Source organism: Coregonus lavaretus (genome assembly GCF_964263955.1).
Source record: "Coregonus lavaretus genome assembly, chromosome: 19".
NCBI classification, from domain to species: Eukaryota; Metazoa; Chordata; class Actinopteri; order Salmoniformes; family Salmonidae; genus Coregonus; species Coregonus lavaretus.
Window position 1 is genome coordinate 42,216,261 of NC_140006.1, and position 144,179 is coordinate 42,360,439.

The window sequence follows — 144,179 nt, forward strand, 5'->3', positions numbered from 1 at the left end:
GTAAGAGGTTACAGTGTATGAATTTGACAGTAGTTTACAGGCAGCTCAGTGGCAAGTAAAATTCGGTATTTCATATTACAGTACACCTACTGTATCAAAGCAAGTACTGTATAATGACACACAAGACAATACCCTACAATTGACTGTATTATACTGTAGAAAAGTAAATGCTACCGTAATCAGAATGAATGAATGGATTGGTGCAAGCAGGTTGGTTGCTAAGTAGAGTGTTTACAGCATATTAATGAATATTTGGTGGCACTTTTAGAGGCATTAACAATGGCTTCGAAACTGGCAGCGACCACAGGGCAAAACTAGACCAAAAGGACATGGCAAAATGCTCAACCATTTAAGGTTAAAGACTGGCTATAACCGCATAAAAGTTAAATTGGTACAGCATTCTCACTCATGGGTGCAACAAATATAGCTTCTTACAACTCACGCTTCAAAATACCTTGCACCCACTAGTGGTAAAAAGGCTTTACAAAGATACGGTACGGTACTGTATTAGGTGTGGTTGAATTACAGTACCATTCAAAATACAGCAATTATTTCCCTACCCACAACATTTTCCCACATTGCACTGTCATTTACAGTATGCTGCAGTAAAACATTTCAAAGTATTTTACTGTTGATAATACCCCAAATTACTGTATAAATAGATCATGTAATAAAATGGACTAACTCCTAATAAACAAATGAGCATAACCACCATCCTTTGCACACAAGTAGAAAAGACAAAGCCTTGTTGTTCATTGTCAGAACACAAAATAACTACAACCCACAATCCCTCTCTGTATTCAGCTTTGACCCAGTACTGACCAGATGCTTGTCATTCTCTGATATACAGTATTTTTTATTATTATATTATAATATCAACACATATTCAATATATATGTTCAGTATATTCAATAGTATATTCAATATTCAATCATTTAATGCGTTGGTTAAAGTGTCTAAAAACATAAGGGTTGTTACAAGTTAGCCATCTATTTGGCTCAAGTATACATTATATTGTTGGGACTTCATTATTCTGATATTAGACTCCTAATGAATTGGAATGTGAGGAAGTAACATTGTAAGACTTGTCATAAGCATGTATGAGACCCTTAAAGGAGTAGTCCAGCCAAATGACAAATTAACATATTTGTTTGCTTATTGACAGCAGTCTATGGGACAAGGAGAGATTGCTATCCATTTTTACATTTAACATTTTAGTCATTTAGCAGACGTTCTTATCCAGAGCGACTTACAGTTAGTGAGTACATACCTTTTTCATACTGGCCCCCCGTGGGAAACGAACCCACAACCCTAGCGTTGCAAGCGCCATGCTCTACCAACTGAGCTACACAGGACTGTGTTTTTTTAATAACTTTGTCACTGCCAGTAATATTAGTATTTTCTAACCAAAAGTCAATGTTCCCCAAAGTACCATCCTTTAGATTCCATGTTCCAAATCATCTCAAGCGAACTTCAAACCAAGTACTTGAGCAACCCTTTCAGAGACTTTGAAATTATTTGGGCATGAAATACAGGCCCTGCAGAAAATATACACTGAGTGTACAAAACATTAGAAACACATTTCTAATTATTGAGTTGCACCCCCTTTTGCCCTCAGAACAGCCTCAATTCGTTGGGGCATGGACTCTACAAGGTGTCGAAAGCGTTCCACAGGGATGCTGGTCCATGTTGACTCCAATGCGTCCCACAGTTGTGTCAAGTTGGCTGGGTGTCCTGTGGGTGGTGGACCGTTCTTGATACAGATGGAAAACTGTTGAGTGTGGAAAAACCCAGCAGCTTTGCAGTTCTTGACACAAACCGGTGTGCCTGGCACCTACTACCATACCCCATTCAAAGGCTCTTAAACCTTTTGTCTTGCCCATTCACCCTCTGAATGGCACACACAATCCATGTCTCAATTGTCTCAAGGCTTAAACATTCCTTCTTTAACCTGTCTCCTCTCCTTCATCTACACTGATTGAAGTGGATTTAACAGGTGACATCAATAAGGGATCATAGCTTTCACCTGGATTCACCTGGTCAGTCTATGTCACGGAAAGATCAGGTGTTCCTAATGTTTTGATTATTGTCTACAGTTTGGTTATGTACGCTCATCTCCACCAGGGTGTAGTATTGTTCTGTGTTATGAAATAGTAGGTTTTCTCTCCAGACCAGGGTTGTTCAGCACTGTTCGACAGTACCCATCAAATAACAACAGAAAATGATATAGAGTTGTATATAAATATTTATTGCAGGTTTAGGGGGGGAGCTATGTATGTACATGCGATTACAACAGAATACAATATAAATGTACTAAATAAATATTCCCGTGTGGATCCAACAGCTTGTAACCAAGCGTTATAGCACGAAGACGACAGTGGTACAAGTTCACTTAACAAACAGGTTTTAACTGAGCAGCGTTCGCTAAGAGCAGTGAGACGTTGGGCCAATAGGTTTGCTGTCATGCAGAAGTCACTGTAGCATTCCTGTAGTGTAACTGGATCCAGCAGAATTGTGTTACGAATTAGCTGGGTTTTATTCACCAGGAAACCAACTGGAGGAAAAACAGACTGAAACAGGGCGGGACTAAGCTGAACTTGTCCGATAAGAAATGTTTATTTCCGTTGCAAAAGTTTTCCAGTACAAAATGCGGTGTGCACTATTAAAATTATGTGACGCATTTACGTTTGGGAGAACTTTGAATTTACATTTCGTTATAATAGGCAAGATCAAGTATTACACCTTCATTACCAAACGCTGTAGCATTTTGGATGTAAGTTGATTAATTGGCACAAAGCAATTTTTGGAAGTGCTTTGCCACATGCTATAGCAGTTTTACAAAACGTATACATCAAAGATAAACTTCAGTTTGTTTTTGTACAGACATAAAGCATGTTTGACTGAAAGGAGACCAAATACAGGCGAGACACTGTTTCTTCAGGGGGTGTATCCTCATGATGCTACACAAGTGGTAGCGAATGTATGTAAGGTGCACCTATGTAGCTATTTCTCCTGCTCAACACTTCAAATTCACATCCTTTGTATAATCTATAAGGCCCCAGAATTAACGGTATAATTATCTGTGCACTGTGCTTCATATGGAAGTTACATTATACACTTCCAGATGACCAGCACTCGGAAATACTCGGCCCACTACTTGACAAGAATGACCCAGGTGCAGGATTCAGACGAAAGAGAACTCCAGTCTAGCATAATGGAACAGGTGACAATATCATCAATTAGTTGTTTACAAAAATGGGCTGGTTAAATCAGTCCCACGTTCTCGTACAAACCAGTCTAAATCCGATTGTTGTCTAATTAATTCAGTGTAAATTCCCTCACGGCAGTAAGGATGTACTTAATGTATTGAAGAGTGTGACAAAACGCGCACAAATGCAAACTGAGCAAATGTACAAGCAAATAGTGCCGACTAAACATTTCTCTACATTGCGGATAAAGTGACTTTAAGCTGCATAATTGCACAACTAACAACACAACTTTGTAATTCAACAAATACTTTGTTTGGAATGCTTTAACAGACCGTAGTGTCATGTTTTTCTTTTGACATAACCACAGGGCAACTTGTGCAAAAAAGGTTTTCTCCACCCTTATCTTTAAAACCCAGTTTACTTTTGAGCCGTGAATACAAAACATATAGTGTATCATTTTGATTATCATGCACTTTTCTCTGACCCATTGTCTTCAAAATCCCAGGGGCAAACGTCAACCCTTTTAGCAGTGCTTACGGGTTGTTTGTAATTAGAACTCAGAGAGTTGTTTTCTTTCGCTGGAGAAGTCTGTGCTACGCTGGCATGTGCGTCCTGTACCTCCCACGGGCACGCCTCCGCCCTCTTGATCTCCGACGCCTCCGGGTCTCTCATCGAGCTCCTCCGTCTCCCGGATGTTGGCACGGTGACCGGACCACCCTCTGATGACTGGCTGACACGTCGTCTTTCCGAGGGCCTGCTGGAGGAGCTCTCCTTGCTCTTTGACCTGTGCTGCTTCTCTTCCTCCCTGTCCCTTCCTCCTTTCTCTCTCTCACCCCTCTCTCCCCTTTCTTTGGAGGAGCACGAGCCTTTTCGTTTCCGCTTGGAGTGAGGGGTGGGGCTGGAGCAGGTCTTCTCCTGGCTGGGGGAGGGCGGGGCTAGGGCTTCATTGTAGTCCCAGGGACAGATGTCCACCATCAGGGTGGGCGGCTGTAGCAGACTCCCCGTGGATTTGGAGTAGTCTGAGTGGAGGATCTTGGGCTTCCCATCAGTGGGTGTGACGCTCTTCTTATGTCTGATCCTCTCTGGGGAGATGGAATCTGAATCGCCTCCCAACACTGGCTGCTCCTCAAAGGCCCAGGGGCACACCTCCGGTTTGAGTGGGAGCGGAGATCTGGGAGACCTGGGCTTCCTTGTTTCTCTGGCCTCATCTCGTTCACCCCCCTTGTCTTTGGAGCGCTGTCGGCCTGCCGGCGATTGCCCCGCGGCCCTCTGCTGCTTCTGTTGGGAGCGACTGCCCTTGGTGCTAACCGTGCCACCACCACCACCACCACCATCAACCCTGTGGACCGTGGTGGTCTCTCCTGGAGCAATGGACACATGCTTCTGGGACCTTCCTTCTGAGGGGGTTGGGGGGTCCTCCACATCCCAAGAGCACACCTCAGAGAGGTCATACAGGTTTCTCCCCGGCTCTGTATTGATGGACGGCTGGCTGCCACTCACCTGCTGCTTCATGATGCCCATCTTGGCCATGGGCGTCCTGGAGTACTCTACCGACTGGCTGATGATCATCTTAGGATAACACTCCATCTCGTCCACCTCAGACAGCATCCTCCCATCGCGCCCCTTGAGTCCCTTCTTGCTGGCATCCTCCGCGCTATTGGTCTTGTTGGTGAGCCCAGGCATCTTCTCTTTGGCACTGGTGATGACACTCAGCGACTTCTGCATGATGGACGTCCTCAGCTGAATGGGCTTTTTGTCCACTGTGAAGTTGTGCGCGCTGGCCGACTTGCAGACCAAGGGTACTGACTCGGCCAGTTCCACCTTTGGGGCAGGCTCTGGTGACTTCTTAACCTGCCTCCTAATGAGAGATCCCAGCAAGGAACCCTCGCCGGTGGCCATTTTGTCCCCACCAGAGCCCACTCCGCCGGCAGTTTCCTCAGCTTGGTCACAAACGTGGTCGTAGCTGTGTGACTTCTTCAGGCCCAGAACCTTGTTCTTCAGAGAGTCTTCCCTGGACTTGTGACCTGAGTGGGACGAGTCGAAGGGGTTCCGTCGAAGGGTGCTGCGGTTGCTCCCGTGCTCGCTACCGACACGTTCCTCGCGGCTGCCATAGCTGCCATGCCGGTGCAAGGTCTCTGGGATCTCAGTGATGCGCCTCATGAGAGAGCGGCCCAGGCCTTTCTTGGAGCTGCGCTTCTTCTGCAGGTGTGGGTTGTTGGCCAGCATCTTCTTGCGCTTGTAGACCTCCAGTTGGGCGTAAAGCTTCTTGAGCTCGTCCTACAATGGTGACAGAGGGATGGGTTGGGAGAGATAGAGAGAAGGAAGTGGATGAGAAAACATATTGCTTGTTCAATGCGAGTTTTTTGTTGTTGTTGCTCTAGAGACATATTCTGACATCATAGACACTAAACTAACCATGGTCCATTTCCTTGACAGACTAGAACGTTGCCACAAGGTAGCGACTTCCCACAGGGTTCAGTGTTGGGGCCAATCCTGTTTTTAATCTACATGCTCTCACTCACCCAACTCCTCAGACATTACAACATCAACTTTCACTGCTTTGCTGATACTCAAGTATACATCAAAACCAAACCGGACACCATCGCCATTTTATCAAATCTAGACAGCTGCATATTTATTTGTAATGAAAAGCGCTATACAAATTACATTTGTATCACAAATTATTTACAATTCCAAATGTTCCCAAACAAAACAGCAAATGGGTGCTTCATCTAACCAGTCTCTACACTGTAAGGTGAAAATCTTGCCGCCGTACTGGATGGCAGCCGCTTTGCAAGCCGACCCAACTTAGCTATTTTGTTTGATTCCTTTGTCATTTATTTAACTTTATTTTCTCTAAATGTATCCGATATAATTTCTTACAACCGACAATAACTTTTTAAACATCAGATCAGCAGTTACTTACCACAATTCATGCTTCAACTTTGACTCATCTGCCCTGGACTCTTTCTGTAATTCCGACCCAATTTTCAGGCTACCCAAGAGGAAACGCCGACGTTACAAAGGCAAGAGAGGGGGGATCCTGGTGGGATTAAGGAGAAGGGAGGACCGGCCACCTCTTCCCTCCATTCTACTGGCCAATCACTTGATAATAAGATGGATGACCTCCGATCGCGGATTTGCTACCAACGGGACTCTCGAAACGGCAATATTCTCATCTTTTCTGAAGCATGGCTCTCGGACAAGTAACCCCCATGGCTATCCAACTAGATGGATTCTCCATTCACCGGGCAGACAGGACAGTGAAGTCGGGGAAATTGAGGGGGGGGGGGGGTGGGTTTGCCTCTTCATCAACAACCACTGGTGTGCTGACATGAGCGCGGTGGAAGTGTCAACCCATTGTTCACCCGTCTTGGAATACCTGATGGTCAAATGCCAACCCTTCTAACTCCCGAGGGAGTTTTCAGCTGTTATCGTGACTGTTGTATACATTCCACCTCAGGACAAGAAAAATAACAAGCTGGCACTTAACGAACTGTACGAGGCTATAAACAAGCAAGAAAACCTACATCCAGAGGCTGGCTTTCCTTGTTGCCGTCGACTTAAATTCTGCGTCATTAAGACGTGATGCCCAACTTCCATCAACACATCTCCCTCTCCACTAGGGGCGATAAAGTCCTAGACCACTGTTATTCTACCCACAAGCAAACATACAAGGCCCTCCTTCGTCCGCCATTCGGCAAATCAGATCATGACTCCGTACTCCTGCTTCCTGTTTACAAGCAGAAGCTCAAAACAGCAATTACCAGTGACTCGCTCCGTTGAGAAATGGTCTCCAGAATCACAGATGATGCTACAGGACTGCTTTGCTAGTGCCATCTAGAATATGTTTCGGGACTCCACCGATAACGTCGACGAGCTAACCACCTCCATCACCGGCTTCATTAGGAAATGCATCAGCGATATTGTCTCCACAGTTAATGTTCGCTACTTCCCCAATCAAAAGCCCTGGATGTGGCATGTGGCAGGGGCTACAGTCCATTACGGATTACAAATGAAGACACAGCCGTGATCTGCAATGGAGCAGGTTGAGAACTTCAAGTTCCTGTGTCCAAATCACTAAGAATTAAAATGGCCCACACACATGTGCACAGTCATGAAGAAGGCACGACAGCGCCTATTCCCCCACAGGAGGTTGAAAAGGTTTGGCATGGGCCCTCAAATGTCTACAGCTGTACCATTGAGAGCATCTTGACTGGCTGCATCACCGCTTGGTACGGCAATAGCACCGCCCTCGAACGCATGGCGCTACAGAGGGTGGCACGGACAGCCCAGTACATCACTGGGGCTGAGCTCCCTGCGCTCCCTGCCATCCAGGACCTCTATAAAGGTAGGCCCGGAAAATCGTTAGACTCCAACCACACAAGCCATAGGCTGTTCTCTCTGCTTCTGCACGGCAAGCGGTACCAGTGCATCAAATCTGACACAAACAGGCTCCTGAACAGTTTCTATCTCCATGCCATGAGACTGCTAAATAGCTACAGTTGGAAGTCTGGATCGGAAGTTTACATACACTTTAGCCAAATACATTTAAACTCAGTTTTTCACAATTCCTGACATTTAATCCTAGTAAAAATTCCTTGTTTTAGGTCAGTTAGGATCACCACTCAATTTTAAGAATGTGAAATGTCAGAATAATAGTAGAGAGAATTATTTATTTCAGCTTTGATTTATTTCATCACATTCCCAGTGGGTCAGAAGTTTACATACACTCAATTAGTATTTGGTAGCATTGCCTTTAAATTGTTTAACTTGGGTCAAACGTGTCGGGTAGCCTTCCACAAGCTTCCCACAATACGTTGGGTGAATTTTGGCCCATTCCTCCTGACAGAGCTGGTGTAACTGAGTCAGGTTTGTAGGCCTCCTTGCTCGCACACACCTTTTCAGTTCTGCCCACAAATTGTCTATATTTTCTGGATTTTTTTTCTCATTTTGTCTGTCATAGTTGATGTGTACCTATGATTAAAATTACAGGCCTCTCTCATCTTTTTAAGTGGGAGAACATGCACAATTGGTGGCTGACTAAATACTTTTTTTCCCCACTGTACACTGACTCTACACACACCCACTCACATACAATCGTCATATACGCTGCTGCTACTCTGTTTATCATATATCCTGATGCCTAGTCACCTTACCCCTATACATATCTACCTCTATCACTCCAGTATCCCTGCACATTGTAAATATGGTATTTGAACTTACTCTGTATATAGTATGCTTACTTACTTTATCGTGTTCTTCTTATTTTTATATCTTGTGTGTTTTTGTTCTACCTTGTTATTTTTAGCATTACATTGTTATTGATTACTGCATTGTTGGGGTTAGAGGTTGCAAGAAAGGCATTTCACTGTACTTGTGCACGTGACATGAAAACTTGAAACTTGAGTTGCCCTCCAACTTTGTGGTGCTTGTGATACTTGGAACAGGGCTGACTTAGCGCTGGGCTTGTGAGGGAGAAGGTGAGGGATAATGTGAGGGAGAAGGTGGATCAGGAGGCTGTGGAAGTCTTTCACCCATTTAAAACTTTTAAAACTTTTACAAACCCCCAAAAAACCTAATTAAATTTACAGAACAGAGAAAGAAAGGGAGGGACCCTGCTCACCCGTATGTCCTCGGGGTCCAGGCTGTGTTCGCTCCAGGCTGAGGTGATGCTGCTGTTGAGGTAGGACCCGGAGCGGCCCATGTCCAGCTCCTCTTCATAGGCTTCAGTGGCAATGTCATCACTCGCCTGGATCCCTGTGGACAGAAACTAACGAGAGGGGGAAACAACAGACAGATTTATATTTATTTAAAATGTTCTGGTGCACTTTTCCACAGTGCGTGTCTTTTGTGAGATGAAAATGTCGCCCACAGACAAGATTGACGTTTTCTACTTCTGAGGTTTCTAACTAAGACTTGAGAAATGAACTGTTTATTCCCCACTCAGCGGGAGTGTTTAAAATGTTCTCCACAGGACTGAAGAGATGAAATACCCAGAGGTTCAATTACAGTACGAAGCTGTTTAATGTACTGGTTATGTATTCAGTGAAAGGAGGGAGAGCAGGTTTACCTTTGGTACAAGCAGCAGCCCCAAAGTCACAGTCACGGTGAGGTGTGTGTGAGCGAAGACCAACATGAGCATCCAGTCAGGGTGCCAATGAGGAGCGAGAGTGAACCTGCAGATAAAGACCAACATTTATATTTACATTTTTTTTTTCATACTGGCCCCCCGTGGGAATCAAACCCACAACCCTGGCGTTGCAAACGCCATGCTCTATCAACTGAGCTACATCCCTGCCGGCCATTCCCTCCCCTACCCTGGACGACGCTGGGCCAATTGTGCGCCGCCCATGAGTCTCCCGGTCGCGGCCGGCTGCGACAGAGCCTGGATTCAAACCAGGATCTCTAGTGGCACAGTTAGCACTGCGATGCAGTGCCTTAGACCACTGCGCCACTCAGATAAAGACCAACATGAGCATCCAGTCAGGGTGCCACTGAGGGGCGAGAGTGAACCTGCAGATAAAGACCAACAGGTTTTCTTCAGGACACTATTATCTACAGTGAGGGGGAAAAAGTATTTGATCCCCTGCTGATTTTGTACGTTTGCATACTGACAAAGAAATGATCAGTCTATCATTTTAATGGGAGGTTTATTTGAACAGTGAGAGACAGAATAACAACAAAAAAATCCAGAAAAACGCATGTCAAAAATGTTATAAATTGATTAGCATTTAATGAGGGAAATAAATATTTGACCCCCTCTCAATCAGAAAGATTTCTGGCTCCCAGGTGTCTTTTATACAGGTAACGAGCTGAGATTAGGAGCACACTCTTAAAGGGAGTGCTCCTAATCTCAACTTGTTACCTGTATAAAAGACACCTGTCCACAGAAGCAATCAATCAATCAGATTCCAAACTCTCCACCATGGCCAATACCAAAGAGCTCTCCAAGGATGTCAGGGACAAGATTGTAGACCTACACAAGGCTGGAATGGGCTACAAGACCATCGCCAAGCAGCTTGGTGAGAAGGTGACAACAGTTGGTGCGATTATTTGCAAATGGAAGAAACACAAAATAACTGTCAATCTCCCTCGGCCTGGGGCTCCATGCAAGATCTCACTTCGTGGATTTGCAATGTTCATGAGAACGGTGAGGAATCAGCCCAGAACTACACGGGAGGATCTTGTCAATGATCTCAAGGCAGCTGGGACCATAGTCACCAAGAAAACAATTGGTAACACACTACGCCGTGAAGGACTGAAATCCTGCAGCGCCCGCAAGGTCCCCCTGTTCAAGAAAGCACATATACAGGCCCGTCTGAAGTTTGCCAATGAACATCTGAATGATTCAGAGGAGAACTGGGTGAAACTGTTGTGGTCAGATGAGACCAAAATCGAGCTCTTTGGCATCAACTCAACTCGCCGTGTTTGGAGGAGGAGGAATGCTGCCTATGACCCCAAGAACACCATCCCCACCGTCAAACATGGAGGTGGAACATTATGCTTTGGGGGTGTTTTTCTGCTAAGGGGACAGGACAACTTCACCGCATCAAAGGGATGATGGACGGGGCCATGTACTGTCAAATCTTGGGTGAGAACCTCCTTCCCACAGCCAGGGCATTAAAAATGGGTTGTGGATGGGTATTCCGGCATGATAATGACCCAAAACACACGGCCAAGGCAACAAAGGAGTGGCTCAAGAAGAAGCACATTAAGGTCCTGGAGTGGCCTAGCCAGTCTCCAGACCTCAATCCCATAGAAAATCTGTGGAGGGAGCTGAAGTTTCGAGTTGCCAAACGTCAGCCTTGAAACCTTAATGACTTGGAGAAGATCTGCAAAGAGGAGTGGGACAAAATCCCTCCTGAGATGTGTTAAAACCTGGTGGCCAACTACAAGAAACGTCTGACCTCTGTGATTGCCAACAAGGTTTTTGCCACCAAGTACTAAGTCATGTTTTGCAGAGGGGTCAAATACTTATTTCCCTCATTAAAATGCAAATCAATTCATAACATTTTTGAGATGCGTTTTTCTGCATTTTTTTAATTGTTATTCTGTCTCTCACTGTTCAAATAAACCTACCATTAAAATTATAGACTGATCATGACTTTGTCAGTGGGCAAACGTACAAAATCAGCAGGGGATCAAATACTTTTTCCCCCTCACTGTATGTGTAACAGAGTGCATTATATTCTGCCCCAAGCAGGGCTGGAACTCACAACCTTCTGCACAACAACACGCCACTCAAAAGCCAACTGTCTTAGCCAACAGAGAAAGAGACTCTGTGAGCAACAGTTGGCTTTTAGATCTCAGGTTAGGTGATGCGACCGATGTACTCCAGTCAACATTCTACAGATGAGTTTCACATCCACTACATAAAGATCTTCACTATCTGACATGAGTAGCCAGGGGGCTCAGGGACAAAGAGCACTGGCTTCTACCCTCCCTACGAAGACGTAAGACTGGACTTGATCCTTTTTCTTTGGAGCTTATGGATTTATCTTTCTTTTACAATACGTCTTTCTATTCCGTTGATCTCCCTGACTCAATGGGTTTTGGTCACTGAGTATCGGTCATTGGTTCAATTCTCGGAAAGAGTAGAAGCCTACTTGAATAGGAGAGGGATGCAAATATCCATGATTTGCATGAAGCCAAAAATGGTGTGGAAAACCAAAAGCACCAGGATGTACTCAAATTAAAAACTGTGCTTTGCATAGCATAGATAAAGGTCTGGCTAGGTACAGCAGGCTGTACACACCAGGATATGAATCATGAAAGAGTTTAATTGTGTACAAAAGGATGATATACTGGCAAGTAACGTGACGGATGCACAGAGGGGGTGAGAGAGACGCAGAGAGAACTTCAAATCCAACAGCGGACAGAAGACAGATGATTGAATGAAGCCTCCACCACTAACCATGCAGTGGAGTCTATCTCTCTGCTCTTTAATAGGAGTTGTGTCATTAGCCCAGATGAGCAGTACCTCAACAGTAACTGTTGCGTTACAAGGAGTGGCCACTCAGTCATCACTGTTTGGTACGAATATTAATATTTCGAAAGCTTCTAATGCCATTGATGGGAGCAAAAACCCAGATTTCAACCTAGGATCCTGCACCCACACGATGTCGGAGACCGACCCCTGGTGGAGAGTGAACCTGCTGGATGTGTACAAAGTGACTGCTGTTGTCATCACCAACAGAATCAGCTATCCTGAGAGGCTCAATGGTGCAGAGATCCGTATTGGTAATTCACTGGAGAACAATGGCAACAACAACAGCATATGTGCTGTCATCTCCAACATCACAGCAGGAAATACCGAGACCTTCCAGTGTAACGAGACGGAGGGACAATATGTCAGTGTGATCATCAATGGCACTGACAAAATTCTCACTCTGTGTGAGGTGGAGGTATATGGCAGTCTAGCAGGACGCTGTTCATCTGCAACATGCCTCCATCATGACGAGTATCACTTTGTGAACCAAACTAAGAATTGGACTGAAGCACAGAGTTACTGCAGAAAGGAGTACACTGACCTGGCCACCATAGACAACGTGGAGGACTTGGACAGACAGATGATGACTGTACACAGTGGTTATACTGAAGCAGCCTGGATAGGGTTAAAGAAGCGAGAGTGGCAGGGAGAGTGGCAGTGGTCAGACAATAATTGCAGTGAGGGATATTTCAACTGGCACCAAGACGAACCAAATAACGGGGGAGGGAACGAGGACTGTGTGATGATGAGCAACGGTGGTCAATGGAATAAATCCAATTGCAACAATTCACATGTGTTTATCTGCTATGACAGACTGAACAGTTCTGGTAAGACATTCCACTTGATTAATAATACTCGGACTTGGAGAGATGCTCAGATGTACTGTAGGGATCATCACACAGACCTGGCCAGTGTGAGGAACCAGACTGAGAATGAGGAGATATATAGACTGGCTAATGGTCACTGTGTGTGGATCGGCTTGTTCAGAAGCTCCTGGAAGTGGTCGGACCAGAGTAACTCCTCATTCAGAAACTGGCATGAGGGACAACCCAATAACGTCGGAGGGAATCAGACTTGTGCTGTGACATTGATGAACAATTCAGGGCGTTGGGGTTATCAGAAGTGTGATGAAGAACGACCTTTCTTCTGTTACAACAGTGAGTGGCCCTCTCCTCTGTTCATGGCATCTCTAATGTTGCTGAGTTATGGAGAAAACTACAGCTACACCTCTGAACGTGTTATAACAGCCTTTCTCACACCTCTCCTCAGGGACACCTAGACAGTTAAACTATGTTGTTATAGCCCTTAACTAGCTCACCTGATTCACCTATTCAAGGGCTTGATGATTAGTTGACAAGTTGAATCAGGGGTGCTAGATCTAGAATAAATCAAATGCATGGTATGGCTGGGATCCCAGAGTGAAGGTTTGAAAAAAGGCTCGTTTTTTTTCTTCTCAGATAAGGCGATCCTGATTCATCAGAATAAGACGTGGAAAGATGCCCTGGCCTACTGCAGAGAACACCACAACGACCTGGTCTCTGCCCACTCTGAGGAGATCCAGAGATGGGTGGAGGCCAGGGCCAAGAGGTCCTCCACTCCTCATGTGTGGCTGGGCCTGCGCTACACCTGCACCTTGAACTTCTGGTTCTGGGTCAGTGGAGAGTCCACCTGCTACCACAACTGGGCTCCGGGAAACGGGACCGTCATGGAGGACTGTGGGAGAACCGGGGCGGTAGAGAAAGATGGACGTCACCAGTGGGTCAGTCTGCCTGACACCGAGGAGCTCAACTTCATCTGCAGCACCTCTAACTAACAGGTAGTAGAACCTGGACCCAGCTCTAGCACGGTGGCTTTCCCAGACACAGACTTGGCCTGGACCTGGACGTAAAAGCAGAGAAGAATCTCTATGGAGAATGCTTCTTAGTCCAGGTCTAGGCCAAATCTGTGTCTGGGAAACCGGCCCTCAGTCTTCAGATCCAGATCTTTTCATTCATAGAACTTTCTAGAAGCATGTTGCTGTCGTAGCTTTTTGAAAAAGAAAAGCCTCCCACTCTAGGAGCTCAGACGCAATAATTTAATAACCAAAGTTTGGTCAGACCAGCTGTCTTCATCAGGGTATAATGACAAACACTGCGGGTCACTAGTTTATATAGTGTCAAAGGACACACGCAGGTGTCTGTAATCATGGCCGGGTGTGGCCTGATAGCATTGGTTGCTTTACAGATATAAATAGAACATACGATCATAGATACGATTGGTTACACAGGCCTACAAACATTTACAATGGATAGCAAAAACACAAGAATGGCTTCAAATCAAAGTCTACGTTGAGATCGAAGGGAGCAAGGGTCTTTAAATGAAAGATCCAGGCAGCCTCTCGTTTTAACAATCAATTGTCAAGATCGTAACTTTACCACTTTTTGTTTGACATTATATTGTATTGTGTGTGACATAATAATGATTAGATTTGATAGATTATGTTTAAGGAAAACATCTTTGTTTTATCTTTGAGTTTGGTTATTTACATCCTTTTCACATATTTGGTCCAAACGTTTTATTCGTCTTTTAATCACATATAGGCCTCACTCATAAAATGGATGATCGTTGTTGATGTTGTTCTTTTAGTGTCAGTAGTAATGCTGTGTGAGTATGTGATGTTGGATGGTGGTTTAAATGTCATATTTGGATGCTGTTTTGAACTATTAATTTTTTGTTTAAGGGATTGTTTTACTATTATTGATTCATCGCCAATGTGGCAAAAAAAAAAATATATATATATACTGTATATATTTGTCAAGTTGCTGTGTAATAAAAATAAATAAAAAACTTCCTAGATTGTTAACTTATTTAAAGGTAATGTTTTTCATTACATTTGATGATATTTGAAGGAAACCAGATCAAAGTATGATGACCAAAGTATGAAAAATGACTGTTGCTTCTACATTGATAAAGTTTGATCATAAAGTTTCTGGATTCATTATTAAAGGGAACAAGGTGATATCACCTTAACTCTCATTTTAAAACACCAATGGTAACATGATATTATTTCACTTCATTTAAATAAGTACTGCTTTGTAACCGACATTGGAGAAGGCGTGTTTGCAGAGGGGCGAGGTTTATATAGCTAGATAGCTACTCTACTGGTGCCAAAATGTGACTGTAGGGTGTCAGCAAATATAATTAAAAGTTTACCCTATTCATCTATGGCAAAGATATGTTTCCCCTTTCATCTGGTGTTAACTAGTTACTGGCTAGCTGGGTCTTCAGCCAGCCAGTATGCAACAAAGGGGGGGGGGGGGGGGGTCGTTCAAAACTCCAACGCAGTTGTCAAGTCAACATATCCGTCAGTGCTGCTGTGAACCGCGTCACAAGAGAAATGCCAAACGGGAGATAGATTTAAAAATATATATATATCACTGATGCAATTTCAATGTTTCAGTTGCTTTGTGTATCACCAGATTTGCTTGAGATGATTTTATTGCAAAACTGTTCACTGCACCCAAGTTGCTTGACATAGGCGTTTCAACGAGCATGAATATAAGCTCCCTGCTCACTCAGCCTGTCTTTTCAAACTTCCTGGTAGTTAGTCGTGTGAGAAAATAAATACTTTTCAGAATGACAGTTCAGGACCTTTAAAACTTCTTAACTATAAGATGTGATGCTTAGCTTATATTGTATCCACTTCGTTTCCCCTGAATAATTTCAATAAAATCATTTAAAAAAAGATCTAGAATCAAAATGAGAATGGAAGAATGTGATCATATCGAATACTCTGAGTATATCAAACATTAGGAACACTGCAAAACACCGCAACAAAAACTATTTATCACGACAAAGTCCCATTAAAGTTGCTGTGTGGAGTGAATGACTAAAGTGTGGTCTATGAAAAATTTATTAGCGTCAAACTTCAAACCTTCAAACGAGGCAGGTGAATTTACAAGGAAGGGTTGGGCTCTTTCATATCCTCGACTAATTCAATTGGGATCCCGATGCTGAGGGATGGCAGTCAAGGTCCCAGGGAGGTCGCTGTCCCAGCACCCCTCTGTCAACTGCTCCCCAGATAATGAGATTCAACCTCATTAATCACATTAGTCATCCCAAAGGGTGTTTTTGGCACGGGTTTGAAAAGAAACATCACGACTCTCTCCCTCCTTCCCTCAGACAAACTCAGCCAGCCCTTATCTCTGGGCTCCAGCAGCCTGGCTGTTCTCTGATGCCTCTGACACAGTTCTTTTGGGTGTTGGATGTAATTCCAGCCGGGGAGAATCACCTGATTTATAAAAAGTTTGGTCTGTGATTCATCCAAGACATTCATGAGGGTGTTGTTCAGAATTTTCTATTTGAGGGACAGATGAAAAGTATCCGACATTTCATTTTCTCCAGTCGCTGTCGGCTTTTTCAATGTAGACATTTTCAATCACGGCTGGTCCATTATTGGGTGAGGCATGCCAACATGTTGATATGAAACTTTTTCAAGTACAACCCGGGGGTTAGATTGATGGCGATCCCATCTTGCTGGTTTGTTCCGGCAGACATAAGAATGGCAATAGACTCTCTGGACGTGTTTATGGTCATAATGGACGTACGCCAACCTCATTTTCTTTCAATGTAAAAGGTATTCACTGGCGCCACCTGGTGGTGATGAGCTTAAGCAATACAGACAAGTTCTACATGCAGCTTTGTGATGAATGTTCTAGGTACCATTTTACATACTGGACACATGCTGAGTGATAACTTGTACATTGAGGGAATGACTACTACAAACAAAAACAGCACACACACACTTGTAGTTTTCCTGGTGGTCAAATGAGGAGGAGGCTCATCAAGCCAGTGTCAGCTCCTCCAGCAGATAACAGTTACATACAGGGCATAAGGAGTTTATTTTAAGCCTTGGCAGAGTTATGCACCGTCTGCCTGATGCAGGCATATTTTATTCACCTCCTTTCAAGTGGCTGTTGGAGTTGTCCTGCTGACACTATTCATTTGCTTGATGGGTGGGAGCGCTCTACTCTGCCTTTTAACTGGGGATGTTCTGCTCCTGTTATTCTCCTGGCTGTATCTGTTCTTGATTATAAACTATAAAAGGCATATCTCTCTCTCTCTCTCTCTCTCTCTCTCTCTCTCTCTCTCTCTCTCTCTCTCTCTCTCTCTCTCTCTCTCTCTCTCTCTCTCTCTCTCTCTCTCTCTCTCTCTCTCTCTCTCTCTCTCTCTCTCTCTCTCTCTCTCTCTCTCTCTCTCTCTCTCTCTCTCTCTCTCTCTCTCTCTCTCTCTCTCTCTCTCTCTCTCTCTCTCTCTCTCTCTCTCTCTCTCTCTCTCTCTCTCTCATTCAATTAGATGTTCCCCCTACAGATCTACACAACCTACTCAACCTTTTAAAAGTTAAAGAAAATTGTAGAAAATGTTCCAAATTAATTAAAAATAAAATAAAAACAAAGATGTCTTCACACCCCAGAGATAATACTTGTTGGCAGCCATTAGAGCTGTGGAAATTTTTAATAAGATTCTAACTTTGCACAAGTCTTAAGGCAACATATATTCATTGTTTTTGTCAAAATTGTTCAAGCTCAGTAAATTTGGTTGGTAGTCATTGATGGACAGCTACCCACTGGGCACAGACGTCAGTTCAACGTATAGTTTTGATTTACATTTGGTTGAGTTGTCAACTAATGTGAATTCAACGTGAAATCAACAAAACATTTCACCATGTCATTGGATTTAGGTTAAAAGTTGGGTGAAAAAAATATGAAATTCCCTTACATTGATTACTTTTTGCAAATCCTATCAGTTTTCCACATTGACTCAACGTCATCACATATAATTTTTGTCGTTGAAATGACCTGGAAACAACGTTGATTCAACCAGTTTTTTTCCCATTGGGAATATTCAAACCTTGTCTCTAAATGTTCAAGCAGATTTAAGTCAGGACTGAGACTGGACTTTTCAGGAACACTCACCACTTCTTGGTGGATGAAATGAAAAACAGCTTCTATCTCAAGGCCATCAGACTGTTAAATAGCCATCACTAGCACATTAGAGGCTGCTGCTGCCTATTGAAATCACTGGCCACTTTAAGAAATGGAACACTAGTCACTTTAATAATGTTTACATATCTTGCACTACTCATCTCATATGTATATACTGTATTCTATACTATTCTACTGTATCTTAGTCCAATGCCGCTCTGTCATTGCTTGTCCATATTTTTATATATTCTTAATTCCATTCCTTACTTAGATTTGTGTGTATTGGGTATATGTTGTGAAATTGTTAGATATTACTTGTTAGATATTACTGCACTGTCGGAGCTAGAAGCACAAGCATTTCACTACACCCGCAATAACATCTGCTAAACACGTGTATGTGACAAATACATTTGATTTGATTTGATTTGAAAGCCACGCTGGTGTGTCTTTGGCATTAAAATGTGTTTAATTGTCTCGCTGAAAAATACAACCCTATCCCAGGGTTTTCAGAAGACTACGGTAAGTTTCCCTCTAACTTTTTACCATCAATGACTCCCAACCAAATGTACTGAACTTTAAGCAATTTTGATCAAAACAATACAGTGCATTCGGAAAGTATTCAGACCCCTGGACTTTTTCCACATCTTGTTACGTTACAGCCTTATTCAAAAATTGATTAAATAAATGTTTTTCCTCATCAATCTACACACAATACCCCATAATGACAAAGTGAAAACAGGTTTTTAGAAATGTTTGCTAATTTATTAAAAATTAAAACCAGAAATACATAAGTATTCCGACCCTTTGCTATGAGACTCGAAATTGAGCTCAGGTGCATCCTGTATCCATTGATCATCCTTGAGATGTTTCTACTACTTGATTGGAGTCCACCTGTGGTAAATTCAATTGATTGGACATGATTTGGAAAGGTACACACCTGTCTATATAAGTGTCACAAACGAGACTCCCGCTGTTCCTCCTGCTCACCACCAGAGGGAACCCTCTCCTGAGTATTAAACCCCTGAACTACATTTCCCACATACCTGGCTCTGATTACCGTTGCACCTGACTCCCATCAGTAGACTATTTAGGTGCTCTCAAACTCTCTCTCTTTGCGAAGTCTTGTTAGCCCTGGTGATCATTTCTGAGCGTTTTCGCCTGTGTCTGTCTGCCCGTGGATTTACTCTGGACTGTTTTTCCCTCCTTGATTCTTTGCTGCCTGCCCTGGACTATATTCTTTACTGGACTGATTTTTGTAAGCTTGCTGCCTGCCCTGACCTTATGTCTGTACCTGGATTACGTTTTGCCTTATCCCTACTGTTGTGTCTGCTGGCGATTGACCCTGTTTGTACGACCAAGATTGTAATAAAACTGCAAATGGATCCTCACTCTCCTGGAGCATCATTACAGAAGACTTCGCCAACACACGATCCAGCAGCTCTGGTTCAGATGTCCACGGAGATTTCCACTCAAGCTAACCAACTCGCCATTCATCAACAGCAGCTAACCCATTTAACTACAGTAACAGAGGAACTCGTCAGGACGCTACAGAGGTTGCAGGTGTCGCTAACGAACCCAGCCCCTCCTCAACCGAACGCGAGTGTGGGCGCTTCTCCACCACCGTCACTCACAGTTAACCCACGTCTGGCTCTCCCTGATAAGTTCGACGGCAACCCAACTAAAAGTAAGGGATTTCTACTGCAATGTTCATTATTCATTGATCAACAACCAGCTATGTATGTCACCGATGCCAGCAAGATTTCCTTGGTATGCTCACTCCTCACTGACAAGGCGTTAGAGTGGGTGACGGCGGTTTGGAGAGAGGATGGCACTGCTTTCCCATCGTTTGGTACCTTTCTTCAACGCTTCCGGGAAATATTTGAACACCCGGAGGGAGGTATGAGAGCTGATGATCGACTACTTGCGTTGAGCCAGGGCAGGAATACCGCAGCAGAATATGCTTTGACATTTCGCACTCTAGCAGCTCAAACCGACTGGGTGGAGAGCACACTTAAACTGCTCTTTCGCAAGGGACTCAGCTTGGAGTTGCAATCCGAACTGGCCTGCCGAGATGAAGGGAGATCGCTGAATCAATTCATCGAACTAACCATTCAGATTGACAATCTGATTCGTTCACGTCGTCCACTCAGAACGGTACCCACCAGCACACAATACCCGGTCACTCTGTCTCAAACTGAACCCATGCAGCTCGGATATACTCACCTGACTCCGGAAGAACGAGAACGCCGCATACGTCAACATCTCTGCCTCTATTGTGGTCAACCGGGCCATCTGAGGGCGTTTTGCCCCACAAGACCACCTCCTCGTAATCCCTCTTCGGTGAGTCCTTGTGTTCAAGCACATCACTCCAGTTCTTGCATCAAAGTACCTATAGTATTATCTCTAGAGGGCAATCATATATCCACATCAGCTCTATTAGACTCAGGAGCAGCCGGGAACTTTATGTCTCACGAGTTTGCCCAACAACAACAACTCCCATTAATCTCCTGTAACTCTCAATTGGCAGTGGAGGCGCTAGATGGACGGCCTCTCGGCGATGGGAGGGTCCTGCACACCACCGTGGACCTTCAACTACAGACCGGTACCCTTCACACTGAGGTAATTCGTTTCTATGTCATCTCATCACCTCATAACCCGGTTATTCTTGGACTCCCCTGGCTACGTCAACATAATCCCCTCATCTCATGGAGGGAGGGTCGTATCATCAAATGGGACCCGTCATGTCACTCCAACTGCTTAACTGGCAGCCCTTCACTCTCCATTCAGACCGTCACGCTAAAGGACGAGCCGGCCCTTTTCCCCACTCTTCCCATTGAATACTCTGACCTCATCGAAGCTTTTAGCAAGACCAAGGCGATGGAACTCCCCCCCCACCGATCAAGCGACTGTTCCATCGAACTATTACCAGGCACAACACCACCTAAGGGCCGAATCTTCCCCCTATCACAACCCGAATCAGAAGCCATGAACAACTACATCGAGGAGGAACTTTCGAAGGGGTTCATTAGAACGTCGACATCACCTGCAGCCTCTGGCTTCTTCTTTGTTAAAAAAAAAGACGGTGGCCTACGCCCTTGTATCGACTACCGGGGTCTCAACGACATCACCGTCAAGTTTCGATATCCTTTACCGCTGGTACCAGCTGCCCTAGAACAACTCCGCAAAGCCAAGTACTTCTCCAAACTGGACCTCCGCAGCGCCTACAATCTCATTCGCATCCGGGACGGTGATGAATGGAAGACAGCCTTCTCTACCAGCACTGGGCACTATGAGTATTTGGTTATGCCTTTCGGGCTGTCCAATAGTCCGTCCGTATTTCAGTCGTTTATCAATGACGTCTTTCGGGACATGCTTAATCGTTGGGTAATTGTTTACATCGATGACATTCTTGTCTATTCCAACACCTATGAGGAACACGTGCAACACGTGAGAACAGTATTACAACGACTCATTGATCACCAATTATACGCCAAAGCAGAGAAGTGCGAATTTCACCAGACTTCCACGTCTTTCTTGGGCTACATCATCAACCAGGAGGGAGTCGCCATGGACGAGAAGAAGGTCAAGGCCGTTCTAGACTGGCCACTGCCAGTAACCTTAAAGGAGTTACAACGCTTCTTGGGATTTGCTAACTTCTACCGACGCTTCATCAGGAATTTCAGCTCGGTAGCCTCTCCCTTAACCTCTATGACTAAGAGAAATGCACCACACCTCACCTGGTCAACTACAGCACAGGAGGCTTTCGCAGAACTCAAGTCACGTTTCACATCTGCCCCCATCCTCCACCACCCTAATCCTGAAATCCCGTTTACAGTTGAGGTGGACGCTTCTAATACGGGCATTGGAGCCATCCTCTCACAGCGGCACGGATCCCCACTCAAGCTCTATCCGTGCGCCTATTACTCCCGCAAACTTAGTCCAGCCGAACAGAACTATGACGTCGGAAACCGAGAACTGTTGGCCATGAAAGCAGCTATGGAGGAGTGGCGTCATTGGCTGGAGGGAGCTAAACACCCGTTTGTGATTCTAACTGACCACAAGAATCTGGAATACTTGCGATCTGCCAAGAGACTGAATCCCAGACAAGCGAGGTGGGCTCTCTTCTTTACACGATTTGACTTCACCGTTACCTATCGTCCCGGTTCAAAGAACACCAAAGCAGACGCATTGTCACGCCAACACGACGGTGTAGTTCCCACTGAATCCAAGGAAACCCTGCTTCCTGAGTCATTAATCGTGGCCCCTATTCAGTGGGACATCATGACAGAGCTCACCCAGGCCAATTCACAAAAGACCCCTCCTCCCGAATGCCCCCCTAACAAAACTTTTGTACCTCAGGATCTCTGTCAGAAAGTGCTACAGCAAGTTCACTCCGTACTCAGCTCCGGTCATCCTGGAATCGCTGCCACTGTTCACCTGCTTCAGAACAGCTTTTGGTGGCCAACCTTGCGGGCAGACACAATAAAATTCATTAACGAATGCACCACCTGTAACACAAGCAAACATCTCAGACAACTACCATCGGGCCTACTGCAACCACTGCCAATTCCCCACCGACCATGGTCCCATCTTGCCATAGACTTTATTACCGATCTTCCCAAGTCCAATGGGAACACCACAATACTCACTGTCATAGATCGCTTCTCCAAGGCCTGCCGGTTGATTCCACTTCCCAAACTGCCTACAGCATTGGAAACAGCCGAACTCATGTGCAACCTTGTGTTTCGCTTCTATGGCCTGCCTGAGGACATCGTGTCGGACCGGGGGCCCCAATTCACATCCAGAGTATGGTCAGCATTCTTCCAACAACTCAACATCAACATTAGCCTCACTTCAGGATATCACCCACAATCTAATGGTCAGACAGAACGCCTCAATCAGGAAATCACCCGGTTTCTCAGAGCCTACTGTCATCAAAACCAAGCAGACTGGAGTCGATTCCTCATGTGGGCGGAGTATGCACAGAACTCACTCCAGAAACCCTCCACCGGTCTAACTCCATTCCAATGTGTAATGGGCTTCCAACCTCCCCTATTTCCATGGTCAGGGGAACCCACCGAGGTACCCTCTGTCAACGACTGGCTCCAGAGAAGCGAGGACATCTGGAGTCAGGCTCACACCCACCTGCTACGTGCTGTCAGGAGACAGAAGTTGCAGGCCAATCGTCACCGTCGCCCCAATCCCGAATATACTCCAGGTCAATGGGTCTGGCTATCCACTCGAAACCTACGCCTCAGACTTCCTTGCAAGAAACTCAGTCCCAGGTATGTAGGTCCCTTCCAAATTGTTAAACAGATTACACCAGTTTCCTTCCGTTTGGCATTACCCTCTAATTATCGTATCTCTCCCACTTTTCATGTATCACTTCTCAAACCCGCTGGTGGTCCGAGAGCGGAGGAGGAGGAGCAGACCAGTGATCAGGGCTCCCCACCCATCTTGGTGGACGGCGAGGAGGCATATCAGGTTCGAGATCTACTCGATTCCAGACGCCGGGGCAGGCTCCTCCAATATCTGGTGGATTGGGAGGGGTACGGACCGGAAGAGCGATCCTGGGTTAATACAGAGGACATACTCGACCCCGCACTCATGACTGAGTTCCATAGGACGCACCCGGAGAAACCGGGCCCCCGACCTCGAGGAAGACCCCGGCGTTGTTCGCCTCTTCGCGTCAGGAGCCGCTCGCAGGGGGGGGGCTCTGTCACAAACGAGACTCCCGCTGTTCCTCCTGCTCACCACCAGAGGGAACCCTCTCCTGAGTATTAAACCCCTGAACTACATTTCCCACATACCTGGCTCTGATTACCGTTGCACCTGACTCCCATCAGTAGACTATTTAGGTGCTCTCAAACTCTCTCTCTTTGCGAAGTCTTGTTAGCCCTGGTGATCATTTCTGAGCGTTTTCGCCTGTGTCTGTCTGCCCGTGGATTTACTCTGGACTGTTTTTCCCTCCTTGATTCTTTGCTGCCTGCCCTGGACTATATTCTTTACTGGACTGATTTTTGTAAGCTTGCTGCCTGCCCTGACCTTATGTCTGTACCTGGATTACGTTTTGCCTTATCCCTACTGTTGTGTCTGCTGGCGATTGACCCTGTTTGTACGACCAAGATTGTAATAAAACTGCAAATGGATCCTCACTCTCCTGGAGCATCATTACAATAAGGTCCCACAGTTGACAGTGCATGTCAGAGCAAAAAACAAGCCATGAGGTCAAAGGAATTGTCCATAGAGCTCCGAGACAGGATTGTGTTGAGGCACAGATCTGGGGAAGGGTACCAAAAAATTTCTGCAGCATTGAAGGCCCCCAAGAACACAGTGGCCTCCATCATTAATAAATGGAAGAAGTTTGGAACCACCAAGACTCTTCCTAGAGCTGGCCGCCCGGCCAAACTGAGCAATTGGGGTGAGAAGGGCCTTGGTCAGGGAGGTTACCAAGAACCCGATGGTCACTCTGACAGAGCTTCAGAGTTCCTCTGTGGAGATGGGAGAACCTTCCAGAAGGACAACCATCTCTGCAGCACTCCACCAATCAGGTCTTTATGGTAGAGTGGCCAGACGGAAGCCACTTCTCAGTAAAAGGCACATGACAGCCTGCTTGGAGTTTGCCAAAAGGCACCTAAAGGACTCTCAGACCATGAGAAACAAGATTCTCTGGTCTGATAAAACCAAGATTGAACTATTTGGCCTGAATGCCAAACGTCACGTCTGGAGAAAACCAGGCACCGCTCATTACCTGGCCAATACCATCCCTACGGTGAAGCATGGTGGTGGCAGCATCATGATGTGGGGATGTTTTCAGCGGAAGGGACTGGGAGACTAGTCAGGATCGATGGAAAGATGAACGGAGCAAAGTACAGAGAGGTCCTTGATGAAAACCTGCTCCAGAGCGCTCAGGACCTCAGACTGGGGCGAAGGTTCACCTTCCAACAGGACAATGACCTTATGCACACAGCTAAGACAACGCAGGACTGGATTCGGGACAAGTCTCTGAATGTCCTTGAGAGGCCCAGCCAGAGCCCAGACTTGAACCCGATCGAACATCTCTGGAGAGACCTGAAAATAGCTGTGCAGCAACGCTCCCCATCCAACCTAACAGAGCTTGAGAGGATCTGCAGAGAATAATGGGAGAAACTCCCCATCCAACCTAACAGAGCTTGAGAGGATCTGCAGAGAAGAATGGGAGAAACTCCCCAAATACAGGTGTGCCAAGCTTGTAGCGTCATACCCAAGAAGACTCAAGGCTGTAATCGCTGCCAAAGGTGCTTCAATAAAGTACTGAGTAAAGGATCTGAATACTTATATGTCATATTTCAGTTTTGTTTTGTTTTATAAATTTGCAAACATTTCTAAAAACCTGGTTTTGCTTTTGTCATTATGGGGTCTTGTGTGTAGATTGATAAGGGGAAAAACGATTTAATCCATTTTAGAATAAGGCTGTAACGTAACAAAATGTGGAAAAAGTGAAGGGGTCTGAAAAATTGCCCTAAGTGTTGTGCAAGGTTGGTAGAATCTTACTCAAAATTAATCACAGCTATACCAACTGCAAAAGGTGCTTCCATCAAGAATTAACTCGGGGATGTGAAGACATACGCAATCAAGACATCATCATTTTACATTTGTATTAATTAGGAAATTTTTCTATAAATTTTCTTTAACTTTAAAAATGTAGTAGTGTAGATCGGTAGGGGGAAAATAATTGAATGTAAGATCGTTAGATTACATTTTAAGGCAGCTAAATGTGAAGACTGTGCAAGGGGTGTGTAGACTTTTACTAGCGACCGTATTACTTACCTAATGATGTGGAATACTGCCGATATGAGGAGTTCATTGTATATGGCAACAGTCATGTAGCGTGGTTCATGGAAGGCTGACGGTACGGTCCGGACAGCATAGCAGAGGTACACTCCCCACAGAAGAAACAGGAACTCGGCTAGATAAGGAGAGGTCCACAATACAGGTGGGTTAGACCAATGTCCTTAACTCTAAATGTCCTTAACTCTCACAAACAAATAGCAGAGTTGCAGTATATACTGTCCACAACGCACAATGATTGCTCACTCAAATTATATTCTGGAAGTTCTGCATTATTTACGACAACCATTGTTGCTTTGGTATGTACAATTCAAGGGTGTCCTCATGTCGCCTTCAAAGAATATGCAGTGCGCACTCCGGGAGAGGGCTTTGCGGAAACGTTGGTTGTTGGGTTTGCCCATTGGATTGTTGGGAGCATGGATGCAGTTTTCTCTCCGTTGGTCAGCACCTCCGCAAACATTTTTGGGTGTGCGTCAGCTCATGCTTTTTTCTAGACCCTTCAAAGAATATGAAAGAAGATTCCATTTTAACAAGGCAGCCTTGAATTTGTGATGTTCTTAAAACCTGTTATTCCTTCATTTTAATTGTATAATTGATCAATCAGAAGTGTCAATTGTGCTATATCAAAGTACTAAAAACCAGACACTCCAAAAATCCTTTCCTCAAGTTTATTTTTTTGAAAATTTCAAATAATGTTACAAAAGAAAATTCATTCTGCCAAAAGGAGACCTTGCTCACCAAAGGGAAATACACAGGCCTCACATCACTAATCTCCACTCACACACAATTCACTGGGGAAAAAGTGGCCAAATGTACAGCCCTCAGCCTGTCTTTTGATGCACAAAGTGTTGATGGCTGCACATCATGTAGTTACTAGCCACTGACATTTGCTAATCCCTTTCTGCCAACATTGATTTCCCACAGCTTGACTGCCAACCCACTGCCTTGTTGACAGATCTCCTGACTGCCAGTCCACTGCCTTCTTGACAGATCTCCTGCTGACTGCCAGCCCACTGCCTTGTTGACAGATCTCCTGCTGGAGAGGGATCCTCTCTAGTGTTCCAAGGTCGCTGGCGATTAGCAGACTGTAAGGCAGTCCAAGTCTCTCATCTCTCCTTTATTCAGAACTGTTCTCAGAACTGCTCTCTGTTGCCTGACTTAGTGTTTGTTTGGGAGCGCAAAAAAAACTGTTCTCAGTAGTCCGTGTCTCTCGTCTCTCCTTTATTCTACGTTCTCAGAAATGGGTCATGTTCATTCGACACCAAATGGAAGAAAACGTACTGAAACAGGGAGGGACTACTTGGACTTGTCTGATATGATTTTCTGTTGCAAAACTGCACGCCCTAATGAATACGACCCAGTTTTCAGAACTGTCGACTGTCTGACTCACTGTTATTCGGGAACCTATAACGTTGACCCTAATTTACATTCCTTTTCCAATAACATTTCTCTAAACTGTAAGGCAGTCTCTCATGTTTCCTTTATTCTAAGTTCTCAGAACTGTTCTCCATTGTCTGACTCACTGTTAGTTGGGAGCCCATAACAGTTAGCCTAATTTACATTCCTTCAATAATTAACACCAAAGACAACCTGGGAATCATGTCGGATTACAGATGATCATTTGTAAATAGTGATTAGAGTGTATTATTATTCATGAAAATTCATAAATCATGATGACTTATTATAAGCTACTTAGTATTTAACCAGTATGCATGGTGAGCTGTTTGTAAATGCTGATGGGAGGGATAATTCATTTCCTATTAATTTGAACACTTTTTTTTATTAACTCATAAATAATTCATATAATTATTATTGTATGTTCTCTTTTTAAATTGTTTTGCTGTACAGCACCTGAAACCTGATAGCACCTTAGATGGGTGGATATCGCCCTTCAACCCACTCCCTCCAATACCCCGCACCGCAGACCGACCTCTCCACCATTTATATTTACAGGCACACTAGCGGTCTCTGCCTTCCCTGCGAAGATGCACACTGTTCTTATCAAATCAAATCAAATCAAATGTTATTTGTCACATGCGCCGAATACAACAGGTGTAGATCTTACAGTGAAATGCTTACTTACTAGCCCTTAAACAACAATGCAGTTTTTAAGAAAATAAAAAATAGAAAAGAATAGAAGAAAAACTTTACATTTCTGTGTCACCAGAGGATTTTAGCTCCATGGATAAATTATTAGACTGTAGTGATTTAAATACTTGGATGGCTCACAACTTCCTCCAGCTAAATCAAGACAAGACCGAGGTACTTCTTGTTGGAGCCAAAGCACAGAGAGAGAATCTAGCCGCACATTATAATTCACAGGCAATAAAGATAAAACACCAGGTTAAAAACCTATGTGTCATTTTTGATTCTGAACTAATTTATGTGCTCCCTGAAGTTGAGCTGGAGTTGCATGGCAAAGGACAATGCCAAAGGACCAGTCAGCCCTTCCCTCTCTGAGGGGCTAAAATGTATCTCTGCTACAGTATCCAGAGGATTGACTATAGAATGAGTGATAGAATAATGCTATAATATCCATGTCTGGTATCTATCTGAAACGTGTTTACTGAGGATAACTCTGATGCTATCTATATGGATGTACGATCTCTATGCAAAAAGGTTTTATGGTCCTGTCAGGAATTCTGTCTTACTTACATTGGTCTCATCCCCCACACAAGCCTTTAGATGCTGTGTTCACCCTGTGGAGATTGGGCCTGGGAGTGTCTAGGTTACTGTCAACTTGGTATCGTTTGATTGGTCAATGGTGGTTGGTTTTGGGTTGAAAGGTTACACCTTCAGTTGTTAGAAATGGAATGAAAAGCCTTTGTTCTCTCTTCTCCTGTATCCAGCCCATGGAGGAAGGTTGTATGATCTCTCTCTTCTCCTGTATCCAGTCCACGGAGGAAGATTGTATGATCTCTCTCTTCTCCTGTATCCAGTCCATGGAGAAAAGTTGTATGATCTCTCTCTTCTCCTGTATCCAGTCCATGGAGGAAGGTTGTATGATCTCTCTCTTCTCCTGTATCCAGTCCATGGAGGAAGGTTGTATGATCTCTCTCTTCTCCTGTATCCAGTCCATGGAGGAAGGTTGTATGATCTCTCTCTTCTCCTGTATCCAGTCCATGGAGGAAGGTTATATGATCAATCTCATATCCTAGGCTTCTAGAACTCTGGCCTAGTAAGCAACTCTTTGTTCATGCTTTTTCCTGTAATTTAACCTTAGGATCTATATGCTTGGAATAATGTCTTGTAATGCTTGTTAATGCTCGTAACTTAAGCTTTATGCCTTGTATGTGAATCCATTCATTGTACAATGTTAACGAAATATTTGCCTCTGATATAGACATTTCCCAGACCAATTCTTGCTAGTCAACGTCATCTCATTGCCTAATACTTGCTTGTATATTTGAATTATCTTTACGGAGTCAGATAAACATTTTAAATAGGCTAATTGCTTAGTCTTTTTACGAGTGACGTGTGAGGTATTTATATCATATATGATAAAAATGACTGTCCACTACAACCTCAGGTCCACTGGCCTTTTAACTCTCCCAAAGCCTGGGACCAAGAGGCATGGAGATGCAGCCTTTAGTTACTATGGAATAGCCCGCCAGAGAACCTGTGGGGGGCCGATACTGTGGACATATTTAAAAGAGATCTTAAAAACACACCTTTTTAGCATTGCTTTCTTTTCCTTAGGGTGCTTATTAGTTGTTCAGTTTTTATTCCTTCGTTTTTAATTGTCTTGTGTTTGTTGTCTAGTAAATATTTCACTTTTCATTGTCATTTTCACTGCGTTGCATTCCATGTCTGAAATCTGCTGTATAAATAAAGCTTGATTTGATCATTTCAATCAGTTTCTGGCTTTAACGATGTAATTTCAACCAGTTTTGCCCACTGGGTATTGACTAAGGGCCCACACTTGCGTCACAACTCACCGACTGCCATCATGTAGTCCCAGCGGTCCAGTAGGCACATGCTGAACTGCAGCCCGTCGGGGGCGAGGCCCACATCGATGAGGGCCGACGTCCGGTCAGGTGTCTGACACACGGCCGAGGTCCAGGCCACCAGGAACCACAGCACCACCAGCAGGATGACCCCCAGCAGACGCAGCACCCGCCAGCTGGTGATGTAGGAGGTCCGCTGGGCCGTACGGGACAGGAACACCTTCAGCACCCTGGAGGAGGGAAGAGACAGAAGGGTTGTTGCTGTTAACAAAATCCCAGCTGGCAAAATTTGGCACGTGACGTCTAATAGTGTCATTTTAGGGTTTTATGGTTCTCGTTGAGAAGACGCCATATAACCAGATTACCACCAACTGGTGTCTGTTATAACCAGATTACAACCAACTGGTGTCTGTTACAACCAGATTACAACCAACTGGTGTCTTTTACAACCAGATTACAACCAACTGGTGTCTGTTACAACCAGATTACAACCAACTGGTGTCTGTTATAACAGGATTATAACCAACTGGTGTCTGTTATAACATGATTACAACCAATTGGTGTCTGTTACAACATGATTACAACCAACTGGTGTCTGTTACAACCAGATTACAACCAACTGGTGTCTTTTACAACCAGATTACAACCAACTGGTGTCTGTTACAACCAGATTACAACCAACTGGTGTCTGTTATAACATGATTACAACCAATTGGTGTCTGTTACAACATGATTACAACCAACTGGTGTCTTTTACAACCAGATTACAACTAATTGGTCTCAATTATAACCAGATTACAACCAACTGGACTTTGTTATAACCAGATTACAACCAACTGGTCTCTGTTATTTTTTGTTATTTATTTCACCTTTATTTAACCAGGTAAACCAGTTGAGAACAAGTTCTCATTTACAACTGCAACCTGGCCAAGATAAAGCTTACAACCAACTGGTCTCTGTTACAACCAGATTACAACCAACTGGTATCTGTTACAACCAGATTACAACCAACTGTTCTCTGTTACAACCAGGTAAAGAAATCTGTTTCATTAAATTATCAAGACATCTACTGCTAATCATCACTATCAATATTATTTATTATGTAACTGACACAACTAACACACCTTTACTGCAACCACTTTCTATCTACTACAACTGCTAACATTCATTATACTGCATTATTCCTTCTACCACTGCTAACATTCATTACACTGCGTTATTCCTTCTACTACTGCTAACATTCATTATACTGCATTATTCCTTCTACTACTGCCAGCATTCATTACACTGCATTATTCCTTCTATATATGTGGTATTATTTTATGTATCATGAAGGCAAATGTAGGGAAAGGTCAAAGGTAAAATAATAATATTAGTATTAAGCATGGATATGTTGTAAAATTGAAAATCTATATGCTTGGGAGTGTTTATGGATTGAGAGTCAGTTGAGGGGTGAATACAGAGCAGAGACAATTTGTGTGTTTTTCATAAAAACTCCCTGCAGCTGGGTTGGGAATGTCAATGACGTGATGGCTGTGTGGAGATTGAAGTAACAATGGAACTAGTGTTAGCATTTCTTTATGCTTATGACCTTATGACCTGACACATGGCCACATGCACATAATCTCAGGGGCTGAGAGGATGATGAATGATAAATGTTTTATAATGTATTATGAAATGATAATGGTGAAACAGAATGAACATGTTTGATATTTTATAATCCAGATATATGTTTAAATAATGAATATAGACATTAAGTATATGATGTGTTCTTTCACAGGGGCTTTTAAACTGTGGCCATGGGGTTGTTATAGACATCTGGTTTGCATTTACATTAGTTTTTTAAGAAGGGGCTTTTGAGAAGGGGCCTAGGCATGCAGCCAATAGAATGATCGAATAAGAGGGGTGGTACCGAACTAAAAAAAAGTTAGGAATGTACGAATGTTTTTTCATGTGGCTATATAATTGAGCTCTTAGCCAAAAAGGGACAGTCTTTTTCCTTCACGGAGAAAGGCTCAGGCTTTGTTCTTTAATAAAGTCTAAATTCTTAAATTCACAGGCTCTGATGTCTTGAGAGATATTTTTGAGTTGATTATCTAGTCAAATGTTTCTACAACATTACTGCTAGCATTCATTACACTGCATTATTCCTTCTACCACTGCTAACATTCATTACACTGCATTATTCCGTCTACCACTGCTAGCATTCATTACACTGCATTATTCCTTCTACTACTGCTAACATTCATTATACTGCATTATTCCTTCTACTACTGCCAGCATTCATTACACTGCATTATTCCTTCTACCAGTGCTAACGTTCATTATAATGCATTATTCCTTCTACCACTGCCAGCATTCATTATAATGCATTATTCCTTCTACCACTGCTACTGTAGCATTCATTACACTGCATTATTCCTTCTACCATTGATAGCATTCATTTCACTGCATTATTCCTTCTACCACTGCAACTTCCATCAGTGTTACGGCTTCAGTTGCTACTTCCCCTATACTACTGCTGCAACACCCTTGCAAGAACTAGCAACAGTGTGTTCCCTCTGAAGTGTGGGCTAGATTAGCATAGCTATATATAAGGCGCTATTTCAACCTCTGGGGTCTCTGAGGGATCGACCATGATTGATCCCGCCTCATCTTTGATATCTGTGTGGGATTCTCCTATATTGAACTGACACTGATGTTAGGTTTCAAGCCCACCACACCATGAGGAACTTTAAATTGTAATTTTGTCAGGGGAAGTAGCAGGCTGCCCTTTGGCCCCTTCTTTTCTGCACTGCACTCAAAACTATATTGACTGAAGTGGGATGGACAATACACACAGGCACACAATTTCATATACACACTTGATCAGATTGAGTTGTCTCTGTGAAATGTAAAAAAGGCCAACATGAAGGCCAAGTCATTCCCAGAGGAGAGTGGAGAAAACTCTATGCTACGGTAGGTAGATCTGTGTGATTGAGAATGTAGAAGTGCTACCTTTGCCACTGTCCTCTCGCTTTGACTACTAAGGAGCGAAATAGAACGACGGCAAACCAGGACCAATCCTGAGAGGAACCTGGATATTGGAGGGTGCTGTACAGGGCAAACTCATCAAGGAGCATCATTGGGAAAAATCGTTGGGAGAAAAGACTCAAAAGTTCTAGGCAGTACACTGCAGAGGTTCTCTCATTTGGCCAATTCACATTTTATTTGTCACATGCGCCGAATAAAACTGGTGTAGACTTTACCGTGAAATTCTTGTTTACGAGCCCTTCCCAACAATGCAGTTAACAATTTTAAAATAAAACAGTAACACAAGAGTAATACAATTAAATACAGAAGAATGGAACTACAGTATATGTGGAGCTATATACAGGGAGTACCAGTACCAGATCAATGTAGCATTCATTACACTGCATTATTCCTTCTACCACTGCTAGCATTCATTACACTGCATTATTCCTTCTACCACTGCTAGCATTCATTACACTGCATTATTCCTTCAACTACTGCTATTACAATGCAACCTCCCGAGTGGCGCAGTGGTCTAAGGCACTGCATCACAGTGCTAGCTGCGCCACTATAGATCCTGGTTCGAATCCAGGCTCTGTCGTAGCCGGCCGCGACCGGGAGACCCATGGGGCGGCGTGCAAGTCGTCCAGAGTAGGGGAGGGAATGGCCGGCAGGAATGTAGCTCAGTTGGTAGAGCATGGCGTTTGCAATGCCAGGGTTGTGGGTTCGATTCCCACGGGGGGCCAGTATAAAAAATTAATGCAGTGGAATGAATGGTAGTAGAAGGAATAATGCAGTGTAATGAATGTTAGCAGTAGTCGAAGGAATAATGCAGTGTAATGAGTGCACTCACTAACTGTAAGTCGCTCTGGATAAGAGCGTCTGCTAAATGACTAAAATGTACTGCTACTGTGGCATTCATTACACTGCATTATTCCGTCTACCACTGCTAGCATTCATTACACTGCATTATTCCGTCTACCACTGATAGCATTCATTCTACCACTGCCAGCATTCATTACACCGCATTATTCCTTCTACTACTGCTAACATTCATTGCACTGCATTATTCATTCTACTACTGCTAGCATTCATTCCACTGCATTATTCCTTCTACTACTGCTACTGTAGCATTCATTACACTGCATTATTCCTTCGACTACTGCTAACATTCATCACACTGCATTATTCCTTCTACTACTGCTAACATTCATTCCACTGCATTATTCCTCATACCATTGCTAGCATTCATTCCACTGCTTTATTCCTTCTACTACTGCTAGCATTCATTACACTGCATTATTCCTTCTACCACTAATAGCAGTCATTACACTGCATTATTCCTTCTACAACTGTAGCATTCATTACACTGCATTATTCCTTCTACTACTGCTAGCATTCATTATACTGCATTATTCCGTCTACCACTGCTAGCATTCATTACCATGCATTATTCCTTCTACCACTGCCAGCATTCATTACACCGCATTATTCCTTCTACTACTGCTAACATTCATTGCACTGCATTATTGCGTCTACATTTACATTTTAGTCATTTAGCAGACGCTCTTATCCAGAGCGACTTACAGTTAGTGAGTGCATACATTTTCATACTGGCCCCCCGTGGTAATCGAACCCACAACCCTGGCGTTGCAAACGCCATGCTCTACCAACTGAGCTACACGGGGCCCTACTATAATAATAATAATATGCCATTTAGCAGACTTACAGTCGTGTGCATAAATTTTTACGTATGGGTGGTCCCGGGGATCGAACCCACTACCATGGCGTTACAAGCGCCATGCTCTACCAATTGAGCTACAGAGGACCACTGCTAACATTCATTCCACTGCATTATTCCTTCTACCACTGCTAGCATTCATTCCACTGCATTATTCCTTCTACTACTGCTAGCATTCATTACACTGCATTATTCATTTTACCACTGCTAGCATTCATTACACTGCATTATTCCTTCTACTACTGCTAGCATTCATTACACAGCATTATTTATTCTACTACTGCTAGCATTCATTACACTGCATTATTCCAGCTACTACTGCTACTGTAGCATTCATTACACTGCATTATTCCTTCTACTACTGCTAGCATTCATTACACTGCATTATTCTGTCTATAATAATAATAATAATAAAAATAATAATATGCCATTTAGCAGACGCTTTTATCCAAAGCGACTTACAGTCATGAGTGCATACATTTTTTTTTGTGTATGGGTGGTCCCGGGGATCGAACCCACTACCTTGGCGTTGCAAGCGCCGTGCTCTACCAGCTGAGCTACAGAGGACCATTCATTACACTGCATTATTCCATCTACCACTGCTAGCATTCATCAATATGCATTATTCCTTCTACCACTGCCAGCATTCATAACACTGCATTATTCTGTCTACCACTGATAGCATTCATTACAATGCATTATTCCTTCTACCACGGCCAGAATTCATTACACTGCATTATTCCTTCTATTATTGCTACTGTAGCATTCATTACACTGCATTATTCCTTATACTACTGCTAGCATCCATTACACTGCATTATTCATTCTACCACTGCTAGCATTCATTACACTGCATTATTCCTTCTACTACTGCTAACATTCATTACACTGCATTATTCCTTCTACCACTGCTAGCATTCATTATACTGCATTATTCCGTCTACCACTGCTAGCATTCATTACCATGCATTATTCCTTCTACCACTGCCAGCATTCATTACACTGCATTATTCCTTCTACCACTGCTAGCATTCATTACACTGCATTATTCCTTCTACCACTGCTAGCATTCATTACACCTTCTACTACTGCTAGCATTCATTACACTGCATTATTCCTTCTACTACTGCTAGCATCCATTACACTGCATTATTCCTTCTACTACTGCTAGCATTCATTATACTGCATTATTCCGTCTACCACTGCTAGCATTCATTACACTGCATTATTCCTTCTACTACTGCTAACATTCATTACACTGCATTATTCCTTCTACCACTGCTAGCATTCATTACACTGCATTATTCCTTCTACCACTGCTAGCATTCATTACACTGCATTATTCATTCTACTACTGCTAGCATTCATTACACTGCATTATTCCTTCTACTACTGCTAGCATTCATTACACTGCATTATTCCTTCTACTACTGCTAGCATTCATTACACTGCATTATTCCTTCTACTACTGCTAGCATTCATTATACTCCATTATTCCGTCTACCACTGCTAGCATTCATTACCATGCATTATTCCTTCTACCACTGCCAGCATTCATTACACCGCATTATTCCTTCTACTACTGCTAACATTCATTGCACTGCATTATTGCGTCTACATTTACATTTTAGTCATTTAGCAGACGCTCTTATCCAGAGCGACTTACAGTTAGTGAGTGCATACATTTTCATACTGGCCCCCCGTGGTAATCGAACCCACAACCCTGGCGTTGCAAACGCCATGCTCTACCAACTGAGCTACACGGGGCCCTACTATAATAATAATATAATAATAATAATATGCCATTTAGCAGACTTACAGTCATGTGTGCATACATTTTTACGTATGGGCGGTCCCGGGGATCGAACCCACTACCATGGCGTTACAAGCGCCATGCTCTACCAATTGAGCTACAGAGGACCACTGCTAACATTCATTACACTGCATTATTCCTTCTACCACTGCTAGCATTCATTCCACTGCATTATTCCTTCTACTACTGCTGCTAGCATTCATTACACTGCATTATTCCTTTTACCACTGCTAGCATTCATTACACTGCATTATTCCTTCAACTACTGCTAACATTCATTACACTGCATTATTCCTTCTACTACTGCTAACATTCATTCCACTGCATTATTCCTCATACCATTGCTAGCATTCATTCCACTGCTTTATTCCTTCTACTACTGCTAGCATTCATTACACTGCATTATTCCTTCTACCACTAATAGCAGTCATTACACTGCATTATTCCTTCTACAACTGTAGCATTCATTACACTGCATTTTTCCTTCTACCACTGCTAACATTCATTACACTGCATTATTCCGTCTACCACTGCTAGCATTCATTACCATGCATTATTCCTTCTACCACTGCCAGCATTCATTACACCGCATTATTCCTTCTACTACTGCTAACATTCATTACACTGCATTATTCCGTCTACCACTGCTAGCATTCATTACACTGCATTATTCCTTTTACCACTGCTAGCATTCATTGCACTGCATTATTCCTTCTACTACTGCTAGCATTCATTACACAGCATGATTTATTCTACTACTGCTAGCATTCATTACATTGCATTATTCCAGCTACTACTGCTACTGTAGCATTCATTACACTGCATTATTCCTTCTACTACTGCTAGCATTCATTACACTGCATTATTCCGTCTACCATTGGTAGCATTCATTACACTGCATTATTCCATCTACCACTGCTAGCATTCATTAATATGCATTATTCCTTCTACCACTGCCAGCATTCATAACACTGCATTATTCTGTCTACCACTGATAGCATTCATTACAATGCATTATTCCTTCTACCACTGCCAGAATTCATTACACTGCATTATTCCTTCTACTATTGCTACTGTAGCATTCATTACACTGCATTATTCCTTCTACTACTGCTAGCATTCATTACACTGCATTATTCCGTCTACCATTGGTAGCATTCATTACACTGCAATATTCCATCTACCACTGCTAGCATTCATTAAAATGCATTATTCCTTCTACCACTGCCAGAATTCATTGCACTGCATTATTCCTTCTACCACTGCTACTGTAGCATTCATTACACTGTATTATTCCATCTACCACTGGTAGCATTCATTAAACTGCATTATTCCTTCTATTACGGCTAGCATTCATTACACTGCATTATCCATTCTACAACTGCTAGCATTCATTACACTGCATTATCCATTCCACTACTGCTAGCATTCATTACAATGCATTATTCCTTCTACTACTGCTAGCATTCATTCCACTGCATTATTCCCTCTACTACTACTAGCATTCATTACACTGCATTGTCCCTTCTACCACTGCTAGCATTCATTACACTGCATTATTCATTCTACTACTGTAGCATTCATTACACTGCATTATTCATTCTACTACTACTAGCATTCATCACACTGCATTATTCCATCTACCATTGCTAGCATTCATTACACTGCATTATTTATTCTACTACTGCTAGCATTCATTACACTGCGTTATTCCTTCTACTACTGCTAGGATTCATTACACTTTTTATTTTATTTATTGATTTATTTCACCTTTATTTAACCAGGTAAGCCAGTTGAGAACAAGTTCTCATTTACAACTGCGACCTGGCCAAGATAAAGCAAAGCAGTGCGATAAAAACAACAACACAGTGTTACATATGGGGTAAACAAAACATAAAGTCAAAAATACAACAGAAAATATATATACAGTGTGTGCGAATGTAGTAAGTTATGGAGGTAAGGCAATAAATAAATAGGCCATAGTGCAAAAATAGTTACAATTTCGTAATTAACACTGGAATGATAGATGTGCAAAAGATGATGTGCAAATAGAGATACCGGGGTGCAAATTAGCAAAATAAATAACAATATGGGGATGAGGTAGTTGGGTGGGATAATTTCAGAATGGCTGTGTACAGGTGCAGTGATCGGTAAACTGCTCTGACAACTGATGCTTAAAGTTAGTGAGGGAGATAAGAGTCTCCAGCTTCAGAGATTTTTGCTGCATTATTCCTTCTACCACTGCTAACATTCATTACACTGCATTATTCCGTCTACCACTGCTAGCATTCAATAAAACTGGTGTAGACTTTACCGTGAAATTCTTGTTTACGAGCCCTTCCCAACAATGGAGTTAACAATTTTAAAATAAAACAGTAACACAAGAGTAATACAATTAAATACAGAAGAATGGAACTACAGTATATGTGGAGCTATATACAGGGAGTACCAGTACCAGATCAATGTGGAGCTATATACAGGGAGTACCAGTACCAGATCAATGTGGAGCTATATACAGGGAGTACCAGTACCAGATCAATGTGGAGCTAAATACAGGGAGTACCAGTACCAGATCAATGTGGAGCTAAATACAGGGAGTACCAGTACCAGATCAATGTGGAGCTATATACAGGGAGTACCAGTACCAGATCAATGTGGAGCTAAATACAGGGAGTACCAGATCAATGTGGAGCTATATACAGGGAGTACCAGATCAATGTGGAGCTATATACAGGGAGTACCAGTACCAGATCAATGTGGAGCTATATACAGGAAGTACCAGATCAATGTGGAGCTATATACAGGGAGTACCAGTACCATATTATGGGATTGATTCCTGCATGATACAGCTGGGGTGTATTCACTAGGAACCAAACGGGCCGAAAAACAGAGAGGGACCTACCCGAATATGCAGTTGCAAAACCTTTGTCACGGAGCAAAACGTTTTTGCTACGGTGTGTAGTAATGAATATACCCCACGTGAAAGACCTCTACTAGAAAGTAGACCTGTACCAAACCTGTAAAGCTTCAGGATCACTGTTCCGTAGGCTGTGGCAAAGCCCAGGAGACGCACCCATCTCAGTAGGATACAGCGCAACACGCTGGGGTTGAAGTAGACTATCATCACCTAAAGAGAAGGGGAGATCCACATTACCGTCATTATACTCCACTTACCTTTTTTTTAACAGAAGTAGTCCTACTTGTTTAGTATTGTTCCTGTTTATTAGACAGGGTAGTGAAACAGGAGGGAGTGTAGTCCCGTGTAGCTCAGTTGGTAGAGCATAGCCAGGGTTGTGGGTTCGATTCCCACGTGGGACCAGTAGAAAGAAAGTATTAAAATGTATGCACTCACTAACTGTAAGTCGCTCTGGATAAGAGCGTCTGCTAAATGACTAAAATGTAAACGCTAGAGCAGTGGGTGGACCACCCTAGGCCACAACTTCACTTTATAACCGTAGGTTTATTTGACAATGCACATTTATCAAGTTTTTTGTAAAAGTGCCAGATTTTGTGCCAGACAGCTAATTTTGAACTGTAGTCCCTCCCTAGGCAGAGAAATAAACATCCCTGAGGCATCCCATTTCTCTTTCTGTCTTGCTGACAAAACTTCAGCTTTTGTTAATTGTCAAACCCAGTTGCAGGAGAACATTGGGTAAATATCTGACACAGGGCCAGGCTGGCTGCCTCTCATTTTCTGCATGTCGTCTAAACGGTGATCCACAGGCAGCGGCTTGGAAAATATCGCCCTGCCGTTCTTTCTGTGTGAAGTTCATTCTAGCCAGGATGGAGGCACCAGGTCATGCATGATGAACTGAACCAAGGGTGTTTGCTTTCGGATTCTGTATGTTTACATACTTATTTCATGATAATATTCCAGCGGCTGCAGAATCGCAAATGTCACATCTCACGCGACTAAAATAGATTTGTGTTATAAACCCCATACTGAATATGCAATGTATTGTGACAATTTGCACTGTTTGAGTTTAAACCTCAAGATGGAGAACCTTGTATTGTGAATTCAACCGCTATGAAATATGAACCATCTAACTATTATGTAAACCATGTAACTAGTATGTCAACCATGTAACTAGTATGTCAACCATTATAACTAGTATGTCAACCATGTAACTAGTATGTCAACCATGTAACTAGTATGTCAACCATGTAACTAGTATGTCAACCATGTAACTAGTATGTCAACCATGTAACTAGTATGTCAACCATGTAACTAGTATGTCAACCATGTAACTAGTATGTCAACCATGTAACTAGTATGTCAACCATGCAAGGGCTAGTTTACATATTTGAGAATGCTCAAGTTAAGCTGTTGTCCCAGACTAAACTGCTTTGCTGGCTTTCAGCAAAATAACAAAAAGAACCAGGATTTGGACTATTCCACGATACTCACAACCTATATCCCTGCAAATAATTGGGATGGCCTTTCCAAAACATTCGGGGGCCAAATAAAACCACCCGTGGGCCAAATTCGTCCCGCTGGCCGCCAGTTGAGGAACCCTGCTCTATGGTATACCTTGCAATTTATCTACTTCCAAGTCCCATGGTGCAGTGTGGCAGTTTGAGAGATGGCAGGTATCCTCTACAATTAAGCAGAGTGACAGACGCACCCACACCTATCCCATGAGGCGAGACGGCAGAACATCTGTCGCCGATCGGCAACCAGCCCGCTTAACTTGCAAACAGGGAAAATGTCTCTCCCTGGATGGGATGAAACAACGGCTCAGCGCCACACAATGCATGAAGCACATATCACACTTCCATGATATGAGAGGAGGACTCATTTAGCTGCAGAATTCACTGGTAGAAAATATTGGTGATACTTTCGCTGACGGGTACCTGCGTAAGGACTTCATAACACATTAGTACCCCATACATACCACATTCATAAGCAGTACATGAGCACACTTTCATGACGATATGAGAGAGACTGTTTTTTAATGGTGGGAGGTTGGAAACATCTTGGTAAAACTTAACTTGAAGGGTACCTGCATAAGGACTTCATTACACATTAATAAGCCATACATAGGCCATTCATAAGCAGTACATAGGCCATTCATAAGCCATACATAAGCCATTCATAAGCCAACCATAGGCCATTCATAAGCCAACCATAGGCCATTCATAAGCCATACATAGGCCATTCATAAGCCATACATAAGCCATACATAGGCCATTCATAAGCCATACATAGGCCATTCATAAGAAGCACAGGCTTTTCATAGATGCAACAACAGAAGTTGACCGCATTCTTAATCCTCTACCCAAAGTTTGTTATATCAAACACTGTTAATAGGAAATGTGTGCAAAGCTTTGAGTCACGCGTCTCTCATCTCGAAGAGACAGATCACGCGTCTTTCATCTTGCAGAGACAGATGTGATAGCCGAATAGGTACACCCACAGTCTAGGGATTTAAATACGCAGTGTAGGAAAGATCCACAGTTACTACTAGTATAACCTAACTGCAGCCACTTGTCATGGCTCATGGCCAGAAGCAAAGAAAGCAGCCCAAGACCGGCAGCTTTGGAGACCTTTAGTAACTTGATGTTCCTCCAGGAACCAAGAAGTAAGTAAGTAAGTATACCCTAACTGTCCAAGATGCATTTGTATGTAATACTAAGTGTATATTTTCAGCATGGACTCTCAGTTTTCCTCCCATGAAAAACAAGGCTCCCGTTCATCAAGACTGTAGATGTGATGGACGGAATCAGGGGAGGTCAGATGACATGAACCCCTGGCTGTCAGCTGGCCTTAAAACTGTGATTGGAAAAAGGTAAGAGTCTAACTCCTGTATGTCATACTGCCATGTTGGTGTCCTTCAAAGTAACTTACATGTATTTTCCTTCATGTAGTATCTGGGGCTAGAGAGGGGAAAGTTTTGATTTTGATTGAGGAGCTAAAAATTAGGGAAGTGTTCTAAGTGTACCATATGCATGCACACACACACACACACACACACACACACACACACACACACACACACACCCACACCCACACACACACACACTCACGCAACATCACGACAAGCCTCTAATGACAACAATGGCCTTTATATTGTATACCCCCCCAACATAGCCAGAGCACTGCATGATCATTAGACTGGCCCTGTCACTGTACTGATGACCTCTTCTCCATAGACTGGCCCTGTCACTGTACTGATGACCTCTTCTCCATAGACTGGCCCTGTCACTGTACTGATGACCTCTTCTCCATAGACTGGCCCTCTCACTGTACTGATGACCTCTTCTCCATAGACTGGCCCTGTCACTGTACTGATGACCTCTTCTCCATAGACTGGCCCTCTCACTGTCCTGATGACCTCTTCTCCATAGACTGGCCCTCTCACTGTACTGATGACCTCTTCTCCATAGACTGGCCCTGTCACTGTACTGATGACCTCTTCTCCATAGACTGGCCCTCTCACTGTACTGATGACCTCTTCTCCATAGACTGGCCCTCTCACTGTCCTGATGACCTCTACTCCATAGACTGGCCCTCTCACTGTACTGATGACCTCTTCTCCATAGACTGGCCCTGTCACTGTACTGATGACCTCTTCTCCATAGACTGGCCCTGTCACTGTACTGATGACCTCTTCTCCATAGACTGGCCCTCTCACTGTACTGATGACCTCTTCTCCATAGACTGGCCCTCTCACTGTACTGATGACCTCTTCTCCATAGACTGGCCCTCTCACTGTACTGATGACCTCTTCTCCATAGACTGGCCCTCTCACTGTACTGATGACCTCTTCTCCATAGACTGGCCCTCTCACTGTACTGATGACCTCTTCTCCATAGACTGGCCCTCTCACTGTACTGATATTCCTCTACTCCATAGACTGGCCCTCTCACTGTACTGATGACCTCTTCTCCATAGACTGGCCCTCTCACTGTACTGATGACCTCTTCTCCATAGACTGGCCCTCTCACTGTACTGATGACCTCTTCTCCATAGACTGGCCCTCTCACTGTACTGATGACCTCTTCTCCATAGACTGGCCCTCTCACTGTACTGATGACCTCTACTCCATAGACTGGCCCTCTCACTGTACTGATGACCTCTACTCCATAGACTGGCCCTCTCACTGTACTGATGACCTCTTCTCCATAGACTGGCCCTCTCACTGTACTGATGACCTCTTCTCCATAGACTGGCCCTCTCACTGTACTGATGACCTCTTCTCCATAGACTGGCCCTCTCACTGTACTGATGACTTCTTCTCCATAGACTGGCCCTCTCACTGTACTGATGACCTCTTCTCCATAGACTGGCCCTCTCACTGTACTGATGACCTCTTCTCCATAGACTGGCCCTCTCACTGTACTGATGACCTCTTCTCCATAGACTGGCCCTCTCACTGTACTGATGACCTCTTCTCCATAGACTGGCCCTCTCACTGTACTGATGACCTCTACTCCATAGACTGTCCCTCTCACTGTACTGATGACCTCTTCTCCATAGACTGGCCCTCTCACTGTACTGATGACCTCTACTCCATAGACTGGCCCTCTCACTGTACTGATGACCTCTTCTCCATAGACTGGCCCTCTCACTGTACTGATGACCTCTTCTCCATAGACTGTCCCTCTCACTGTACTGATGACCTCTTCTCCATAGACTGACCCTCTCACTGTACTGATGACCTCTTCTCCATAGACTGGTCCTCTCACTGTACTGATAACCTCTACTCCATAGACTGGCCCTCTCACTGTCCTGATGACCTCTTCTCCATAGACTGGCCCTCTCACTGTACTGATGACCTCTGGCCAGCCTTAGTTGTATGGGTTGTATCCAAGCCCTGTCCACGTAGAACAGCATGCCCCACAGTCCTCCATTGACAGGCCAAAATACACCACGTTCCAAACAAGAGGTAAAACTAGGACGAACACACACACCTAATACCCAGTGGAGTCTAACTCACATGGGACCCTGAAAGGAGCGAACGGAAGGGGGCTACATGTTTGTTTCCAGCGTCACCTAGCTAATGTGTCTCCTTATTCTTTACCCCCCCCCCCCCCCCCCCCCCCACCCCCCCACCCCCAATAAATTAATCAGCAGATTTATTTTTAAAACAAGTTGCGCTAGAACTTGATGGACTCTTTAAAAATGCATTGAGCGCCACAGTGGAGCAGCTGCACAAAGCTGAGGCTGGGGTAACAGCAGCAGCAGGAGAAGAGCACATCACTGTGTGAGACACACACACACAGAGAGAGAGAGAGAGAGAGAGAGAGAGAATGGGAGAGAGAGAGAGAGAATGGGAGAGAGAGAGAGAGAATGGGAGAGAGAGAGAGAGGGAGGGGGAGGGGGATGAAGAGAGAGAGAGAGATGGAGAGAGAGAGAGCAGGAGAGACAGAGGGATTTTTTAAAAACATTTTTACATTTTTGTCATTTAGCAGACGCTTTTATCCAGAGCGACTTACAGTTAGTGAGTGCATAATTTTTATTTTTTATTTTTTATACTGGTCCCCCGTGGGAAACGAACCCACAACCCTGGCGTTGCAAATGCCATGCTCTACCAACTGAGCTACACGGGACCAAGGGTGCAATTAGCACATCGGAGTGAGAAATTCCTGGGTCTTGTGGCAGAAGAGGTGAAAAGGGGAATGGGATATTTCGGGGGGGATAGTCACTACACTTCAGTCCAGGAATAGCCAGGAGAGAGCTATCATCTTTGAGATGTTTTTCAGGGGTGCAGAAACATTGAGGACTGGAGCTGGCCACCCCTGGTCTAAAAGAGCTGGCCACCCCTGGTCTAAAAGAGCTGGCCACCCCTGGTCTAAAAGAGCTGGCCACCCCTGGTCTAAAAGAGCTGGCCACCCCTGGTTTAAAGGTATATATCTCAACAGTATGATGGCAACCAAACCATAGTAGTGTTGTTGATAGGCTTAGGTTTATTGAACCATTTCGATGGAAGGCACCGAAATGACATCCAGTAAAAAACATGGTGAGGTCTCCCAGTGCATAATGTTGTTACTATGTAACGTTGTTACCATGTAACGTTGTTACCATGTAACGTTGTTACCATGTAACGTTGTTACCAAGTAACGTTGTTACCATGTAACGTTGTTACCAAGTAACGTTGTTACTAAGTAACGTTGTTACCATGTAACGTTGTTACCATGTAACATTGTTACCATGTAATGTTGTTACCATGTCATGTTGTCACCATGTAACGTTGTTACTATGTAACGTTGTTACCAAGTAACGTTGTTACCAAGTAACGTTGTTACCATGTAACGTTGTTACTAAGTAACGTTGTTACCATGTAATGTTGTTACTATGTAACGTTGTTACCATGTAATGTTGTTACCATGTAACGTTGTTACCATGTCATGTTGTCACCATGTCATGTTGTCACCATGTAACGTTGTTACTATGTAATGTTGTTACCAAGTAACGTTGTTACCATGTAACGTTGTTACCATGTAACGTTGTTACTAAGTAACGTTGTTACCATGTAACGTTGTTACCATGTAACGTTGTTACCATGTAATGTTGTTACCATGTAATGTTGTTACTAAGTAACGTTGTTACCATGTAATGTTGTTACCATGTAATGTTGTTACTAAGTAACGTTGTTACCATGTAACGTTGTTACCATGTAATGTTGTTACTAAGTAACGTTGTTACCATGTAATGTTGTTACCATGTCATGTTGTTACTAAGTAACGTTGTTACCATGTAATGTTGTTACCATGTAATGTTGTTACTAAGTAACGTTGTTACCATGTAACGTTGTTACCATGTAACGTTGTTACCATGTAATGTTGTTACCATGTAATGTTGTTACTAAGTAACGGTGTTACCATGTAATGTTGTTACCATGTCATGTTGTCACCTAGCGAGTTCCTAGGCGAATATGATCATGATCCATTACATATGTCATAAGACTTTATACAGTGGCCTGAAACTCATAGTTTACAGGCCACATCAGGCCTGCAAGTAGGGTTGCAAAATTCCACAACCTTTCCCAACATTTCTTCCAGTAATCTTACATTTTACATTTTAGTCTTTTAGCAGACGCTCTTATCCAGAGTGACTTACAGTTAGTTAGTGCTTACAATTTTTCATACTGGCCCCCCGTGGGAATCGAACCCACAACCCTGGCGTTGCAAATGCCATGCTCTACCAACTGAGCTACACGGGACTACAACCAGGATTTACAACCAGGATTTCTGGAAAACCTGAAAAACCCTAACTATAAATCACATTATGCTGGCTTGCAAAATGATGTGTAATTCCTATTGGAATCAAGCCAGTGTTAGGATATCCAACAGTTGACATTTGTATTCACCTGCAACCTGTATTCATAATAACTGCCAGGGTTAAGAACAGTGGGAGGAGACTACCTAAGCCGTTGAAACTGGAACAACCATTTCAGTAACGGGTGCAAAAATGAAATGATTGGATCAGTTTGTGTAGCATAACATTGAATCAATCAATCACTCAATGTACATGCAAAAACATAGATATTAAAAGCAATTCCAAAAATTCTACCTGCAGTAGAGCATGCTGGGAAAAAAGTTCATTTGTTAACATATCTTTAAAACATTTAGTTGGTGTGACTTCTCATTTAGTTTGAGTCAGTACCACATAAAGATTATAGGTAATAATGACTTTTCATTGACTTTCAGTAAAAATGCCCTGGGGTTTAACAGTGTGACCTTATTATTAGGTTGCATTATTACCTGTCCTTGAGCTGTTCTTGTCTATTAATGTTCTGTATTATGTCATGTTTCATGTTTTGTGTGGACCCCAGGAAGACTAGCTGCTGCTTTTGCAACAGCAAATGGGGATCCTAATAAAATATCAAATACTAAGTTAAATTATTTTTAAGTTGTTACAGTGACATTGTTCCAACTCTAGCCTGAGAGGAAAACTTTAGATCCCCGAACCTCGTCCTTGTCAACAGCCTTCTAATAGTCCCTCCTGAGTGGTTGATTTCTATGGCTTTGTTTTCCCTCTTTCTTCCTGTGTTTCTCTAGACAGCTGTGTATTGCTGTTGGGCGCCATTGGAGGTACTTGAAGTGAGTGAATTTTGAAATCCCTGTAGCTCCATAAGAATGCCATGCAACGTTGGCTATAAGCTCCCCCGTCTGTTCCAACATTGTGGCGCTCCAGTTTTGACTGTACCACACACTTGGAAGCATTACTCACACATACCAGCTGTGTTGTCGTCCAGGATTTCTGTGGCTTGTTTTTGGGGGCCGTTTTCAATAAATAGCTGTGATATATCAATTTGGAGGGGTTGACGCAAGCAATTGAGGGACAGATGGATGACGGACAGAGGCATACAGACAGACAGACAGACAGACAGACAGACAGACAGACAGACAGACAGACAGAGACAGACGTCTGGAGACTTACGGGAAAGTAGAGAAGCAAGGCTCCAAACAAGATGGCCTCCAGGAGGACGAGACCAGACGCTCGGATCCTCTACAAGAAAGAGAGAGAAAGAGAGAGAAAGAGAGAGAGCGAGCGAGAGCGAGAGAGAGAGAGAGAGAGAGAGAATCAATAACAGAGAACATACCATCCAACAACCACAGTTATTAGGATGATATCTACACAATCATATTATCTACTGAGAGAAATTGTCATTCATTCACTCATGTCTACTCGGCTGAAAATTCATGTAAAAGAATGTGCCTGAATGGCAAACATAATGACTATGAATTTCCAAGAGGGTCCCTTAGTTGAGCTGCTCTGCTACCAATCACATTAGTGAAAACAAGAGAGGACGGCGGGACATTTCTGGGCTAAATTTAATTACTCATTATTGCCTAGAAGGCAATGTCTTCTATGTAAATATGTAAATTCACACTCCTCGAGGGACATCTCCTCTGAACTGTATTTCTGGAAGATTCTTATAGAGAATAACATGACTGGTCAGTTTCACACCACAAGTACAGACTGTTAGCTCATATTTTGGAACACAATTTACAGGTATGTTTAGCTTTAAATGGACATTACATTCCAAAATCTGGATGGGAGTTCCCCTATAATGACCTGCTTGACCCCTGACCCCTGACCCCTGCTTCCCCCCAATGAGCCCTTACCTTGTTCCTGCGGAAGTGGTAGACCAGCATCATGGCCACTAAGTCCAACAGCATGCAGAGGCCCTGGAAGGAGGCTACGGAAAGCCGGAGGGCCCCGTCCTCCTGAGCCAGGCAGGGCGTGTCGTCCCGGCAGTAGGGGCAGCCCTCACGGCACGGCAGACACTTACTGGACACCTCCGAGGGGTCCTCGCCGAGAGTGTGACCACCGCTCTCTTTCCCCGGGAAAGGACAGATGGAAGGAACACAGAGAAGTTAGAGGATGACGTGTCGTGACATCACTGGGGAGGCAATTACAATGCACAAGAGTAACATTCAAGAAAATAATATTTGTCTCAATGTTGTTGTTTCTGTGTATAATATGTCCTGTTCCCAGTAAGAGTAGCTGTTGCTGAAGTAAATGCTAATAGAGATGGAAATAAACAACATGTCAATGTAAACAGCTGGTGACAACTAGCCTTCCATTTAATCTACAGTGAAACATTCCAGTCAAGACATTTAGAACAGCATTTCGGAAATTGGCCATGTGGCGGCAGATGGATTAGCAATTAGCAGGGTGTCAGGGTGCAACCGTTTCACAAAACGTTGTCATAAAACTTCAAATAACTCCTATGTGCGGTAGCAAAAGCTACAGCACAGGGTAGGTCCACTAGCGCTGTAGCTACTAGATGTGTTGAGTTATTGTGGTCCACTAGCGCTGTAGCTACTAGATGTGTTGAGTTATTGTGGTCCACTAGCGCTGTAGCTACTAGATGTGTTGAGTTATTGTGGTCCACTAGCGCTGTAGCTACTAGATGTGTTGAGTTATTGTGGTCCACTAGCGCTGTAGCTACTAGATGTGTTGAGTTATTGTGGTCCACTAGCGCTGTAGCTACTAGATGTGTTGAGTTATTGTGGTCCACTAGCGCTGTAGCTACTAGATGTGTTGAGTTATTGTGGTCCACTAGCGCTGTAGCTACTAGATGTGTTGAGTTATTGTGGTCCACTAGCGCTGTAGCTACTAGATGTGTTGAGTTATTGTGGTCCACTAGCGCTGTAGCTACTAGATGTGTTGAGTTATTGTGGTCCACTAGCGCTGTAGCTACTAGATGTGTTGAGTTATTGTGGTCCACTAGCGCTGTAGCTACTAGATGTGTTGAGTTATTGTGGTCCACTAGCGCTGTAGCTACTAGATGTGTTGAGTTATTGAGAGGTATGTAATACTTAGTATCACAGTCACACAGATGTTATCCATCCTCTCAGTAAAAAGTGTCTAATAACCCTGTAATTACTCCAGTGGTCCCAATATGCACATACTCTATACGTCCCAAATGGCACCATATTCCCTACATAGTACATACTACATAGTGCACTACTGTTGACCAGAGCCCTAAAGCACAGCATCATGACGTGGTAGAGCTCTGGCAGACAGCCTCATGACATGATAGAGCTCTGGCAGACAGCCTCATGACGTGGTAGAGCTCTGGCAGACAGCCTCATGACGTGGTAGAGCTCTGGCAGACAGCCTCATGACGTGGTAGAGCTCTGGCAGACAGCCTCATGAAGAGGTAGAGCCCTGGCAGACAGCTCCGTGAAATGGTAGAGCTCTGGCAGACAGCCTCATGACGTGGTAGAGCTCTGGCAGACAGCCTCATGACATGGTAGAGCTCTGGCAGACAGCCTCATGAAATGGTAGAGCTCTGGCAGACAGCCTCATGACGTGGTAGAGCTCTGGCAGACAGCCTCATGACGTGGTAGAGCTCTGGCAGACAGCCTCATGAAGTGGTAGAGCTCTGGCAGACTGTATTATGAAGTGGTAGAGCCCTGGTAGACAGCCCCATGAAGTGGTAGAGCTCTGGCAGACTGTATCATGATGTGGTAGAGCTCTGGCAGACAGCCTCATGAAGTGGTAGAGCTCTGGCAGACAGCCTCATGAAGTGATAGAGCTCTGGCAGACAGCCTCATGAAGTGGTAGAGCTGTGGCAGACTGTATCATGAAGTGGTAGAGCTCTGGCAGACCGCCTCATGAAGTGGTATAGCTCTGGCAGACTGTATCATGAAGTGGTAGAGCCCTGGCAAACTGTATCATGAAGTGGTAGAGCTCTGGCAGACAGCCTCATGATATGGTAGAGCTCTGGCAGACAGCCTCATGACGTGGTAGAGCTCTGGCAGACAGCCTCATGAAGAGGTAGAGCCCTGGCAGACAGCCTCGTGAAATTGGAGAGATCTGGCAGACAGCCTCATGACGTGGTAGAGCTCTGGCAGACAGCCTCATGACGTGGTAGAGCTCTGGCAGACAGCCTCATGAAGTGGTAGAGCTCTGACAGACAGCCTCATGAAGTGATAGAGCTCTGGCAGACAGCCTCATGACGTGGTAGAGCTCTGGCAGACAGCCTCATGAAGAGGTAGATCCCTGGCAGACAGCCTCGTGAAATGGGAGAGCTCTGGCAGACAGCCTCATGACGTGGTAGAGCTCTGGCAGACAGCCTCATGCCGTGGTAGAGCTCTGGCAGACAGCCTCATGAAGTGGTAGAGCTCTGGCAGACAGCCTCATGAAGTGATAGAGCTCTGGCAGACAGCCTCATGAAGTGGTAGAGCTGTGGCAGACTGTATCATGAAGTGGTAGAGCTCTGGCAGACAGCCTCATGAAGTGGTAGAGCTCTGGCAGACTGTATCATGAAGTGGTAGAGCCCTGGCAAACTGTATCATGAAGTGGTAGAGCTCTGGCAGACAGCCTCATGAAATGGTAGAGCTCTGGCAGACAGCCTCATGACGTGGTAAAGCTCTGGCAGACAGCCTCATGATGTGGTAGAGCTCTGGCAGACTGTATCATGAAATGGTAGAGCTCTGGCAGACAGCCTCATGAAGTGGTAGAGCCCTGGCAGACAGCCTCATGAAGTGGTAGAGCTCTGGCAGACAGCCTCATGACGTGGTAGAGCTCTGGCAGACAGCCTCATGAAATGGTAGAGCTCTGGCAGACAGCCTCATGAAGTGGTAGCGCTCTGGCAGACAGCCTCATGACGTGGTAGAGCTCTGCCAGACAGCCTCATGAAGTGGTAGAGCTCTGGCAGACTGTATTATGAAGTGGTAGAGCCCTGGCAGACAGCCACATGAAGTGGTAGAGCTCTGGCAGACTGTATCATGACGTGGTAGAGCTCTGGCAGACAGCCTCATGACGTGGTAGAGCTCTGGCAGACAGCCTCATGAAGTGGTAGAGCTCTGGCAGACAGCCTCATGAAGTGATAGAGCTCTGGCAGACAGCCTCATGAAGTGGTTGAGCTGTGGCAGACTGTATCATGAAGTGGTAGAGCTCTGGCAGACAGCCTCATGAAGTGGTAGAGCTCTGGCAGACTGTATCATGAAGTGGTAGAGCCCTGGCAAACTGTATCATGAAGTGGTAGAACTCTGGCAGACAGCCTCATGAAATGGTAGAGCTCTGGCAGACAGCCTCATGACGTGGTAAAGCTCTGGCAGACAGCCTCATGATGTGGTAGAGCTCTGGCAGACTGTATCATGAAATGGTAGAGCTCTGGCAGACAGCCTCATGAAGTGGTAGAGCCCTGGCAGACAGCCTCATGAAGTGGTAGAGCTCTGGCAGACAGCCACATGACGTGGTAGAGCTCTGGCAGACAGCCTCATGAAATGGTAGAGCTCTGGCAGACAGCCTCATGAAGTGGTAGCGCTCTGGCAGACAGCCTCATGACGTGGTAGAGCTCTGCCAGACAGCCTCATGAAGTGGTAGAGCTCTGGCAGACTGTATTATGAAGTGGTAGAGCCCTGGCAGACAGCCACATGAAGTGGTAGAGCTCTGGCAGACTGTATCATGACGTGGTAGAGCTCTGGCAGACAGCCTCATGAAGTGGTAGAGCTCTGGTAGACAGCCTCATGAAGTGATAGAGCTCTGGCAGACAGCCTCATGAAGTGGTAGAGCCCTGGCAGACTGTATCATAAAGTGGTAGAGCCCTGGCAGACAGCCTCATGTAGTGGTAGAGCTCTGGCAGACTATCATGAAGTGGTAGAGCGCTGGCAGACAGCCTCATGAAGTGGTAGAGCTCTGGCAGACTGTATCATGAAGTGGTAGAGCCCTGGCAAACTGTATCATGAAGTGGTAGAGCTCTGGCAGACAGCCTCATGAAATGGTAGAGCTCTGGCAGACAGCCTCATGACGTGGTAGAGCTCTGGCAGACTGTATCATGAAATGGTAGAGCTCTGGCAGACAGCCTCATGAAGTGGTAGAGTCCTGGCAGACAGCCTCATGAAGTGGTAGAGCTCTGGCAGAAAGCCTCATGACGTGGTAGAGCTCTGGCAGACAGCCTCATGACGTGGTAGAGCTCTGGCAGACTATATCATGAAATGGTAGAGCTCTGGCAGACTATATCATGAAATGGTAGAGCTCTGGCAGACAGCCTCATGAAGTGGTAGAGCTCTGGCAGACAGCCTCATGAAATGGTAGAGTTCTGGCAGACAGCCCCATGAAGTGGTAGAGCTCTGGCAGACTGTATTATGAAGTGGTAGAGCCCTGGCAGACAGCCCCATGAAGTGGTAGAGCTCTGGCAGACTGTATCATGACGTGGTAGAGCTCTGGCAGACAGCCTCATGAAGTGGTAAAGCTCTGGCAGACGGCCCCATGAAGTGGTAGAGCTCTGGCAGACTGTATAATAACGTGGTAGAGCTCTGGCAGACAGCCTCATGAAGTGGTAGAGCTCTGGCAGACAGCCTCATGAAGTGATAGAGCTCTGGCAGACAGCCTCATGAAGTGGTAGAGCTGTGGCAGACTGTATCATGAAGTGGTAGAGCTCTGGCAGACAGCCTCATGAAGTGGTAGAGCCCTGGCAGACAGCCTCATGAAGTGGTAGAGCTCTGGCAGACAGCCTCATGACGTGGTAGAGCTCTGGCAGACAGCCTCATGAAATGGTAGAGCTCTGGCAGACAGCCTCATGAAGTGGTAGCGCTCTGGCAGACAGCCTCATGACGTGGTAGAGCTCTGCCATACAGCCTCATGAAGTGGTAGAGCTCTGGCAGACTGTATTATGAAGTGGTAGAGCCCTGGCAGACAGCCACATGAAGTGGTAGAGCTCTGGCAGACTGTATCATGACGTGGTAGAGCTCTGGCAGACAGCCTCATGAAGTGGTAGAGCTCTGGTAGACAGCCTCATGAAGTGATAGAGCTCTGGCAGACAGCCTCATGAAGTGGTAGAGCCCTGGCAGACTGTATCATGAAGTGGTAGAGCCCTGGCAGACAGCCTCATGAAGTGGTAGAGCTCTGGCAGACTATCATGAAGTGGTAGAGCTCTGGCAGACAGCCTCATGAAGTGGTAGAGCTCTGGCAGACTGTATCATGAAGTGGTAGAGCCCTGGCAAACTGTATCATGAAGTGGTAGAGCTCTGGCAGACTGTATCATGAAGTGGTAGAGCCCTGGCAGACAGCCTCATGAAGTGGTAGAGCTCTGGCAGACTGTATCATGAAGTGGTAGAGCCCTGGCAAACTGTATCATGAAGTTGTAGAGCTCTGGCAGACAGCCTCATGACGTGGTAAAGCTCTGGCAGACAGCCTCATGACGTGGTAGAGCCCTGGCAGACTGTATCATGAAATGGTAGAGCTCTGGCAGACAGCCTCATGACGTGGTAAAGCTCTGGCAGACAGCCTCATGACGTGCTAGAGCTCTGGCAGACAGCCTCATGATGTGGTAGAGCTCTGGCAGACAGCCTCATGACGTGGTAGCGCTCTGGCAGACAGCCTCATGAAGTGGTAGAGCTTTGGCAGACTGTATCATAAAATGGTAGAGCTCTGGCAGACAGCCTCATGACGTGGTAGAGCTCTGGCAGACAGCCTCATGAAATGGTAGAGCTCTGGCAGACAGCCTCATGACGTGGTAGAGCTCTGGCAGACAGCCTCATGAAGTGGTAGAGCTCTGGTAGACTGTATTATGAAGTGGTAGAGCCCTGGCAGACAGCCCCACGAAGAGGTAGAGCTCTGGCAGACTGTATCATGACGTGGTAGAGCTCTGGCAGACAGCCTCATGAAGTGGTAGAGCTCTGGCAGACAGCCTCATGAAGTGATAGAGCTCTGGCAGACAGCCTCATGAAGTGATAGAGCTCTGGCAAACAGCCTCATGAAGTGGTAGAGCTCTGGCAGACTGTATCATGAAGTGGTAGAGCCCTGGCAAACTGTATCATGAAGTGGTAGAGCTCTGGCAGACAGCCTCATGACGTGGTAAAGCTCTGGCAGACAGCCTCATGATGTGGTAGAGCTCTGGCAGACTGTATCATGAAATGGTAGAGCTCTGGCAGACAGCCTCATGACGTGGTAAAGCTCTGGCAGACAGCCTCATGACGTGCTAGAGCTCTGGCAGACAGCCTCATGATGTGGTAGAGCTCTGGCAGACAGCCTCATGACGTGGTAGCGCTCTGGCAGACAGCCTCATGAAGTGGTAGAGCTTTGGCAGACTGTATCATAAAATGGTAGAGCTCTGGCAGACAGCCTCATGACGTGGTAGAGCTCTGGCAGACAGCCTCATGAAATGGTAGAGCTCTGGCAGACAGCCTCATGACGTGGTAGAGCTCTGGCAGACAGCCTCATGAAGTGGTAGAGCTCTGGTAGACTGTATTATGAAGTGGTAGAGCCCTGGCAGACAGCCCCACGAAGAGGTAGAGCTCTGGCAGACTGTATCATGACGTGGTAGAGCTCTGGCAGACAGCCTCATGAAGTGGTAGAGCTCTGGCAGACAGCCTCATGAAGTGATAGAGCTCTGGCAGACAGCCTCATGAAGTGATAGAGCTCTGGCAGACAGCCTCATGAAGTGGTAGAGCTCTGGCAGACTGTATCATGAAGTGGTAGAGCCCTGGCAAACTGTATCATGAAGTGGTAGAGCTCTGGCAGACAGCCTCATGACGTGGTAAAGCTCTGGCAGACAGCCTCATGATGTGGTAGAGCTCTGGCAGACTGTATCATGAAATGGTAGAGCTCTGGCAGACAGCCCCATGAAGTGATAGAGCTCTGGCAGACTGTATCATGAAGTGGTAGAGCTCTGGCAGACAGCCTCATGAAGTGGTAGAGCTCTGGCAGACTGTATCATGAAGTGGTAGAGCCCTGGCAAACTGTATCATGAAGTTGTAGAGCTCTGGCAGACAGCCTCATGACGTGGTAAAGCTCTGGCAGACAGCCTCATGACGTGGTAGAGCCCTGGCAGACTGTATCATGAAATGGTAGAGCTCTGGCAGACAGCCTCATGAAGTGGTAGAGCCCTGGCAGACAGCCTCATGAAGTGGTAGAGCTCTGGCAGACAGCCTCATGACGTGGTAGAGCTCTGGCAGACAGCCTCATGACGTGGTAGAGCTCTGGCAGACAGCCCCATGAAGTGGTAGAGCTCTGGCAGACAGCCTCGTGACGTGGTAAAGCTCTGGCAGACAGCCTCATGACGTGCTAGAGCTCTGGCAGACAGCCTCATGACGTGGTAGAGCTCTGGCAGACAGCCTCATGACGTGGTAGCGCTCTGGCAGACAGCCTCATTAAGTGGTAGAGCTCTGGCAGACTGTATCATAAAATGGTAGAGCTCTGGCAGACAGCCTCATGACGTGGTAGAGCTCTGGCAGACAGCCTCATGAAATGGTAGAGCTCTGGCAGACAGCCTCATGACGTGGTAGAGCTCTGGCAGACAGCCTCATGAAGTGGTAGAGCCCTGGCAGACAGCCTCATGAAGTGGTAGAGCTCTGGCAGACAGCCTCATGACGTGGTAGAGCTCTGGCAGACAGCCTCATGACGTGGTAGAGCTCTGGCAGACAGCCCCATGAAGTGGTAGAGCTCTGGCAGACAGCCTCATGACGTGGTAAAGCTCTGGCAGACAGCCTCATGACGTGCTAGAGCTCTGGCAGACAGCCTCATGACGTGGTAGAGCTCTGGCAGACAGCCTCATGACGTGGTAGCGCTCTGGCAGACAGCCTCATTAAGTGGTAGAGCTCTGGCAGACTGTATCATAAAATGGTAGAGCTCTGGCAGACAGCCTCATGACGTGGTAGAGCTCTGGCAGACAGCCTCATGAAATGGTAGAGCTCTGGCAGACAGCCTCATGACGTGGTAGAGCTCTGGCAGACAGCCTCATGAAGTGGTAGAGCTCTGGTAGACTGTATTATGAAGTGGTAGAGCCCTGGCAGACAGCCCCACGAAGAGGTAGAGCTCTGGCAGACTGTATCATGACGTGGTAGAGCTCTGGCAGACAGCCTCATGAAGTGGTAGAGCTCTGGCAGACAGCCTCATGAAGTGATAGAGCTCTGGCAGACAGCCTCATGAAGTGGTAGAGCTCTGGCAGACTGTATCATGAAGTGGTAGAGCTCTGGCAGACAGCCTCATGAAGTGGTAGAGCTCTGGCAGACTGTATCATGAAGTGGTAGAGCACTGGCAAACTGTATCATGAAGTGGTAGAGCTCTGGCAGACAGCCTCATGACGTGGTAAAGCTCTGGCAGACAGCCTCATGACGTGGTAGAGCTCTGGCAGACTGTATCATGAAATGGTAGAGCTCTGGCAGACAGCCTCATGAAGTGGTAGAGCCCTGGCAGACAGCCTCATGAAGTGGTAGAGCTCTGGCAGACAGCCTCATGACGTGGTAGAGCTCTGGCAGACAGCCTCATGACGTGGTAGAGCTCTGGCAGACAGCCTCATGAAGTGGTAGTGCTCTGGCAGACAGCCTCATGACGTGGTAGAGCTGTGGCACAAGCGTAATATTCCTTCTAAAGTGCCGATTCCAAATCAGCCTTTTATGTAAATCCAGTCGATTTTGTGTGTGTGTGTGTTTGGTGTGTGTGTATTGGGCTGAAAAGATCACCTTAGCAGCAAGGAGTCAACATTGGTGGAAGACTAATCAAAGAGTAGGTTGTAATCGTGCTCTCTCTCTTCAAGACCATTTGCACCCTTCTGTTGGCATCATCGAGTGGGTTATGTGTCTTCTCAGTGGGTTATGTGTCTTCTCAGTGTGTTATGCGTCTTCTCAGTGGGTTATGCGTCTTCTCAGTGGGTTATGTGTCTTCACAGTGGGTTATGTGTCTTCTCAGTGGGTTATGTGTCTTCTCAGTGGGTTATGTGTCTTCTCAGTGGGTTATGTGTCTTCTCAGTGGGTTATGTGTCTTCTCAGTGGGTTATGTGTCTTCTCCGTGGGTTATGTGTCTTCTCAGTGGGTTATGTGTCTTCACAGTGGGTTATGTGTCTTCTCAGTGTGTTATGCGTCTTCTCAGTGTGTTATGCGTCTTCTCAGTGGGTAATGCGTCTTCTCAGTGGGTTATGCGTCTTCTCAGTGTGTTATGTGTCTTCACAGTGGGTTATGTGTCTTCTCAGTGGGTTATGTGTCTTCTCAGTGGGTTATGTGTCTTCTCAGTGGGTTATGTGTCTTCTCACAATTAGTTGTTCTGAGTCATGTGTGAAGAAAGACCAGAGTCGTGTTGAGTGGGGCACTCTGAAGCAAAACCTGTTGGGTAACACTTTCCTTAAAGCCTGTCCTGCAGGTACTATTCTTTATAACTTCTTATAAGCATGTATGATTTAAGCCTTTATAATGTCTTATAAAGGCTTAAATAAAGGTGTCGGTTCCAGATGCGTAGGTGTCAAAATGAGAATACTGAAAGAGATGGAGACCCGCACACTGTCAAAAATGAGGAATAAATCCAAAACTGAGGCTTAAATGCAAAAATAAAGATGTTTTATTTTGACATTATGGTGCAGAAAAGTTAGTAATTTAGTAATGATCAGTATGAGATGATAACAAGACATATAAGGGGGTCGCACATGACAAGTCTTACAACGCATTATACCTGCATCATAATGCACAATACCTACATCATAATGCATTATATCTGCAGGCTTAAACAGTTTGTTCCCTGTCTTAAACAACACCAAATGACGTGGACTTAGTGTTCTCCACTCCCCCAGGAATAAACCCTACAGGTGAATGACGTGGACTTAGTGTTCTCCACTCCCCCAGGAATAAACCCTACAGGTGAATGACGTGGACTTAGTGTTCTCCACTCCCCTAGGAATAAACCCTACAGGTGAATGACGTGGACTCAGTGTTCTCCACTCCCCCAGGAATAAACCCTACAGGTGAATGACGTGGACTCAGTGTTCTCCACTCCCCTAGAAATAAACCCTACAGGTCAAAGCATAATTCAGAATGTACACAGCACAATGAGCGCACAAACCACAAAACACTGAGTCACGGTAAAACAGTGTTTGGATTTAGTGAAGTAAAGTTCCTCAGAGTACTTGCAAACAAACAAACACACATAAATCTCCCAAGGCATAGCGTCTGTTAAGAACACAGTGAACAAGCGCAGACTGAGATGCTAATGCAGTCACAGGAGGTTGGTGCCACCTTAATTGGGGAGGACGGGCTCATGGTTATGGCTGGAGCGGAATCAGTGGAATGGTATCAAATACATCATTATACCCTGATGAAGACAGCTTGTCTGTCCAAAGCGTTGGTTATTAAATTATTGCATCTGAGCTCCTAGAGTGTGAGGCTCTCCTTTTCTTTTTAATGTGTTCTACTCTGCTAGCCAGCACCTCTCCTAAACAGGTGTTCTACTCTGTTACCCAGCACCTCTCCTAAACAGGTGTTCTACTCCGCTAGCCAGCACCTCTCCTAAACAGGTGTTCTACTCCTCTAGCCAACACCTCCCCTAAACAGGTGTTCTACTCTGCTAGCCAGCACCTCTCCTAAACAGGTGTTCTACTCCGCTAGCCAGCACCTCTCCTAAACAGGTGTTATACTCTGCTAGCCAGCACCTCTCCTAAACAGGTGTTCTACTCTGCTAGCCAGCACCTCTCCTAAACAGGTGTTCTACTCTGCTAGCCAGCACCTCTCCTAAACAGGTGTTCTACTCTGCTAGCCAGCACCTCTCCTAAACAGGTGTTCTACTCTGCTAGCCAGCACCTCTCCTAAACAGGTATTCTACTCCTCTAGCCAGCACCTCTCCTAAACAGGTGTTCTACTCTGCTAGCCAGCACCTCCCCTAAACAGGTGTTCTACTCTGCTAGCCAGCACCTCCCCTAAACAGGTGTTCTACTCTGCTAGCCAGCACCTCTCCTAAACAGGTGTTCTACTCCGCTAGCCAGCACCTCCCCTAAACAGGTGTTCTACTCTCCTAGCCAGCACCTCTCCTAAACAGGTGTTCTACTCCGCTAGCCAGCACCTCTCCTAAACAGGTGTTCTACTCCTCTAGCCAACACCTCTCCTAAACAGGTGTTCTACTCCGTTAGCCAGCACCTCGACCTAAACAGGTGTTCTACTCCGCTAGCCAGCACCTCTCCTAAACAGGTGTTCTACTCTGCTAGCCAGCACCTCTCCTAAACAGGTGTTCTACTCCGCTAGCCAGCACCTCTCCTAAACAGGTGTTCTACTCTGCTAGCCAGCACCTCTCCTAAACAGGTGTTCTACTCCGTTAGCCAGCACCTCGACCTAAACAGGTGTTCTACTCCGCTAGCCAGCACCTCCCCTAAACAGGTGTTCTACTCTGCTAGCCAGCACCTCTCCTAAACAGGTGTTCTACTCCGTTAGCCAGCACCTCGACCTAAACAGGTGTTCTACTCCGTTAGCCAGCACCTCCCCTAAACAGGTGTTCTACTCTGCTAGCCAGCACCTCGACCTAAACAAGTGTTCTACTCTGCTAGCCAGCACCTCTCCTAAACAGGTGTTCTACTCCGTTAGCCAGCACCTCTCCTAAACAGGTGTTCTACTCTGCTAGCCAGCACCTCTCCTAAACAGGTGTTCTACTCCTCTAGCCAGCACCTCTCCTAAACAGGTGTTCTACTCCGCTAGCCAGCACCTCTCCTAAACAGGTGTTCTACTCCGCTAGCCAGCACCTCTCCTAAACAGGTGTTCTACTCCGCTAGCCAGCACCTCTCCTAAACAGGTGTTCTACTCCGCTAGCCAGCTCCTCCCCTAAACAGGTGTTCTACTCCGCTAGCCAGCACCTCTCCTAAACAGGTGTTCTACTCCGCTAGCCAGCTCCTCCCCTAAACAGGTGTTCTACTCTGCTAGCCAGCACCTCTCCTAAACAGGTGTTCTACTCTGCTAGCCAGCTCCTCCCCTAAACAGGTGTTCTACTCCGCTAGCCAGCACCTCTCCTAAACAGGTGTTCTACTCTGCTAGCCAGCACCTCTCCTAAACAGGTGTTCTACTCTGCTAGCCAGCTCCTCCCCTAAACAGGTGTTCTACTCTGCTAGCCAGCACCTCTCCTAAACAGGTGTTCTACTCTGCTAGCCAGCACCTCTCCTAAACAGGTGTTCTACTCCTCTAGCCAGCACCTCTCCTAAACAGGTGTTCTACTCCGCTAGCCAGCACCTCCCCTAAACAGGTGTTCTACTCCGCTAGCCAGCTCCTCCCCTAAACAGGTGTTCTACTCTGCTAGCCAGCACCTCTCCTAAACAGGTGTTCTACTCTGCTAGCCAGCTCCTCCCCTAAACAGGTGTTCTACTCCGCTAGCCAGCACCTCTCCTAAACAGGTGTTCTACTCTGCTAGCCAGCACCTCTCCTAAACAGGTGTTTTACTCTGCTAGCCAGCTCCTCCCCTAAACAGGTGTTCTACTCTGCTAGCCAGCACCTCTCCTAAACAGGTGTTCTACTCTGCTAGCCAGCACCTCTCCTAAACAGGTGTTCTACTCCTCTAGCCAGCACCTCTCCTAAACAGGTGTTCTACTCCGCTAGCCAGCACCTCTCCTAAACAGGTGTTCTACTCTGTTACCCAGCACCTCTCCTAAACAGGTGTTCTACTCCGCTAGCCAGCACCTCTCCTAAACAGGTGTTCTACTCCTCTAGCCAACACCTCCCCTAAACAGGTGTTCTACTCTGCTAGCCAGCACCTCTCCTAAACAGGTGTTCTACTCCGCTAGCCAGCATCTCTCCTAAACAGGTGTTCTACTCTGCTAGCCAGCACCTCTCCTAAACAGGTGTTCTACTCTGCTAGCCAGCACCTCTCCTAAACAGGTGTTCTACTCTGCTAGCCAGCACCTCTCCTAAACAGGTGTTCTACTCTGCTAGCCAGCACCTCTCCTAAACAGGTGTTCTACTCTGCTAGCCAGCACCTCTCCTAAACAGGTGTTCTACTCTGCTAGCCAGCACCTCTCCTAAACAGGTATTCTACTCCTCTAGCCAGCACCTCTCCTAAACAGGTGTTCTACTCTGCTAGCCAGCACCTCCCCTAAACAGGTGTTCTACTCTGCTAGCCAGCACCTCTCCTAAACAGGTGTTCTACTCCGCTAGCCAGCACCTCCCCTAAACAGGTGTTCTACTCTGCTAGCCAGCACCTTTTCTAAACAGGTGTTCTACTCCGCTAGCCAGCACCTCTCCTAAACAGGTGTTCTACTCCTCTAGCCAACACCTCTCCTAAACAGGTGTTCTACTCCGTTAGCCAGCACCTCGACCTAAACAGGTGTTCTACTCCGCTAGCCAGCACCTCTCCTAAACAGGTGTTCTACTGTGCTAGCCAGCACCTCTCCTAAACAGGTGTTCTACTGCGCTAGCCAGCACCTCTCCTAAACAGGTGTTCTACTGTGCTAGCCAGCACCTCTCCTAAACAGGTGTTCTACTCCGTTAGCCAGCACCTCGACCTAAACAGGTGTTCTACTCCGCTAGCCAGCACCTCCCCTAAACAGGTGTTCTACTCTGCTAGCCAGCACCTCTCCTAAACAGGTGTTCTACTCCGTTAGCCAGCACCTCGACCTAAACAGGTGTTCTACTCTGTTAGCCAGCACCTCCCCTAAACAGGTGTTCTACTCTGCTAGCCAGCACCTCGACCTAAACAGGTGTTCTACTCTGCTAGCCAGCACCTCTCCTAAACAGGTGTTCTACTCTGCTAGCCAGCACCTCTCCTAAACAGGTGTTCTACTCCTCTAGCCAGCACCTCTCCTAAACAGGTGTTCTACTCCGCTAGCCAGCACCTCTCCTAAACAGGTGTTCTACTCCGCTAGCCAGCACCTCTCCTAAACAGGTGTTCAACTCCGCTAGCCAGCACCTCTCCTAAACAGGTGTTCTACTCCGCTAGCCAGCACCTCTCCTAAACAGGTGTTCTACTCCGCTAGCCAGCTCCTCCCCTAAACAGGTGTTCTACTCCGCTAGCCAGCACCTCTCCTAAACAGGTGTTCTACTCCGCTAGCCAGCTCCTCCCCTAAACAGGTGTTCTACTCCGCTAGCCAGCACCTCTCCTAAACAGGTGTTCTACTCTGCTAGCCAGCTCCTCCCCTAAACAGGTGTTCTACTCCGCTAGCCAGCACCTCTCCTAAACAGGTGTTCTACTCTGCTAGCCAGCACCTCTCCTAAACAGGTGTTCTACTCTGCTAGCCAGCTCCTCCCCTAAACAGGTGTTCTACTCTGCTAGCCAGCACCTCTCCTAAACAGGTGTTCTACTCTGCTAGCCAGCACCTCTCCTAAACAGGTGTTCTACTCCTCTAGCCAGCACCTCTCCTAAACAGGTGTTCTACTCCGCTAGCCAGCACCTCTCCTAAACAGGTGTTCTACTCCGCTAGCCAGCACCTCTCCTAAACAGGTGTTCTACTCCGCTAGCCAGCTCCTCCCCTAAACAGGTGTTCTACTCCGCTAGCCAGCACCTCTCCTAAACAGGTGTTCTACTCTGTTACCCAGCACCTCTCCTAAACAGGTGTTCTACTCCGCTAGCCAGCACCTCTCCTAAACAGGTGTTCTACTCCTCTAGCCAACACCTCCCCTAAACAGGTGTTCTACTCTGCTAGCCAGCACCTCTCCTAAACAGGTGTTCTACTCCGCTAGCCAGCATCTCTCCTAAACAGGTGTTCTACTCTGCTAGCCAGCACCTCTCCTAAACAGGTGTTCTACTCTGCTAGCCAGCACCTCTCCTAAACAGGTGTTCTACTCTGCTAGCCAGCACCTCTCCTAAACAGGTGTTCTACTCTGCTAGCCAGCACCTCTCCTAAACAGGTGTTCTACTCTGCTAGCCAGCACCTCTCCTAAACAGGTGTTCTACTCTGCTAGCCAGCACCTCTCCTAAACAGGTATTCTACTCCTCTAGCCAGCACCTCTCCTAAACAGGTGTTCTACTCTGCTAGCCAGCACCTCCCCTAAACAGGTGTTCTACTCTGCTAGCCAGCACCTCTCCTAAACAGGTGTTCTACTCCGCTAGCCAGCACCTCCCCTAAACAGGTGTTCTACTCTGCTAGCCAGCACCTTTTCTAAACAGGTGTTCTACTCCGCTAGCCAGCACCTCTCCTAAACAGGTGTTCTACTCCTCTAGCCAACACCTCTCCTAAACAGGTGTTCTACTCCGTTAGCCAGCACCTCGACCTAAACAGGTGTTCTACTCCGCTAGCCAGCACCTCTCCTAAACAGGTGTTCTACTGTGCTAGCCAGCACCTCTCCTAAACAGGTGTTCTACTGCGCTAGCCAGCACCTCTCCTAAACAGGTGTTCTACTGTGCTAGCCAGCACCTCTCCTAAACAGGTGTTCTACTCCGTTAGCCAGCACCTCGACCTAAACAGGTGTTCTACTCCGCTAGCCAGCACCTCCCCTAAACAGGTGTTCTACTCTGCTAGCCAGCACCTCTCCTAAACAGGTGTTCTACTCCTCTAGCCAGCACCTCTCCTAAACAGGTGTTCTACTCCGCTAGCCAGCACCTCTCCTAAACAGGTGTTCTACTCCGCTAGCCAGCACCTCTCCTAAACAGGTGTTCAACTCCGCTAGCCAGCACCTCTCCTAAACAGGTGTTCTACTCCGCTAGCCAGCACCTCTCCTAAACAGGTGTTCTACTCCGCTAGCCAGCTCCTCCCCTAAACAGGTGTTCTACTCCGCTAGCCAGCACCTCTCCTAAACAGGTGTTCTACTCCGCTAGCCAGCTCCTCCCCTAAACAGGTGTTCTACTCCGCTAGCCAGCACCTCTCCTAAACAGGTGTTCTACTCTGCTAGCCAGCTCCTCCCCTAAACAGGTGTTCTACTCCGCTAGCCAGCACCTCTCCTAAACAGGTGTTCTACTCTGCTAGCCAGCACCTCTCCTAAACAGGTGTTCTACTCTGCTAGCCAGCTCCTCCCCTAAACAGGTGTTCTACTCTGCTAGCCAGCACCTCTCCTAAACAGGTGTTCTACTCTGCTAGCCAGCACCTCTCCTAAACAGGTGTTCTACTCCTCTAGCCAGCACCTCTCCTAAACAGGTGTTCTACTCCGCTAGCCAGCACCTCTCCTAAACAGGTGTTCTACTCCGCTAGCCAGCACCTCTCCTAAACAGGTGTTCTACTCCGCTAGCCAGCTCCTCCCCTAAACAGGTGTTCTACTCCGCTAGCCAGCACCTCTCCTAAACAGGTGTTCTACTCCGCTAGCCAGCTCCTCCCCTAAACAGGTGTTCTACTCTGCTAGCCAGCACCTCCCCTAAACAGGTGTTCTACTCCGCTAGCCAGCACCTCTCCTAAACAGGTGTTCTACTCCGCTAGCCAGCACCTCTCCTAAACAGGTGTTCTACTCTGTTACCCAGCACCTCTCCTAAACAGGTGTTCTACTCCGCTAGCCAGCACCTCTCCTAAACAGGTGTTCTACTCCTCTAGCCAACACCTCCCCTAAACAGGTGTTCTACTCTGCTAGCCAGCACCTCTCCTAAACAGGTGTTCTACTCCGCTAGCCAGCATCTCTCCTAAACAGGTGTTCTACTCTGCTAGCCAGCACCTCTCCTAAACAGGTGTTCTACTCTGCTAGCCAGCACCTCTCCTAAACAGGTGTTCTACTCTGCTAGCCAGCACCTCTCCTAAACAGGTGTTCTACTCTGCTAGCCAGCACCTCTCCTAAACAGGTGTTCTACTCTGCTAGCCAGCACCTCTCCTAAACAGGTGTTCTACTCTGCTAGCCAGCACCTCTCCTAAACAGGTATTCTACTCCTCTAGCCAGCACCTCTCCTAAACAGGTGTTCTACTCTGCTAGCCAGCACCTCCCCTAAACAGGTGTTCTACTCTGCTAGCCAGCACCTCTCCTAAACAGGTGTTCTACTCCACTAGCCAGCACCTCCCCTAAACAGGTGTTCTACTCTGCTAGCCAGCACCTCTCCTAAACAGGTGTTCTACTCCGCTAGCCAGCACCTCTCCTAAACAGGTGTTCTACTCCTCTAGCCAACACCTCTCCTAAACAGGTGTTCTACTCCGTTAGCCAGCACCTCGACCTAAACAGGTGTTCTACTCCGCTAGCCAGCACCTCTCCTAAACAGGTGTTCTACTGTGCTAGCCAGCACCTCTCCTAAACAGGTGTTCTACTCCGCTAGCCAGCACCTCTCCTAAACAGGTGTTCTACTGTGCTAGCCAGCACCTCTCCTAAACAGGTGTTCTACTCCGTTAGCCAGCACCTCGACCTAAACAGGTGTTCTACTCCGCTAGCCAGCACCTCCCCTAAACAGGTGTTCTACTCTGCTAGCCAGCACCTCTCCTAAACAGGTGTTCTACTCCGTTAGCCAGCACCTCGACCTAAACAGGTGTTCTACTCTGTTAGCCAGCACCTCCCCTAAACAGGTGTTCTACTCTGCTAGCCAGCACCTCGACCTAAACAGGTGTTCTACTCTGCAGCACCTCTCCTAAACAGGTGTTCTACTCTGTTAGCCAGCACCTCTCCTAAACAGGTGTTCTACTCTGCTATCCAGCACCTCTCCTAAACAGGTGTTCTACTCCTCTAGCCAGCACCTCTCCTAAACAGGTGTTCTACTCCGCTAGCCAGCACCTCTCCTAAACAGGTGTTCTACTCCGCTAGCCAGCACCTCTCCTAAACAGGTGTTCTACTCCGCTAGCCAGCACCTCTCCTAAACAGGTGTTCTACTCCGCTAGCCAGCACCTCTCCTAAACAGGTGTTCTACTCCGCTAGCCAGCTCCTCCCCTAAACAGGTGTTCTACTCCGCTAGCCAGCACCTCTCCTAAACAGGTGTTCTACTCCGCTAGCCAGCTCCTCCCCTAAACAGGTGTTCTACTCCACTAGCCAGCACCTCTCCTAAACAGGTGTTCTACTCTGCTAGCCAGCTCCTCCCCTAAACAGGTGTTCTACTCCGCTAGCCAGCACCTCTCCTAAACAGGTGTTCTACTCTGCTAGCCAGCACCTCTCCTAAACAGGTGTTCTACTCTGCTAGCCAGCACCTCTCCTAAACAGGTGTTCTACTCTGCTAGCCAGCTCCTCCCCTAAACAGGTGTTCTACTCTGCTAGCCAGCACCTCTCCTAAACAGGTGTTCTACTCTGCTAGCCAGCACCTCTCCTAAACAGGTGTTCTACTCCTCTAGCCAGCACCTCTCCTAAACAGGTGTTCTACTCCGCTAGCCAGCACCTCTCCTAAACAGGTGTTCTACTCCGCTAGCCAGCACCTCTCCTAAACAGGTGTTCTACTCCGCTAGCCAGCTCCTCCCCTAAACAGGTGTTCTACTCCGCTAGCCAGCTCCTCCCCTAAACAGGTGTTCTACTCCGCTAGCCAGCACCTCTCCTAAACAGGTGTTCTACTCCGCTAGCCAGCTCCTCCCCTAAACAGGTGTTCTACTCTGCTAGCCAGCACCTCCCCTAAACAGGTGTTCTACTCCGCTAGCCAGCACCTCTCCTAAACAGGTGTTCTACTCCTCTAGCCAGCACCTCTCCTAAACAGGTGTTCTACTCTGCTAGCCAGCACCTCCCCTAAACAGGTGTTCTACTCCGCTAGCCAGCACCTCTCCTAAACAGGTGTTCTACTTTGCTAGCCAGCACCTCTCCTAAACAGGTGTTCTACTCTGCTAGCCAGCACCTCCCCTAAACAGGTGTTCTACTCTGCTAGCCAGCACCTCTCCTAAACAGGTGTTCTACTCTGCTAGCCAGCACCTCCCCTAAACAGGTGTTCTACTCCGCTAGCCAGTACCTCTCCTAAACAGGTGTTCTACTCTGCTAGCCAGCACCTCCCCTAAACAGGTGTTCTACTCCGTTAGCCAGCACCTCTCCTAAACAGGTGTTCTACTCTGCTAGCCAGCACCTCCCCTAAACATGTGTTCTACTCCGCTAGCCAGCACCTCTCCTAAACAGGTGTTCTACTCTGCTAGCCAGCACCTCCCCTAAACAGGTGTTCTACTCCGCTAGCCAGCACCTCTCCTAAACAGGTGTTCTACTCCGCTAGCCAGCTCCTCCCCTAAACAGGTGTTCTACTCCACTAGCCAGCACCTCTCCTAAACAGGTGTTCTACTCTGCTAGCCAGCACCTCCCCTAAACAGGTGTTCTACTCTGCTAGCCAGCACCTCTCCTAAACAGGTGTTCTACTCCTCTAGCCAGCACCTCCCCTAAACAGGTGTTCTACTCCGCTAGCCAGCACCTCTCCTAAACAGGTGTTCTACTCCTCTAGCCAGCACCTCCCCTAAACAGGTGTTCTACTCCGCTAGCCAGCACCTCTCCTAAACAGGTGTTCTACTCTGCTAGCCAGCATCTCTCCTAAACAGGTGTTCTACTCCTCTAGCCAACACCTCCCCTAAACAGGTGTGTGTTTCTTCCGCCTCCAGATCAAATACATCAAACATGGTTTCCATGGTTTCCATGTGTGTGATGCCATTCCATTCGCTCCGTTCCAGCCATTGTTATGAGCCGTCCTCCCCTCACCAGCCTCCACTGAATGCAGTCCCCAGTTAAAGATAAATAAACGAGACAAAGGAGCATTCAGCTGAAATAATTCCCCTGCTAACAAGAGCCTAATTACTGACAGAGACGGCAACATCTCGTTAACCCTGCCGACCTCTGTGTGTGGATAAAACGATGCATAGGTCACTACCTGATTCTCCGTCAGCCTCTTGTTGAACACTGCTATAACAAGTGTTCATTTCAGCTGAGTCTACATTGTATCGCAGCATATCCGGCATGGTGTTGGTGGTAGGCTACATTGTATCGCAGCATATCCGGCATGGTGTTGGTGGTAGGCTACATTGTATCGCAGCATATCCGGCATGGTGTTGGTGGTAGGCTACATTGTATCGCAGCATATCCGGCATGGTGTTGGTGGTAGGCTACATTGTATCGCAGCATATCCGGCATGGTGTTGGTGGTAGGCTACATTGTATCGCAGCATATCCGGCATGGTGTTGGTGGTAGGCTACATTGTATCGCAGCATATCCGGCATGGTGTTGGTGGTAGGTCACGTTGTATCGCAGCATATCCGGCATGGTGTTGGTGGTAGGCTACATTGTATCGCAGCATATCCGGCATGGTGTTGGTGGTAGGCTACATTGTATCGCAGCATATCCGGCATGGTGTTGGTGGTAGGTCACGTTGTATCGCAGCATATCCGGCATGGTGTTGGTGGTAGGTTACGTTGTATCGCAGCATATCCGGCATGGTGTTGGTGGTAGGTTACATTGAATAGGTACACAACTAAAGCACAACCCAAAACATTGTTCAGGCTCACTTACAACCACAGTACAGTTTCAACAGCATATAGATGATGAACTGTATATGGTTTTCCATAGCTTTGCCAATGTCATTATATAAAATGGTGAACAAAACAGGCCCTAAAATGGAGGACTTGTGGAACTCCTTTTGTGATGTCCGGGAAACTAGACATTTGACCGTCCACATGTACACGCAGAGTTCTGTCAGAGTCGATGAACCAATTAACGGATGGACACCATCTCACAAGGAAAATAATCACTGACTAATCAAAGAAATCCGATGACTTTTTTATCAGCATCTCATTTCATGGAGTTTGCCATGACTCTGAAGATGAGACCCTCTCGGCACCTGTTTTTACTTAATGCTTTATATCTTTATTGCTTTGGTTGTTGCTAGGAAACAACAATAAATTATATTGGGTTGTGAGGAATGACAGTGGCGGGTCAATTCAAAAAGTGGAAATGAGTATCGCTCCTGCAATCCAATCTAAGCCGAGGAGATGCATTCGAATCTTTTTGAATGATGTGGTTGTGGGCTTTTGAAGATGACTTTCTCTCTCCCCGACGCTACCTTCAAGTCTCCTATTGCATTCCAATAAGAGTGGGGCATCGCCAGGGGTGCAGTCTAGATGATGTTATGAAAAGGACCGTATACATACTAATAACTTCCTCCTCATGCCCTGGTTCTGACCTAAGCCTGTGCTGTGCATTCATCCAAGGTAATTGTATAGAGGTATCGAAAATAAATACTCCTTTCATGTTATACGCACTTATCAAAACTATATGAAAACATTGCTCATGATGCCAAACCAATATCAATGAAAACAGATGCCCCTTGATGCTCAGCTCAAACACAGGACAGGCATGGCCAATATGGCCAATATATGTCAAATATAGTGTCCGAAAAAAGTATATAGTATGAATAAGCTGGAAGTGTTGTTGTCCATTAGTTTATTCCAATTAGGGGAGGGGTGGTAGGGTTAGGGGAAAAAAATAAAGGAAGATATGTGTAAAAATATATATGTTGTATATATATTTACAGAAAATATATATGGGGGATTGGAAATGATGTAGACAATTACATTGATGGGAAGCCACAATCTATCTGCAATATTAAAGCTGATCTACCTCTTATTTTTTATTTTATTTTATTTATTTTAAAAAAGCGATTATAAATCAGAGTGGAGGGGAAAGATGCCACCTGTTGCTGGGCAGGGAAACAGCAAACCTACTTGTAAAGCCGTTGAGTGCCACTCTGCTCGGGTGGTAGAAGCCTCTCCGGCATTGGCACTTGTACTTGTCCAGCACGAATCCATGGCCGGCAATGGGCTTGCACTAGGGAGAGACGAGAGAGAGAGAGAAAGAGAGAGAGAGAGAGTGTTTATCTAAAAGGCATGTAAACAGGAGAGAGGGAAGAATGGAGGGAAGGTGACTCAGCCTTCTATTTGCTATGTGTTTTTCTAAAACGAAATGAAATACCCTGTGGCGCTGTAATGTGAAATTCTGTCAAAAACTGAAATATTTGGGTTGGTTATGTAACGACAGAACAGTCTTTTTTTTTTTCTCCTATTCAGGTCTGTGCTATTTGAAAAGGCACTCTCATATCCTATTCAAATCTCAACTCAACTGGCAGGCCGTAACTAACAGCCCTGGAATTCAGTTATTCAAACTTGTTTGCCTATTTACCTTTTTCATTTTTACATTAACGTTTACATTGTTTTGTCATAATGAAAGACAAACAGTATAGCTGATGCAGACATTAATCAAGACAACACAGAGTATCAGGTTAACCTTAAAGGTAGACTCAGTGATATGACCTAGATGCAGAAAGTAAACAGCATAGTGGGTCTATTTCCACAACAACTAAGAGCGGTGAAGCGCGAGGCTCAACTTCTCCTCTGTTTTGATCCCGCTATTACCACGCTGTACACAGCTTGAAGCGAACCCATGCACATGTGCAGATACTGTGTGTGACGGTGTGAGAGTGAAGTGTTGCATCTCTCTCATCTCAATATCTCCGGTGCTGCCCGTGGCAACGTCATTTTGCTGAGTCTGCCTCTAAAGCATCCTGACAAAATGTCTCTACAACACTGTCAAAAGACACACTGCATCTGACGTAGAATTGCATACAGTTTAATCCACTTTCCCTAAAGAGAACTGGCATAATGTTTTTATGAGAAAACGGTTAAAGCCAAACTGCACCTTATTCCACTCACTATGGGACAACAATGTCCATAAAAAAATGTAATAGGCTTATTTTATTTTATCTGCATGCCTATTTAGTTTATTTAGTCTTGTTATTAGTATTTTATATATTTCCAAAGTTACTTATTTGATTGCTTTCCAATGTTACTTATTTGATTACTATGTCACTTTTGTCGCCATTGCACTGTGTGAGAATGCTATTCTCCTACATGAGAATGCTATTCATTGACTACAGCTCAGTGTTCAACACCATAGTGCCCTCAAAGCTCATTACTAAGCTAAGGACCCTGGGACTAAACACCTCCCTCTGCAACTGGATCCTGGACTTCCTGACGGGACGCCCCCAGGTGGTAAGGGTAGGTAACAACACATCTGCCACGCTGATCCTCAACACGGGAGCCCCTCAGGGGTGTCCCGTACTCCCTGTTCACCCATGACTGCATGGTCAGGCACGACTCCAACACCATCATTAAGTTTGCCGACGACACAACAGTGGTAGGCCTGATCACCAACAACGATGAGACAGCCTATAGGGAGGAGGTCAGAGACCTGGCCGTGTGGTGCCAGGATAACAAACTCTCCCTCAACGTGATCAAGACAAAGGAGATGATTGTGGACTGCAGGAAAAGGAGGAGCGAGCACGCCCCCATTCTCATCAACGGGGCTGTAGTGGAGCAGGTTGAGAGCTTCAAGTTCCTTGGTGTCCATCCACATCACCAACAAACTATCATGGTCCAAACACACCAAGACAGTTGTGAAGAGGGAACGACAAAGCCTATTCCTCCTCAGGAGACTGAAAAGATTTGGCGTGGGTCCTCAGATCCTCAAAAAGTTCTACAGCTGCACCATCGAGAGCATCCTGACTGGTTGCATCACTGCCTGGTATGGCACTGCTCGGCCTCCGACCGCAAGGCACTACAGAAGGTAGTGCGTATGGCCCAGTACATCACTGAGGCCAAGCTTCCTGCCATCCAGGACATCTATACCAGGCGGTGTCAGAGGAAGGCCCTAAAAATTGTCAAAGACTCCAGCCACCCTAGTCATAGACTGTTCCCTCTGCTACAGCATGGTAAGCGTTACCGGAGTGCCAAGTCTAGGTCCAAAAGACTTCTTAACAGCTTCTACCCCCAAGCCATAAGACTCCTGAACAGCTAATAAAATGGCTACCGGGACTATTTGCATTGCCCCCCTCTTTTACGCTGCTGCTACTCTCTGTTTATTATCTATGCATAGTCACTTTAACTCTACCTACATGTACATATTACCTAAATTACCAACTAACCTGTGCCCCTGCACATTGACTCTGTACCGGTAACCCCTGTATACAGCCTCACTACTGTTAATTTACTTCTTCTCTTTAATTATTTAATTTAATTTTAATTTAATGTTTTACTTAACACATATTTTTCTTAAAACTGCATTGTTGGTTAAGGGCTTGTAAGTAAGCATTTCACTGTAAGGTCTACACCTGTTGTATTCGGCGCATGTGACAAATACGATTTGATTTGATTTGAAGCCTTCAAGTACCTGACAATAACATTGGATTTGACTGGATTTGATTTGTGTTCGCCAGTGGATCGAGGTGACCAGGACTGGCCCCCATTATCTGATATATTACACACATAATAATTTACAGTCCTTTTCTACAAACCTTTTTCAACAGGCATCCAATATATCTTAAATAATAAAAATATATGAATATATTAAAATAAGTGGCGATAGGGAGTAGGCATGCCGCTGGCTTGATGCTGGAAAAAGCGTCTTGCCTCCGACTGGCAGCTGTAGTGTCACCGGTCAGGAGAAGGGCAGGTGAAGGATGGGTGAAGGGCAGGTGAAGGATGGGTGAAGGGCAGGTGAAGGGTGGGTGAAGGGCAGGTGAAGGGTGGGTGAAGGGCAGGTGAAGGGTGGGTGAAGGGCAGGTGAAGAGTGGGTGAAGAGCAGGTGAAGGATGGGTGAAGGGCAGGTGAAGGATGGGTGAAGGGCAGGTGAAGGGTGGGTGAAGGGAAGGTGAAGGATGGGTGAAGGGCAGGTGAAGGGTGGGTGAAGGGCAGGTGAAGGGTGGGTGAAGGGCAGGTGAAGGGTGGGTGAAGAGCAGGTGAAGGGTGGGTGAAGGGCAGGTGAAGGGTGGGTGAAGGGCAGGTGAAGGGTGGGTGAAGGGCAGGTGAAGGGTGGGTGAAGGGTGGGTGAAGGGCAGGTGAAGGGTGGGTGAAGGGCAGGTGAAGGGTGGGTGAAGGGCAGGTGAAGGGTGGGTGAAGGGTGGGTGAAGGGCAGGTGAAGGGTGGGTGAAGGGCAGGTGAAGGGTGGGTGAAGGGTGGGTGAAGGGTGGGTGAAGGGTGGGTGAAGGGTGGGTGGGCTGTTTGAGGAAAACTGCACATGAACGGCAGGAGCACGGCTGCCGCTTGACAAATCTGTTGCACGGCACTCGACCACTCTGGAGGGAATCCGGCCTCCTGAGTTCTCATTGCTAACTGGGTTAACGCCAGATTTGTTTAATATCAAAGAGGTACTACCAAAAACGATGTAAACAATATTCCAGTATGCCATTATCCCAAGCAATAATAATAATATGCCGTTTAACAGACGCTTTTATCCAAAGCGACTTACAGTCATGCGTGCATACATTTTTTTTGTGTATGGGTGGTCCTGGGGATCGAACCCACTACCTTGGCATTACAAGCGCCGTGCTCTACCAGCTGAGCTACAGAGGACCACATAAGCAAATAATAGCCCTTGATTTCTGCATCGCACATAATATAATTATTCAGACACTGGGAGCGATTTGTCTAAATGAACTCCTCTTAACACTGTTAAAGACGTCCTCCAGCAATTTTTGTTACTTCTGCTGTTGAAAAGCGATATCCCAAGTATAAATATAGTAAAGTACACACATTCAAGGCAAAGAAAATATGTTTTGAGCAAAATAGTGTTTTTTTAAGGAGTAAGCCATTCAAGGAGTTGGTCTGATTGTCAGATGTGATGTCATCAGCCTCCTCATTGCTTGAGGAGCAATAGAGAACAAAAGAGGAAAGCCCCCCCCCCCTTGTGCCATGTCATGATGATACCTGGAACACCTATTGAGATGTGCCTTTGGTTCAGTACATCAGCTGATAAATGAGGTGAAAAGGAGACTGGAGTGCCACTTTAAATAAGTATTTTCTTCTGACTTGCGAATCCCGAGCAAACGCCCCTATAATAATCCTGAGAACAGCGTCAGAGGAAATAACACGCCTTTGCCAAGTTGCAGGAATCTAATCAATATCTAAATTAAGAGTTAAGACCTTGTTTGCAGAATTTAAATTCACTGCATAACTCCAGCTTGCTTAAACATGAACCATCTGGATCGACTGGGAGAAAACACTTCCTTAAACATGAACCATCTGGATCGACTGGGAGAAAACACTTCCTTAAACATGAACCATCTGGATCGACTGGGGGAAAACACTTCCTTAACGGTGCAGTTTGGAGCTCCGTCCCAAATAGATTTGCAGTGAATTTGACATGAATGCTCATGAATAGTGGATTATACTGTGTGATTGCATTATGTAGGCTTTGAGACAGGGGCGGCAGGTAGCTTAGTGGTTAAGAGCATTGTGCCAGTAACCGAAAGGTCGCTGGTTATAATCCCCGAGCCGACTAGGTGAAAAATCTGTCGATGTGCCCTTGAGCAAGGCACTTAACCCTAATTGCTCCTGTAAGTTGCTCTGGATAAGAGCGTCTGCTAATGGACAAAAAAAAAAAGAAAAAAAAAAGACATTGGTGATGTAGAGGAACTGGGGTATGGTTTGAAGGAAGGGAACTCAAACCTATACGTGTTACTTTGATCCATTGTTTTTGAGCCTAGATAACTCCCCATTCACCACTAGGCTTATTCTACTGGTGAAAACAGACAGATGAAACGTTAAACTCTACTGTATTTCGGGGAAAATCACCAATGTTTTGAGGAAGCAGTCTTAGATATCCCGACAACTTGATCATCACTTTGTTTCTTACTGGGATAACAGTTCACACCTGTATTTGCTGCATATTGATGTCAGAAAATGAGGAACGGTTGATTTGATACTGTGCCTTAATTCATAGATCATCTTCCAGGTGTATTGAAAGCTAAGGGAAACTAGTTCAGGGCCAAGCTGCTAGTCCTTTTGGAGCAGGTGGCAGAACTGGTCTCCCATGAGGTTCCGAGAGTCATACTCCACAAACTTCCAACATCTGCAGAGAGCGCACGAGGACGACATGATAATATCCTCTACCGCCCAGCAGGGGAGTGTGGGTAAATAAACCCACCAGCTTTATTGTGGACTTATTTTGTGCTTACTTTAGCTCTGAAGGAGAAACTCATTAAGATAACGCCCACCAAGGAACATGAAGCGCATGGAGGATGAAAAATGACGCTTATTGTGGGATTATCGAGGTCTATGGAAGAATTGTTGTATTTATATCAACCTGAAAGAACTGTTTGTGTTGATATGTGCACAGTGACCTGACGTATGTTTTTTTTCAGGGTGCATCTGGACAACACATTAATCTCTCTTGCCATCTGCAGTGTGTTCAAATGATTGATGTGGGTCCTGGTTGTGTCGTGTGTGTCATACATGAGACTTTAAAAGCGTGCATCGAGGCTCTTAACAGTGAATAACTTAACCTAGCACATCTGGTGCAGCGAACCGCCTTGGAGCATTTTCTTGTGCCTCTCCATGCATCACTAATCAGGGACGTCTTTCATACACTCGCCTCCAGGCTGGTGTTAAATGGTGCCAGGGTCCACACTCGACTCCAGGCTGGAGTTAAATGGTACCAGGGACTACACTCTGCTCCAGGCTGGAGTTAAATGGTGCCAGGGACTACACTCGGCTCCAGGCTGGAGTTAAATGGTGCCAGGGACTACACTCGGCTCCAGGCTGGTGTTAAATGGTGCCAGGGACTACACTCGGCTCCAGGCTGGAGTTAAATGGTGCCAGGGACTACACTCTGCTCCAGGCTGGTGTTAAATGGTGCCAGGGACTACACTCTGCTCCAGGCTGGTGTTAAATGGTACCAGGGACTACACTCGGCTCCAGGCTGGAGTTAAATGGTGCCAGGGACTACACTCGGCTCCAGGCTGGTGTTAAATGGTACCAGGGACTACACTCGGCTCCAGGCTGGAGTTAAATGGTACCAGGGACTACACTCTGCTCCAGGCTGGAGTTAAATGGGGCCAGGGACTACACTCGGCTCCAGGCTGGAGTTAAATGGTGCCAGGGACTACACTCGGCTCCAGGCTGGAGTTAAATGGTACCAGGGACTACACTCTGCTCCAGGCTGGAGTTAAATGGGGCCAGGGACTACACTCGGCTCCAGGCTGGAGTTAAATGGTGCCAGGGACTACACTCGGCTCCAGGCTGGAGTTAAATGGGGCCAGGGACTACACTCGGCTCCAGGCTGGTGTTAAATGGTACCAGGGACTACACTCAGCTCCAGGCTGGTGTTAAATGGTGCCAGGGACTACACTCGGCTCCAGGCTGGAGTTAAATGGGGCCAGGGACTACACTCGGCTCCAGGCTGGAGTTAAATGGTGCCAGGGACTACACTCGGCTCCAGGCTGGAGTTAAATGGGGCCAGGGACTACACTCGGCTCCAGGCTGGAGTTAAATGGTGCCAGGGCCTGCCGTTTTTTTCCTTCTGGAATTATGAAAATGTGAGAATTAGCCTTTTGATATGCCACAGTTTGATACATCCCATTCATCTTTCTGAAGACCCAAAGGGAGAGAGTAATATTAGGTGCCCAAGCTACTTCTGGAACATGTTTGCAGACGTATTGTGAAACAGACAAGAAAAGCTCAACCCGTGAAATCTTAATTCAACCATGATAATACTTCTAAGGGAGAACAGAAAAGTTAACATTAATCTCGGTGAAAGCGCCACGTGGTCAAAATGGTTGGAGTCAGACTAGGATCTTAAAATGTTATTGCACATCATCATGTACATTGGTTCACCAATCAGGGCCTTGATGGACCATGAAACAACGTCCCAAGAACATTCAGGGGACCATGATGGACCATGACACAACGTCCCGAGAACATTCAGGGGACCATGATGGACCATGACACAACGTCCCGAGAACATTCAGGGGACCATGATGGACCATGACACAACGTTCCGAGAACATTCAGGGGACCATGATGGACCATGAAACAACGTCCCGAGAACATTCAGGGGACCATGAACTAACATCCCATGAAAGTCCTAAAAACGTCCTCTTGGTTAAAGGGGCAGTCTGCAGTTGCTACATACATTTTTGGACTAATGAATTTATTAAATGTACCCATTAATTCTTTGAGAATATAACTTATTAATGCCTCATGAGTTTATTTCAAATATAAGCTTGTTTGACAGCAAATATAAACAAACCATATTTAGCCTCAAAACATGGTTAAAACTATATTTTTTATATAATGGATGGTCAGTACTTGCATCCATAGCTCTGTCTATGAATTTGAGAGTGGTTACATTTCTCCAGGCCCATCCCTCAGCCTTTTAATTAATGATCCAGAGGTTTTGTATAATTTCAGCCAGTGGTTTTGAAACGGGTCCACGTGTCCCTGAAAATGGTGCACAATTGTGTACTACGTCATTAAATTTAGTATGATATGTTACGTCCTGCAATTTGTTTGATATGTTACGAATTCCAATTCATACAATATGTTATGAATTTGTAAGTGCTTAACCCTAACGTTCCCAAGATCACAGCAAAAACCGGCTTTTCATTTATCTGTTTTTCATGTCCAGCCCTTATATTTAGCCTCACAATTAAGTGTTTTACCATTTTCTTTTCAGGACAACCAGAGATACAAGTAGAACACAAAACAATTTGACATAAACTGTTGCATTCATGAGTATTATTGACAAATGTCAATAAAAAACAAGTTCAGTCAAAACAAAAACTGGATGAAAATGAATTGATATGAATGCTGTGAGTACAGAAATGGTTTGCTCACTGGGAAATGAATATCCAACTAGTCAGTGACAACTGTGTGGAGTTTGGAATTTGTGACAGCAACTATGTGAGTTTATTACAGTATCCCAGACACTATGTTCTAGGATTTCCTCTGATCTTCTCTGTAGAAGAACCCCTTACCTTCTAACGACTCAGTATCCTAGACACTATGTTCTAGGATTTCCTCTGATCTTCTCTGTAGAAGAACCCCTTACCTTCTAACGACTCAGTATCCCAGACACTATGTTCTAGGATTTCCTCTGATCTTCTCTGTAGAATAACCCCTTACCTTCTAACCACTCTTGTGTAGCCTGTGAGAGTCATAGCTTTTAATATTTGAAACCTCAAACCATTCGGACTCTACAGACGTTTTTGTATGAAAGACCTGGTCCCGGGTCCCTTCGCAATCTGCCCTTGCCTCACAAACACCACTCTAGCTCAGCCCCCCGTTAATCACACAGACTCATGGTTGGTATCTACGGATACAGAATAAATAATCAAATGGTACAACCTAAAAGTCTGTAGCTCAAACACAATGTTTAAAAGGGGTTAGAAGTCCAAGACGCGCAGGCGATATGGTGGGACTCATTGGGTTAAGATCCCGGACTGCATCTTTAATAGGGTGAAAGTCTCAGTGCACTCGTTTCAGCTTCAGCTATACGTTTATAACATTTTGCGGCAGAGGATACAATATTCTTATCTCTCGTCATGAGCGCAAGTATAATTTGGATGGGCCTCAGAATGTCCCCAGAATGCACCAGAACCATACCTCCAAATTATCTTTGTGTTGAACCCTAATTGGACCAAAAACCATGTGGGAATGATGTGACACACAGGGACGTAGTAGCCGGGGGGGCTAAAGATAATCCATCCACCTGACAGGTGTGGCATATCAAGAAGCTGATTAAACAGAATGAGGAGTATTTCTGTCTGTAATAAAGCCCTTTTGTGGGGAAAAACTCATTCTGATTGGCTGGGCCTGGCTCCCCAGTGGGTGGACCTGGCTCCCAAGTGGGTGTGTCTATGCCCTCCCAGGCCCACCCATGGCTGCACTCCTGCCCAGACATGTGAAATCCATAGATTAGGACCTAATGAATTTATTTAAATTGACAGATTTCCTTATATGAACTCAGCAAATTGTTACGTGTTGCGTTTATATTTTTGTTCAGTATAAATGCTTAATTAAGAGTCTCGGTTGTGTTTTAGCTATACATGCCATGATAAACTCGTCAAGCACTGAGAGTACAGTACATCTGGAAAAGGGACCATTACATGCAAATCGCTTATAAACGGAAGAGGACAAAAAGTACAGAGAGGAAAAGAGACGTTGACATTAGTGTTTCATAAGGAAGACGAACCTCTGTTATCCGCTGTGGGTCACTTAGCCCCACACAGTCAGGTCCAGGAGGCCCAAGACAATAAGGATAATCTGGTGTTCTGTTGACAGCCTCTTTAATATTGCTGTGGCAGCCGCCGAGCTGCAGACGCTAGATTAGGAGTAAATTACGTTTCTGTGAGGCTGAATCCGTCTCGTCCTGCCAGCTCAGGGGAGGACTGCCAAAGGAAAAGGAAAAGTGGAGAGAGGCAATCTGTATCTAATGATTACAGACCTTTCCCGACCATTCTGCCATTATGTTATTTTTTAAATTAATTTTCACTATCTATTCAACCAAGTAGGTAATTGAGAACACATTTGCTTTTACAATATGGCATAATAGGATTGTAGAAGAACCGAATGCGGAAATGACAAAATAGGTTATAATAAAAATAGTGCGTGATGACTACTGTTGTAAAACACTTTTTTTTATAAACATAAATTACACCGCAATAAGCTTTTGACCTTTCTAGCTAACATCAAGTCTTTTATACAATTGCTCAGTTTTTCCTGCTGACAACTGATCTTTATTCAGGCTGCACAGTGGTAACACTCATTTCAATGCAGATCAATAGTGGCTTGTCATCTCAGGTTAAGTAACTGGGAGTTGCCTGCATTTCTGAGCCATTTTATTATCACTGAAAAGCCCATTGTCAGAGGAGGAGACTGGCTGAACGCCAAAGGGCCCAATTAAAACATTATCCCCGTGCTGCCAGAAAGCAGTTCTGAATCAGCCCGTTTCTTTCTGTGTAAATGCCAGAAACATCAATAACACAAAGTCTGTAACCTAGGTTCAATAGCTGGGTCATTCCACGAATAGTGTGACTTTTGCGTCCCTTTGATATTTTAAGTAGAAATTGTGCACCAATATTTAAATTGAAAAGCCTGTTATATTAAATGATGTGCCCTCTAATGTAGATCATAGATTATTCAATAAATCAGATTTTTAATATGAATAAAGACTTGCTAAAGTAAAAACATTCAGCATTTTGACATGTTCCTCCTTGCACTCTCTATGACTTCTGGAAGATTTTAACCCACTTAACACCAACATTTCTCCAAGTTTTCACCATCATTGTAAAGCCCTAATTATTGTGTTGATTTCCTGAATATTATTATTTATTTCATGTGACTCCAACACCATCATTAAGTTTGCCGACGACACAACAGTGGTAGGCCTGATCACCGACAACGATGAGACAGCCTATAGGGAGGAGGTCAGAGATCTGGCCGTGTGGTGCCAGGACAACAACCTCTCCCTCAACGTGACCAAGACAAAGGAGATGATTGTGGACTACAGGAAAAAAAAGAGGACTGAGCACGCCCCCATTCTCATCGACGGGGCTGTAGTGGAACAGGTTGAGAGCTTCAAGTTCCTTGGTGTCCACATCACCAACGAACTATCATGGTCCAAACACACCAAGACAGTCGTGAAGAGGGCACGACAAAGCCTATTCCCCCTCAGGAGACTAAAAAGATTTGGCATGGGTCCTCAGATCCTCAAAAAATTCTACAGCTGCACCATCGAGAGCATCCTGACTGGTTGCATCACCGCCTGGTATGGCAACTGCTTGGCCTCTGACCGCAAGGCACTACAGAGGGTAGTGCGTACGGCCCAGTACATCACAGGGGCAAAGCTCCCTGCCATCCAGGACCTCTATACCAGGCGGTGTCAGAGGAAGGCCCTCAAAATTGTCAAAGACTCCAGTCACCCTAGTCATAGACTGTTCTCTCTGCTACCGCACGGCAAGCGGTACCGGAGTGCCAAGTCTAGGTCCAAAAGACTTCTCAACAGCTTCTACCCCCAAGCCATAAGACTCCTGAACAGCTAATCATGGCTACCCGGACTATTTGCACTGCCCCCCCACCCCATACTTTTTACGCTGCTGCTACTCTGTTAAGTATTTATGCATAGTCACTTTAACTCTACCCACATGTACATATTACCTCAACTACCTCAACTAGCCGGTGCCCCCGCACATTGACTATGCAACGGTACCCCCCTGTATATATAGCCTCCCTACTGTCACTTTATTCTATTGTATATATAGCCTCCCTACTGTCACTTTATTTTTACTTCTGCTCTTTTTTTCTCAACACTTTTTTTGTTGTTGTTTTATTCTTACTTTTTTTGTTTAAAATAAATGCACTGTTGGTTAAGGGCTGTAAGTAAGCATTTCACTGTAATGTCTGCACCTGTTGTATTCGGCGCATGTGACCAATAAAATTTGATTTGATTTGATTTGATTAGTGATTCACCCTCATTTTAAGGTCAACCTTGTTATGTGAACTGAACTCTCATTTTAATATTGTGAAACTATTCCTTTTTAAATATTGTTTTCAAAATAAACATTGAACATCTAATAGTGTAAAAGCAGGTGAGCTGATTCTACTCTTTTTGGCAATTTTCTGGTGTTTTGTGGTGGAAAACTGAGCGGGTCGAGCATAACACGGGGGGGGGGGGGGGGGGGGGGGGGTGAAGCTTACATTCAATTGCCACACCCTATTTCCTGGTTCTGCATTTGGTTGTGGTGTCGTCTGAATGCCAAGAGTGTGCAAAGCAGTCATCAAGGCAAAGGGTGGCTACTTGAAGAATCTCAAATATAAAATATATTTTGATTTTTTTAACACTTTTTTTGCTTACTACATGATTCCATATGTGTTATTTCATAGTTTTGATGTCTTCACTATTATTCTACAATGTAGAAAATAGTTTAAAAAACAAAGAAAAACCCTTAAATGAGTAGGTGTGTCCAAACCTTTGACTGGTACTGTATGTAAATGTGATATTTCTGTTTATTTATTTTTATACAGTGGGGAAAACAAGTATTTAGTCAGCCACCAATTGTGCAAGTTCTCCCACTTAAAATATTGAGAGAGGCCTGTAATTTTCATCATAGGTACACGTCAACTATGACAGAGAAATTCAGAAAAACAAATCCAGAAAATCACATTGTAGAATTTTTAATGAATATATTAGCAAATTATGGTGGAAAATAAGTATTTGGTCACCTATAAACAAGCAAGATTTCTGGCTCTCACAGACCTGTAACTTCTTCTTTAATAGGCTCCTCTGTCCTCCACTCGTTACCTGTATTAATGTCACCTGTTTGAACTTGTTATCAGTATAAAAGACACCTGTCCACAACCTCAAACAGTCACACTCCAAACTCCACTATGGCCAAGACCAAGGAGCTGTCAAAGGACACCAGAATCAAAATTGTAGACCTGCACCAGGCTGGGAAGACTGAATCTGCAATAGGTAAGCAGCTTGGTTTGAAGAAATCAACTGTGGGAGCAATTATTAGGAAATGGAAGACATACAAGACCACTGATAATCTCCCTCGATCTGGGGCTCCACGCAAGATCTCACCCCGTGGGGTCAAAATGATCACAAGAACGGTGAGCAAAAATCCCAGAACCACACGGGGGGACCTAGTGAATGACCTGCAGAGAGCTGGAACCAAAGTAACAACTGTAAGTCGCTCTGGATAAGAGCGTCTGCTAAATGACTAAAATGTAAATGTAAATGTAACAAAGCCTACCATCAGTAACACACTACGCCGCCAGGGACTCAAATCCTGCAGTGCCAGACGTGTCCCCCTGCTTAAGCCAGTACATGTCCAGGCCCGTCTGAAGTTTGCTAGAGTGCATTTGGATGATCCAGAAGAGGATTGGGAGAATGTCATATGGTCAGATGAAACCAAAATAGAACTTTTTGGTAAAAACTCAACTCGTCGTGTTTGGAGGACAAAGAATGCTGAGTTGCATCCAAAGAACACCATACCTACTGTGAAGCATGGGGGTGGAAACATCATGCTTTGGGGCTGTTTTTCTGCAAAGGGACCAGGACGACTGATCTGTGTAAAGGAAATAATGAATGGGGTCATGTATCGTGAGATTTTGAGTGAAAACCTCCTTCCATCAGCAAGGGCATTGAAGATGAAACGTGGCTGGGTCTTTCAGCATGACAATGATCCCAAACACACTGCCCGGGCAACGAAGGAGTGGCTTCGTAAGAAGCATTTCAAGGTCCTGGAGTGGCCTAGCCAGTCTCCAGATCTCAACCCCATAGAAAATCTTTGGAGGGAGTTGAAAGTCCGTGTTGCCCAGCGACAGCCCCAAAACATCACTGCTCTAGAGGAGATCTGCATGGAGGAATGGGCCAAAATACCAGCAACAGTGTGTGAAAACCTTGTGAAGACTTACAGAAAACGTTTGACCTGTGTCATTGCCAACAAAGGGTATATAACAAAGTATTGAGAAACTTTTGTTATTGACCAAATACTTATTTTCCACCATAATTTGCAAATAAATTCATTAAAAATCCTACAATGTGATTTTCTGGATTTTTTTTCCTCATTTTGTCTGTCATAGTTGACGTGTACCTATGATGAAAATTACAGGCCTCTCTCATCTTTTTAAGTGGGAGAACTTGCACAATTGGTGGCTGACTAAATACTTTTTTCCCCCACTGTATATTTGCACAAATTTCTAAAAACCTGTTTTTGCTTTCTCATTATGGGGTATTGTGTGTAGCTTGATGAGGGGAAAAAACTATTTAATCCATTTTAGAACAAGGCTGTAACGTAACAAAATGTGGAAAAAGTCAAGGGGTCTGAATACTTTCCGAAAGGCACTGTATCTACAACACAAATTCCATATGTGAATGTGTATATAGTGTGTATGTTATTGTGTGTGTGTGTGTGTGTGTGTGTGTGCATGTGTTGGTGCGTTTCTTCACAATCCCCTGCTGTTCCATAAAGTTTATTTTTATCTGTTTTTTTTAAATCAAATTTCACTGCTTGCATGAGTTACTTGATGTGGAATAGAGTTCCATGTAGTCATGGCTCTATGTAGTACTTGTCACGGACGTTGAAGGACGGGTCAGACCAAGGCGCAGCGTGAAATGCATCCATGTTTATTAAACCGAATAAACATACAAAACAACAACAGGCAACGAAACGTGACGTCGGAAGGCTAAACACGAACAAGGCCAACACACCGAAACACGAACAAGATCCCACAACACAGGCAGGAAAACAGGCTGCCTAAGTATGATCCCCAATCAGAGACAACGAGCGACCGCTGCCTCTGATTGGGAACCACACCCGGCCAAACATAGAAATACAAACATAGAATCAACACACACATGATATTCACACCCTGACCAAACTAACTAGAGTTCTATAGGCCAGGGCGTGACAGTACTGTGCGCCTCCCATAGTCTGTTCTGGACTTGGGGACTGTGAAGAGACCTCTGGTGGCATGTCTTGTGGGGTATGCATGGGAAAAAATTTCCGAGCTGTGTGCTAGTAGTTTAAACAGACAGCTCGGTATTCAACATGTCAATACCTCTCGCAAATACAAGTAGTGATGAAGTCAATCTCTCTTCTACTTTGAGCCAGGAGAGATTTACATATTTTTAATGTTAGCTCTCCGTGTACTTTTAAGGGCCAGCCATGCTGCCCTCCTGTTCTGGGCCAATTGTAATTTTCCTAAGTCCCTCTTTGTGCCACCTGACCACACGACTGGACAATAGTCCAGGTGCGACAAAACTTGGGCCTGTTGGACCTGCCTTGTTGATAGCGTTGTTAAGAAGGTAGAGCAGCGCTTTATTATAGACAGACCTCTACCCATCTTAGCTACTGTTGCATCAATGTGTTTTGACCATGATAGTTCACAATCCAGGGTTTCTCCAAGCAGTTTAGTCTCCTCAACTTGCTAAATTTCCACATGATACATTTAGTTGAGATTTAGGGTTTATTGAATGATTTGTCCCAATCGCTATTCGAACTTCTGGGATGGTTATAAGGCCCTCCCCCGCCCTCCTTTCGGCAAATCTGACCACGACTCCATTTTGCTTCTCCCTTCCTATAGGCAGAAACTCAAACAGGAAGTACCCATGCTAAGGACTATTCAACGCTGATCTGACCAATCGGAATCCACGCTTCAAGATTGTTTTGATCACACGGACTGGGATATGATCCGGGTAGGTTCCAAAAATAATTTAGATGTATACATTGAAATGGTGACTGAGTTTATCAGTAGGTGTATAGGTGATGTTGTGCCCACTGTGACTATTAAAACCTACCCTAAACAGAAACCGTGGATAGATGGCAGTATTCGCGCAAATCTGAAAGCGCGAACCACCGCATTCAACCATGGCAAGGTGACTGGGAATATGGCAGAATACAAACAGTGTAGCTACTCACTCCGCAAGGCAATTAAACTGGCAAAACATCAGTATAGAGACAAAGTGGAGTCGCAATTCAACGGCTCAGACACGAGACGTATGTGGCAGGGTCTACAGACAATCACGGACTACAAAAGGAAAACCAGCCACGTCGCCGACACCGACGTCTCGCTTCCAGACAAGCTAAACACCTTCTTCACCCGCTTTGAGGATAACACAGTGCCACTGACGAGGCCCACTACCAAGGACTGTGGCCTCTCCTTCTCCATGGCTGACGTGATTAAGACATTTAAGCATGTTAACCCCCGCAAGGCTGCCGGCCCAGACGGCATCCCTAGCCGCATCCTCAGAGCATGCGCAGACCAGCTGGCTGGTGTGTTTATGGACATATTCAATCTCTCTCTTTCCCAGTCTGCTGTTCCCACATGCTTCAAGATGGCCACCATTGTTCCTGTACCCAAGAAAGCAAAGGTAACTGAACTAAATGACTATCGCCCTGTAGCACTCACCTCTGTCATCCACTAGTCATATCACCTCTACCTTACCTGACACCCTAGACCCACTTCAATTTGCTTACCGCCCCATTAGATCCACAGACGATGCAATCGCCATCACACTGCACACTGCCCTATCCCATCTGGACAAGAGGAATACCTATGTAAGAATGCTGTTAATTGACTATAGCTCAGTGTTCAACACCATACTACCCTCCAAGCTCATCATTAAGCTTGAGGCCCTGGGTCTGAACCCTGCACTTCCTTAAGGGCCGCCCCCTGGTGGTGAAGGTAGGAAACAACATCTCCACTTTGCTGATCCTCAACACTGGGGCCCCACAAGGGTGTGTGCTCAGCCCCCTCCTGTACTCCCTGTTCACCCATGACTGCGTGGCCAAGCACGCCTCCAACTCAATCATCAAGTTTGCAGACGACACAACAGTAGTAGGCTTGATTACGAACAATGACGAGACCGCCTACAGGGAGGAGGTGAGGGCTCTGGGAGTGTGGTGCCAGGAAAATAACCTCTCACTCAACATCAACAAAACAAAGGAGATGATCGTGGACTTCAGGAAACAGCAGAGGGTGCACCCCCCTATCCACATCGATGGGACCGCAGTGGAAAAGGTGGAAAGCTTCAAGTTCCTTTGCGTACACATCACCGACAAACTGAAATGGTCCACCCACACACGCAGACAGTGTGGTGAAGAAGGCGCAACAGAGCCTTCAACCTCAGGAGGCTGAAGAAATTTGGCTTAGCACCTAAAACCCTCACAAACTTTTACAGATACACAATTGAGAGCATCCTGTCGGGCTGTATCACCGCCTGGTACGGCAACTGCACCGCCCACAACCGCAGGGCTCTCCAGAGGGTGGTGCGGTCTGCCGAACTCATTACCGGGGGCAAACTACCCGCCCTCCAAGACACATACAACACCCGATGTCACAGGAAGGCCAAAAAGATCATCAAGGACATCAACCACCCGAGCCACTGCCTGTTCACCCCGCTATCATCCAGAAGGCGAGGTCAGTACAGGTGCATCAAAGCTGGGACCGAGAGAATGAAAAACAGCTTCTATCTCAAGGCCATCAGACTGTTAAATAGCCATCATTAGCATATTAGAGGCTGCTGCTGTCTATTGAAATCACTGGCCACTTTAAGAAATGGAACACTAGTCACTTTAATAATGTTTACATATCTTGCACTACTCATCTCATATGTATATACTGCATTCTATTCTATAATATTCTACTGTATCTTAGTCCATGCCGCTCTGTCATTGCTTGTCCATATCTGTATATATTCTTAAATCCCATTCCTTAGTAGTTTTGTGTGTATTGGGTATATGTTGTGAAATTGTTAGATATTACTTGTTAGATATTACTGCACTGTCGGAGCTAGAAGCACAAGCATTTCGCTAGACCCGCTATAACATCTGCTAAACACATATAAAATGACAAATAAAATGTGATTTGATTTGATTTGTGTGATAGGCTACTGTAAAAGTGATGTCATTACTATGACGACGACACACAGCCTACTTTTTTCGCCCCCTCCCTGCTCTTGTGTGTGCTTGTTGCTCTCTGAATAGGCATTTGCTCTTATTCGCAGCAGATTCAAAATGGCTACTGTTATGTAGGATATTTCACATCAGCTATGAATATAGAACAAGCACTTAGTTTGATTTAGTTTGCTTTTCTGAAACTCTCCCACAGAAAATAATATTGCGCACCTGGAGAAGTGGCAGCTTGGCGTACTGTAGGTTACGCTGCTCACTGTCTACAGATAGCTGTCTACAGATAGCCTACTGGTGCTCATCCTGTCCAGCTGATCTGTGTGTGTTGGTAGGCGCAAATTATGTGTAGACCTACGGTAGCTACGGCTGCCTTTCAGATACACTTGTATGTCGTAGTGGGGCGCATATCTTTCTTGTGTTATTCTATAAAATAACGGTGATTGTACGGCTACATTTCAGATACATGTATGTACATTTGAACAGCAGTAGGACCAATCTACCTTGTTTTACTAGGGCTCTAAAGCAATACTAGTTGTGCCTCCCCCATGGATTTAAAATGCCCTCAATTCACTCTCCGAGTCCCGTCAATGCAACGCTCTCTTAGGGTAGATCCACGTGTTTCATAAGGGTTCTTATAGCCACGGGCTGTGGCTGGGTCTTTCCCACCGTCGGGCTGTTATATTCTGTCACAGACTCACTAGTCGACTGGAAATACAATTTGCCATTTCATAATGAGCGCCTGTGAATGTACCATCTTCACTACGGTTGATGGACAGGAAGCTTGAGACCAGAGGCTATCAACCAGAATATATGGAGGTCTTTTTTTGTTTTGTTTACTTTAACATTTCAGCGGGACAAATAGCTTCATTCCCAAATGACGGTTTGTCGTACCAAAGCGGAGGACAAATAACGTTCTTTATAGTTTGAAACTCGGGAGAGATGAGATACTAGCCGGGGGCTCTGACAGAACTATTTTTCCTCTCTTTGCTTATTCCTCCGCTTGCCAGTTTTTAAAATCTATTGGGAGATAAATTGGGGATGGATGGAACTGTGCTACACTGTTGGAGCCAGCCGGAGCACACACCTCCAGAGATTTTCAGCTTCAGAACTGCCTTCACTGGGCCGTTCTGCTGTGGTGATAAATAAAACACAACCCTTGTGGTTGTCAGACTCAAAAAGGCCCAACTCTATAGAGTACAGCCTTTGTGCTTTATAGAATATATGTTTTGAATTCTGAGTGAGAACATAGTGAATTCAGATAACTCGGAAGTAATCCTTATGACAACTCTGACAGAATAATGCAACATCTAGCCTACGCTTTGTGAATATTCACTTGGAAAAGAGCAAGGCAGCCGATTCTTATTTTATTGTCAATAATAGAGTATAATAGGATGATCACTAGAATCTGGCATTTCAATTTGACAGAATTGAAGACGGTGAGTTGCTAAAATAAAACAGACAGCGTCAGCTACTACTTTTGATTGAGGTGGAAATGAAGAAGTTCTCATGTCAATGACAAACATGGGTTTGTTAGTGATGATACACTATCGGCCCGCAAGCCGAATTTGGCCTGCGGTTGATTTTATATATACATATTTATTTTACTTATATTTATTTTTTGGACATAAAATACTGGAAAAAAAAAACCACTAGCAACTTAGCTCCAAGTGATTTTTATTTTAGAAATCTGTTCCAAAGTATTCCCACGCATAATAGAGAGATATACAGTACGTGATCATATATAAAATGTAAGCAAGATTTGAAATAATTATGTTTTAGTCAAATATTATATCTGTTTAGGCTTCTTGCAATCAATCTGCAGTCTACAAATCATTTGTAATTATGATCCGGTCCCCTGACCATCCGCTCAAGAAAAAATAAAATAAAGAAATTGGCCCGCGGCTGACTCTAGTTGATGATCCCTGCACTAGAGGCACGTACGTCACAGCACTAAAAATGTCTGTTTATATCTTTGCCACAGTCGTTTTTTTTTCAATATCTGTTGATAACCAACCGAAAGCCTTTACTGTCCTCTCATCCTGAGCGAGGGATGATAAGGGAAGTGAAGGAGGAAGCGAGGTTTTAAAACATAAAATATTTACGTTGCGCCTTCTCCTCTCGTGGTGCTGAGACGAGGTTGAGCCCGTGGTTGAGACGAGGTTAAGACGAGGTTGAGAATGCAAGGCATTTTTTTGCAGGACTGATCCGGATGAGTCTTAGTGATACATTTTTCCAGATGGGAGGGACCAGCCTGCTCATTACTGGGCATGTGCCACTGCCACACTATTGGCCTCAAGCCTAAAATAACTGATACCACATAACACAGCTCAGTATGCAGGCAGGCCTCTACATTGTGCGAATATTGTCGTGTATGTTTTGCTTTATGCAAAAGATATGCCATATGCACCGTGTATCGTTAATTATATAGCACTGTATGCAGATACATGTACTTACAGAGATAAGAGTGTGTTTGAGTGATGCCCAAATAAACTTAAAAAGCTGCTCATAAGATGAGGCATACCATAGGTATACCACGTGTATCTAAAAGATGGCATGCAGTACTCAAAGTTACATAGTAAATTGAGTAAACAAAATGTACTTGAGTTCAGAGGAAAACAGTGGAGGAAAATAGAGATGTATTGAGTTCATGCACAGTGCTATACGTGATCATGGGCATGGCAACTAACGTGACCACTTTATGCGCTTGTCTGCAGCTTGCATTTTTAAATGGAGGGAGACTCTCGGGAGATTGAGAGAAGAAGTGAGAGAGGTATTGACGGATGTGGAAATGATTTGAAGATTCCGTCGCTGGGCTTCTCTGAAGTGTACAGTGCCTCCGTGAAGATGGAGAGAGGGAGAGAGGGAGAGAGGGAAACGCAGATGAATGGAGGGAGGAAGGAACGGAGGAGAGTCGAGGGAGTACAAACCTCCTTGGTTGTCACAGCAGCTAACACTCATTAGCAAAGCACACCCTTTGAAGCTGTTTCTCTCCATTGCCACGTTTCAGAGGATATGCAGGGAAATTACAACACACACACACCTAATACAGACTCACAACATTCTCAACTCCCCCTAATTCCATAAGCTACAGTCCTTATGTAACATACTTACCCTACAACGGAGGATCCATAATGCATGAAGGGTTGCATTTGATTCATGGTGATTTCAACACAGGCACTTCCTATCAGCGGTTGGAACCTAAACTATTTTCTAATCGTTTAGTTCTGAACAGAACCATTCTTTTTTTTGTTCTGTTCCACTGTTCCGACGAGCAAAATAATGTTGTGAACCGGTTCGAACCAAAAAAATTACCGGTTTTTATCATTCCTTTCTGTGCCTTTTTAAGACCTCTGAAATATACAGCTGCGGAAACAAATTAAAGAGACCACTGCAAAATTATCAGTTTCTCTGGTTTTACTATTTATAGGTATGTGTTTGGGTAAAAATAACATTTTTGTTTTATTCTATAAACTACTGAAAACTTTTCTCCCAAATTCCAAATAAAAATATTGTCATTTAGAGTATTTATTTGCAGAAAATGACAACTGGTCAAAATAACAAAAAAGAAAACAATTTTAAACAACACAATATTAATGTTTTAACTTAGGAAGAGTTCAGAAATCAATATTTGGTGGAATAGCCCTCATTTTCAATCACATCATTCATGCGTCTTGGCATGCTCTCCACCAGTCTTTCACATTGATGTTGGGTGACTTTATGCCACTCCTGGTGCAAAAATTCAAGCAGCTCGGCTTTGTTTGATGGCTTGTGACCATCCATATTCCTCTTGATCACATTCCAGAAGTTTTCAATGGGGTTCAGGTCTGGAGATTGGGCTGGCCATGACAGGGTCTTGATCTGGTGGTCCTCCATCCACACCTTGATTGACCTGGCTGTGTGGCATGGCGCATTGTCCTGCTGGAAAAACCGATCCTCAGATTTGGGGAACAATGTCAGAGCAAAAGGAAGCAAGTTTTCTTCCAGGACAACCTTGTACGTAGCTTGATTCATGTGTCCTTCACAAAGACAAATCTGCCCGATTCCAGCCTTGCTGAAGCACCCCCAGATCATCACCGATCCTCCACCAAATTTCACAGTGGGTGCGAGACACCGTGGCTTGTAGGCCTCTCCAGGTCTCCGTCTAACCATTAGACGACCAGGTGTTGGGCAAAGGTGAAAACTGGACTCATCAGAGAAGATGACCTTACTCCAGTCCTCTACGGTCCAATCCTTATGGTCTTTTGCAAAACTCAGCCTGGTTCTTCTTTGCTTCTCATTGATGAAGGCCTTTTTTCTAGCTTTGCACGACTTCAGCCCTGCCACTAGGAGCCTGTTTCGAACCATCCTCGCCGTGCACTTCACCCCAGCTGCCGTTTGCCATTATTTTGTAGGTCACTTGATGTCATCCTACGGTTGTTGAGTGACATTCAAATTAGTTGGCGGTCATCCCGGTCAGTAGAGAGCTGTTTTCGCCCTCTGGCGGTCTGTAGCTTTGTTGTCTCCAATCTCTGCTGCTTGACCTTGTTCTTATGAACCGCCGTCTTTGAACTTTTAAGGATGGAAGCAACCTGACGCTCACTGTATCCCTCTGCCAGTAAAGCCAGAATTGAACCCTTCTTTTCCTCACTCACACCCTTTTCAACTCTTTTGGCATGGTCAATAGTTATTTTTTGATTAATATTACTTTTGAGGTACTATTAGCACTGTTTTTGCCTTCCGGCTGGTCCTATTGCAAGAGGATAGTGATGACCACAGCAGTGGTTTTGATATTTTTCCTTGTTAAATAAGATTTGGTTCATGTAATCACCTAATCAGTACCTAATTCAGTAGAATGAGGTGTGCCTGTGTTGGAATTCAATAGACACTGGAATGGAATGCTTTCATACATGTAGAGATGCTGATTTAAGAAAAATTTGCAGTGGTCTCTTAATTATTTCCACAGCTGTATATAATTTTTTGTACATTTAGCTCAACATTAAATGACTTGACCAATCAGTGCGGATAGAGCAGCTTGCTGTGGAGCGGGTAAGCTATTTCATCTATAGGAAAGTCGTTAAGAGCACATTTAATTTTGCCGTAACAGCATGGTTTCATCATAATGAAAGACAAACACACACACACACCGTGCTGCCAGTCACAGTGTAAGGCGCAAGATGCAACGGACATGTTAAGGGCGAGGAGAGCGCGAGAGAAGATGGAGGAAGCTTCCCTTGAAGAGCTGGGCATCTTGTTATGACATGCGTTATCTGAATTAGGCCCACACAATTATACCTACGGAGGAGCGGCTTTTATGGAGGCACATTCAATGTCTTTGAACTTCCAAATTGGTTTAACGTTGGACCAGAGCAAACGTTAGCTAGCTAGCTAGCTAGCCAACAAGCTTGGGTGTGCAGAGCAGCACTAGAATTAACAACACGTCTTACCTTACTGTTGTTAATAATTCCAATGTGAAACTTGATAACTATAGTATCCTTAACTAGCATTGAAAAGTCTATGCATTTTTCTCTAATTAAACATCCCTCCCTAATTTCTGAATTAAGCTTGTAACGTTGTCAGTAGGCTACAGTAACCTATGCTTCAGAGGGGAGGGGCAGGTAGCCTACACACAAGCACACCCACTGGCAAAGATTTCCCGCTGGCAGGCAGACGCTAGAATAAGTTTCTGAGTGACAACGTGAGGGCTTTGCATAGGCGCTTTGTTGTGATTTGTGTGGGCCTGGAACGTAAAATAACGTTATTAACCGGTTCCCACGCTTTTAAAATAACGGTTCTGTTCCGGAACAGCATAGATCACTTTAGTTTTCGGTTCGAATTTCTGTTACTCAAATAATGTTGTTATTCTCCGGGTTTTCGGTTCTGTTCCCTGACCCGGTTCCAACCCTTGCTTCCCATGCAGGCTCCCTGTATCTGGCTGGGCCAATGAGAAAAGGCCAGCTCCTCTGCATGCAGTAGTAGAGGCATGGATGGAACAACAAGTAAACACAGAAAGACGTCCAAATGAGAGCGACCCTAGGGGGGGAACATTTGGCACATGTCGTCATGACATCGTTTTCTGGTTGTAAACTACACGTCACGGGAAAAAGACTTCATATTGTGATCAGACAACCAGATTACAACCCGATAAACACATCATTGCAACCAGTTTTGCTTGCTAGGTAATGTATAGATGAATTAAAAGCAAGACTTTAAGAAAAGCGAAAGGGCAAACGGGGGAATGAAACTACTGAGCCCGCTTTGCCTATCCATTAAATAGTTGCCACAAAGTTGTATCTCGTGTGCAGGGATGATTTTGGTTTTTGTCGGGCCACGATGATGTGCGACAGCTCCCCCTGCGACAGGGATGGAGCAGCATATTGCTTTTCTAAGGGAGGTGTCTTGGGGAGGTCTCGATGGGGTTTCCTAAGGGAGGTGTCTTGGGGAGGTCTTGATGGGGTCTCCTAAGGGAGGTGTCTTGGGGAGGTCTTGATGGGGTATCCTAAGGGAGATGTCTTGGGGAGGTCTTGATGGAGTCTCCTAAGGGAGGTGTCTTGGGGAGGTCTTGATGGGGTCTCCTAAGGGAAGTGTCTTGGGGAGGTCTTGATGGGGTCTCCTAAGGGGGGTGTCTTGGGGAGGTCTTTGTAGTCTTCGGGGACTTGATGCGCCCTGCATAAGCTTTTCATAGCTTTTCAACAAACACGTTGGTGTGATAATAATATTACATTGGTCAAAACTGGTTGCAACAACGTCATGAGGCCAGGCTGTATACTGGCTGTATAGGGAAGTTTTGTTAAAAAATGTTTTACGTCTTTCCCATGATGTCTTGATCTTGTCATGACAAATATGTCTTTACTTGGTTGTAACAGAGACCAATTGGTCGTAATCTGGTTACATGATGTCTTCTCAACCATACAGCCAGTTTGCAACCAGATAATTACACCATGTGGCACATGTTGCCCACTAGGATAACAGAGAGTGGGGATTGGGCCAATGGGCCAATGAGTAGAGATTAATAGGGATTGGCACTTTGAGATGCTGAATAGGAAGTAGAGAAGAAGAGAGAACAAGTAAGTGAAACGGACAGGGAAGGAGGAAGCTAAAACAGATACATTTAAACCAGTTCATGTTTTGGCCTTGACATAGGCTTATTGATATCACCTATGTGATTGTGTTTCCAGCTAAAGCGCAAAACACCCCAAAATCAACACCAAGGCCTTGTGGTAGGGTGCCAACACCAAGGCCCTGTGGTAGGGTGCCAACACCAAGGCCCTGTGGTAGGGTGCCAACACCAAGGCCCTGTGGTAGGGTGCCAACACCAAGGCCCTGTGGTAGGGTGCCAACACCAAGGCCCTGTGGTAGGGTGCCAACACCAAGGCCCTGTGGTAGGGTGCCAACACCAAGGCCCTGTGGTAGGGTGCCAACACCAAGGCCCTGTGGTAGGGTGCCAACACCAAGGCCCTGTGGTAGGGTGCCAACACCAAGGCCCTGTGGTAGGGTGCCAACACCAAGGCCCTGTGGTAGGGTGCCAACACCAAGGCCCTGTGGTAGGGTGCCAACACCAAGGCCCTGTGGAAGGGTGCCAACACCAAGGCCCTGTGGTAGGGTGCCAACACCAAGGCCCTGTGGTAGGGTGCCAACACCAAGGCCCTGTGGTAGGGTGCCAACACCAAGGCCCTGTGGTAGGGTGCCAACACCAAGGCCCCGTGGTAGGGTGCCAACACCAAGGCCCTGTGGTAGGGTGCCAACACCAAGGCCCTGTGGTAGGGTGCCAACACCAAGGCCCTGTGGTAGGGTGCCAACACCAAGGCCCCGTGGTAGGGTGCCAACACCAAGGCCCTGTGGTAGGGTGCCAACACCAAGGCCCTGTGGAAGGGTGCCAACACCAAGGCCCTGTGGTAGGGTGCCAACACCAAGGCCCTGTGGTAGGGTGCCAACACCAAGGCCCTGTGGTAGGGTGCCAACACCAAGGCCCCGTGGTAGGGTGCCAACACCAAGGCCCTGTGGTAGGGTGCCAACACCAAGGCCCTGTGGTAGGGTGCCAACACCAAGGCCCTGTGGTAGGGTGCCAACACCAAGGCCCTGTGGTAGGGTGCCAACACCAAGGCCCTGTGGTAGGGTGCCAACACCAAGGCCCTGTGGTAGGGTGCCAACACCAAGGCCCTGTGGTAGGGTGCCAACACCAAGGCCCTGTGGTAGGGTGCCAACACCAAGGCCCTGTGGTAGGGTGCCCTGCCTAAACAATGCCAAGGGGAACACTAATGTGACTTATAATTACAGGTACCTGACTGATTCATACGGCTCCATATCGATCGCTACTGTAATGACTCTTTCCCTCTTTCAAAAAGGAGCTCATAAGAGATCGCCAGGCATGATTAAGACTTGACTCGATGTGAGATGACAATCATCTGGAGCTCCGTAACCATGGATTCCAGCCCACTGAAGACAAACGCTGTGGTGACTCATCGATGTACTTCAAAAGAGAAGGAGGCCGAGCATTCGGAATAGCTATGGGTCTTTTTCAGCGCTCCACAAAGTGAAATATGTGCTTGAGAAATGGTTTGCAGGTGCCCATTTACTGTGATGTGTAGCTATGCCTATAAGTTCCCTGTATGTTCCCTTTGTGACATGTAGCTATCTATTAAAAATACTAACTACATTTGATGAATTGATTGGTTTATTGATCGATCAATCCAAATATACAGAGCAAGGAAATTCATGTTGGATGATGATAGAGCGTGACTTGTCAAATCCATCAGCGCTCCACTACAGTGTGACGAGCCAGTAAGACTCAACTCCCAACTAACAACATTAAGCAACCCCCAAACTTGACTATCGTATTCATTTAACTAAAATGTATGCCATTAACCCAAAAAAGTATAATTAGAAATACTGATGCATGAATTATTTATTTACTTAAGTATTAATTTGTTCATTCAGCGATTGATGAATAGTTATGTTAATACAACTGCTTTCCTGATGGGCTTAAGTTATTGTTTGGATTCTATTGGTGAGTAGTAGGCTACTCAATGAGGCTAATCACTGGAGCTACTCATTAGGCTACTCAATGAGGCTAATCACTGGAGCTACTCAGTAGGCTACTCAATGAGGCTAATCACTGGAGCTACTCATTAGGCTACTCAATGAGGCTAATCACTGGAGCTACTCATTAGGCTACTTAATGAGGCTAATCACTGGAGCTACTCATTAGGCTACTCAATGAAGCTAATCACTGGAGCTACTCAGTAGGCTACTCAATGAGGCTAATCACTGGAGCTACTCATTAGGCTACTCAATGAGGCTAATCACTGGAGCTACTCATTAGGCTACTCAATGAGGCTAATCACTGGAGCTACTCATTAGGCTACTCAATGAGGCTAATCACTGGAGCTACTCAGTAGGCTACTCAATGAGGCTAATCACTGGAGCTACTCATTAGGCTACTCAATGAGGCTAATCACTGGAGCTACTCATTAGGCTACTTAATGAGGCTAATCACTGGAGCTACTCATTAGGCTACTCAATGAAGCTAATCACTGGAGCTACTCAGTAGGCTACTCAATGAGGCTAATCACTGGAGCTACTCATTAGGCTACTCAATGAGGCTAATCACTGGAGCTACTCATTAGGCTACTCAATGAGGCTAATCACTGGAGTTACTCATTAGGCTTCTCAATGAGGCTAATCACTGGAGTTACTCATTAGGCTTCTCAATGAGGCTAATCACTGGAGTTACTCATTAGGCAACTCAATGAGGCTAATCACTGGAGTTACTCATTAGGCTTCTCAATTAGGCTAATCACTGGAGTTACTCATTAGGCAACTCAATGAGGCTAATCACTGGAGTTACTCATTAGGCTTCTCAATGAGGCTAATCACTGGAGTTACTCATTAGGCTTCTCAATGAGGCTAATCACTGGAGTTACTCATTAGGCTTCTCAATGAGGCTAATCACTGGAGCTACTCATTAGGCTTCTCAATGAGGCTAATCACTGGAGCTACTCATTAGGCTACTCAATGAGGCAAAACACTGGAGCTACTCATTAGGCTTCTCAATGCTTGGACCCCCAGTCCCCTACCCTTATTCAAGCTTCTAAATCAAATCAAATTTTATTTGTCACATACACGTGTTTAGCAGATGTTATAGCGGGTGTAGCGAAATGCTTGTGCTTCTAGCTCCGACAGTGCAGTAATATCTAACAAGTAATATCTAACAATTTCACAACATATACCCAATACACACAAATCTAGTAAGGAATGGAATTTAAGAATATATACATATATGGACAAGCAATGACAGAGCGGCATGGACTAAGATACAGTAGAATATTATAGAATAGAATGCAGTATATACATTTGAGATGAGTAGTGCAATATATGTAAACATTATTAAAGTGACTAGTGTTCCATTTCTTAAAGTGGCCAGTGATTTCAATAGGCAGCAGCAGCCTCTAATGTGCAGCCTCTGTCAGTTAACATTGTTAACATCTCTGTTGGGACAGAGAACAGACTGATAGGAGATGACATCCACTAACTGGCTGCTGTTAAGCCAAAACACAGCCCATCCAAAGTCAATGGAGGACAAAGTCCAATGTGCTCTGAAATGTTGTTTAGAAAATATCAACCCGTCATAACGTTCTTGTCCTACTCATCTGAAATGACAAGATTAGAATTGCTCGCACACGCACACACACACCTCTTTCTTACACACATCAAACACAACTTAACTCTCAGAACATGCGAGAATCTAACAATAGAACACATCCTGGCAGGTTACTGGGATACATGGAACCTTGGTATGTTCCTTCAGTAGAACTGGAATACATGGAACCTTGGTATGTTCCTTCAGTAGAACTGAGATACATGGAACCTTGGTATGTTCCTTCAGTAGAACTGAGATACATGGAACCTTGGTATGTTCCTTCAGTAGAACTGGGATACATCAGACCTTGGTATGTTCCTTCAGTAGAACTGGGATACATGGAACCTTGGTATGTTCCTTCAGTAGAACTGGGATACATGGAACCTTGGTATGTTCCTTCAGTAGAACTGGAATACATGGAACCTTGGTATGTTCCTTCAGTAGAACTGAGATACATGGAACCTTGGTATGTTCCTTCAGTAGAACTGAGATACATGGAACCTTGGTATGTTCCTTCAGTAGAACTGGGATACATCAGACCTTGGTATGTTCCTTCAGTAGAACTGGGATACATGGAACCTTGGTATGTTCCTTCAGTAGAACTGGGATACATGGAACCTTGGTATGTTCCTTCAGTAGAACTGGAATACATGGAACCTTGGTATGTTCCTTCAGTAGAACTGAGATACATGGAACCTTGGTATGTTCCTTCAGTAGAACTGAGATACATGGAACCTTGGTATGTTCCTTCAGTAGAACTGGGATACATCAGACCTTGGTATGTTCCTTCAGTAGAACTGGGATACATGGAACCTTGGTATGTTCCTTCAGTAGAACTGGAATACACGGAACCTTGGTATGTTCCTTCAGTAGAACTGAGATACATGGAACCTTGGTATGTTCCTTCAGTAGAACTGAGATACATGGAACCTTGGTATGTTCCTTCAGTAGAACTGGGATACATGGAACCTTGGTATGTTCCTTCAGTAGAACTGAGATACATGGAACCTTGGTATGTTCCTTCAGTAGAACTGGGATACATGGAACCTTGGTATGTTCCTTCAGTAGAACTGGGATACACGGAACCTTGGTATGTTCCTTCAGTAGAACTGGGATACATGGAACCTTGGTATGTTCCTTCAGTAGAACTGGGATACATGGAACCTTGGTATGTTCCTTCAGAAGAACTCCCAGAAGAGAGGAAAAGCCTAGGAGGGGGAGCACCCAGACAACGAGTATGGTCAATAATTCAGTGTTCTTGCTGCAATCCATTACACTGCATGTATAATACATCATATAGCCAGTGCCATGCAAACCTGAACAGCAAGCCCGAACAACAAGTCTGAACAACAAGCCTGCACAACAAGCCTGACCCCACCACTGAATTGAGCTGCAACACATTACACATCACAGACATTTGACACACACTTCAAACGCAGTACACACACACTTAACATCATCAACAACTCAGAAGACGGGTGGTTTAGTCGATAGCCTGCACTCTGAGGGTGATCAAACATTATGTCCCCCTGGTGCCAGTCACTAGAAACACTGGTTAAAACCTCTGTGTTCCACTTCCTGAGTAAGTTACTCCGTACTAAGCCGTGAACAATGCGCAGCTACAAGAAAAAGGTCTATTATATACAGCATCCCATATTCAATGCAAATATTGCTACAGAATTCTGTTAATCTTGCTATTCTTTACATAAGAACAAAGACGAACCCGCACTCTGCTCCCCAGAGTGATTTACTGTCTCCATGGAGACAAACATCATGTCAACCGTTAACTTCACGCCAAGAAAATAGATTCCGTTTGGGGAGCAGCAATACTAAGAACAGGATTATTGTTGTTCTCATGCCTTCATTGATTCTCCCAGTAGCAGTACACATCTTGGATGTGTGTTATCTTGCCAAGTACTCTTCATTTTCATAGGCATTACCAATTACATTCAGAGGGACATACATATTGCTTGCAAAGAAGCTATATCCTGCATTCTTACTAAAGGCTTTATGCACTGCATTGTTAAAGGCTTTATGTCCTGCATTCTTACTAAAGGCTTTATGCACTTCATTCTCAATAAAGGCTTTATGCACTGCATTCTTAAAGGCTTTACGCCCTGCATTCTTACTAAAGGCTTTACGCCCTGCATTCTTACTAAAGGCTTTATGCACTGCATTCTTACTAAAGGCTTTATGCACTGCATTCTTACTAAAGGCTTTATGTCCTGCATTCTTACTAAAGGCTTTATGCACTGCATTCTTACTAAAGGCTTTATGCACTGCATTCTTACTAAAGGCTTTACGCACTGCATTCTTACTAAAGGCTTTATGCACTGCATTCTTACTAAAGGCTTTATGCACTGCATTCTTACTAAAGGCTTTATGCACTGCATTCTTACTAAAGGCTTTATGCACTGCATTCTTACTAAAGGCTTTATGTCCTGCATTCTTACTAAAGGCTTTATGCACTGCATTCTTACTAAAGGCTTTATGCACTGCATTCTTACTAAAGGCTTTATGTCCTGCATTCTTACTAAAGGCTTTATGCACTGCATTCTTACTAAAGGCTTTACGCCCTGCATTCTTACTAAAGGCTTTATGCACTGCATTCTTACTAAAGGCTTTATGCACTGCATTCTTACTAAAGGCTTTATGCACTGCATTCTTACTAAAGGATTTTAGTCCTGCATTCTTACTAAAGGCTTTATGCACTGCATTCTTACTAAAGGCTTTATGCACTGCATTCTTACTAAAGGCTTTATGCACTGCATTCTTACTAAAGGCTTTATGTCCTGCATTCATACTAAAGGCTTTATGCACTGCATTCTTACTAAAGGCTTTACGCCCTGCATTCTTACTAAAGGCTTTATGCACTGCATTCTTACTAAAGGCTTTATGCACTGCATTCTTACTAAAGGCTTTATGCACTGCATTCTAACTAAAGGTTTTATGCACTGCATTCTTACTAAAGGCTTTACGCACTGCATTCTTACTAAAGGCTTTATGCACTGCATTCTTAAAGGCTTTATGTCCTGCATTCTTACTAAAGGCTTTATGCACTGCATTCTTACTAAAGGATTTATGCACTGCATTCTTACTAAAGGATTTATGCACTGCATTCTTACTAAAGGCTTTATGCACTGCATTTTTAAAGGCTTTATGCACTGCATTCTTACTAAAGGCTTTATGCACTGCATTCTTACTAAAGGCTTTATGCACTGCATTCTTACTAAAGGCTTCATGCACTGCATTCTTACTAAAGGCTTTATGCACTGCATTCTTACTAAAGGTTTTATGCATTGCATTCTTACTAAAGGCTTTATGCACTGCATTCTTAAAGGCTTTATGTCCTGCATTCTTACTAAAGGCTTTATGCACTGCATTCTTACTAAAGGATTTATGCACTGCATTCTTACTAAAGGATTTATGCACTGCATTCTTACTAAAGGCTTTATGCACTGCATTTTTAAAGGCTTTATGCACTGCATTCTTACTAAAGGCTTTATGCACTGCATTCTTACTAAAGGCTTTATGCACTGCATTCTTACTAAAGGCTTCATGCACTGCATTCTTACTAAAGGCTTTATGCACTGCATTCTTACTAAAGGTTTTATGCATTGCATTCTTACTAAAGGCTTTACGCCCTGCATTCTTAAAGGCTTTATGTCCTGCATTCTTACTAAAGGCTTTATGCACTGCATTTTAATGTACTGTATGATTGTTTTGTCAGCAAAACATTTGTGGAAGGGCTGCTGGATGGAAAGATGGAGGAATGGATGAACGGATGGATGTATGGAGGAACGGATGGATGAATGGATGAATGAAGGGATGGAGGAATGGATGGACGAAGGGATGGAGGAATGGATGGACGAAGGGATGGAGGAATAGATGGACGAAGGGATGGAAGGACGAAGGGAGGGATGGAAAGTTGGACGGATGAATGGATGAATAAAAGGATCAGAGAAGTCGACTCACATCCATGCTGGTCAGGTTACAGCGGTGAGTCCCAGCAAACCAGCCACTGCTGGAGCACTGGTCAATGTCCACATCCTGTAGGTTGACGTCCACTCGAACCACACCCCTGTAATAGGAGAGACAGAGAGACAGAGAGGGTTGGTGGGGGGTGTGGAGAGAGGTTAGAGAGAGCAGTTAGCTTCAACTCAGACGTCTCTTTTAGTGTAAGATAGAAGGGTAGAGGTTGCAATCCATTGTGACCTCATCATAACAGGGTCTCGACTTTGGTCGAATGCCTACAGATGAACTATTCTTGAGGGAAATAAACTATTCCAGGCAAAAACTGGTATGAGCATCAAATGCCACTCAATGAGAGTATTTCTTCCAATTTCATGTCAATTGCAACAAAAAAACAATGTCCTGTGTATAACGTTAATATGTTCATGTTATGTTGAATGATCATTTTATTTTTTATATGCCCTGATGAGAGAAGCAGCCGAGCCTAAATATCCCAATTGAATCATGTCGAATCTAGCTCTGAACATCATGTTTACTGTAACCAAAACATGAATAGCTTATCGCTGACAGTAAATCAATAGACCAATGCCTGCTTGATTCTGTTTACCTCTGGGGGACTATACTGCAGTGTACACATGCTGCATTTCTACTGGCACATGGTTCATTAGTCTACTGCATTGGTTCATTAGGCTACTGCATTGGTTCATTAGGCTACTGCATTGGTTCATTAGGCTACTGCATTGGTTCATTAGGCTACTGCATTGGTTCATTAGGCTACTGCATTGGTTCATTAGGCTACTGCATTGGTTCATGAGGCTACTGCATTGGTTCATGAGGCTACTGCATTGGTTCATTGGGCTACTGCATTGGTTCATTAGGCTACTGCATTGATTCATTAGGCTACTGCATTGGTTCATTAGGCTAATGCATTGGTTCATTAAGCTACTGCATTGGTTCATTAGGCTACTGCATTGATTCATTAGGCTACTGCATTGGTTCATTAGGCTACTGCATTGATTCATTAGGCTACTGCATTGATTCATTAGGCTACTGCATTGATTCATTAGGCTACTGCATTGATTCATTAGGCTACTGCATTGATTCATTAGGCTACTGCATTGATTCATTAGGCTACTGCATTGATTCATTAGGCTACTGCATTGATTCATTAGGCTAATGCATTGATTCATTAGGCCAGTGGTTCCCAAAAAAAGGAACTCAGTCCGGCTTTCAACTTACTGTTGAAAGTTGTAATAGTAGAATGCACAAGGTGCAATTTCTAAATTGGGTAGAGCATCATCAGTTTTCCTCATCATGTCAGTCATTGCAGACCTTAGAGAGATATTTATAACTTGTCAGAAATGTCCAGATCAACTAGCCCATGTCAGCTAATGTTTTTTTATTTCATTTTTTTTGCCCATAGATATTGTTGTAATTTTTGTCACTTAAATATCACAAGTATACACATTAGACATGGCAAAATGTATAGAATTGCAAGAAAATGAGCTTTAAAACTGCAAAAAAAAATGTGCACCCCATGACAAAATGTGTAGAATTGCAGGAAAACGTTTGTGAACCCCTGCATTAGGCTACTGCAATGGCTCATTAGGCTACTGCAATGGCTCATTAGGCTACTGCAATGGCTCATTGGGCTACTGCGATGGCTTGCATCCAAAGAACCTTCACATATCCACAGTTCGCATTCAGACAGCTGGATAGTTGGGACAGGCGGATCCTAGATCACGCATACGGACCCAGGAATGCAACGATAGTAAAACTGAATGCTAGATGAGCCAACAAAGCTGAAATCACTAGTCTACTGTTGTATCAGTATGTAGGCCTAGGTCCCTGGCTGACATCAGGTGTTCTCTATCCACAGGCCCCAGGTCAGTCTTTATTCAGTCTGTTTCTTTCTATTGCCTTTTCTCCACCTTTCTTTCTGCACCTTTTTTTCAGTTTGCCATTAATCCTCCTGATCTCTGTGTCTGGACACCTTTCAGTCTTTCTTACGCGATCAAACACTATCTCCCACTTTCACACCGTCCCACATATCTCTCTCTCTCTCTCACACACATATATATATATATATATCAGGCCCAGGGCAGGTTCTCGAGAGGACCCTAACACCCATTAGCTCCATGTGTCTGATGGGAACTGAAACAAACACCAATGAAGAGAAAAGGCTGAGGCTCATGCCATCTTTCCCCAGGCGCAAGAATACAACAGAAAGTGTTGATAAGCTAAATCCTCTATCGAGAACAGAGGGGAGAGGAAGAATGTGTAACTGTGAAAGACAAAGTGTTGATAAGCTAAATCCTCTATAGAGAACAGAGGGGAGAGGAAGAATGTGTAACTGTGAAAGACAAAGTGTTGATAAGCTAAATCCTCTATCGAGAACAGAGCGGAGAGGAAGAATGTGTAACTGTGAAAGACAAAGTGTTGATAAGCTAAATCCTCTATAGAGAACAGAGGGGAGAGGAAGAATGTGTAACTGTGACAGACAAAGTGTTGATAAGCTAAATCCTCTATAGAGAACAGAGGGGAGAGGAAGAATGTGTAACTGTGAAAGACAAAGTGTTGATAAGCTAAATCCTCTATAGAGAACAGAGGGGAGAGGAAGAATCTGTAACTGTGAAAGACAAAGTGTTGATAAGATAAATAAGCTCTCTCTATGTGCACGTGTGTGTGTGTGTGTGTGTGTGTGTGTGTGTGTGTGTGTGTGTGTGTGTGGGAGGGAGGGAAGGTAAGACAAAATGTGTGTGAGAATGTGAGGATCCAGAAACATGGGGTAACCACCAAGCAGGAGAAAGGCTTTTATTTTGAAGTCACTCAGCTCAAAACAAAAAAATACGGCCATAACATATAGCCTAACCATTGTAATTGGGGCGGCAGGTAGCTTAGTGGTTAAGAGCGTTGTGCCAGTAACCGAAAGGTCGCTGGTTCTATTCCCCGAGCCGACTAGGTGAAAAATCTGTTGATGTGCTCTTGAGCAAGGCACTTAACCCTAATTGCTCCTGTAAGTCGCTCTGGATAAGAGCGTCTGCTAAATGACTAAAATGTAAATATAACCAGTCTAATCCATTACCAAACAGCCATTATACTAGATGATCTCTCTACCAATATGTTATAGGCTTAACAGACAGTTCATGATAATGGCCTCAAACCAAATATCCCACAAAATGGCTGTTTTTCTATTAACCTGTATCCAGCTGGAAGGAAAGCAAGGAGATGCCTGAGGACACTTGGACCATTACGTCAAGCTCAAAGCCAATGCTCTCATTCTGCAAATCCTCCACAAAAGCCCACTGGAATCACTTACATTTTGATTAGGTTTACAAAAACAAAAAAAAAGGTCTGTCTTTGTTTATTTTAACCTTGGGGTGAATATATTGCTTGGGATGTACATCGAGAGATTTGGCCAACAAACTCTCAGAAAAAAGGAAGAGAGAGAGACTGTGCAGAGGGATTCTCTTAGACTGTAGTTGTGACCCTGAATCCACAGGCCTATTCTAAAAGCCATGCTGCTGCTAATCACTAGATGACTATGCCACATCCATTTGTGGGAATGTCAGATGAGTTTTAATGCGCCCTCAGGACATTCTGAAATTCTGAACAGGAACCAGCTCTTTAAAAAAAAAAAGGTAGAAGCAGTTAATTTTGCAGCCAATTAAAGGTAATCTCACTGATGGCTTAATACCAATGTCCTCATACAATGGCTGTCAGAGAGCAAAGTGAACTTTACAAAATAAAGTATATCGGACTTGAAATCCGAATGTTTCAAAAGCAGCTCCAAGGTCGATAATGCCTATCTCCGTGCATGACCTGGATTTGATTATTTGTGATTGAACCTTTAATTTTATCAGGGTGTCATACAGAGACCAAGGTCTGTTTTACAGATGAGCCCTGAATTACAGCAATTACAGAAATACACACATCAAATACCAAATGCAAGTAGAAAAAAAAGGGTTGATAGCTGTGATTATTTGCTAAGCCGGAACCGTACAGTAGCTGTCTGCAACAGCAGGGGTCTTTGTATTTTCAGGCTGCTGCTGCCCAATGCCAAATGACCTACAGATGGGCCTTTGTTGATCCCCTTCCATCGCAGATCTAAACTTGACTGGGTAGGTGTGATCAAGCACCATGGAAGATCTTACCCCATTGTAGAGACCTAGCAAAACCTTTCAGATCGGTTAAGAGGTTTCAACAAGGGCACAGAGCAGGTGTGGGCAACCCTGGACATGGAATACCTGGGAAATGTAGCCAATCACTGAGTTGGTGAGGTGAATTAGTGGTCAGTTGTGGTGCTTGGTTAGAACTAAACGTTGCTGTGCCTGCAGCACTCCATAACAGAGCCCCCCCTGGTTTAATGATATGGGCTTGGGAATTGTTTTTCGATCAGCTCAGGCAACCGCTTCGAGATCATCTTACAGTGTGTAGTCCTGCCTAAACAAATAAAGCTTGGTGACAAAACTAACATGCTGGAATTATTGTGTAGACACAGCACTCAAATTTAAGTGGGAGTAAAGTGCACTTGAAATTCAAAGTGGTCTTTTATAATTCATTCATGACAAAATAGATTTTTTGTATACACACTTGAACTGGAGCCTTGAAATATGACATCTTTTTTTGTATTTTCTAATACACCCACCTACTTACACAAACACCAGCTGCACAAAAACACAGCAAAGACAGCTTTTTTTAACCATGCAGTCAAGGGGTCTTATTTTATTTTATTTTTTACAGCAAACACATTCCTCAAAAAGGAAGTGTAGAGGCCTACAGTGTGAATACAATACACATGAGCTGTTTTTGATGGACATCATTGTTGGTTAATCATAGACAGTCTTTTTTTAAAATAAAAGGTTAAATCAAATACAACCATCGACTGTTTCCTCCATTGTTGAGAATTGGTAGGCTCCATGCGCATTTGCACTGAGTTGCCATCTTAGAACATCTACAATGTCAATGAGCAAATAGCCGGTGGTTGTACCTATTTGATTAACGTTTATTGAAAAAGTATGGATTTCAGCAAAAAAAAAAGAAAGGCACGCAACTACAGAGGACTAACATAGGTAGCCTACAAGGTAAGCATTTCATAATAAAGTATTGACCTTGGGCGAATCGATGTAGTCGGAGCTAAATTCCACAAAGTCTGGTCTCTGCTCATCAGAAACTTCATTCAGAATGGAGTTGAGTTTAGCCAGCTAAGTCTGTGCAAACTATCCATATGCATCCGAATAGAGGATGGGTCGAAAGTCACTTATGTAGATTAAAATACAGTACGGTACACTATACAACTTTGCTCTGGGGAAGCAGCTTTATCCTACTGTTTGTGTCGAGAGGTTTTATTTGGGGCCTTTTCCATGCACCTGGCCTGCTTCAAAGCGCGGGAAGTGCACTGCCAGGACGGCAACGCTGTCCCTTCTGGATCTGAACAACTGAGATTAGGCCTACAATAAAATGTTTGATTCGATAAACGTGGCAAATGTAAAACCAATAGTGTTCCTTTCAAACAAACAGTCATGAGTCACAGCCAGGTCCCCATAGTCTAGGCTACTCACCTGAACTCGGGCGCGGAATTTATCTTCAACCCATAGAACCCTGCAGACAAGGTGAGTAGCCAGTGTGGTACGAAATTCCCATGCTCGCATTCCAGGTAAGGCGCAGACCACTTGATTTGACTTTTGTCGAGAATGTAGCCATTTTGAGTGGCTACAGGGTCTCGGCTCGACGCCCTTCTCTGCATGTGCGTTTTCTTTCGGTCCCTGAACTCGTTAAACCACTCAGAATCCGGGCTCCTGCTCTTGAGATGGTGGTGAGCGGAGTTGGAAAGGTCCTGGAGGACCACTTCCCCTTCAGTTCTTGTCGCTTGAAGGAAAACGTGAGGATCCGGCGTCGGAGCATCAGTATGGAATGCAACCACTGCCCTGTGAATTTTGGGGTCCCCCTCGAGAATACTCCGAACCAGAGCGTGGTACCAGTGAATATCCCTCCGAAGGCTGTGCTCTCGCGACCTGTTAGCTTGTAAAATCATGTTCAGAAAGTTGGTCGCGTGCGCCATAGTGTCCAGCACGCTATGGAGAAAATAGTGTGAGGCCACATTGGTTCCACCGCGGAGGCTACTCAACTCATACCTCCGAGAACAGTTGACTTGTTCAAGAGCCGATGAGTCTCCCGTGTGCAGGAAAGCTGTCACCACCCTAGGCAGGTCCTCTTCGATTTTGTGCGCCACCACGGTGCGCTCCGTTGCGGGTCCTGGGTAATAAGTATTTTGAGTGCTGTAAATAATGGGGTTCTTCGATCGTATTTCAGCTTCTTTGTCGTTATCCGACCATTCCACATACCCATAATTAGATCCGAAAACGAATCCCATTTGCAAAAGCAGGTGAATAAGGAAAAAAGCCATACCGTGACTGCTTTTACCGACAAAGTGAAGAATCCGTTTGCTCTCCATTGAGCATAACCGAAACCAACCACTTGCGCGCAATGACTAAATTGATAGGCAAATGGACACCTACTAGGAGATTAATTAGTATCATCCCTATTCAATACCGTAAAGTGCCATTAAACGATACTATCAAAAGCTGTAGGCTACTTGCTCATATGCTCGTCGGTGATCGTGAGACGCTGGACTTTACTTGTTTCCTCAACCGCCGTTCACGCTCTTCAACCGAGCGTCAGGCAGATGTTTTTACAGTCAACCAATCCTCTTACTGCCAAGACAGGTTTAGTTATTGCAGCGGTGAGCTCCCGTGGTCGCTTTACATGGGCGAGTTAACACTCAAGCCGCCAATTTCAATTCTCCTAGAGCAGGCTGTAGAATTAGAGTGAAAACAGAGGGGAGGCTGGAGCAAATTGCTTTAAAAATCCTATCCCTCCCAATATGGTTTAGGGAACCACAAGTGTCTTAGGCTGCGTTTAGACAGGCAGCCCAATTCTGATATTTCTTACCACCTAATTGTCTTTTGACCAATCAGATCAGCTCTGAAAAAGATCTGCTGTGAAAAGATCTGATGTGATTGGTCAAAAGACCAATTAGTGGAAAAATATCAGAATTGGGCTGCCTGTGTGAACGCAGCCGTAGACACGCGTGTGGCTGCTATTGCTGCCAATCGTCTTTGAGAGGTGGGATAATATGGGTGGAACGAGCTGCGGGGTGCTGAAAGTAGCGCGTGAGGAGGGGAAAGAACGGTGACGGATTTATGCATGACAGCTAAAGTGAAACGTGAAGGGATTTAATTGGGCTTTTGTAGGTGATGGAATAGTGCTTATTCTTTTTGTATTTGCCATAATAACTATCCAGTAGCCTAATCTCCCACAGTTTTAACATAGCCTATCTTTATTTAATCATGAGTAAAATGGATTTCAAATGAGCGTTCCCCTATAGCTCAGTTGGTAGAGCATGGTGCTTGCGACGCCAGGGTTGTGGGTTCTATTCCCATGGGAGACTAGTATGAAAATCTGTAAATTGCTCTGGATAGCAGCGTCTGCTAAATGTGGTAGTGTCATGCTTGCTCTATAGCCTACATGCACAAGGTGTGCGTGCTCGCATTTTGGGTGCATGTGTTTCTATGTGTGCGCCTGCATATCTGTGTTTCTAAATACAGCTGTGCCCCGTTGTGTTGTGGGCTTTATCTAGAGCCAGTTCCAGGAGTGTTGCCTGCCGCCTGGGGTGACGGGCCGTTACCATGGTGACAGAGGTGACGACCGCAAAGGTCCCCATGCAAGCGGCATTCAAGTCATTGGAGCAGAACACGCCTCACAGGTTAAGTGCATCTGGGACTGGTCCCAGGTCAGCTCCACCGAGACAGATAGATATATAGAATGGACAACATAGTGTAATGCGTTAGACCCATAACAACATATTTACCACTAAAGATGCATTGGTGCTGCAGCTGCACTGAGAACTGATAAAGGTAATTGGTTGTGATTAGCACAGAGCAAAGAAAAATCTTCAAAGGACTGAACATTATTTCAGATAACTGTTAAAAAAAATAAAAGAAGCCATCCAATTTGGTAGGATGTTTGTTTCTATTCATTCCACTTCTATGCTGCTGACTGCAGTACAGACTAGAAGTCGGCATCCTCTTTTCTCCCTCAGTCTTTCCTCACCACCTCTAGTCCTGCACCTTTATCCAAATCCTCTTATAATCACAGATTACTGTAACCATACTGTACCCTAGTGATATCAGATCTACCCATTTCATTTCTATACTGACAGTATTTCCCGGGTGCATACAGGCCCTGGGACAGCAGATTCCTCGTGCCCCCTCCATTTAATCTTCCTCTCTTGTAAGCACTACAACCTCTTATGGCCTGATGAATATTTCATGGCCGTCGGGTAACATCATCTACATGCCTGCCAACTTGGTTCCTTCCTGATAGCAGCAGTAGCAGCACTACTAATAAAGCCAATGGGGGTGAATACTTTCGCAAGCCACTGTACTAGTAAAGCATTCACCTTCACTCTCTGTCTGCGTCTTTGGTCAAAAGAAGTGCACTATATAGGGAATATGGTGCCATTTGGGATGCAACCTCTATGTTCCCAAGGGATTCTTTAAAAGTCCTTCCCCCCCCAAACAACTTCACAACAGATCTCATCTGACTGACACCGCTGATTTTTAGAAGAGGTAATTGCAGCAGCTACGTCTTCAGTATTTGGGGCGAGCTGCACATGCATTCAAACAAGGCCATGTTACATCAGCGTATTTAGCAGTGTGAGGAAATCCTATGCTCAATGGAGTGGGTGCTCCTGATTATAAATTGAGCAACTCTGAAGATGGGATCTTTACAAAATGCATAAATCATAATACATCCTTTTGCAATGCTGATGTCAAAGAATAATACAGACAAACCTCAGCCCTAAACCACTAGACTAAACAGAAACCACCAGACTAAAGAGAAACCACCAGACTAAAGAGAAACCACTAGACTAAAGAGAAACCACCAGACTAAAGAGAAACCACCAGACTAAAGAGAAACCACCAGACTAAAGAGAAACCACCAGACTAAAGAGAAACCACCAGACTAAAGAGAAACCACCAGACTAAAGAGAAACCACCAGACTAAAGAGAAACCACCAGACTAAAGAGAAACCACCAGACTAAAGAGAAACCACCAGACTAAAGAGAAACCACCAGACTAAAGAGAAACCACTAGACTAAAGAGAAACCACCAGACTAAAGAGAAACCACCAGACTAAAGAGAAACCACCAGACTAAAGAGACACCACCAGACTAAAGAGACACCACCAGACTAAAGAGAAACCACCAGACTAAAGAGAAACCACCAGACTAAAGAGAAACCACCAGACTAAAGAGACACCACCAGACTAAAGAGAAACCACCAGACTAAAGAGAAACCACCAGACTAAAGAGAAACCACCAGACTAAAGAGACACCACCAGACTAAAGAGAAACCACCAGACTAAAGAGAAACCACCAGACTAAAGAGAAACCACCAGACTAAAGAGAAACCACTAGACTAAAGAGAAACCACCAGACTAAAGAGAAACCACCAGACTAAAGAGAAACCACCAGACTAAAGAGAAACCACCAGACTAAAGAGAAACCGCCAGACTAAAGAGAAACCACCAGACTAAAGAGAAACCACCAGACTAAAGAGAAACCACCAGACTAAAGAGAAACCACCAGACTAAAGAGAAACCACCAGAGAAAATAAAGAAAATTAGAATAAAAAACAGGTTCAGCCCCTGGTTCGACCGTGATCTGGCAGAGTTACTCCACCTCAATAATTATATTTGGCGAAAGGCTCGGCACACACTTACTCAGGCTGACTGGCTCTCATTCAGGCAAATTAAAAAGAAGTGCACTCAGGCTATCCGGAAGGCCAAAGTTAGTTACTTTAAGGAGCAGTTCTCTCTCTGTGGGTCTAACCCCAAAAAGTTCTGGAAAACGGTGAAAGACCTGGAGAATAAACCCTCCTCCTCACAGCTGCCCTTTAATGTTGATGATGTGGTTGTTACTGACAAGGAGCACATGGCTGAGCTCTTTAATCACCACTTCATTAAGTCAGGATTCCTATTTGACTCAGCCATGCCTCATTGCCCGTCTAACATTTCCTCATCTCCCAGTCCTTCTTATGCGACTAGCCCAGATGCTCCTCCCTCTTTTTCCCCCGCTACAAAGTTTCTCCCTTAAACTTGACCCCCAAAAAACCATCTGGGTCAGATGGTTTAGATCCTTCCTTCTTTAAGGTTGCAGCCCATATCATCGCCAAGCCTATCTCTGACCTTTTTAACCCGTCTCTCCTCTCTGCGGAGGTTCCCATTGCTTGGAAGGCAGCCACGGTGCGTCCTTTATTTAAAGGGGGAGATCAAGCTGATCCTAACTGTTATAGGCCAATTTCTATTTTGCCGTGTTTATCAAAAGTGTTGGAAAAACTTGTCAATAATCAACTGACTGGCTTTCTTGATGTCTATAGTATTCTCTTTGGTATGCAATCTGGTTTCCGCTCAGGTTATGGATGTGTCACAGCAACCTTAAAGGTCCTAAATGATGTCACCACTGCCCTTGATTCTAAGCAATGTTGTGCTGCTATTTTTAATGGCTTGGCCAAAGCTTTTGATATGGTAGACCATTCCATTCTTGTGGGCCGGCTAAGGAGTATTGGTGTCTCTGAGGGGTCTTTGGCCTGGTTTGCTAACTACCTCTCTCAAAGAGTGCAGTGTATAAAGTCAGAACATCTGCTGTCTCAGCCACTGCCTGTCACCAAGGGAGTACCCCAAGGCTCGATCCTAGGCCCCATGCTCTTCTCAATTTACATCAACTACATAGCTCAGGCAGTAGGAAGCTCTCTCATCCATTTATATACAGATGATACAGTCTTATACTCAGCTTGCCCCTCTCTGGATTTTGTGTTAAACGCTCTACAACAAAGCTTTCTTAGTGTCCAACATGTTTTCTCTGCCCTTAACCTTGTACTGAACACCTCCAAAACAAAGGTAATGTGGTTCGGTAAGAAGAATGCCCCTCTCCCCACCGGAGTGATTACTACCTCTGAGGGTTTAGAGCTTGAGGTAGTCACCACATACAAGTACTTGGGAGTATGGCTAGACGGTACACTGTCCTTCTCTCAGCACATATCAAAACTGCAGGCTATGGTTAAATCTAGACTTGGTTTCCTATATCGTAATCGCTCCTCTTTCACCCCAGCTGCCAAACTAACCCTGAATCAGATGACCATCCTACCCATGCTAGATTACAGAGACCTAATTTATAGATCGGCAGGTAAGGGTGCTCTCGAGCGGCTAGATGTTCTTTACCATTCAGCCATCAGATTTGCCACCAATGCTCCTTATAGGACACATCACTGCACTCTATACTCCTCTGTAAACTGGCCATCTCTCTATACCCGACACAAGACCCACTGGTTGATGCTTATTTATAAATCCTCTTAGGCCTCACTCCCCCCTATCTGAGATACCTACTGCAGCCCTCATCCTCCACATACAACACCCGTTCTGCTAGTCACATTCTGTTAAAGGTCCCCAAAGCACACACATCCCTGGGTTCCTCCTCTTTTCAGTTCGCTGGTGACTGGAATGAGCTGCAAAAAACACTCAAACTGGACAGATTTATCTCCATCTCTTCATTCAAAGAATCAATCATGGACACTCTTACTGACAGTTGTGGCTGCTTCGCGTGATGTATTGTTGTCTCTACCTTCTTGCCTTTGTGCTGTTGTCTGTGCCCAATAATGTTTGTACCATGTTTTGTGCTGCTACCTTGTTGTGCTGCTGCCATGTTGTGTTGCTACCATGTTGTTTTCATGTTGTGTTGCTACAATGCTGTGTTGTCATGTGTTGCTGCCATGCTATGTTGTTGTCTTAGGGCTCTCTTTATGTAGTGTTGTGGTGTCTCTCTTGTCGTGATGTGTGTTTTGTCCTATATTTTTATTTTTAATCCCAGCCCCCGTCCCCGCAGGAGGCCTTTTGCCTTTTGGTAGGCCGTCGTTGTAAATAAGAATTAGTTCTTAACTGACTTGCCTAGTTAAATAAAGGATAAATAAAAAACAAAATAAAATCTACATGACGCACATCTACATGATCATATCTTTGAAATGTCACGCCCCATCTGGTTTAGAGCTTCTGTATATTGTAATTACAATCAACTGACACATTGCAACACTTTTTTCAAATGTATCAACACAGTCGTGTTACACCCATTAAGATGCAGAGGAACAAAGAAGATCTGAAACTTAATCAGCTATAGTCTGCTAGTCAGCCCTATGAAGTACTGTAATATGCTAGTATCAGCCATAGTGTGCTAGTCAGCCCTATGAAGTACTGTAATATGCTAGTATCAGCCATAGTGTGCTAGTCAGCCCTATGAAGTACTGTAATATGCTAGTATCAGCCATAGTCTGCTAGTCAGCCCTATGAAGTACTGTAATATGCTAGTATCAGCCATAGTATGCTAGTCAGCCCTATGAAGGACTGTAATATGCTAGTATCAGCCATAGTATGCTAGTCTGCCCTATGAAGTACTGTAATATGCTAGTATCAGCGGTAGTATGCTAGTCAGCCCTATGAAGTACTGTAATATGCTAGTATCAGCGGTAGTATGCTAGTCAGCCCTATGAAGGACTGTAATATGCTAGTATCAGCCATAGTATGCTAGTCAGCCCTATGAAGTACTGTAATATGCTAGTATCAGCCATAGTATGCTAGTCAGCCCTATGAAGTACTGTAATATGCTAGTATCAGCGGTAGTATGCTAGTCAGCCCTATGAAGGACTGTAATATGCTAGTATCAGCCATAGTATGCTAGTCAGCCCTATGAAGTACTGTAATATGCTAGTATCAGCCATAGTATGCTAGTCAGCCCTATCCTGTAAGTCGCTCTGGATAAGAGCGTCTGCTAAATGACTAAAATGTAAATGTAAATGTAATGAAGTACTGTAATATGCTAGTATCAGCCATAGTATGCTAGTCAGCCCTATGAAGTACTGTAATATGCTAGTATTAGCCATAGTATGCTAGTCAGCCCTATGAAGTACTGTAATATGCTAGTATCAGCCATAGTATGCTAGTCAGCCCTATGAAGTACTGTAATATGCTAGTATCAGCCATAGTATGCTAGTCAGCCCTATGAAGTACTGTAATATGCTAGTATCAGCCATAGTATGCTAGTCAGCCCTATGAAGTACTGTAATATGCTAGTATCAGCCATAGGATTGAAGATCCAAGTTCCCTGCCCAACAACAGAAGCGCAGTGGAAGCCACGTTTCTGAGGACGGAGAAACAACTCAAGAGAGAACCAGATTGGCGTGCAGCATACACAACTCAAGTTCATGAGATGGTGGAAAGGAAGGCAGCAAAGAAACTCACTAGAAAGACCATTGCCGACTGGAAAGGTCCAGTATGGTACGTCAGTCACTTGATAGCACCAAACCCACACTCTATAACTACACCTGTCCGACTGGTATGGAACAGCAGCCAGAGGTTTAGAGGAAGCAGCATGAATGACCTTCTTCTGAAAGGGCCTGATGTACTTAATCCTATTCGAGCGGTACTGCTAAGGTTCAGGAGAGGAATCCATGCTGCTCTCGGCGACATCAAAAAGATGTACAATTCTGTGTGGCTCGAAGACCTGGAGATGCACCTCCATAGATTCCTCTGGAGAGACGGTGATGATGGGGACATTGAGGAATATGCCATCACCAGGGTCAACATGGGCGATCGACCAGCAGGGTGTATCGCACAACTAGCCATGAGAGAAACAGCGAAGTTGCCCATGTTCACACATCTGAAAGAGGAACGGAGGGTCCTTGAAGAGGATTCCTACGTAGATGACATCCTGACATCCCATAATGACCTGGAAAAGCTAGACGGAACCACCAAAAAAGTCGAAGAAATCCTAAAGGCAGGTGGATTCTTCCTCAAGCCGTGGGTCCGATCAGACCAAAGTGGGAGGCAAACATCTACATCAGAACATCCAACATCGTCAGATGAAGTCTTCATCCTCCCCAACCAAGTGAGAGAAGGAGACAACAGAGCCCTTGGAGTTGGTTATTTAGTCGAATCAGACAAACTGTACACCACAGTGGACTTATTTGGACCTTATGAAGTGAAGGATGAGGTGAGAAAGAAGGTGAAACTTAAGGTGTGGGGAATTGTCTTTTGCTGCATGGTGTCAAGAGCTATGCACACAGACCTTGCCAATGAGCGGCCTATTGATGCCAGGACTCAGAGCAGAGAGGACTGTGTAGAATACATTAGCCCAAATTCACTTCTACTCGGACGAACCGGACCCAGAGGAGATCCAGGGACCTTTGACTTTGAAGGTTACTCCTACAAGAGATTAAGAACCATCCAAACAGAAGTTGACCGATTCTGGAGGAAATGGAGTCAGTTAGCCGGACCAAACCTGTTTGTCCGGACCAAGTGGCACACCGCTCACAGGAATGTGGCAATTGGAGATGTCGTCTGGCTGGCCGACCAGAACGCCTTGAGAGGTCAGTACAGGCTTGCCAGAGTTATTGACGTTAACACGGACAAGAAGGGAATTGTGAGGGATGTATATCTCCGATCCTTCCCCAGCTACCCAGTCGCAACTGTGAAGCCCACTAAAAAGATGGAAAAACATTCAATCAAGATACCAGCAACAGTTCTTCACAGGGATGTCAGACGGATAGTTGTCTTGCTTCCAGTTGAAGAGCAGCAGCAACAGGATCAAAAATAGAGTAACTGAATCCAACACATCACAGTTCTGTGTGACCTCCTTGGGTTGAAGAACCAGGAGGTCAAGTGGGAGGTGTTGTGTCAATTCCTGACTATAAGCCATACCGAGCACTCAAGCCTAAATCCACCCAGGGTGCTCAAAGCACTCCCAACCTGCAGGGGGCAAGCATGCAACCGGAGCTGTTGAAACCAACCACCAGGAAGTGCTCTGGGGACCATATTAACCTGCGCACCCACAAGCAGTGCATGTGCATGGCATCGAAATGTTTGGTAAAAGCTTACTTGGCTCTCACTCATTCCTGAGAAGAGATACCAATGACCACAGCTCCTGATCATCCAAAGACGCAACTGGTAGGACAGAATGTGTTGTGAATTCATGCTTCTATATGCCCTTTTGTTTGGTTGTAACATACAATACAATTATTAATTAAATTAAATAGTGAAGACTTCATTATGTGAACGTAGTACTTGACAGTAACGTTACTATAATCATGTGTATTGTTAAATGTTTAATTATGATATTGATATTTAATTATTAACTTGCAATGATCCTAGGTTAATCTAAATGATGAAATTATTGTTTGGTTAGGTTTGAGGATTCAGTAACATTAGTTTATGCTTATTTTTGAGAAAGTGGAATTGAGAGTTATTTGTAACTAATCCATGGTTTTTTGTTTGTGTGGTTTGAAGGTTATCAACCTATTCTGTTCCATCTTTATGACAATAAAAAATCATAAAGTGAACAGTTTTGAGTTGTCCTTTGCGTTCATCAAGGATAAAGCCGTTTTCAAGTTTGGGCAGAGCTGTGGTCAGCCAGAAATCACGCAGAACTTGACAGTTGATAACCAGCGCGGCAGTGAAGACGAGGATCAAAGGGCTGAAGTCAAGCTGTCGACGCAAAGGAAGAATTGCCTGTGAAACTCTACACCATGGCCAAGGAAACTTTTGGGAAAACAGTCAAGCAACTGAAGCAAGAGCGGACCTTAGCCAAATCTGCTTTCACCAGACAAGCGAACTACCTGAGTAAAGCTGCAGCTGGTATGATTAAGCATGAACTACAAGAGGAGTTCAGCAAGCTCAGTTCCCTGGCTAGAAGTGTCGGTGATTCAAATGATGACTACGCGGCTGGCCTACTGGCTGAAGCGGGAACTAAGGGAGATGAAGAGGTCAAGCTCGACAAGGACCAGCATGCTGATCTTGAAAGGACGATTGAAGAGTGCGACATGAAATTGGAGGAAATCCGAGAGGCAGTCCAATTCAACCTCTGGCCAAGATACGGTAAAGAGGAGGTAGACTTTGCAATCCAAGAAGCGGAGAAAGCCTGTGACAGAGCCAAAGAAACCCCCGTCACTGCTATTAACAGGGACGGCTATGAACTACAGCTGGAAAGAGCGAGGAAGCTAATCCATGATGCAAGTGAAAGCCTGAAAGATTGGGAAAAATGGGTCCCACACGATGAGACTGCAGATCTGAAAGGCAGAGTAAAAGATCTGAGAATATTCGGCAGTAACCTCGAGGCCAAAAGAACAGAATTCCTCATCGCACAGAGAATTGCAGAAGAGGACAGAAGACCTACAGAGCTTCAACCAAGAGCAGTCCCACAACCAGTGGTGAGAATAAAACCAACCAGTCTACCTAAATTCACTGGGCTTAGGAGGAATTTCCACAGATGGAGGAAAGACTGGGAGAGCCTGCAAAAGCAGGGAGAGCCGACTGGTTCAGTGGAGGTGAAGAAGTTTCAACTTCTTGACAGTGTGGACGAGAGAATATGTAGAGACCTGCGCCTGTCATCATATAACAGTGCTGAAGACATGTTTAGAGTACTCCAAAACCGGTATGGAAACAAGCCAACAATTGCTTTGGAGATAATTGAGGACCTGGAGAGGATCCCTCCTTTAAAGTCACACCAACCAAGGAAGGTTATTGACCTGATTCAAGCTGTGGAAAAGGCCCTGAATGACCTCACGGAGCTCGAAAGCAGTGGAGCCATAAAGAATCCCCTTGTCATCAGATCCATAGAGAGCAAGCTGCCGGATAACATGAAGAGGGACTGGCTGACATTCATGGTCAACCCAAGAAATGGAGTCACACCGGACAATCACTTCGACAGCCTTCTAAGATTTTTAAAGACACAAGAGGACATACTGGAGAAACTAGACCAGTTGGGTGTAAGTGAAAACCCTGAAAAGAAAGCTACGTACCCGGAGAAGCGGTATGCTTCCACAAGGTCCACGAGAAAGGGAGGATGCGTTGTGTGTGGAGATGAAAAGCACCGTGAGAAGATTTTCTTTTGTAAGCAGTTCAAAGAACTAAAGCCTAGTGAGAAGCTGAATGCTGTCGAAAGACTGGGAGCATGCAGAAGATGCCTCAGATGTCATGGAGAGGATGAGGAATGTACGGACACTTACCTTTGCAGAAACAGAGACTGCAAAAGAGGAAGCTCCTCGGATCACCATTTCTTTCTCTGCCTTAAAGGAGGGGCTAAGAGGAAAGAATACGTGAAAGTGGAAAAACCCAGCACCAGGAGGCAAACATTCACAGAGGAGCAAGAGAGATTAATACGTGAGCTCACCCCGGACGTGGCAGAAAAATTCAGGAATGCTTTCACCAACATGGCAAAATCACACTGCACTGGAGGAAGCCTTCCTGGGGTAATGGACTCAAGCACACGTGAATTACCAGTTATTATTATGCTTCTCGAAGTAACTACTAACGCAGGGCAGAAAATTGGAACTCTCATTGACTTAGCATCAGACACCAACTACATCACTCACACAGCCGCCAGGAGACTGAAGCTTCGAAGTGAAAGGATCACACTAGTCGTCCATGGAGTTGGAGGCATGGCCATGAAGGTGAAGACCAAAAGATACTCACTCAAGGTGAGAGTCAAGACACCAAGAGGCACGGAGAAAGCTCATGAGCTGATCTGTTATGGGTTGGATGAGATTGCAAAAGTTCACAGAGCAATCAAAGCACAACACCTCAAGAAGTTCTTCCCCGATACCAACCTGGAAGACCTTCACAGACCAGAACATGTTGAGCTTCTCATAAGCCACCGGGAAGGAAGACTTGCTCCACAGAGAGTAAAGGTAGTAGGAGATCTTGTCCTGTGGGAGAGCCCTTTAGGAAAGACCGTTGGAGGAGCACATCCAGACCTCTGTGAAGTAGTGGACATGGCCCTGCACAATTCTGAAACTCATTTTGCACGATCTATGAGAATCACAGCAGTAAAGTATCAAGAAATTGCTGAGATGCAAGAATCTAGAGCTGAAACTAAAACCACTGTTATTGGCAAAGAGTTCTTGGACTGGTGGAAGTGGGACAGCATTGGTGCGGCCTGTGAACCCATGTGTGGAGGATGTCGTTGTGGTAACTGTCAACCAGGAGGCAAAGACATGACTCTTAGTGAAGAAAGAGAGCTTGAGATAATCAGGCAAGGTCTCAGTTACGTGGAGTCAGATGTGCATAGTCAGGAGCCTCACTGGGACACAAAATACCCTTGGATTGAAGATCCAAGTTCCCTGCCCAACAACAGAAGCGCAGTGGAAGCCACGTTTCTGAGGACGGAGAAACAACTCAAGAGAGAACCAGATTGGCGTGCAGCATACACAACTCAAGTTCATGAGATGGTGGAAAGGAAGGCAGCAAAGAAACTCACTAGAAAGACCATTGCCGACTGGAAAGGTCCAGTATGGTACGTCAGTCACTTGATAGCACCAAACCCACACTCTATAACTACACCTGTCCGACTGGTATGGAACAGCAGCCAGAGGTTTAGAGGAAGCAGCATGAATGACCTTCTTCTGAAAGGGCCTGATGTACTTAATCCTATTCGAGCGGTACTGCTAAGGTTCAGGAGAGGAATCCATGCTGCTCTCGGCGACATCAAAAAGATGTACAATTCTGTGTGGCTCGAAGACCTGGAGATGCACCTCCATAGATTCCTCTGGAGAGACGGTGATGATGGGGACATTGAGGAATATGCCATCACCAGGGTCAACATGGGCGATCGACCAGCAGGGTGTATCGCACAACTAGCCATGAGAGAAACAGCGAAGTTGCCCATGTTCACACATCTGAAAGAGGAACGGAGGGTCCTTGAAGAGGATTCCTACGTAGATGACATCCTGACATCCCATAATGACCTGGAAAAGCTAGACGGAACCACCAAAAAAGTCGAAGAAATCCTAAAGGCAGGTGGATTCTTCCTCAAGCCGTGGGTCCGATCAGGCCAAAGTGGGAGGCAAACATCTACATCAGAACATCCAACATCATCAGATGAAGTCTTCATCCTCCCCAACCAAGTGAGAGAAGGAGACAACAGAGCCCTTGGAGTTGGTTATTTGGTCGAATCAGACAAACTGTACCTCATGACCTCGATAAACTTCTCAAAGAGACAAAAGAAGATGAGGATCAGTCAAGATCTCGTTGGAGAGGAAGTGAGAATGAAAACTCCAAACCCACTGACCAGAAGGCAACTGCTTAGCCAAGTAGCTAGTTTGTATGACCCAATAGGCCTTGCAACACCTGCCAAACAGAAAGGAGCCATTTTAGTCAGAAAAGCATTCCAAGAAACTGGAGGCAAAGCTCTAACAAGAGACACATGGGACACACCTCTGTCTGAGAAACTTAGAGGAGAAGCAATCCGCCTGTTTGAGGAATACAGACACCTCAACCAAATTACCTTCCATAGAAGCCTGACAAAGGATTGGAGGACCCTGGGGAATAACATTCTCAGATGGGAGCGACCAGAGTTATGGAGCAGTGGCATACTTCAGGTGGGAGACCGAGCAAGGCATCCTGGTCCGACTTGTTGAGTCCAAAGCCAAGCTTACACCACTTGACCAAAAGGGAGAACCAGTGAAGGCTGAAGTCTGTGGTGCTGTGTTCGCTGCAAGACTCAGGGATCTCTTCCTTGCAGCCCAAAAGGATGTAACCTGGCCAGACACCACACTCAGCAGGCTTGCTGTGGTCAAAGAGGAAAACACTGGACTCTTGCTCTGTGGAGGAAGATTCCAAATCTTTAATGAAGAAAAAACTGCAGTACCAATCTTGCCCTGCACGTCATGGGTATCCTCCCTTCTAGCTCAAGAAGCCCACAAGACAAATCATGAAGACATCGCAGGCACACTCCTCCGGATGAGAAGGAAAGCATGGGTGGTAAGAGGCCGGAAACTAGCTCAAAAGATCGTTGATAACTGTGTGACATGCAGGAAACTTAAGGCCCGGAGATGCCAACAGATCATGAGTGACCTTCCATCGGAGAGAATAACACCAGCCAATCCCTTTGAGTACACCACAGTGGACTTATTTGGACCTTATGAAGTGAAGGATGAGGTGAGAAAGAAGGTGAAACTTAAGGTGTGGGGAATTGTCTTTTGCTGCATGGTGTCAAGAGCTATGCACACAGACCTTGCCAATGAGCGGCCTATTGATGCCAGGACTCAGAGCAGAGAGGACTGTGTAGAATACATTAGCCCAAATTCACTTCTACTCGGACGAACCGGACCCAGAGGAGATCCAGGGACCTTTGACTTTGAAGGTTACTCCTACAAGAGATTAAGAACCATCCAAACAGAAGTTGACCGATTCTGGAGGAAATGGAGTCAGTTAGCCGGACCAAACCTGTTTGTCCGGACCAAGTGGCACACCGCTCACAGGAATGTGGCAATTGGAGATGTCGTCTGGCTGGCCGACCAGAACGCCTTGAGAGGTCAGTACAGGCTTGCCAGAGTTATTGACGTTAACACGGACAAGAAGGGAATTGTGAGGGATGTATATCTCCGATCCTTCCCCAGCTACCCAGTCGCAACTGTGAAGCCCACTAAAAAGATGGAAAAACATTCAATCAAGATACCAGCAACAGTTCTTCACAGGGATGTCAGACGGATAGTTGTCTTGCTTCCAGTTGAAGAGCAGCAGCAACAGGATCAAAAATAGAGTAACTGAATCCAACACATCACAGTTCTGTGTGACCTCCTTGGGTTGAAGAACCAGGAGGTCAAGTGGGAGGTGTTGTGTCAATTCCTGACTATAAGCTATACCGAGCACTCAAGCCTAAATCCACCCAGGGTGCTCAAAGCACTCCCAACCTGCAGGGGGCAACCATGCAACCGGAGCTGTTGAAACCAACCACCAGGAAGTGCTCTGGGGACCATATTAACCTGCGCACCCACAAGCAGTGCATGTGCATGGCATCGAAATGTTTGGTAAAAGCTTACTTGGCTCTCACTCATTCCTGAGAAGAGATACCAATGACCACAGCTCCTGATCATCCAAAGACGCAACTGGTAGGACAGAATGTGTTGTGAATTCATGCTTCTATATGCCCTTTTGTTTGGTTGTAACATACAATACAATTATTAATTAAATTAAATAGTGAAGACTTCATTATGTGAACGTAGTACTTGACAGTAACGTTACTATAATCATGTGTATTGTTAAATGTTTAATTATGATATTGATATTTAATTATTAACTTGCAATGATCCTAGGTTAATCTAAATGATGAAATGATTGTTTGGTTAGGTTTGAGGATTCAGTAACATTAGTTTATGCTTATTTTTGAGAAAGTGGAATTGAGAGTTATTTGTAACTAATCCATGGTTTTTTGTTTGTGTGGTTTGAAGGTTATCAACCTATTCTGTTCCATCTTTATGACAATAAAAAATCATAAAGTGAACAGTTTTGAGTTGTCCTTTGCGTTCATCAAGGATAAAGCCGTTTTCAAGTTTGGGCAGAGCTGTGGTCAGCCAGAAATCACGCAGAACTTGACAGTATGCTAGTCAGCCCTATGAAGTACTGTAATATGCTAGTATCAGCCATAGTATGCTAGTCAGCCCTATGAAGTACTGTAATATGCTAGTATCAGCCATAGTATGCTAGTCAGCCCTATGAAGTACTGTAATATGCTAGTATCAGCCATAGTATGCTAGTCAGCCCTATGAAGTACTGTAATATGCTAGTATCAGCCATAGTATGCTAGTCAGCCCTATGAAGTACTGTAATATGCTAGTATCAGCCATAGTATGCTAGTCAGCCCTATGAAGTACTGTAATATGCTAGTATCAGCCATAGTATGCTAGCCAGCCCTCTGAAGTACTGTAATATGCTAGTATCAGCCATAGTATGCTAGTCAGCCCTATGAAGTACTGTAATATGCTAGTATCAGCCATAGTATGCTAGTCAGCCCTATGAAGTACTGTAATATGCTAGTATCAGCCATAGTATGCTAGTCAGCCCTATGAAGTACTGTAATATGCTAGTATCAGCCATAGTATGCTAGTCAGCCCTCTGAAGACTCCTGAGTAGCGCAGTGGTCTAAGGCACTGCATCGCAGTGCTAGATGTGCCACTAGAGATCCTTGTTCGAGTCCAGGCTCTGTTGCAGCCGGCCCCGACCGGGAGAACCATGGGCGGCGCACAATTGGTCCAGCGTCGTCCAAGGTAGGGGAGGGTTTGGCCGGCAGGGATGTGGGTTCGTTTCCCACGGGGGGCCAGTATGAAAAAAAATATTTAAAAAAATAAACATTTATGCACTCACTAACTGTATGTCGCTCTGGATAAGTGCGTCTGCTAAATGTCTAAAATGTAAATGTAATGAAGTACTGTAATATGCTAGTATCAGCGGTAGTATGCTAGTCTGCCCTATGAAGTACTGTACTATGCTAGTATCAGCGGTAGTATGCTAGTCTGCCCTATGAAGTACTGTAATATGCTAGTATCAGCTATAGTCTGCTAGTCAGCCCTATGAAGTACTGTACTATGCTAGTATCAGCTATAGTATGCTAGTCTGCCCTATGAAGTACTGTAATATGCTAGTATCAGCTATAGTCTGCTAGTCAGCCCTATGAAGTACTGTACTATGCTAGTATCAGCGGTAGTATGCTAGTCTGCCCTATGAAGTACTGTAATATGCTAGTATCAGCTATAGTCTGCTAGTCAGCCCTATGAAGTACTGTACTATGCTAGTATCAGCTATAGTATGCTAGTCTGCCCTATGAAGGACTGTAATTGTTTGTTAGCTGCTGCTTTTATGGGCCCCTGGCTCTGATTTGATTATTTAATTTGATTATTTAACGTTCAATATTATGTTAAATATTCATGACAAGTCTGTCCAGAGTCTAGGCCAGGATTCCGCAACTGGCGGCCCGCAGGCCGTATTTTATTTGGCCCCCCACGTTTTCTGAGCCCCCCCCCCCACCCCCCCCAAAACGTATATTATTATTTTTTGCATGAAGGACTGTAAAAACACCAGCAAATCAGCTCCAAGTGATTATAATTTGGAATATGTGATTGTATACAAATGTAAGTAAGGTTTGAAACGATTATGTTTTAGTCAAATAATGTATCTGTTTGGGCCTCTTGCGGTCAATTTGTAATTATGTTCCAGCCCCCTGACAATCCGCTCGAGAAAAAATTGGCCTGCAGCTGAATCTAGTTGATGATCCCTGGTCTAGGCTTAGTCTTTTTTTAATCCACTTTTTGAATATCTTTTTAGCGTGTATATTTATTTTATTTTATCAACAGTCTAGAAGAGCATAATACATAAGTACTGTATTTCACAGTTTAAAAGTAGGAAGGGAGATACACAGACAGCCAGGGATATAAAGTTCAAAGTATTGTAGTAAACATTCTCACACATTCATTTTGGTGGGTACGGTCAAAGCAGGTCCCCAACAGTGATCAATCACTATGTCCAGTCCAACTGCCGTGGCTTGATTAAAAGAGGTGGGAAGTGTGTGTGCCGATGTTATTTACTGACAGAAATGTCTATCAACAAACCTTTCCATCCGTTATTTAGACAAGAGAGCAAGAGGTTTTTGATCAGAATTGGAGCATTGCTCTGTAGGATTTCTGAACATCTACTTAATAATAATGTACTGTATATTTTATTTACCTTAAGTAATCTCATTGAGATTGTACATTTAGTTTTAAAAGGAGGCACATCCCAATTTTATTTGACTTGAGTCATATGCTATCAATGAATCAAGCAGATGCTAGTTGAATGTATTAGATGAATATGAATGAATATGATTCTATATTCAGGGTTTTTTCTTGAACAAAAGGGGGCTTAGGTGGTGAGCGTAGCAGCTGAATTTTTGCGTTTTTAAGACAATTTCCTACAATTCTACAATTTTCTCCATGGAGCTGACAGACATTTTAGCAGTTTTAAAGCTAATTTCATGAGATTCTACAAAGCAAAATGTAAAGAATTGCAGGAAATTTGCTTTAAAACTGAGGCAAAATGTATAAAATAAAATAAAAAGCTGAGATAAAATGTTGCAGTTTTAAAGCAAATGTCCTGCAATTCTAAACATTTTGCCATGGCTAATGCTATGTTCTTATGCTCAATCATAATAACAAAATCAATACTGCTAAATTCATTGTTTTGGGAATTTTCTAATCTCCCAATCTAGTTTATATTTTAGTGATTGTTATTTATTTATTTTACCCTTATTTTACCAAGTAAGTTGACTGAGAACACATTCTTTATTTTTACTATTTTCTACATTGTAGAATAATAGTGAAGACATCAAATCTATGAAATAACACATATGGAATCATACATTAACCAAAAAAGTGTTAAACAAATCAAAATATATTTGAGATTTGAGATTCTTCAACGTAGCCACCCTTTGCCTTGAGGACAGCTTTGCACACTCTTGGCATTCTCTCAACCGGCTTCACCTGGAATGATTTTCCAACAGTCTTGAAGGAGTTCCCACATATGCTGAGCACTTGTTGGATGCTTTTCCTTCACTCTACGGTCCAACTCATCCCAAACCATCTCAATTGGGTTGAGGTCGGGTGATTGTGGAGGCCAGGTCATCTGATGCAGCACGCCATCACTCTCCTTCTTGGTCAAATATATATAATATAATTTTTTTACCCTGTTTGAACTTATGTGGACCGAAAAAAACGCTTAGGCGGGCCCGCCCAAGTATTACAATTGCAGAAAAATCCATGATATTTATCATGTAGTATAGTAAAGAACTAGTCCGTACTGTAAATGATGTTGCTGATATAATTTACGATGTTTGGCCACAATGTGCTTACATACTTTGTCCTATTGTTACAGTAAGACATTCAGAGACCGCTATCATCATACCGCTATTCCAGAGGGGTATACTATGAAGCGGGATAGAAGAGTTAGCGAGCTAACTTCGGTCAACTCTGAGTTTAACTCGAGTTAACTGTTGACACAACAGTGGCTCACCTTTTAGCCAGGTACATTTCTATGGCAACGACTCCTTTAGCTCTAACCTGCTCCGGGGATGTCTAACTAGATATAATAAGCTCTGTATAAGCTCTGCTTTGTGACCAATCAGATGCAATCTCAAACATGGAATGTCCTTTTTTGGATAACCCTGTTGATATCGGCACTTGCATTGTTAGAGGAGCTTTGCATTCTGTAAGAGTTTTTCGAGATATAAATAATCCTGATGTTTTCTGATAATTTTCTTGTTTTGCCTTGCTTTTGTTCTTCTTCGCAAGTGGAAACTTCCATCAGAGATGCAGAAAACCTTAGCAAGAACACCATCTGTCACACTATCCCCAAGGTGTACCTTGCTTTAAAGGGACTGCTGAATGTGTTCATCGTATTCCCTGGCCACATGCCTTTCCAAACCATCAGAGGCGTTTTATGGCATTGCAGGTAAACTTACCCCAACCTAAGCAAATCAACAATGGTATCCTTTGTCAAATGTGTATAGCCTTAATGTACATTATGTTGTAGAATTTCCCAGAGTCATTGGTGGAATAGACTGTACCCACAGTCTCACTACCTCCCCCTGCTGGACTCCACGAGGCTCCTCTTTCACAGCGTCGATGTTCAGGTACAGAATGTAGTCATCACTACACTTATACAGTATCTTATTAGGCCTACAATAATAATGCAGAACTGTAGCCTATTTCATGAGCTAAATGCCCACTTTACATCTGTTTCTCCCCATCGCTATACTTTTCACATGATCTGTGACCGTCAGGGCCCTGTCTCTGACATTGAGGCGAAGTGGCCTGTTTCGGTGCATGACTCACGCATCTTCTCTCTACCAAAGAGTCTTCTCTCTACCAAAGAGTCTTCTCTCTACCACTAGAGTCTTCTCTCTACCACTAGAGTCTTCTCTCTACCAAAGAGTCTTCTCTCTACCAAAGAGTCTTCTCTCTACCAAAGTTTGGAGCAAGGTGATGACAAGATTAATCTAAATGTAACATTATTTATCTAAATGTAACATTATGTATCTAAATGTAACATTGTTTACCTAAATGTAACATTATTTATCTAAATGTAACATTATTAATCTAAATATAACATTATTAATCTAAATGTAACATTATTTATCTAAATGTAACATTATTTATCTAAATGTAACATTATTTACCTAAATGTAACATTATTAATCTAAATGTAACATTATTAATCTAAATGTAACATTATTTACCTAAATGTAACATTATTAATCTAAATGTAACATTATTAATCTAAATGTAACATTATTAATCTAAATGTAACATTATTTATCTAAATGTAACATTATTTACCTAAATGTAACATTATTAATCTAAATGGAACATTATTTACCTAAATGTAACATTATTAATCTAAATGTAACATTATTTATCTAAATGTAACATTATTCATCTAAATGTAACATTGTTTACCTAAATGTAACATTATTAATCTAAATGTAACATTATTAATCTAAATGTAACATTATTCATCTAAATGTAACATTGTTTACCTAAATGTAACATTATTAATCTAAATGTAACATGATTAATCTAAATGTAACATTATTCATCTAAATGTAACATTATTTACTAAATGTAACATTATTAATCTAAATGTAACATTATTAATCTAAATGTAACATTATTTACCTAAATGTAACATTATTAATCTAAATGTAACATTATTGATCTAAATGTAACATTATTCATCTAAATGTAACATTGTTTACCTAAATGTAACATTATTAATCTAAATGTAACATTATTGATCTAAATGTAACATTATTCATCTAAATGTAACATTGTTTACCTAAATGTAACATTATTCATCTAAATGTAACATTATTTACCTAAATGTAACATTATTTATCGCTGGTCAGCAACTGTTGATGACCTGTATCATTTTGTGGGCCGATACACACACACACACACACACACACACACACACACACACACACACACACACACACACACACACACACACACACACACACACACACACACACACACACACATCGAAGCCCCTGGGTCCAAATGTTCCAGGAACACCTTTCTTAATGAATCCCTTTCATATCACTGTCAATCAAATGACTCAAGAAATATGTAATTTTGTGAGGAGCGGAAAAATACAGGTCAGTTAAAAATAGCGGCCAGTCTTGGATGTGTGATGGGAGTGTTGAGAGGTGCTGTAGTGACGTGAGCAGTGTGGCTCGACTGAAGTGTGAGCAGGCAGGTATAACATCACAGCTTGTTGAAGGAGAAAAGGCCTCCTGAGAACTTGGAAGTGCTAGCACAACATCACAACCCACCCCATTCCACAGCTGTGACAGATTACCTACACACACACACACACACACACACACACACACACACACACACACACACACCTACACACCTACACACACACACACACACACACACACACACACACACACGTTTGTTTTACTATCCTTGTGTAAGGATAGTAAATTGTGAATCTATCAAAATCAAATAAGTATTTCTGATCATCGTAACGGTTGCAGAATTCCTAGAACTTTCAGTCAATTCCCTGGCTTTCCTGAAATCCCGGTTGGAGGTTCCTCGGGATCAGGAAGGAAAAGCAGGAAATCCGGATGCATCCAACCAGGATTTCTGAAAAACCAGGACATGTGTTTAAAGTTCCCGGACTTTTGCAACCCTAGTCATCTTAATGATGTTTTGTTTAGCATTATAAGTTAACCCCACAGTGTTTGCGAGCATCATGAAGATATGCTTCTAGTTACAATATACTATACTATGGAGAACACTGCCATGGTTTTTAAAATGTTATTATTTTGAAGGAAGCTAAGATCCTGGGCGGCAGGTAGCTTAGTGGGTAAGAGCGTTGTGCCAGTAACCGAAAGGTCGCTGGTTCTAATCCCCGAGCCGACTAGGTGAAAAATCTGTCGATGTGCCCTTGAGCAAGGCACTTAACCATAATTGCTCCTGTAAGTCGCTCTGGATAAGAGCGTCTGCTAAATGACCAATTATTATTATTATTATTATTATCCTTTGATGTCTGCCCAGAAATGGTCCATATGTTTCATAACAGTGTTTTGGCTAGTGTCCTGTTCTACAGTGTGATCTGCTGGGGGGTAACGTCACAAGGGATGATGCTAACAGGTTGAACAAAATCCTAAAGAAAGCTGGTTCTACCGTCAGCACCCACCAGGACAATCTAGAGCCCATTCTGGATAAGCAGATCCTCAAGAAGCTCAAGAGCATAGAGGCCAACACTAGCCACCCCCTCCACCCTCCACGGGATCTGCTTGGAGCAATGCAGTGCAATGGCAGACAGATTTATTTTTAGCTAGGAGCAAAACAGAACGTTTCCGCAGATCCTTTTTACCTTGTGCTATGACGCCTTTTAACACAAACACTTCCTTTTTATAAATATCCATTGATGATGTCTTGTTTGTGTATTTATTGGTGTTGTACAGTATGTATTAGCTGGTGCAATTACATTTTCCCTTTCGGGGATTATTAAAGTACTATCTTATCTATAATGACCCTATAATCTATAATGACCGTATAGCAGTGGTGTAAAGTTCTTAAGTAAAAATACTTTAAAGTGCTACTTAAGTAGTTTTTTGGGGGGTATCTGTACTTTACTTTACTATTTATATTTTTGACAACTTTTACTTTTACTTCACTACATTCCTAAAGAAAATGATGTACTTTTTACTCCATACAATTTCCCTGACACCCAAAAGTACTCATTACATTTTGAATGCTTAGCAGGACAGGAAAATGGTCTAATTCACACACTTCTCAAGAGAACATCCCTGGTCATCCCTAATGCTTTGTTTCTGAATGATGTCTGAGTGTTGGAGCGTGTCCCTGGCTATCTATAATTTTTGGGGGGTTTGCTTAATATAAGGAATTTTAAATGATTTATACTTTTACTTTTGATACTTAAGTATATTTCAGCAATTACATTTACTCTTGATACTTAAGTATATTTAAAACAAAATACTTTTAGACTTTTACTCAAGTAGTATTTTACTGGGTGACTTTCACTTTTACTTTAATTAATTTGTGGATGTCCATCATCCATTTCGTATGATATGTTACGAATTTGAAAAATGTACAATATGTTACAAAATACAATTTGTTGTGGCTAACGTTAGCTAGGTGGCTAACGCTAATGTTAGCTAGCTGGCTAACGTTAGCTAGGCTAGCGGTTAGGGTTAAGGTTAGTAGTTAGGTTAAAGGGTTAAGGTTAGGGTCAGGGCTAGCTAACATGCTAAGTAGTTGCAAAGTAGCTAAAAAGTAGTAAGTAGTTGAAAAGTTGCTAATTAGCTGAAATGCTAAAGTTGTCCGTGATGAGATTTGAACATAGAACCTTTGGGTTGCTAGACGTTCACATTATACGCCTACCCAGCCACCACCGTCTTTCGTTTACGCCTTAAGTAACCTTCTGTCTTATGTAACCACACCAAACCTAACATATCATATTATTTTGAGGGTCCTGGATTTACATTTACCATGTTACGTCTAGTCTATGAGACCAGCCTGAAAGTAATAGCAAACATCTTGTCTCTTTTAACAGGAAGAAGTGAAGAAGACTGTAGGCCTAATGGCTGACAGCTTGCCTCAGTCACTACCACTCTGCTGGTCATTGTCTTTCATCTGGACTTTCATTAGAAAACAAGTACTGTGGAGGCCAGGATAGTGACTCTGCTCATAGTTTAACTGGGTCTTCTCCGTTTTGCATATGACACAACTATTGAGGCTGTTTTCCAAGTTATTAATGCACTGTTGTGTTTTTCCTTTGGCAGTGCACAATGTTTGGCCATAAGTTTTTTAAGCTGCTTTATTTTGGACTGTTGACGTTCACAATGCATTCTGGGAACATAACAGAAGTTGCCTGATCTAAGAAAGGAAAATCAAGAACCAGCAAGAATAAGGCTGTGATCTCTGTGATCCTCTTTCAAAATAAAAGACCTGCGATGAAACTGGTACAAAATGATACAAATGGCTTAAATTCATACCAAACTTGTAGTAGTAAATGCCATGCTAAACAGAGTTGCTTTTTGCAAACATTATTGGCCACTGTTTTACTGCCAGGTGATCTCTCATTAAACCGTCAATACAGGCTAAGATCACACGCACAGCTGATCTCAGTTGCAACCATTAAATCAAATCAAATCAAATGTTATTTGCCACATGCGCCGAATACAACAGGTGTAGATCTTACAGTGAAATGCTTACTTACAAGCCCTTAACCAACAATGCAGTAAAAAAAAAGAAATAGCAGCAGTAAAATAACAGTAGCGAGGCTATATACAGGGGGTACTGAGTCAATGTGCGGGGGCACTGGTTAGTCAAGGTAATTGAGGTAATATGTACATGTGGGTAGAGTTAAAGTGACTATGCATAGATAATAAACAACAGTTTGTTGGTGATGTGGACACCAAGGAACTTGAAGCTCTCAACCTGCTCCACTACAGCCCTGTCAACGTTATTGGCCACCATATTACCGCGCCTGCTTAAGTGAGGTCGGTGTTAACGTAAAACTTGCTAGTTGAGCAGACTATTGCAGATTCATCTGTTTGACAATCATTCCATGCAATTAAAATAAAGTATTTCTTTGTTTATTTATTTTTATTATTTGTTTACCACGACAAATCTACTCTGGCGATTTACCCTACACATTTTATACATTGAAAACCCCAAAATCACTTCCTATTCCATAGGTTTGGTGCGAGGAGCAGGCACGGGCCATGCCGGACTGGAGACACGCACCACTGGTCTGGTGCAAGGAGCAGGCACGGGCCGTACCGGACTGGAGACACGCACCACTGGTCTGGTGCAAGGAGCAGGCACGGGCCGTACCAGGCTGGAGACACGCACCACTGGTCTGGTGCAAGGAGCAGGCACGGGCCGTACCAGGCTGGAGACACGCACCACTGGTCTGGTGCAAGGAGCAGGCACGGGCCATGCCGGACTGGAGACACGCACCACTGGTCTGGTGCGAGGAGCAGGCACGGGCCGTACCAGGCTGGAGACACGCACCACTGGTCTGGTGCAAGGAGCAGGCACGGGCCATGCCGGACTGGAGACACGCACCACTGGTCTGGTGCGAGGAGCAGGCACGGGCCGTACCAGGCTGGAGACACGCACCACTGGTCTGGTGCAAGGAGCAGGCACGGGCCGTACCAGGCTGGAGACACGCTCCTCAAGGCGAGTGCGGGGAGTTGGCTCTGCTAAACCTGGCTCCACCAGCCTCTGCTCTAAGGACTGAGCTCTCTGCTGCTGGAGGGTTATCTCCTCTCTCAGCTCCTCCTGTTGTCTGGCCAGCTCCTCTCTCCGTGCATCCACTGACTCCTTCTCCCTGAGGGCCTCCTGCAGCGCCTCCCTCTGAAGGGAGATCTCCTGCTCCCTTTTAGCTATCAGCTCCCGTAAGGTAGTGGTCCCCTCTCTCAGAGTGCTGAGCTGCCGGTCTTGGAGGGCCTCTCTCCTAGTGGCCTCCTCCTCCTTCACAGTCAGCCCTTTCAGGGCCTCCTGCTGCTTAGCCAACCACCCTGTGTGCCCCCCCCACATTTTTTTTATTGGGGCTGACTCTCGGGCTTCCTTCGCGGTCTTGAACTACGCCGTCGCCATTTATCCTTTCTCGCTGCCTCCGTCTGCTCCCATGGAAGGCGATCCATTCCTTCCTGGATCTCTTCCCACGTCCAGGATCCCTTACCGTCCAGGATATCCTCCCATGTCCAGGATGTCTGCTCCTCCTGGACACGCTGCTTGGTCCATTGGTGGTGGGATCTTCTGTCACGTACGTTGAGTGAAGGATCGGACCAAGGTGCAGCGTGGTATGCGTACATAATATTTATTTACGAAACACCGACAAAAGAACGTGAAGTTCAAAACGCTACACATAAACAAGCCAAACAGAAACAAGATCCCACAAACATAGGCAGGAAACTGGCTGCCTAAGTATGATCCCCAATTAGAGACAGCTGCCTCTGATTGGGAACCACACCCGGCCAACATAGAAATATAGATTCTAGATTTCACACCCTGACCAACCAACTAGCGAATAACAGGGTTCTCAAGGCCATGGTCAAAATCAGTAAAATAATAATAATAATAATAATAAGCCATTTAGCAGACGCTTTTATCCAAAGCGACTTACAGTCATGCTTGCATACATTTTTTTTGTGTATGGGTGGTCCCGGGGATCGAACCCACTACCTTGGCGTTACAAGCGCCGTGCTCTACCAGCTGAGCTACAGAGGACCACGCACCACTGGTCTGGTGCAAGGAGCAGGCACGGGCCGTAACTGTTAAAAGAAAGGCCTACACAAAATCATTTCCTTTCCCTAGTGATGATGAGGACCAGTGGAATTTTCCATTTAAATCTGATGCAGTAAAATATTGTTTCCTAGGTGATTTTGACCCAGGCGAGTGCGGCATGCTGTTGGGATGGTTTCCTGGACACATATTAGGCCTATAGGTTTAATTCAGATTAATGCATTTGGAAATGTTCTGGACAACTACAGTTCTGTACAGGATATCCAGCAATGGAAATCAAAACTCCATAAAGAACTCCATAAAGAACTCCATAACTTCGCGACTCCATAAAGAACTCCATAACTCCGCGACTCCATAAAGAACTCCATAAAGAACTCCATAACTCCGCGACTCCATAAAGAACTCCATAAAGAACTCCATAACTCCGCGACTCCATAAAGAACTCCATAAAGAACTCCATAACTCCGCGACTCCATAAAGAACACTATAAAGAACTCCATAAAGTACGCCATAACTCCGCAACTCCATAAAGAACTCTATAAAGAACTCCATAAAGAACTCCATAAAGAAATCCATAACTCCGCGACTCCATAAAGAACACTATAAAGAACTCCATAAAGTACGCCATAAAGAACTCCATAAAGAACTCAATAACTCCGTGACTCCATGAAGAACTCCATAAAGAACTCCATAAAGAACTCCATAACTCTGTGACTCCATAAAGAACTCCATAACTCCGCGACTAGCTCTTAAATAACTCCATAAAGAACTCCATAGAAAACTCCATAGTCAAACATAAAATGCCATAGTCCAGAAACCAGTATTCTGAAGTTAAGCAATGTTTTAGAAATCCTTTTCTATTCTGGATTAATTAAAATAGAATCATAGTCCTGACTTAATTTAAACTGTCCAGGAAATCACCCCTTAGTATTTTTTGTATTTTAGTATTATTTAGCATTTTGGTATCATTTCCACCCGCCTGTAGTGGAGATATTTGTCCATTTTTCTGTAAGGAAGTTTTCTAGTTTCTCTCTCAGCTCAGACACAGACTCACTCACATCTTCAAAGCACTGATGAGCGTAGGCAATGATGCTGGGTAAGTCTGAAGATGCACTGGGACTGGAGAGAGACTGATAACCCTGGAGAGAGGGGGGGAGAGACAGAGAGGGGGAGAGGGGAAGAGGGGGGGGGGGGGGGGGGGGGGGAATATAAATAGTGAGACAGACAGAACAGATTGAGAGAATGAATAGATTGCCAATAAATTATTTTTCATATCACTATCACCTCTAACAAGGCAGTATAGTCACCTGAAGGAAATGGATGTGATCCTCTGTGTGTGAGAGCTGCTCCAGGTCAGTGCTTCTCTTCCTCAGCTCAGCTATCTCCTGCTCCAGTTGCTCCAGGAGTCCTTCAGCCCAGCTCACTTCAGCTTTCTCCTTGTTTCTGATCAGCTCCTTCAGTTCAGAGCGCCTTCTCTCAATAGAGCGGGTCAGCTCAGTAAAGATCCTCTCATTGTCCTCCACTGCTGCCTGTGCAGAGCACTGTCAGGACAAAGAGAGTGAAGACTCTCTTTGTTTTGGTCTAGCATTCCACTTCTTGTACTCAGTGTCATTGCCAAACATGTTTCGCATGACAAGGAGTGGCAAGAAATCGAATGTTACCACAAACATACTGGTATACCCAGGCTACCTGTTCCCCACAGTGGGGCTCGGTGAGATCGGAGTGTTCTCGCTCTCTCAATGGCTGACTGCAGGCCTGGCGCAAGGGCCTGTAAATACAAATATGAATGAGGGCATGTAAATATTGTAAATATTTTAATTAGTGTTATAAAGTGTTGATTGTATTGATGAATAGCATTGTCTTAATATTCTAATATGTGGGCTCGATTAATTCTAAAATAATTATCTTCAGAGAATATTGATAGTAGATATTCCTTATTTTCTATTGACACTGAAATTGGTAACTTGTGAATATTAAAATACATAACTCAATTCATAATTTAGTAATTTCTTATATCATCATATCCTTATACCCATGTATCCTTACAAATATGACAATTAACATAATTGCCACATCTTATTTATTCAGGACAATCCCCTACAGGTGTCTGTTTGTATTTAGCTGTTAGGCAATATGATACCACAACATCACAGAGCTTATACCTAAACACACAACATGTATTCTCAATACTAAACATTGACATGTCTCTCATGACAATCAAATGCCTGGTTTGTGTGTTTGTCCTACTGCCAGGCCTGGCTGACGGGAAGAGGAAATGGTGCATCTCCTCTGGTCAATAATATTGTCCTCACATTGAGAGACTCCACAGCCTGTTGGAGTTCCTTCTCTCTCTCCTGGATTCTCTGCTGGACTTCCTGCTGACTCATCCCCAGCTGACTCTATGGAGAACAAAGTCTTTATTGAAGAACGGTCTTATTCTTTCAGTATTCTTGTCAGGATGAAATTATGTTATTACCTCATTCATACCAATGCCCACCATCTTAGTCCCACTACATATTTAGTCCAACTGAAAAAATAATATCATGATCTACATTGTAAAGGTGAATGATTATCTCTAACCACTTTCACTTTTTATCTTACAAGCACAGCAGGAGGTAAGTAAGTAGCCTTGGCTTGTGCGAGCCGGAACGACTCATAGGAGCAGGAGCCTATCTCCTGTTTCTGTAGTGAGGTAGCTTGATGTACAAGTACACCCCCTGGACAGGACCTTAGTATATCTCCTGTTCCTGTAGTGTGGTAGCTTGATGTACAAGTACACCCTCTAGACAGGACGCTAGTCTATCTCCTGTTTATGTAGTGAGACAGCTTGATGTACAGTACACCCCCTGGACAGGACGTTAGTATATCTCCTGTTTCTGTAGTGAGACAGCTTGATGTACAAGTACACCCCATGGACAGGACGTTAGTATATCTCCTGTTCCTGTAGTGAGGTAGCTTGTTGTACAAGTACACCCCCTGGACAGGACGTTAGTATATCACCTGTTTCTGTAGTGAGTTAGCTTGATGTACAAGTACACCCCCTGGACAGGACGCTAGTATATCTCCTGTTTCTGTAGTGAGACAGCTTGATGTACAAGTACACCCCATGGACAGGACGTTAGTATATCTCCTGTTCCTGTAGTGAGGTAGCTTGTTGTACAAGTACACCCCATGGACAGGACGTTAGTATATCTCCTGTTTCTGTAGTGTGGTAGCTTGATGTACAGTACACCCTCTAGACAGGACGCTAGTCTATCTCTTGTTTCTGTAGTGTGAGGCAGCCGTCCTCCCTTCAGCAGCCTCCACTGATGTTCCATAAGCAAAATCCGGGGGTGTATTCACTAGGAACCAAGTTGTGCGACAAATTGAGCGACTAATGAATACGCCCCAGGTGATTATCAGGCCCATGAGGCCGGAACACTAGCAATAGCAATAACAACCATGAACAAACACACACACACACACACATACTTGACCAATCAAAACAATAGAAGTGTATGTTTTGGATAACTATAGTATATGTTGAAACTTTTCCATATTTTCGATCATGTTTGCCTTCACAATTAATGAACAGTGTTCATTTTACACAGTTTACAGGAGAGTACTCTTATTTTGAAGGATAAAAAAAAAACGACCCGGAAGTGCTTCGTTACTGTTGTAATGGTCAGAGCACCAAAGATTGCACTGTCAACGTCAAACAAACGCCCCAAAAAACTGATTAAAAGACAGCTTTAAAAAACTAAAGAAATATGGACGACGACGTGTTGACAACTTTGAAAATATTGATAATTGGTGAGAGTGGTGTCGGAAAGTCAAGGTAAGATAGTCTTTGTTTTGAAGTTTTGCTCATTGCAGGAGGGCTGTTTTGCCTACAATCTTGAGCTAGCTACAGTAGGTAACTTAGGTAGCTAACGTTAGTTGGATAACAAGCTGCATCCCTTTGTCCTTTGAATTCGGAATAAAAATCCGTTTCCTACACTTTTGCTTTTTATCATCTTACTTAATGATTATTTAAATATTTGCTGGTAAGTTGCTAGCTACGTGTTAAAGTTATTTTTTCTTTGTTGTCTAGCAGAACCAGTATGCAAAGGAAACGATGAATAGCTTTCTGGGCACAGAGGAGATCTCGTCACATTCATCTGTCTCGTTTGCCCAGATACTGGTTCAGCTATTAGCTAGCCAGCTAGCTAGCTGAAATAAGTGTTTTCTGGAACTGGTGCTGTGTGGCAAGCCCACCCCACCCCAGCCCTTGCTTGCTAGTTAGCTAACTAAATAGTTTTCCTAGGTTGTGGGCTAGCTAGGCAATATTTGGTGTGTCAGTGTTACAATGCCTGCTCTCTGACATGGTATTGCCCTTCTGTCCCCAAACAGTCTTCTCCTGAGATTCACAGACGATACTTTTGACCCAGAACTAGCAGCAACCATAGGTAAGTCTAAAGGAGCTCCATCATCAAAGGAGTGTGCCCCAGTGCACTGTAAATGGGGAGGGGAAAACACACAATTCCCACTCTAACAGCCCTTTTGACACAGTTGCTAGGCCTATGTGACATTGGAATATTGTTGTCACACATTAGGCTATTCATATTTATGGGTCACCACTTGAAAGCCATTGGTTCCTCTGAGTCTGCTCCTTCCATTCTCTTTTTGATACAGGTGTGGATTTCAAAGTCAAAACAATTGCAGTGGATGGGAACAGAGCCAAGCTTGCTATTTGGGTAAGTGTATGAAAATAATGTATTTTGTATTATCATTCAAATCTAATCTCTATCACTGTAAGTGTATTGATTATCTTAGGTGTGGCCAATGTACTCTGTGATCTGTGAAGTGAACATCAGGAAATTCACTCACTTAAAGGGACAATCTGTAGTTCAAACAAAAACAAAGCGGAAACCCGCCACTGTTTTGGTAAATAACTGAGGGATGGGGCTGAAGTGAACCAGTATCTGTGCGTTATAGACCTCTCTAACTCTCATTCACCAGCTCTGCAAGCATTATGATGTCAAAATACGTTTGTTTATCACCAAATATGGAGTTTCGTGGAGCAACTATCATCATTTACTCCTGTTACGGCTGGTATGTAATTTTAACAAAGGTCAAAATAAAAATGTACAAGCAACTGAAGAAATGCCTGTTGTAGACTTCCAACCTGTGTGTGGCAGGAATGAGTGATTGCTGGAGGTGCCAAATAGGATTTTTTTTTTCTTCGGTTGCTTGTACATTTTTTTATTTAGACCTTTTGTTGGAAGTACATACCAGCCGTAACAGGAGTAAATGAAGATAGTTTCTCAATGAAACTCCATATTTGGTGATAATCTAGCATATTTTGACATTGTAACGCTTGCAGAGCTGGTGAATGGGAGTTTGAATCAGAGCTTTCTGGGTGTTAGAGAGATCATGTACAGTGCCTTCAGAAAGTATTCACACCCCTTGACTTTTTCCACATTTTGTTGTATTCACACCCCTTGACCTTTTCCACATTTTGTTGTGTTACAGCCTGAATTTTAAAATGGATTAAATTAAAATTGTGTCACTTGCCAACACACAATACCCCATAATGTCAAAGTGTCTTTGTTATGGCAAGCCTAAATAAGCTCAGGAGTAAAGATTTGCTTAACAAGTCACAAGTTGCATGGATCACTCTGTGTGCAATAATAGTGTTTAAAATGATTTTTGAATGACTACCTCATCTCTGTACACCACACATACAATTATCTGTAAGGTCCCTCGTTCGAGCAGTGAATTTCAAACAGATTCAACCACAAAGACCAGGGATGTTTTCCAATGCCTCGCAAAGAAGGGCACCTATTGGAAGTGATGCAGACAATTACATTGATGGAAGTTACAATCTATCTGCAATATTAAAGCTGATCTACCCCCTAACAAAATTATAAAAATAAATACATAAAAAGGCCACCTATTGGTAGATGGGTAAAAAATAATAACAGCAGACATTGAATATCCCTCTGAGCATGGTGAAGTTATTAATTACACTTTGGATGGTGTATCAATACACCCAGTCACTTCAAAGATACAGGAGTCCTTCCTAACTCAGTTGCCGGAGAGGAAAGAAACAGCTCAGCGTTTTCACCATGAGGCCAATGGTCATTATAAAACCGTTACAGAGTTTAATGGCTGTGATAGGAGAAAACTGAGGATGGATCAACAACATTGTAGTTATTCCACAATACTTACCTAATTGACAGTGTGAAAAGAAGGAAGCCTGTACAGAATACAAATATTCCAAAACATGCATCCTGTTTGCAACAAGGCACTAAAGTAATACTGCAAAAAAATGTGGCAAAGAAATTAACTTTATATCCTGAATACAAAGTGTTATGTTTGGGGCAAATCCAACACATCACATCACTGAGTACCACTCTTCATATTTTCAAGAATGGTGGTTGCTGCATCATGTTATGGGTATGCTTGTCATCGGCAAGGACTAGGGAGTTTTTTTTAGGATAAAAATAAACGAAATGGAGCTAAGCACAGGCAAAATCCTAGAGGAAAACCTGGTTCAGTCTGCTTTCCAACAGACACTGGGAGACAAATTCACCTTTCAGCAGGACAATAACATAAAACCCAAGGCCAAATATACACTGGAGTTGCTTACCAAGATGACATCGAATGTTCGTGAGTGGCCTAGTTACAGTTTTGACTTAAATCAGCTTGAAAATCTATGGCAAGACTTGAAAATGGCTGTCTAGCAATGATCAACAACCAACTTGACAAAGCAAAGAAGTATAATGTTTAAAATAAAAATGTGCATATATTGTACAATCCAGTTGTGCAAAGCTCTTCGAGACTGGCCCAGAAAAACTCAGCTGTAATTGCTGCCAAAGGTGATTCTAACATGTATTGACTCAAGGGGTTGAATACTTATTTCATCAAGATACTGTATGTGTAGATCATTGACAAAAAAGGACAAATCCATTTTAATCCCACCTTGTAACACAACAAAATGTGGAAAAAGTCAAGGGGTGTGACTCCTTTCTGAAGCACTGTAGAACAGCTTCTACAAGGATAGAGTTGCACGCACCATTGGGTTGCACCATGAGATGGCGCTATTGTGTAACGTGTCGCATAGAGAAGAAATGTCAGCGGAAGGTTGGCCTCCCAAAGTGAAATCCACGACCCTAGTAGGACCTGGGAAGATTGACTTGTTTTAGTCTTTACTGAATGTGAAGCTCTTCACAGTCTCATCAGAATTTGATCATTGTGACTCATCAAAAAATACAATTTCGTGAACTAATTGAAATGGTAATGTTATAGCTCCTATCCACAATGCTGCTTGTTGGTACTTTCTACAAAGTTTAATTCCTCTTGACGCTGGCATGGCATGGGGGTAACAGTTTCTGTGTTCAATGCTGAAGGTCGGCACACTGATTTTCTCTCACTGATGCCGGTTGTTGTTGACTTTCTGTCAGGACACGGCAGGACAGGAGAGGTTCCGGACCCTGACGCCCAGCTACTACCGTGGGGCACAGGGAGTTATACTAGGTGAGGTGGTGTTTTGTCTCATGGCCAACAGTGGTGTACATATTACCACCCCTGGAGCCGTATGTACCAAGCGTGCTGATCCAGGATCAGGTTCCTGCCTGTCCTTACAATCTTATTCATGATGATGTAAAAATGGCAAAGGACTCATACTCTGAGAAGCCCCCTGGTCTCCCAAAAATGAGGTGCCTATTTCAAATACTCCACCACATTCTCAAATCTGAACCTGTCTAGTACTGTGGACCTCCACACTATGATTTGAGTACCCCCCCCCCCCCCCCCCCCCCGCTTGTATAACACATCTTAATTGTAGCTATGGATGAAGGTACAGACACTGTTAATCTCCTCTCTTTTGCTGTTAGTGTACGATGTCACTAAACGGGACACGTTCACGAGGCTGGAGAACTGGCTGAACGAACTGGAGACGTACTGCACACGGAATGACCTCGTCAAAATGCTGGTCGGGAACAAGATTGATAAGGAGGTGGGTGTCCCGGTACCATCGTGGGTCAATACCTGTCTGGCATGAATCTGTCTTTCAGGTGTGCTTCTCTTATATTGTCACCTTAGCTGCCGTCTTTGTCTCTCATTGTCGGATGGAGCGAATAAAGTCGTATCACTTAGCAATGTTTTGTGTTGCTGGTATCATACCTGATGGTGCACCACATTCCAGATGCTAGGACTATAGATGGTTCTATTGTTGTCATAACAACATTCCAGATGCTAGGACTATAGATGGTTCTATTGTTGTCATAACAACATTCCAGATGCTAGGACTATAGATGGTTCTATTGTTGTCATAACAACATTCCAGATGCTAGGACTATAGATGGTTCTATTGTTGTCATAACAACATTCCAGATGCTAGGACTATAGATGGTTCTATTGTTGTCATGAGTTGTCAAACAGGCTAACACCTGTTATGTGAACCCATTGTTGAATTTGACAGTTCAGTTTTTGTTTCAGGAAAACCGTGAAGTTGACAGAAACGAAGGCCTTAAGTTCGCAAGGAAACACTCCATGCTTTTTATTGGTAAGTTCTTCATCCTTGTAAAATAGCTGGCCGTCTATGAGTAAAGGAACCCGGATACTGAAGTGAAAAACAAAGCGATGCAGGGACTCAGAAATATGTTAATAGGGTCTACTACATAAAGACATCTACATCTTTTACCGTTTCGTGATTAAATACCAGTTGGAGACTAACTTTACAACAATGTGCAGACTCTTTTTTTAATTCGAGCACAGATGTCGTCCTGTAACTCTCCTTTGACATTCCTAATCTCCACTGTCAGCGCCACGCTGAAGGATGCAGCCCTTCCAGGAGAATTGCATTACGATCGCAAATCTGCAGTCAATCATCTATCAAACCCATTTCTACATATGTTTCTATTTCCCAGCTCCATCTGCCTCCTGAAATTAGGTTATAGCATTTCTGAAGACTTTCCATTTTAGAATGACTAAATTAAGGGTTTTGAAAAAGGGCAATGTTTTTGTTTTTATGTGCCGTGTAGGCTACACAGTGCCCAATATATACTTTTTCTAAATGCAAACATTTATATTTTATGAACTCTGAATGTGTATGGCTTACGTTGGCCTGCAGTTTTGTCTACACAAGTCAATCTAAATTACCCAAATCGAGATCATCATACGTCAGAAAATCAACAGATTAAAGATATCTCCTTAGAAAATGACCTTAATGCATGGAGTGGGTGAATCAGACATCAATCTGGGGGGGGGGAAATCCATCCCAGTCCGATGTGGTAATGGCACTTGTCATGCACAGATTTTGTTGCGTTAAAATCTGTGACGTGATTTCATCAATATTTCTCAGCTACTGGGATTTAAACATAAATAGTGCTGAACGTATGTTTACCCACAGTCATTTCTGCTCCTATTTATTCCAAACCTAAAATAGTGTTTAGTGAATTTGCGTTGTTGCATCCCCATACGTTGATACCACACTAATGTGCCCTTCCACCCTGGCAGAGGCCAGTGCTAAAACCAGGGATGGTGTCCAGTGTGCCTTCGAGGAGCTGGTGGAGAAGATTCTCCAGACCCCAGGGCTTTGGGAAAGCGACACCCAGCCCCGGGGCGTCCAACTGGGGGACAAGGAGCAGCGCGGGGCGGGGAGCTGTGGAGGATACTGCTCCGTACTGTAAACTGGAACCAACCCAAACGGCATACTGGAAACCAGAAACTGAGAAGAATATTAAGAGT

The 144,179-nt window shown here is 44.4% G+C and overlaps 2 protein-coding genes across 2 annotated transcripts in view; one reads left to right on the forward strand and one right to left on the reverse strand.

Annotated features, from left to right (window-relative positions):
- Positions 1–3,674: 3,674 nt before the first annotated feature.
- LOC311146520 (metabotropic glycine receptor-like) lies at positions 3,675–108,711 on the reverse strand (the record flags this gene model as incomplete). The annotated part of the gene is made up of 11 exons (XM_084183037.1): positions 3,675–5,486; positions 8,836–8,982; positions 9,283–9,388; positions 25,974–26,112; positions 29,933–30,171; positions 39,525–39,634; positions 47,894–47,962; positions 48,583–48,794; positions 70,146–70,248; positions 102,261–102,366; positions 107,819–108,711. 11 exons carry the CDS (start codon positions 108,709–108,711, stop codon positions 3,675–3,677), a joined length of 3,936 nt encoding a protein of 1,311 aa, XP_084039163.1.
- A 29,389-nt stretch (positions 108,712–138,100) lies between these two features.
- Positions 138,101–144,179, forward strand: part of LOC311147013 (ras-related protein Rab-18-B) — a 7,680-nt gene continuing 1,601 nt past the window's right edge. The window contains exons 1-7 of the mRNA XM_084183618.1: positions 138,101–138,282; positions 138,837–138,892; positions 139,119–139,180; positions 141,893–141,965; positions 142,325–142,446; positions 142,929–142,995; positions 143,949–144,179. The exon at positions 143,949–144,179 is cut by the window's right edge and continues 1,601 nt beyond it. Coding sequence (XP_084039744.1) covers positions 138,215–138,282; positions 138,837–138,892; positions 139,119–139,180; positions 141,893–141,965; positions 142,325–142,446; positions 142,929–142,995; positions 143,949–144,121 — 621 coding nt within the window. The 5' untranslated portion in view covers positions 138,101–138,214 and the 3' untranslated portion in view covers positions 144,122–144,179. The remainder of the gene's footprint in view (positions 138,283–138,836; positions 138,893–139,118; positions 139,181–141,892; positions 141,966–142,324; positions 142,447–142,928; positions 142,996–143,948) is intronic.